The sequence below is a fragment of the Nothoprocta perdicaria genome, unplaced genomic scaffold (genome assembly GCF_003342845.1).
Source record: "Nothoprocta perdicaria isolate Ctin4 unplaced genomic scaffold, notPer1 scaffold_6, whole genome shotgun sequence".
NCBI lineage: Eukaryota > Metazoa > Chordata > Aves > Tinamiformes > Tinamidae > Nothoprocta > Nothoprocta perdicaria.
The window spans coordinates 3,741,551-3,843,102 of record NW_020455865.1 but is presented as its reverse complement, the minus strand read 5'-3'; the positions used below and the strand labels follow the sequence as shown (position 1 = coordinate 3,843,102).

Sequence of the window (101,552 nt, the reverse complement as noted above, 5' to 3'; positions counted from 1 at the left end):
CAACCTGCTCCATCCAGCCCTTGGAACCAGGTGCCGAATCCGTCCTCCCGCTCCAGCGTCACCTCTTTATTCAGGCCCTCGCTGGCCACAACAGATCCATTCTCTCCTGGAGCTCAGAGGTTCCCTCTGTGTTTCAGGCTTAATTAAGGCCAGGTGGGTCCAACCCCTCAGGTCTAATTAAGGCCAGGTGGGTCCAACCCCAGGCAAGTCTCCCCCATCCCTGCAGGAGCAGCGGCACTGGCACAAATTATTGATTCAATCGCCTCCGGAATTTATACGGATACAGTGGCCCTGCGGGAGGGCAACAGGTTGGTGCTGCCCAATCCAGTAAACTTCGACTCCTGCAAGGAACTGGGAGCCGGGGCGGGTGAAGGAGCGGGCAGGGCCGGGGGGACGTCGGCAGCGCTGCCGGTGGCGCCGGAGCAGCTCCTGAGTCAGCAGCAGCAGCAGCAGCCGGCGGCTCAGCCAGCCGTGCGCAAGCGGCGCGGAGCGGCTCCCGCATCCCAGAGATCCTCGGAAGGAAAACATCCACCCGCTCGGGTGGACGCGGCCGGAGTTCCCTGTGTGCCCGGTCACCGGTTCCCCCAGTCCCAGGAATATCAATCCCGTAGCTCAGCCGGAGATCGTCACCGCGACGATCCGGAGCCAAACGTGTCCGGATCGGTATAAATGGGAAGGGGAGGACAGGGGTGGATCGGCCGCATTGCAGCAGTGGGATGTGATTCCCGCCTGTCTCGCGCAGCACGGGGTGTGAGGGAAGCGCAGCTGCATCCCGGGAGCGGGATGGGAGCCAGCAGGAAGGAGCCACCAGCATCATACACCTGGGGTCCATGAGGGCTCCTGGAATCTCCAGCAGGCCTTGGGGACAAGGGGTAAAACACATCTGTTTTTCCAAATGCATTTTCACACAATCCACTTTTCCCTGGCCAGTCAAGCCCGGCTGTCCCTGTTACTACAATGACATCCCCCAAATCCCCCCATTCCCCTGGGTCTCCTCTCCCCCAGCAAGCCCCGGAGCTCGGGAAAGCCGCGGGAGATGAGTGGAGATGGGGACCCCGCTGAGCACGAGACCCTTCGTGACACCCATGGTGAAAAGCCCAAGAACCAGCTCCTAATCCCTGCAACTTGTTGGAAAGGACGGAGGAAAAGACCAATCTCGAACCTAACCTGCAAATCCACGCTGTATCTTTTAGCTTTTCCAAGTCGCTCCGCTTTCCGAGCGCTCTTTCCAAGTTTCCTTGTCCTGGCCCATGTCCCCACGGCCCAGGACCCAGGGCTCCCGTGTCCCCAGCGGAACCAAATACACTTGCCCTGTTTGCACCCTCGCTGCTTAATGCTAAATATTCTCCGTGCTGCTGACGACTTGAGCAAGGGGGTTATTGATTCCTCGACTTTGTGCTAGAAGGTGCCTTGCATTAAAGGAAAAATAAATAAATAAAAAAAAGGCACAAAGGGAGCGCAGACTCAGCTCTTCCCTACTTGGGAGCCTGCCGGGAGCGGGATCCGTGGGTTTGGAGCGCATGGGAAGCAGGAGATGCCCCTGCCCTGGGCCGGGCGGCTCTCGCTGTCCTTGGTTCTTGCCCAACATTTCCCTTCTGTTGGGTTCCCGGCAGGAGGAAGAGCCCGGGACTGGAGGAGTTCTTCCCTTTTTCCTCCCCTCCAGCTGCAGAAAATGAATTGAGGCCCCAGGTCCCCCTTCCCATGGCGCCTATGTGGCTTCTACTCGGCTATGGGGCAGCAGCGGCTTTGAGGAAAATACAGAGAAATAACCCCAAAACATTCCTGCTTTTCCCAGGATGTTAAAGAGGGGTTGCGAACACTACCAAGGGAAGAAAAATGACTAAAAATAGCCAAATAAACCCCAGCTGAGCGCAGCAAGTGCAGACGGTGCGGGACAAGGGCACGGCAGCACCCACGGGCTTCTCCCACCCGCTCTCCTTTTTATTTGGATACCCAGGCGACGGGTGAAGTTTCCTGCTAATGATTCTCCCCCTGCAGCTGCCGAAGGGGCAGCTCGCTGGGATTAACTGCAGCCGAGCACCTAAATCCAGGGCTGTTTTATGAACCTAAATCCAACCATCAGGTTCTCAATACACGTGGGTTGCTGCTTGCTAAACTCGCTCCCCTTGAACGTCTCCACATGTTCAGCAATTCCTGGGAATGTTTCTAAGGACATTTGTGGACCTCTTTCGAGATGCTGAGCAGAGGTAGAGCCAAGCACGTCCTGAAACTCTAGGTATCCCAGTCCTAATCCCCAAATAACAAACCTGTTGTCCTTGACCCGCAGCCTTCTTGAGCTTTAGAGCAACTTTCTGATGAGCTCTGGTCATTCACTCCAAAGACTCTGCTGCCAACTATGGAGCTTCACGCTTTAAATTAGCCTCCTTATTAACATAAAAAATAAATTAAAAAACAAAGCCCGGCCTGGGCTCTCTCAGCTGAATCTATAATAAAAGAGCATCTTTGCACTCCAGTGCCATACTGGAACTTGTTCTTCCCTTTCCTTTGCAGCATGCAAAACAGATAGGCAGGTATTAGTGCTGCTGTTGAGCTCTGCAGATGATAAAAAGCCCCATGATTAAAACAAAAAGCCCCCAAATGAGACATTGCAAAGAAAGCCAGCACCGGCCTCGCGGGGGGTTCGCGGCAATCCGCACAGCACCAGGGAGCAGACCTGGAGATGCCTCTTGTTTTGATCACCTCCTTCTAAAAGGGAAAAAAAGAAATAAAGAAGAAAAAATCTCAGAAAGTGTCACCAGTTCACGGTGCACAGAGGTATTTTATATGACGGTGTTATCTGATAGTGTAATTGGACACAGAGTCCCTTAAAACCAGGCAGGTGGGACGAGCCCCTGCGCCAGCTCTAGCCAGGTCTGGCTGCTTCCAACCACGGCATCGCCACTGGCCAAGGACCACGTGTGTGATGCTGAGAAGTAAATAAATAATTAAAATGCAGCCCAAGCAGCCACGTCTGCCACGTTCCTGCAGGAAGCCTCCCCTTCGGAAGGGCCCCGGGCCGCAGCGGCGCCTTCGGGATGAGCCCGGTGCCGGGAAGGGTCCTCTGCCTGAGCCGGGGGCAGCCCCGCAAACAGATCACGGGGCTAAACCTGCTGCTGAAACCAGCACTAACAGGCAGCTCTGAGGCTGCTGTGTCACCCAAGGGCAGGTGTTTGAACTAAGTTCCTCATGTGAATTGGTAATAAGGATTCGCAGGGGAGATGGCAATAGAAATTCTCGTGTTTTACCCTTCCCCGTGGGTCATGGAGCTATGGAATCCAAGTGGAACCTCTTGGGCAGTCACCCAGCTCCCATTTCTGTGTTCAGGGAGAGCTCTGCCAAGCAGAGGGAACAGCGAGGAGCTTAGTCCTGGCTTAGTGCTAGCGGAAAGGCTGCTCCCAAGGCAGCTCCTGGGGCAGGGGGGGCCCTGAGCTACTACAGCCCACTTGCAAATGCTACGAGGACAAGCTCGCTGCCTATGGAGGGCTCTGCTTGTTCTGCTGATCACAGGTTTGGCTCTGCTGCTGGCTCCGGGGGATCCAACTCTCATAAAATAAAATGAGCATCCTCCACGAAAGGCTACGGAGCACCACGGTGTGCTCAGGGCTCGCGACGGAGAGGAGAGCACCCAGGGTCACCCATGGAGCCGGGCTGAAGGACTCCAGCTCCACGGCAGCATCCTGGCAGCTTCAGCTCCGTTTTTCACTCTGAAAAGCAATCTGCAAACCCAGAGAGTGACTGGGACAAACCCAGAGAGTAACTAGGATAAACCCAGAGAGCAATTGGGACAAACCTGGCTGAAAATCCCAGTTCTTGGCTGCAACGAAGGCGCCTTCCCCACCTGCCAGCCCCGGCGCTCGGGGTCTCCTTCAGCTTTATCACTGCTGATAGTCCAGGTTCTGCCAGACGAGTCAAGTCCCAGGTGCATTTGCAGAACTCGTTTTTTCAGAGCATGCAGCCAGTGGTCCGCAGGAAATCTAATGAGCTGCTGGGGGGTTGAGCTGGAAACCTCCTTTGCAGCCCAAGGCTTTTCCAAAGCAGAGCCTAGGATGGGGACAGCCTGCATGACTAGTTCTAGTGGGAATAGCCTGTGGCTTCAGCTTTTCTTAGCAAAATTTATGATAATGGGGAACCTATTGGCCACTTCCAGCTTTCTCTTTTTACAGTTTATGGGTTATTACTGTAATGCGAGTTGCTAGCAGTGGCTCATAGCTCCCTATTAACCCGGGGCCTAATTCGAGAAACATATTTGTTTCCAAGGAGATATTAAAAACTCCGCCAAGAAGGTAACAAATATAAAAGAAAAGGAAGAGAACTAAAAGGCTTTGGTTAGAAAATTAAAGTTGTTTGCCATGGCTTGATGGCTTAATCAGCCGATCAATACTGTTCACAGGGCAGGCAGGGAGGGAGCCACGAGCTGTGATGAAAAATGCATGAGGGGACAAGGGAGACCTGGGAGTAGAAAATTAAAAAGTCAGCCTGTTACATTTGTCCAATATTGGCAGAGAAATTAAAGCGGTTTGGGGAGGGGTGCTGAAGGGAAGAGGGGAGCTGGCTGCAATACGCACTGCGTATCTGCGGAGGGTTCCCTTTGCGCGAGAAACTTGCCCATTAATTAAGTTGCTTTCCTAGAGAAAAGATGGATTTTGTAACCTTTAGCACTGGCGAGCTCCCGGGGAACGGGAGGCGGGCTGTGCACGTGGGAAGAGAGAAAGGGATTTCTTCCCATCAGGGAGGCAATAGGAGACCTGCGTGTTCTGATTGGGATAAGTGATACCGAGATGATATTAAACAGATCGAGGCAATGCATTTTTCTCCCTGCAGCACTAGGTGAGATTAATATATCCTTGTAATATAAACTAGACTGGCGGAGCGATGCAGCTCTGTAACCCTTACCCGAGGCACGGGAAGCAGCCCGGCATTGTGGCCCCACTGCCTCCTTCCTTGCCCATCCTGCCATAAAACTGTCCCCCAGCCCCTAAAACTAAGGATGGCAAAGAAAAATAACACCCTGCTCAGTCACCGGGTTGGAGGAAGAGCAGCCAAATGCGCTAGCGAGAGATCAGATTTAAGCCAGGGCCTGAGCCCAGGTCTGTACCTTGCAGTCGGGGCTCGGCGCTTGCTGCTGCTTGGCTTGCAAAGTCCCATCTCAGCAATAATCAGGCACTCACCGCTGAGCAATTTAGAGTTCCAGGACAATAAGCAGAGACAAGCACATATTGCATCCAAACTGCTGAAATGTATAAGCTTCAGAAGAGTTGAGACAGTTAACTTTTCCCCGCAATGGAAATATTCCAGCCCGTTCCATTTGGAAAGGTTTGCGAAGGAAGAGGCTGCACTGGCGCAGCCTGGGGACACCACTGCTCCCAGGCCTCTAAGAGGGGACAGGATTCATTCTTATCACAGATTTTTTTCCTTCTTTTTGGAAGAAATACACCAAGGAGGTCCATGTTGTATTTCCCCAACACAATCATTTTTGCAATCAGGTATCTATTGTGGTATTTTACGACTCGGACTCACCAATTACAGGTTTAAAAACCTCCGGCTCAATTAGCACAGACCATCCGATGCCACTCACTCCAGCTAATTACCTCCTAGTGCCAAAGCAGCTTCCCCATCCAGTATTTTGGTCAACTTGGGGATTTGCTTTCTGCACCACCCGTCGAGTGTAAACACCCCGGAGCAGAGAGCGGCCCCTCGAGCAGCCTGGCCACCGTAAGGACCTTTTTATTAACACCAGCTAAATGCTTACGCCACGAGAAAGCCGGCGCTGCCAATTAGCAGGGCGACGGGAGCAGCAGCAGTGCCGTTATCCGCAGGGTCCCCTCTCATCTCGGATGCAGGCGCCGTCCCAGCCCGGCCGAGCTCTGCACCACCGAGGCCACCTGGGTCAGACAACAGCACAAGTTGCCATTAGGTAATTCAGCAGCAGCAGGATTTGAAGCAGCCATCGGCTGCCCACAGGAATCCACTCGGAGGCATTTTTTGCTGCTTGGTGGTGGAAAGAATGGGGGAAAAATGTTACTTACCAATGCACTCCAACAGGCCAATGGGCATTCATTCCTCCTACACCATGTAGTGCCTCCAAAGGAGGTCATAAATGTGTATTTTCTTCCAAGTGTCCCTCTCTTTCCCACGTGCCAGGCTTGCTCCCATCCTTGTCCTCAGGAGTGGGTGTCTTCAGAAGCAATGTCTTTTTATTCCCTTTTAAACCCAGTTAACTTGGCCCCATCCAAGCACAGGGTGATACTCAAGCTCCTTTGTTCTCTGCCTTCCACAGCTGTTGAACAGATAGCTTCATAAATGCTGCAGATTTGAAAAAAATCTTGTCTTTTTTAAGTGGTTTTTAATTATTAAACGTGGCAACTTCACTCAACAACCAACCCAGACCTCACCACCAGCAGAGCATCTGAAAGGGCCACCTTTCCTTTGAGCACAAGCTTTTCCCAGTAGCTCCAGTTAAAAGGGAATTGGCTACACTATATACACCTTAACATATAGGGGTATTATAAGAAAATTACCAAGTGACAAAGCGCTGCTCCAGGCTGTTCGGTGGCTCCTGAAAGCAAACTGATTATGGAGACCACGGAAGACACTGATCCAGCTGCAGCTCCAGGCCAAGAGCCACCGAGCTGGGACAAGCAGAGACCTTGGCAGGCTCTGGGCTGACGGATACAGGGCCGGTGGGAACAGGACACGTCCACGTGGTCCCCATAGGGGACATCTCCCACCTCGCTGGTGCCACACGCCAGTTTTAAGCCGTTTAAGCGACACACTGCCTGCATCTGTGCCGCAGAGGCTGCACTCCAAGGCTGAATTTATTTGGCTCCTTTCAGTTCTAAAACGGGACAAATGACTTCTGCGCACTGCCACCGCTCGTCACACATTTCCTAACCACTTAATACTTGCAGATTTTGTTAACATTTTTCACTACAATTTTAGGAAAGGGAAACATCTGTTCCCCCCCTGCCTCAGAAAGTACACACCGTCTTCCAAGCTGCCACATGCCTTTGAAATTCCATGTTTAATCAACACCATAATCTCTTCCAGAAAAAGACCAGCACAGAGAAGCAGCCCTGCAACAACAAACCCCCTATCATATCAGCATGCATGTTTAAATGCTTGTGATTTTCCTAAAGAAAAAAAAAAAGCAGCTTTGAAAAATTCCCACCCAAACCACAGGTTTTGTTGTACAGACCATAAAATAAACAGCACAAACTCTGGAATACAAAATTTATTTTAAGCTTACAAAAGTCTTCATCTTTGCAAATTCTGTGGCAAAACACACATACTGTACATGGATATTCTTATTGTTTGGGATAATGAGGACAAATGTCAGACCCCAAACGTCATTTCAGCAGAGAAACATCAAGCAACCCCACACAGCTCGTCACCCTGTACCCCATTCGACTCGTGTTCCTTGTAGCTGGATTTAATAGCCAAAGGGCTATTAAAGCCAATATTGGATTTAATAGCCAAGTGGCTATTAAATAGTCAAATGTGTTAGTGCAACCTTGTGAATTAGCCCAGGACGAAAGGTTCAGAAGGGGACCTGGGCTGCTCGGCTACTGCCTGCAGGTGTCATGGAAAGCCTCGAGCGTTCGGAAATCCCTCCACGTGGGCGGCAGCCCGTCCTGCAGAAACTTTCCGCAGCGCTGGCACGGAGCCTGGAACAGCTTTATGTAACTCCTCAACCAGGTCTGAAAGGAAAAAAAAGGCAGAGAAATTCAAGAAACCGGATTTGGACATTCCCCTATGTCATCACTCTTGTCAAGCAGCGATCCCAAGGACACGGAGGCTATCTTGGCTTGGCCCCAGCAAGGTGCACGGTGATTTTATAAAGAAAGCATGCAGAAGATTGCAAGGTCACTACACATCTGAATTTCCACTTTATTTCTTTTCTATTCTTATTATTTTTAGTTATTTAAGCAACTTTATTAGTAGAAAATCACTCTGACCAGGAGATATTTGTAGCTAGAAAATCACCCCAAAAGGCTCATTATATTTTTACTGGAATACACTATTTTTGATGGATACTTTCTTCAAATGAATACTGGTCTGTCCCTTCCTATGATCATCTCCCACAGCCCAGCTGCAATCGCACTGCAAAAGCCTGAACTCTTAATAGCTGAAGATACGAGCACTCCTGCGGCCAGCTAACTAACTTCCTTTCTAATGTGATTTCAAGATCAATACTCATTGGTCACAAAAATACTCCACAATTTTAAATCTGATTACACTGATGTTAAAAAGAAGGAGGAAAAAAAAAAAAAGAAAAGAAGCCAAGTGTTCAACAACAAGTAATAAGTGCCAGCATTCCTACTTCTTGTCTCTTACCTGGTTTCTTCCTAATGTCATACATAGCAATAAGCATTGCATAATTCTAAACTCAAGGAGATACAACTAAAAAAAATACCCAGTCCAGCAGATTTACGCGGTGAAGGATGCACATGAATCTTGTCATTTCAAGTCCTATTGAATTACATCGATAAGAGAAAATTGTTCTCTGAAGAAGAGGTCAGCTGAGTTTATTGAAACAAATCCTTCCATCTTCATCAGAGCCTTCTCTATAGCAACCAAACTTTGGCCGTCGATAACTCTCCTCCAAGAGAACTAGATCTTCTCTGGGCTTAGCAGTAAATACGGGGACAAGGGCAACAGAACACTACAAGTAAATTGCTGTTATTTACTTCAGCTTGGGTGAACTTTGCTTGCATCACAGAAAAATTGAGTTTTCGGAACGGTTAATACAAAACCAGGTAAATGAAGGTAAAGTGCGCACATTTGGTGAAGGGAAAAAGGGAAGTTCTTCATTCCCATCAAAGAACTCTGACTCACCATATCCTGTCAAGCAGATTACACATCTGACATGCGAAAGGGCTAATATATTGACACTTCTGATGTACATCTGGTTTTGCTTTGTTCAGATTTTCAGTAGTGTTTTATCAAATCAATAAGACCAGGGCCATGTCTTAAGCAAACACGCTACCAGTTCTATTAAAATTTAATTTTCAGACACGTGTTGGAACATGGATTACACCAGTAACAGTTGCTTTCACCTTTCAAAGTCTATTATTTCAGGATGTGCTCTAAGAAAGCAAGACCTTCCCAAATCCCTCTTTTTACTGGCCTTTTATTAAATAAGCAAACTAGTAAGCACAGCAGGCAAGGCAGGCTGACCGTTTGGAAAATTCATATTGGAAATTAAAAACATAAACGAACCAATTATACCTTCTACACTTGAACACTGTGAATGGCAAAAACTGGGTGTCACTTTTAAGAAGTCTCCATCATCCTACTCCTTGTTCTGGACTAATGTCACAGATGAAGTAAAAATAACGAAGAGCAGAGAAACCTCCTGCAAAAAGCTTCGTTTGGGAGACTGCAGCAGGGAGAATAACAACAGTCTCCCCTGCCAAAATTCATCTTGGTACAAGGAATTCTGAATCATAAAGCCTAGTTCTCAACCCTCTGATTAATAGGGCTGCTAATAAACAAGTTTATTTCACAAATAAAATTCTAAATATAAGCAGAATGTTATGCTGAGCGAATACACGTGATTCCTTCGGAATAAGGTTGGGTTTGAAAGTGGATGCAGCAAAATGGACTTTTCCCAGCCACACTCCTGTCTCTCTTCAAGTAATTGATGCCAGTTGCCACATGGGCCAAACTGATAAGCAAGCTGGCTCTGTTGGAATATAGGGAATTGGAGGTTTCCTCTTATGGGGAGGTTCTCCCTGGAGCAGAATTCACCTCTACAGCACGAACAGTGCCAAGGGCAACCAAAGAGCTTGTCTGAAAAGAGTTTTTCCCGTTAGCTTTAAAGACAACCCGGACCAGTCTTAGCAAGTGGTGAGGGCTGGGACAGAAGGGCTACACGCAGAGCAACGTTCAAACATCGACTATTGCAGGGTACTGTGAAGGGCATCTTGATCCTTATCCTGGTATAAGATGTGAAGAAATCTCTACTGAAATGCAAGTCAATCTCTACTGTCTTGGGCTTGTTATAACAGGTGAGATTATGACTGCAGCAGCTGACTGGATCACTGCAAGAAGGTGATTTCAAATACACTTACCATGAAAGATCTCACCACCACGTCAGGCATCTGAGGCAGCTGGTAGTGCAGGAGCGCAGTGGTTGCATGATCCGTCACCTGCATGGGACAGAAGGACACGATCCTCTTACTCCTTTGGAGGTTCAGGCAAAGCAGTATTTACACAGAAAAGTAAAACACACCCTGGGGAGTTCAAAACGATGCTAAAAGCTAATAGTGTGGGCAAAAGAGGCTAAGTGGTAGTTGAGTGATGCAGGAAGGTTCCAGCTGGGTGGCACACAGTGCAGTGCTAAGAGAAGGGGCTTGACTTGCTGCCCTTAGCTCCCCAACCCAAGGGAGGGCTGAGGAAGGAAGGGCCTGAAAACACAGACTTTATCGCTGTTAGAATACAAGTATTCTGTAAAAAGCACTGGCAGAACAAGCTCTGCTGTGCTATACTGCACACAGCACCCACGGCAAATAATTCGATGAATTTTCAGGTGTCTACAGCAGGAGAGTGGAACAATTCCCCCTAGGCTGTGCCTTGGTGATTGAAATCCATGTATTCTGTGAAATCACACACAAGCTGAGCTGCTAAACAAGTCATGTCAGAAGAAAGCACTTTGTGTTTCTCTTTATACGCTTCCAGTTTTGTTTTGGTCATTTTTCAGAGCATTTATATTCCCCTAACATATGCTGATTTATTCCACAAAAGAAGCACTGACAATAACGCAATACAATTAAATAGTTCTGGTAAACTAAGTTATGGGAATAGATAGTGTTTGAAAAAAAAAAAAAAAAAAAAANAAAAAAAAAAAAAAGCTCTGGTATGGTTTTTTACTGAAAATCAAGAAAAAGATCAGGATAAAATATCCAACTTTAAAACTGCATTTTAATGGAAAAAGGTGTACTCTGTTTTCCGACACACACATTTTAAATACTTGACTATTGCACTCTTATTTCAGCTTGCTTATGTTGAACAAATATGAATTGAGTTCTCGGTTTCATTTCCTCTGAAACCAGGAATCGATTAATATGATTAGGGTTTATAAATACTTGCACTAGTAAAAGATTTCTGATAGAAAGCTTTTTAATCTACCAGAGAGAGCCATAACACGATCTTACATTTGGGAATTAGCTAGACAGAACAGACATAAAATGCTTATTTTTAATAGCATGGATAATTAAAAAAAAGAAATCAGCAGAACTAACCAATGCTATGATAGATTTTCTATCAAAATTTTAAACTCAGGCTTCAAGAAAAATAAGAAAGAGGCAGTTTTTGAAGAGCTACAATATAACTCAGCAGCAGGATTCAATTTGGCAGCTCTTGGTTTAGAGCTTCCCAAAATAAATAGCATGGGCAATAGGCTTCATATATGAACTTCTTATATGCACTTATGGGCATAATGTGGAAGTTATTGGCAAAATTCCTTGGGCTGGAGCATTAAAGACCTCGGACAACACAACCACTTCTGATGATCTGTACATCTATTAATGGGCCTCTTCAGTCATATCAAAGCATCTAACGAAGTACATGAAGGCCAAGTTGGTGATTAAATAATATTTGGTAGTTTTGACAGGAAAAAGAACGCCTCTCAGTCTATTTATTTCTCTGAGCTTGTCTATATATTTCTTTGGGCTTGTCTATATACTACAAATAAAGTGTGAATGGAAACTGTACAAGTTATTCCCAACTAACACTGCTTGTTCCTCATTTGTACTTAGCCTAATTCAGCATGAAGGGAATTGCACTGGAGTACTCAGGCTTTCTTTATGGAAAAAATACACGTGTGCAGCTATTTAGAGAGGTAAATCTGAAAAAGATACAGCCCTGAATAAACCCATATACAGACAGGCTCTAATTCACATCATACAAGCTTCCTCCACAGAGCCCTGGACTAAATCAGTCTGTCCTACGCTGGATCCAGTTTTAAGTGGCACTCCATTTATAGCAACAGATTCTGTTCCCCATCGCTCGTGCACATGCCCAGCTCCAAAAGCGGCTCCTCTCCGTGCGAGCAAGGACATCGATCCTGACTTTGGGAAGGTAAAACCCTTGGCACCGTGCAGATGCTGGCGATGTTCACAAGCTGCAGCACAACCTGCTGAGCCCTCAAACAAATCTAAAAAATAGGAATAAAATCATTAACTGGATACGAACAGAGCAGCGCAACTCTAACCAGTCAATCATTTCTAAAACCTTCTCATGTAATGTTCCGAAATAACCGTAATCCAAGTCCTACCAGCTATGTGAATCTTTTCCTTTTAAGATGCTGCTTTTATAGGACAGCACTAGACATGTAAAAGAATAGAAGGTACTGAAGATATTTATGAGCAGCCGCTCTCCTTCTGCTGTGCTTCTACTTCTAACAACCCATGTTTTTTCCCTTTACAACAAAGTTGTTTTCTCTCGGCATTGAAGATGTAGAAAAAGTTGCCTAAAAAAAACCACTATTAACAAATTTAAATTGACTGGCCACTTTGGTAAAGTTGCACATATGCTGTTCCTATTGTAACGTAAAGCTAATGAGATTCCACGGGGAGATAAAAGCCATCCCAGCATTGCTAGAACACTAATAATGTTTTCTGAACAAAAACCAGGTGATTTCTACCATAAGCAAGTGCTGATAAAGTGCTTCTAAAAAGATCAAAGCCCACGTCAAATAGGAGAAATACAAGGAGGGGGATGAAACCCACTCCCCCTTCCCAAAAAGCAACACTGGGATGTCAAGCAAGAAAAAGCAAAGAACTGGGGGAAAAAACATAAAAATCACAGACTGGCCAGTGCATGTGAATGAGGGAATAATAATACTGAAAAAAAGAAATGAGATGATGAGAGAAAGCATAAATTATCCAAGATCTAAAAAAAGATCAATACCCAGCTTTACTCCAGCTTTACTAATGGCAATACGATTTCACACCAAAGCAAAGCAAAACAAACCACATATGTGCCAGCTCAGTTATGGGACACACTTTTTCTTCCAGCCAAGCTGGAATCACAAGCTAATTTATTTTGGGTGTAGGTTGACATTTTGTGTATTTCGGGGCTTTATTTTATTAACTTCACTTTTATAGCTCTATCTTCTCTACTGCTATCCGAGCTCTTGGTCACCTTCTCATTTCTCTACCCCTTTTTATGTAGGAACACATTCAGAAGAGCACAAATTGATGAGGATTGCTCTTGCTCTGGACCTTGAAATAGATTTTTAGTTAGGCTTGCAGAAAAGCTCAATAATTCACAATTCATTTTGAAAAACACCTGGAAGCTTTGTCAAAAAAAAAGAAAAAAGAAAAAAAGCTTCTGTAGTTGTAATTTTGCTACATAAAAGAGCCGTTGTTCAACTAAACACATCCTCACTTTGAGATGAGCAAGAAAGGATTGTAGTTCTGGCAAAGGGAAGGTCCTGGCCTTCTTTAAACAAACCTAAACTGCCTTAAGCTGGATGAGCTGGTTTAGCAAAGGACACACTTTTGTTTTCCATCTGAACAAGAAACCTCCCTTGTCGTTAACTGCTCATCTCGTCTCGGACACATTTCCTTCCAATTTCTCTTTCCGAGTTGATAACCAAGGCGCAGCAACACGGCGCATCCCTGCTCCCTCCTCCGGAGCACCGGGAATGCTGAACCCCAATCATCCCTGCATCAAACCTCGTCTTCACGGTGACCTTGGGCGAACTCCCAAGCTTTCCCACTCGGAGAGCAGCCGGTTCCAGCAAGGTGGCAGGGCTGGTTGGGCCCTTGGCTGCTCTGAGACGCGTTGCGGAGAGGCATGGCCGGCTCCCCGCTCGCCTTGCTGGCTCAGGAAAGGTATTAATAGAAGGCAAGAGCCAAGCAAAGCGAGGAGCTGCAAGCAAAGTCGCTGCCTGGTGCCTCCACGGCGCCGGCGCCTGCCTCTTCCCCGGCGTTTCCTCTCCTGCTCGGTGGGGTGGATGTGCTGAAACGTGATTTCTAAAGGTTATGCTTTTCCAAAACGCAACAAAAAAAGGCATCGGTGAGCACGGACAAGCACTGCTCATCACACAACGCTTCCAAAGCTGCAAATTCGTTCTAAAAAGTATGCTACGATTTGCAGACTGAGAGCTGGACAAGGGCTCCTGCTCCTTGGGATAAGCAGCCCAAAAGCCAGCACCTATGGCTCTGCTGTAAGTGCCGTCCATAGGTATTCGGAGCCAGAAAAAACACAGAAAATCTAAGACAGAAAATTAAGACAACCATAACAGACAACACTATAGATCTTGTCTCACTATTCTAGCGCTTTATCTCACTGCCAGAAAAATATGTATGTGCAAAACTTCCTTTAATACTTAACTTCTTTCCCACTCACTTACAGGCTTAGTCCCGCAAGTGCAGCGCTGACAGCTCCATCTAATATAAAGCAATTCTTTAAATCCCCAAAAAGATTTTAAACTTTTTTTTCATCTTATAAACCCTACATTGATGGTCTTAACAGTAGCTTGTGGCAATGAGTTCCAGAAGATAAACAGAGTGTAACTAAAAAAAAGGCAATGACAAAAAAAAAAATCACAAAAAAACCCTTACTTTATTAGTTTTTAGAGAGTTTATGCTGTGGCAAACTCTAAGAGTGCCTTTTTCATTCCCAAGGAGTCCCTTTATTCAATCTTCTCTCCAGGAAAACATTCGAGCGTCTCTGGAGGGGCTGGGGAAAGTGGAGCCGCGGGTGCCCGAGAGGCGCTGGGGCAGGAAGATGGATGGTCCCTTCTACAAGGAGTCACTGATGAGCTCCAAAAACCTCCTCCTGACCCCTTCCCCACCGGCAAATCCAACGCCACTGCATTTCTCATGTAAAAGCTGGTAATGGTCCATGAGACTTCTCCGAAGCGCTGGATCTGCGAGGTGTTTTTGGAGCTCAGCGTGTGCCCGGGGGTTTATTTCGCTTGCTCTGCTATTTGGGCTGGGTCACGGGGATTTTGTGTCACCTGCGCAGGTCGCCGAGCAGGGCTCATGCAAAGGAGCACCCGGGTGGGTGACCCTGGAAGAGACCACCCCGTCTCCTTGAGCAGACACCATCAATAGGCCGATATCTCATGCATGCATTCATCCCGCCCGCGACTTTATGCCGAGCTTATTGACAAGAATACATCTTCATACATTAAAACACTTCGGTGCCCTTGCAGTGGGGAAAATTGTGCTGAGTTTCGCTGCTCTGGGATCGTACGTCTCGCAGGCTGATGGCTGGGCGCACGCAGGTAACTTGCTGAAGTTAAAACGTGACCAGGGGGGAAGCAAATCAAGCCCCAACACAACCAGTGAGCAAACCAAGAAGGGGGCTTGGAGGTCTGAACAAAATGTGTGACTCCAGCAGCCAAAATCATATTGCTTTAAAAAAATACTGTTTTCCTGAGCAGTTTGACAAATGAAACAGTTAATGCTAGACATCATCTCCCAAGCAACAGTCTTTATCCCTTAGGAGCAATTCCTCTGTCCTTTCTTTTGAATGCAAAGCTATGAATCTTGCACCTTTCTCTACAGTATCTTCTTTTTAATCCTCTGCACAATGACCTGAAATCCTGCAGTCCTCATGTGCATTCTTCTTCCCACCAAGCTTTAAACCCAACAGAGGTTTCCTTACTTGCTGTTTTGTTCCTTCTCTTCTGCTACTGCATCAAGACACGCGAGGTGTGAAAATAAGGAGGTTTCAGATCAAAACAGCTGCTGCTCCCACCGAGTTTAAATGTCAAATATGGAAATCTGAAAAACCTTTTCTTTGCTCCTTGTGCTTTTGCCCTTTCAGTCTTCCCTCCTTTATTTCCAAGTGCCATTCTCTGAATCTAGCCCTGCTGGTGGATTCAATGGCTATAAAAGCCTATTCACCCCAGGCCCAAATTCAAGAGGTCTCCAGGGAACTTGGAAAGCGGCCGTTCACTTGAACAGTAATGGGCCTACAGGGAGCTGTCCCCCACTGAGGTAGACACACTTGGGTGTCCTGCTTAATAAGGAGACAGAAGAGCCTTGCTGACACAGCCAACGTTTGCAAGCAGAAGTCAGGACAGATTTTGTTTTGTTTGACAGCCTTGGATTGAGGATCAGAGGTCTCTGGTCCTTAACCCTGAAAGTCATCCCGCAACCCCGGGGACCTGGGGAACTCCACATGTTCTTCTATTAGCATCGAAGGGACACTTGGAGAACTTGACTTTGAGGGAGAAATCTCCCTGCCCTTTAAAGCAAGGACTGACTTCTACAGCGTGCAAGGCAGCAGGGCTGGGGGTGCTCTGGGCTGGGGGTGCTTGGGGTGTGTGGCCTCCCCAGCGGGGCAGTGACCAGGCCACGCGTGTCCCTCTCAGGGTGGCACCTTCCGCAGGGTTGCTGGACACGCAGCTGTGACACGTTTACTGGTAATTATTTAATGGGAGGAAAACATCTGTTCGGAAGAGCCTGCGGTATTACAACATGAACAGGGTAAAATTGCTTCTCTAACACGATTTTGTCGGATTTCTTCCATCTCACTACTCCTAAATCACTATCCTAGGGTATTAAAAATGGATATATGTGCAGTTTCAGAGAACAAAATAAAAATCAAACCAAACACAGCACCACAAAGAAAAAAAACAAAACTAAACTAAACTTACTTTGCAGAACTACATCCTTTTCTATCATCCATTTGAAGAAATGACTTAGGTCCTACTCTTGACTTCTTTAACCATCAGTTCACCATCTATTGCTTAGAAAACACCATCCTCTTGCCTCTTTATCCTGTTTTCCATGCCAGGGTCTAAAAGCTGTGTGCAAGCAGCCCAGCTGAGGAGTTCCTGTGAAGTCAGCAAGTACAACTCCGACTTAAGGGATGTGGAAAACTGATCCAAAGCGAGGGTAAGTTGCCCAAGGTAACACAATGACAGAGCTGGGAACACAGTGTCCAAGACCTGGAGCACACACAGCTGCTCTGCCTGCTACAGCAACACTTGCTCCTGCATCCTGCAGTTGTCTTCTTTCTCCTTTCAAAATGCATTAATGGAGAGAATTAGAAAGAGACCTGTCCCTGGTTTTCATATGCACGCAGACAGACACACCACAGTAAAAATATCCCCTTCACATATTTTTTGTTTCCATCCCAGGTGTTTCATTGAAATTATTGTTTTAAAGGAGTATTTAGTTAATTAACCCTAGTTCTCTAGTAGAACTAGGGAATAAAGACTCCTGTCTATCCATAACGAAGATGTGTTGGCAGCATTAACACAGGAATTTGGCGTTTTTCCACTCAACTCTTTCCTTTCTGATGTGAAGGCCATCACAGAGACCTGAAGTTACTCCACAAACTTACACTCCTCGAGTCCTTAACTTGGACTGCTCTCCAAATCTGTACATTTAATAAACTACTCGGTTTGCTGTCTTCTCAATGTAAAATTCAACTTACAGAATCAAAAAGTCAGAATCTATCTCCGTTCCAGTGATAAAGCTTAACCCTTCCAAGTCATTCTAAGCTAAAACATCCAGGAAGATGGTGCCTGGGCTCAAACAGGATTCCAATTTTGAGCCTATATGGGAATCTGAGAAGAGGCACTTAATTACAAAACCTTACATCCATTCCTTTGCAACGATTACTTAAAAGTATACCGATAAACAAATTATAATGTCAGCTGGCTTACTTTCCACTCCACTCCCCTACTTGACACAGCATAGAGAATGCATTTGTGGAAAGACAGGAGGGAAAAAATAAGATTATTTAATCTCCCAATCTCCAGAGTAAAGAATCGATCACAGTAAAATTTTTCTTTATTACTGGTCTGACAGGGAAGGCAGGAGCCTTCCCCAAAGCTGTCCTTTGATCTCCAGCAGGTTAATATCACAGGTCAAACGCCTTCCCTTCTGACTGCATATGCCATCTTGGAAGGAAGATGCACAAATACAGCCAATATGCCATAGCTTTGACCCCTGCTTTTCTGCCCTTTAGAGTCCCCGACCCGTATTTGTTACATAAACCACAAAAGTAGATGAAAGGAAGCGAGCACACTCGCTGGAGACTCTAGCTCCTTGAACTGCGGCTTGAAGGGAAGGAAATGGGAATCTGAAGCCGGATCAATCTGAACTTGCAGCATTTTGACAAAGGGCCTTCAAAGAGACATTTTCTATAGCCTTGAAAATAGCAAGATCCACTTCTATGCAAAACTCCACTTTTACCTTCCTTGCAGTTTTACACTTACTGCTCCCGCCAGCTCAGTAGTACTGTATGGATGCCATTCATTTCGGGAAGTGATGCCCTTTGCTTATATCACCAAGAAAAGAGAAGCAAGCACAAAAATATATCCCAAAACCCTCCAGGTCATTCCGGAAAGCCTGTTCTGCAAGCTTATTAACATCGAGGCTTCAGAGGCAACCGCAGCAACAAACCAAACCAAGTATCAAACCCAAACCAACCCGAAATGGCACCTCCCAGAGACTTCACCTAACAGGAGCACTTGATTCCTCCTGCAGCTTGAAGGCTCAAGTAGTAAAATCTGCAGCTTTCTCCTCCAAATCATGGATTGGAATTGTGATAAGAAACAAATCTAAACTAAATAACAACAGCTGAATTCATCTTATTTTCTACTCATGCTTTTTTCTCTTGCTATAAATGACATCGTTATTTGAAAGCTGTGATAGAAGTTCTATAAACATATTAAGCATGACTGACAAAGAAATTCTAAACTCTCTTACATGAGGACCTATATATTTCCAATAAACTCTGCATAAGGCCTGTATGTTATATAGAGAGTCTTGTATAATCTGTGTATTATATAGAGAGAAATGAGGTGGGACTTACCTTCTGAAATACTTGATAGTTGGATTTAGACCATATGTCAAGCTGCAAGAAAAAAGACATGAGACTTTGTTTGCAATAAAGAATGAACAGAATTCATCAGGGTTTCAACAAAAAAAAAAAAAAAAAAAATACAGAAACAAGACCCAGTTGAATCAGTGAGTTTTCTTTAAAAACAAGAAAATCTTCATTTGTATGAGGCTGTGCTGATCTATGCAAATATTCACCAGCTTCAATCTGTCTCCAAAACAAGGATATTTTTCCTAAGTTTATGCTTGTCTTGTGTCTGAATAAGTGATTCAGTTACGAATGACACAAAGAACATTTAGCTAAATTAATCCAAAGCATTGGTCTATTGGGGCTAAATAAAACATCCCTTAGGAAAGGGCATTTACATTTGCAGATGAAAATCAAGCTAGCAGATATTCTGTAGATAGCTGTGCACATCCATGACTTAAATGCACGTTCAACAATATACAAACTAGAAAGCAAAATAAACAAAAAGAGGTAAAATAACTGAATTGAATTTTATTAACCACAGAAACCAGAAGAGAAGCCTGCTCTTGTTGAGCCCCCAATGACTTGCATGTTAAAAAATCGACATGCTAGTGCTCTTTTAACCCATCCTTGTGGAATATCCTGTGCTCTGTCAGGGAAAAGCAGCAGAAAAAAAAAAAAAAAAAAAAAAAAAAAAAAAAAAAAAAAAAGAGGAATTTCCTTCCATTAATCTGCAGCTTGCAAATTACTTTTTGCTTACAGATCTCACTATACTCAACAATTTCATCTGCTGCCGGAAAGGTGTTTGCTACAACATTAACCTCTGGAATCTTAAGCTTGATGAAATAAAAACAGATTTTGAGTGAATTAATGAAGCAGGTACAGCTCTTCTGCTGCTTGATAATATGATGTGACACATGCTTTCCTACAATGGAGCCCCATCTCCTTTCTGCGTTCAGCCTCTTGGGAAGATATAAAACACAAAATCTTCAACTGTGTTAAACTTGATTGAAATCGGATCCATGGTTCAAACATTAGAGGCAAACAGTGCAACTGCACAAACCCAATAAAGCAGATTAAAGATTTTATTTATTTTAACCTTCAATGAGCGGGGAGACAGATCTTTGTAGAGTGGGAATCTAAAACCAGAATCACAGAGAACACCTCTTTCCAGGTGCAAACATACATTTTATCATTAAGAAACAGATACATACAGTGCTTTCCATTTTCTGTAAGAAATGTGCTTAAATGCACATGTAGATCCTGCATTTGTATGACTTTATCATTCCATTAATGATATTACAATAGCACGCTCTGTACCTCAGTTTGAAATACCTTACAGGAACCAAACCGAGAGTTAATCTCAGACTAAATAGGGCATGGTACATTACATACATTGGATACTTTTATAAAGTACAGCTAATTATCTTAATTCTGACCAGAAGCTGGGTGAAAATTGCCCATCTTCTCAAAGGCACAAAGATTACAGGGAGAAAAGCAGCAAGTCCTATGAAGTGAAATGCACTGGAGGGGGATGCAGGAGCAGAAATGGAAGGCTGCTGAACCCAAGTAATTAATTGGCATGGTTAAAGAGGCTCCCGTTGCTCATGGCACAATATCAGGCTTTTGAGAGCAGCACTGGTAAGCGGCCCATTTCTCCAAATACTGCTACAGGAAGCGACTACTCAGTCTCCAGACCTCGGGTTTAACGGCAGGTGATGGGAATTGTTTTTAAAAAATCCCTTGCGGATGGATGTGCCGTGACTCGGGAGGCTGACCTTGGCGTGAGACAGGAGGCAGCTGATGGCTCCAAGCTTTTTCCAGGTTAGATGAAGGCAAAGCTACCCTTAGGCATGGAACTAAAACCCTTTTGCTTTGCTGACTCCTCAGGCGGGCGTAAAAACCTGCCTGGACACCAGCACTAGCCACAGTGAGGGCACCCACAGGCCACAGTAGAGCCTAGTTTCAAACCTGAGCTTTTACCTGAGTTATTACCTGTGCCTGCATGGAAGGAAGCATTGCACTGCCATGTTAGAAGAGTCTATATTTGAAAATAATGATAAAAAAATACAGAATTTAACTATTTTCATGTAATTTAAGACTTCATTTGATGACAGATGGAGTTGGAATTTATATATTGATATATATATAATTATAGTTTATATTAATTTATATATAAATATGGAGTTGTAATTGGAATGTATATATGGTTTTGGCCATCTCCAGTGATCCAGTCAACTACACCATTCTGTTTAGATTCAAGATCATTAAAAAATCCACTTCAGATACTGCATTAAAATGAGTCTAAGAGGTTCTGATTGTTCATTATTTGGCATGAAGACTGAAAAGCTGAAGAAATAATGAGTGTTCTACTGATATCCTGCTACCTAAGTTAAATATATATATGTGTGTGTGTGTGTGTATGTGTGCGTGTGTATAAAAATAAAAAATACCAAAAATTGCAGCTCTCATGCAGAGCTCCTAAACGACTGCCCACCTTTCCCCTCCTGAAACGGAGGATGAAGGCAGAGGCAGATTAAAGAATGCATCGTTACAGGTCTATTATTCTTCAACTTTTCACTTCCAATCAAGCCACACATTTGTAACTAAAAACCTGCTGCAAGCCCCATTTCGGGGCATCCTCTGCATGCAAATTAAGCCGGGCCTTCCTCTCCCAGTGCCTCGCGCTCCCCACCCGGCCCCAGCACCGGCAGCACGGGCCGATTTTCTGAAGGTCGTCTGAGCGATTTCAAAGGCGATAACAAATCAGAATGTTCCCTGCATCTAATATCAAACAGGTCCGGTGCCAACACTTATTAGAGGAATCGGATTCAAGCCCCCCTTCACCCAAACACACACACAGCCAGCTTTGAAGTGGAAAGAATGCAGGGATCAGAAATTACCCCAGAGACGGCTCTGGCTGTCTTTGAAGCTTTCCTTTGATACTACTATTTCTTTCCCTCGCTTACGCTAGGAGGCTAAAAGCTGCCTTTTCTTATTGATATGGGGTAATTAATGAAGCCATTGCATTAACATAACCCAAGTTCCTTGCCGTGGCAATTCAACGGAGACACTTACGTTTCTTTAGTTAAGACTAACGGAGGTAAAAAGAGGAACATGGCTACGTGGTGATGTGAAGCACCCACTCCAAGTACGTGGTGTCGTGGTGGGTTTTGGCTTCTGTGTGCAAGGAGGAGGAGGAGGAGATTACTATGCCAAATACCACTCTACAGTTTTATTTCCATTACAGACCAGGGCTCCTAATGGCTCAGCTCGTGAGAAGCGTGTCCTGCAAGAGCAAGCTCCGCAGCTTGATTTATCCAGGAATCGGGACAACGTGAGTAATTAATTACTAACTATGGTTAAATTCCAGTGTAGAAGGGAGCTTGGGAGATGAAGGGTGGCCCAGTGCCACCGCTGAAGCTGAGGGACTCATGAAAATGCATCAGTCTGGGGGGATGCAGGGGGTTTGTGCAGTAAGCAGGAGAGACTGCAGCACCATCAGAATACAGACCCAGGGACATGACAGAGGCTGCCAGGTATCACCTTTTGTTTTTGCAAAGTGACACCAAAAACGGGTAAGTTATGCAGCTGGCAACCTGGCAAAGTCATCATCTGCAGGGCTTGTGAATAATTCACAAAAGAAGTACACGAAGCCCTTAGGACATGCACTGGGTCCTTTGTCTGACAAAAAAATTCAAAACCCAATAAATAAATAAAATCTTAAAAATATAAAGTTCCAAAATGCACTGTCTTATTTTAGCTACTACCAACTTAAGATGACTATTTAAGTGTAAAGAACAACAACAATGTTATGACTTATTCCAGTGCCTCTGCAGAGTGGCTTGCAGTAAAGACAGGGGCTCCAGATTTGCCACACTGCAAGAAACCCCCCCAGTTAATCTCATCTCCGCTGCCTGCAAATATTAAATGATTCCTGGGAATACATTAGCAAATCCAAACCCCAGCAACTACAGAATAAACAGCTCAATGAAAAAATTATCAGCACCTTCTGTGAACGTAAGAATCCTTCACATTTTTCTTGTTTAATACAGAAGATCCCCTGCTTTGCCTTATTCCTCTGTGTCTCTTCAAAGATGCTACTACTTTTTCCCCCCTTCAGATTGGAAATTTAGGAGCAGAAGAGCATGTTGAAACCCCACTGGAGCACGTTCCCAGCAGCATCTCCTGCGACAGAGGAGGAGTTGGATTGGGGTGTGTTTGCAATTCCCTGTAATCGCTCATTCCCAGCAGGCGCAGTGAGCAAAGCACATCATTGCAAGAGCACAATCTTACTTTTATTCTCCAATTACCAGAGTAGTTAATTAGGGAAAAAGAGGGAGCCCACTGTTTGTCAATATGTGCTCCAGTTGGCAAAACGAGCAAGCTACACATTTACCCAATCTTCCAAGCCAAATTTACTCATGATTTAAGTGGCTGCAACTGCAGCTCTACTTAAATCCTATTTATATCTAAAACACAGACCTTCAAGGAGGTTTGCGAGTGCCCTGGGACGGCCTAATGACACAGCAAAATGCCATGTAAACGGCAGCAGCTCCTTCAGCCTCTTGGGAGCAGTCACATAGCTCAACTTTGGACAGAAAGCCGATGGGCAGAAAATACAGACTGTCCTGCAGGTTGGTTTGGAGCAGAAAAATAAGCCAGGCGTTAGCATGGACATTGGGAGAAGCCAGCTGCTCCCCTTGAACTGCAGGAATGCCCTGGGAAAGGGCAGCAGCTCCCACGTGGGTTAACCTTGAGCTATCCAGAGGCCCTGCCCTGGATGCCCCGTTTCACAGGGGAAGTCTTTTAGTCAGCTTTTCGGCAAATGCACAATTATTACTTTCCAAGGGAACTTCAAAGCAAACTGGAGGCATCGGAGAAAAGCAGCAGAGCCAAATGAAAGGCGACGCGGGAATCCATCAAGCACTGTCAACGTTTTGCAGGCAGAATATCATTTTGGTCGCGGGCAGAACTTGGGGAAAAGAGGGGCTGCTGCTCGAAGGGCGTAATTACGGGTTAATAGGGAGCATGGTGCAGCTGTTTCTCTTATAAAGGGGTATTTAAACCCGCATATGGCAGATCAGAATAAGATCAGGTCTGAATAAGGCAGATCAGATTTAGGCAACTAGTATTTTACTACTTCCTAGGTCAACCTGCTGCTCTTGGAGGGAGAATTTGGCACGTGGGAAATGCACTCTGTGCTTGTGCGGATCAGCTGCCGGCCTTTGCCAGGGAAGAGAGGCTCGAAGAGAGCGCTGCTGAACCACGGGTCAGCACACAACGTGCTGCTGGGTGCTAAAACACAGTTAGCACTTCTGAAAAGAAGGCAAGTCTCACCTCATTATAACATGGCCTATGGGTGCCAAGCGCTCGTCTTGATATAATGAACTTTGTATTTTAATAGGCTTCGTAATCAGAGGAGAAAGCTCCAGAGAGCAAATGTGAAGGATGGAGATATTTAGCACTGTTACTGGCAGGGGAGAGGCCTGGTGGTTGTCTCAGGAAGAGAGACCATTCCACCTGAAAAGGGAACCAAACGGAGCTGATGCCGTCAGGTCCCATTAACATCTTCAGATGCGTTAGAGCCATATGGAGCGTGTGCAGTCAGAAGAAATTTGAGGGTTCAAGCAGGGTGAATTGTTCATAAAACAAATCACTTGTGGAAAGAGGTAACGCTCGCTGTAATAGCTGCTGTTTGAGTTGGGCTATTACTGACAAGCAAATTGCGGACTATCTCCCAATGATTCTCGTACCTGAGCTTATCGACTTGAGCATAAAACTAGCCCAAGATTTCCCAGTGGCTCTCAGAAAAAGAGCATCCGAACCCTGGGCCAATACACTAAAAAAAAAAAAAAAAAAAAAGGTTTTCTCAGTAGACACTATTAATGAGGCTACCGAGGTCTAAGGTGATAAATTAGAAATTCCAGCAAGGGCATCAGAGCTTAGAAAGATGTCAGACATGAGGGTACGAAAAATCCAAGCAAAGCATGATAAATTTAAATCCGAGCACGTGGTGAAGCATCCACAAAAAGTCTTTTGACATTTTTATGTTGCTGGCATTACTTGGGATGCGATTCCTGTTTTCTATCATTTAAATACCGGGTAAAAATAAAGTTTAACGCTCTTGGATATACGATAACCAACCTTGCCATCTTCAGTATAGACATTTTCGTTGTATCCTTTGACTATCGTCCGGTCAATGAAGAGACTCCGCATCACCACGATCACTTTCAAAACTTTTCCTAAGGTAACCTGTCAAGAGGAAGAAGACAAAAGCAAGCTGAAGGAGAGCTCATGTCTGAACTCACAAGGTCACTGAGTTAAGAGCTGAACCTGATGGGAATTTTACTTTTCAATATTTTAAAGACAAGCCAAGACAAAGATCTAAAATGCTATATGCACATTAGGAGGATGAGACAAGCCAGAAAGTACAGAATAAACAAATAACATCATTCATTTGCGGCTAAAAATGTATGAATTCACAAAATTCCCCTGTGTCGACACGACACTGCCAAGCAACTGTCTCAATTATTAACAACACAACTCAATAACTCCAGTTCGAAAAAAAGAAATCATTTGAAAGAAGAATCAGACTCTTCTAATGCTATCCTTTAAAAGGATGTTCTGAGTTTAATGGAAAACATTCCAACCCCAATAAAAACACTAAGTTACTTACAAAGAAACTGAGAAGGAGAAGGGAAAAAGTTACAGCTGCAAAAGTAAAAATGTAGCATTTTGAAAACTTCAACACTCTTCTGTAAAAGTAGAAAAGGTTAAAAAAACAGAAAAGTATTACAGAAAACATGTATGATCCGTCAGAGTATAAAAACAGAAATAAGCCTAAATTATATTATTGACAAAATACAATTATGAGGGTATTTTAATCTAAAATCAATTGGCATCTCCAAGATGAATTCATACTTCAATACGGGTAAGCAATGTGTCTAACAAGGATCTTTGTGCTGTGTCGGACAGACGTTATTGCTTTTTCCCTCCGCACACAAAAGCAGAAAATTGAGAGCAGAAGAAACAGCGGAAAGCAGAACGAAACAATTAGTTTGATTAACTCTGCTTCCCGCCCGGCAGATGCCTGCTTTGCAGCCCGGCTGTTCCCGCGCCCAAGTGCCAGCACCCTGGCACGGGGCTAGGCTGCAAGTTGAATGTAAAGTTCTTGCACAGGGTGGTGAGGTTTTGCAGTGCAACATTTTAAAAAGCAGATCTCAGTATAATATGGACATATATGAAATCATCTCCATACACAGCTAACAATTTAAAGCTCCTGTTTTTCTCTTAAGTGCAGAAAAATAGAGTACAACATCACGATTCTCTACATCCTGACAGGCATTCTGCTCACGAGTGGTTCATTACTCCCAGACCACTTCAGCCTCTTCACCTCAAGAACAGCCTGGCGAAACCCGGGATACGGCAGCGCCTTCCAAGGCTCCTACTCCAGATGAGACCGAGGGACCAACACAAGCAACAGAGCCGAATAAAAGCCCCGACTGCTGCCGAGATTGCAGTCATTAATGCAGAGATCTTGTTTTTCTCTCTCTAAGCAAGATTCAATACAGAACTAAAAGACAGCAAAATGAAAAAGCGGTAATAGAAAACACACTTGTGAAGTAGCAGTACCCTGCTGAACATATTGTGGGAAAGAACAGACACGAGTCACTTCAGCACCTTCCATTGCACCGAGTTGAAGATTGTCATTATCCAGACACATCTGATCCGCGATGCTGAGCACCCGCTGGAAGCGGAAAGATGGTGTCTGGCTGCATCACTAGCTAACCCCTTTGATAAAAAAGAGTGGCAATGTTTTATTTAATTTTCTACCTTGGTAACACTGGCAGTATGATAAGATAGTGCCTACTGAGAGGAACAACTCTTAAAACCTCACACTGGGCATCAAGCATAGGGAAATTAAAAAGATAAACGGGAATTGTAAACAAAAAAAGAGTAAAAACAAACAAAAAATCTTAATGAAGAGTGCAAAGACTGTCTTACAAATATCCAGACACAGCATTACATATAATATTTTATGTACTATACACAATATCTCAGTTCCCATGCCTTTGGGGATGCTCGCTTCTTTCCCCCTCCTCTTGTGGTCTGCATGCATCACATCTCACATTGTCAGCAGGCAGGAAAGAAAAAAAAAGGATGCAGTTGATCTGAAGGCAGTGTGGGATGCTCCTGAAATTGCTCACAGTGAATAATGGGACGTAACACGCTGAAAAAGCCACTGTTTGGAACTCCAGCTTACTTGCATATCCCTAGTGCTGGCCTCACAATTCCCGCTGCCAGCCCCACCATTTACCTGCACAAATCCTCGCAAACCCACCGCCTTTTCCTGGGCCATTTGTTTTCACATCCTTCCAATGATTCACTGCTCCCTTTCCGGCTCTGTCACCGCCAGCCCGATCCCAGCTCTCATCCATCACGCAGCGGAAAGGGCAGCCGCCGCAGAGGGGCCAGGACAGTGGCCTCCATCACCCACTTGGCTCAAATGTCAAACACGCACCGTTTATTTCCTCCTCCCTGCACCGCACGTGCAGAAGCAGCTGTGGAAAAATATCTTTAGATAGACACTTGTATTTTAAGCTCCTTGATGAAGGAGATGCTGCTGCAATCTCCGCTTACGCAAGGTCTTGGCGTTGGGGTCCAGCGCTGAGTCGAGGTGCCTAAAGCATCGTGATGCTACAGAATACGTCACAGCGTGGAGCCTGTAGGTGATGGGTTGTGTCAGTCTGCTCTGTATTTACGGCAGCTTCGTACTAAAATCAAAAATTTTCCCTGTTTCATGCCACTGTTGTCTTGACATGGGATTTCTGCAGGTTTTTCCAAGGTTGGATGTAAAAACTGGGCTTTCGGACAATTTATTCTAGGAGTGCATCAGAAGGCTTATTGGGAAGTGTACACATTAATTAAGCCTGACAGAAGCAGAAAATTTGTAAAAATAAGCATAATTTAGAGAAATTATAGTTCATCATTCTCACAGCACTGAAAGAATGGGGCTAGTAGTACAAGGAATGAACAAGAGCCTCTCATGGGGAGCCCGGTGGATTTGGAAGCCAAAAGGGGTTTTTCTGAGCTCTTTTCAGGGCAGAGCGTGTTTGCTTTTGGGTACAACACCTGGATGCTTCTCATTTTCTCCTCTATTAATGGAAACCCATAACGGGTTTCAGGACTTACTGGTTTTGCGTTCATCTCAGCTGTGTTTTACACATCGTGTTTCCCAGTAAGCAATTTTCTTGCAATGACTGCTCAGCTTCACACCAATGAGTCAGTGCTCGGGCAAGATCTATGCATGGAGTATAATTCACACCTTTAGTCATAGGAAGGTGTCCCTAAAGATCACCAGGAAGAAGGCAATAAAATACTAAAAAAATATATAATAATAATTTGATGGTTGTGCTTTGGACTCCAATACTGCTCATCTCTTCTTCTGGAGGTCAGTGCTGATCTCGATGGTCTCTTTTTAAAGGGCAATAAAATGCTCCTGGATTTCCACACATAACAACTGCAAGAAACTTCTTTCATTAGACCAAAAAGATAGCTCTTAGTTGCTACAAAAAAGGCAACAATTCCCCTCTTAAACTAACTTTTCCCATTAAATTGCAACTTCTGCTGTCGATACCCTGTTAAGACAGCACTTGGCTTTTTAATATTTCGCCTGTAGGATACATGCCAGCTTGTCCTTGATGTAGGAAATTTTAATTCAAATCAATACGTGTACAAGGTCACTTTAAAATTCAATTAATATGAATGAAAAAATATGCCCCACAGTTCTGTGAGCTGAAAATGGAACAGTCGCAAGTAAAATACTTATGTAGCTGCTGTTTTGGTCTGTGTAATAACAATGCACTTGTAACTTGCTCTTCTCATGTATCCTAAATTCAGACAGTTATTCATAACGCTTCCGAAAACAGCAAGCTCCAGAAAAACGGAGGGCAGGCAGCTGATTGAAATCTGCAATATTATGCAACTTTTCTGACAAAAATATATAAAATAAAAATCTTCTTGAAATATCCCAGCTTTAAAAATATTTTGTCTATCACCAAAGAGCATATGACAATCACTGAATGCCAAGAAAGGGGGTAGGGGAAACTCAGAATAAACAGGGAAAATGGTTCAAATAACTTCTTATGGGATGCCTAAAGAAGTTTATGCTTGGCGGCCAGAAAAGAAATAAGTAATTCTCCAATTAAGTTAACAGGAGGGTCAAAATTAATTTACAAAATGAAAAGGATCCACATTTCTTTATGCAGCCAGACTTCTGCCTGGAGGAAAGAGGTTGAAAGTCCCCTCTTTAACGAAATGGACGCCAAATGAAAAGCCCTTTCACAGACAATTAAAAATAAATGCATTAATAAACACTCTTTCTTCAGATTTACTAAGAGCTGGATATTAGGAGAGAGAAGGCTGCCAACTCCAAGCTCCACCACTTTGCAAAGAACTCCCAAAGCTCCAGATTTCCTCTCAGCATCGCTGGGAATTTGCTGATGATCTGAACTGCAGATGCTCTGCAATGCAGAGCTAAAGGGAGGAAAACATTATTTTCAGTTAACATGGGTGCCTCCCTCATAGCGTCACAAGCAGGACAAGTTTGTAGTGCTTCTATTCACCTGAGGAAACAATAAGGTATCATCAGATCAGAAATGCAGCCAGACTGTGCATATATTTCCAGCAAAAGGCCACGCATCCACCTCTTTCTATAGGGGAAGCTCTAATCTTTACCTGCTACTTGTATACCACATTACTAATAAGCAGAACGGCTGCAAATCGTATTTAAATGTGCTGAAAAGGTGAACATCAGATTTTGTAGAACAACAAAAAAGCCTCTTCCCCACTCCTGCCCAAACCTGACTTTCAACTAGTTATTTTTCTTCCATCTCATCTGCTGCTGCTAGGAACACTGCACTCTCCCTCACACACTCATTATACTTTAATGATGCCTATTTGTAAATAGCAAGATAAAATGCAATTAAGCCATTAGAGTCTGAATAAACAAACATACTAATTAGCTTCTTTACAAGGATTTTTTTTTTTTTTTTTTTTTTTAACATAGGGGCTGGAATTTACCTTTCATTAATCTAACTTAATTGCAAGAGTGCATGTTAAAAAGTCAACATAAATTAAGGCCCTTAAATGATTTTGCTATATTAAGGACGAAGTGATGATCGTCTTCCTCAGTAACATGGCTTATTCTCTTAAAAATGTGAACAAACTGGTGCACAATTTCATTAAGATGGTTAAGAGAGAGTGGGTCGGTTGTGTATCTGGGATGAACATCCAAGCCCAGCCTTGCTGTGGGCAGCCAAAGGGATCCTATTTCTTCTCCTTCATTCTAAATTATAGAACACCAGTAAATTTACAAGGATGAAACAAATGCTGTTTTCTCTGAAATCTATTAGTGCATCAAGATAGATCTGGGAGCCTTTGGGACGCTGGGCATTAATCCCTATGGAGGGGGTAGAGCTAAGTAAATTTTTCTCTCATTTTTTTCTTCTCTTCTTCACGTTCCCATCAAGAGACCCCTCCACATCCTTACACCAGGGATGCACCAAGCCCTTATACTTGCCAGCCCATTCTCATTTCCTCTCTTTCCATCTTGGTTTAGCAGCACATCAGGGCTCAGCTCCAGCACAGGGTTCAGCACCACAAGCCTTTTCTATGTGTGTTTTAAAGAGGATACCTCCTGTTGAAGGACCTTCCTCATCATGGATGAAAATTCCAGGGTCTGAACCATGAATGAAGCTCCCAGAGAGGTCACGGAGCTAAATCCAAAGCAAAGACAGAGATTTTCCACTGACTAGCCTTAGGCAAACAGGTCCTGCCAACTGCTCGCTGTGGTCATCACGCTCCCGGTGATCAGGTCCTCTTGAACAAGAACCAGTTTGATGGCCTTTTTTTAACAGGGAAATAATAATTTTCAGAATCCAGGTTTCCACTAGAAATGCTCACAATTTTAAGTAAACCACTGATAAACAAAAATTAGACTCAAGAAATTATTCAGTTTTACTGAACAGATGTCTAGCCTATTTGCAATTAATACAAGCCACTTGCACACAGTCAGAATTGCTCAAAAATGTCTGGAACAAAATTTAGAAGTTGAAATGCAAATGGGTCTACTTTTAGTGAGCATGAATAGAAGTTGTATAAAAATGTCTCATCTATAGGAAAGATCTGCTTAAAATCTCTGTGCCGGTATACATGTATAGAATAAATTTATCTAAAAATTCTCAAGATAACAACAGGAAAATAAGAAACCAGGATTTCCGAAGTGAGCTTTGTTTTCTCAGAAGCAATTCCATTTTTCAAATCAAAATTGTTATAAATATCATTATGCTTTAGAAAGAGCTCGAAACACATTTCATTACTTATAAAAAAAGTTTACATGGTGTTCTTAATTTCTACATATATCCTTTTATTTAGCTTTGCAACCAGAGGGCAGATATAGATCTTTAAAGCCCAATTAGCTACTGGATGAAGAGGAGAGAATAGTTTTCTATGTCCAGTTGGGACTGACTGGCTACAGCACCCTGTCTAAGTCGTATTCATCTCCTGAAACATGGGACTAACGTTTCAGGGCTGTATTATACAATATTTTTGATATCTAAATTAATTACACATAAGAATTAGAAGCTTCACACCGAAAAACCATCCCAAATTTTGACAATGGAAACAAGGTATGTGAAATAATTACATATCACAACCACAGAATCAAGACATTTCATTAGAAACAATAATGTGCTTTTAAGAACATAACTCACCAATGAAACCAAGCAAAAGTCCAGGTATTTTTTACTAAATAAGATCAGTCCATGTTTTCTTAACATATGGGGTGAGGTTTATCTATTTACAATTCCTGGCATTTGACCAACAAAATCTAACAAATACCTTAAGGAGTCCTTAGTTCCCTCCGCTGCTGCTGGAAATTAATTTTGCATAGCACTGTTATCAAAGCTGATATAATTCTACGCTTAGTCTTTTTCATGCATTGTGCGATTAAAAGATTAATTGAAAAAAAAAAATCGCTAGTGAAGATTGGGATTAAACTGCACCTTGAAATGCCATGATAAACTGCTTTTAAAATCAGTTGAGGATTTCACACAGCTCTGAACGGCTTCAATTATTTATATGTTTGGCCTGTGTAGCATAAATCCAAACTAATGAGGTACAATTGCCATGTATAAATCTAAAACATAAAAAACCCCTTCTTATTGTCTGGAGGAAGCAGTAGCCTCAGAAGACTAGAGATAACAACCTTTCAGATACAGCATTCATGCTCACAAAAATAGGGGATATTTTTTCCTTGCCTTTTTTTTTTTTTTTTTCTCTTTTTCTTTTTTTTTGCTTAAAGTTTTTAGCTTATGCGAAAGACGTATCTTGTAAAGGGAGGGCTCAATACAAAGTTTATTAGCCGGGAAAGTCAGACCAAGATGCTCACGCTATGAGCGACTATTCCTCTTGAAACACTCAAGAGCTGCAGCCTGCAGAAGTCCCACCACTGCTGCAAAGGACAGAAATCCATTCCTAGGTGCACAGAAGGCTCCACACATCAGTCTGGGGCCAAAACTTTCCATATCAGTCCATTTTCTTTTCCCTTAATCAGCTAATTTGAATTGACAACAAATCTCATAGTCGCTCCTTTCTCTTCCACCTCCTCCCAACAATTTTCACCTTCTTACCAGTGCACACAGCTCACCAATGCCTTTGCCGACCAATACGTTTTTTTTTCTGTCAAGCTGAATTATTGTGATAAAGATTCTTAATACAATAGTATTAAGACATCCAGGAATCCTTAAACACAATAACGGACCTCTGCCTTGAAGCTAGGATAATAAAGCTAAGCAGTGGCACGAGGACAAGCAAGGGGTAAACGGGCTGAGATTACACGTACCTAACATGCAAAGAATAGAGTTGCCAAATCTTTTTTAAAATGCAACCACAAATATTCTCCGAATCCTTCGGTATGACAGCAAACCACGTGGTTGCGAGGAAGCGGCTCCCGCTCTAACTTGGGATACGTTTGGAGTGTGAAATCCCGAGGTCTGGAGCGGCTCCCTGCTCTCGGGGGAGATGCTCTTCACGCTGCCCAGCCGGCAGCACCTTCCCCTCACCGATTTGGGGCTGAAAACAGCAAAAGCTTCTGTAGCAGCCAGGGCCAGATGGAAAGTGCCATATTGGCAACATCAACCGAGACAGATGGGGAAGAGGGAAAACCTGCCTAAAAGAAAAAAACGATAAACCCATCACATAATCATATACAAAAATACTTTAAAAACAATCTTTCTGATCTCTGATCCAAGGAAAACATGAACACTGGTTGAAAACAGGGCTACCCTCCTGCAGCAGCAGCACTGCCCTTGATTTAGAGGTATCCTAACAAGGAATTCAGTAAGTTATTACTGACCGGGAAGCCGGCTGCTCCTGCAGTTATGGCCATTCCAAGCCACTTTGCTCCTGACCAGCCAAAGGTAAGAAAATTTACAGAATATCTCCTAATTGTGCAATAATCTTGAAATGTGTCAATACTTTCAGACCCCCCAAATGAATCAGGGCTGCAGGGCAGTTAACACGTGCAAAGAGAGGCTGCAACCGAATGGAAAGGGTTTCAGAGGAGCAAAGCGAAGACAGACGTGACTCACTAGGCAGAGAAACAGTTAAACACAAGGACAAGTTAAAACCCACACGCAGAAGCTTCGAGGACTTAGAGCTTCTTAAAGCAGCGCTGATGAATCCAATTCTTTCATGGAATATATTGTTCCACTTGGTGAATCCAACAATTGCAGATTAAATGTTTTAATGCGAGTGAAAGCCAGCTGTTTATTTTAACCTCTGACTCAGTTAATCTCTTGAAAATTTGGGGCTGCTCGAAAGAAAGTTAATAATGGGATGTTAGACAGTTGATGAATTGCAACTAAATATAATCAGAGCCAGACTTCCTATAGAGAAATGAACAGATACATCCACAAATATGAAGAAAACTATCCATAATGGGGTTTTGAAGTCAAACTATAAAAGTACTATTAAATCTAAGGAGTGATCCTGCAATTGATTTACATTGACTCAGTTATTCTATTTGGATGAAACATCCAGTTTTTAGTTTCCTCTTACTATTTGCTTGGAAACAAGAAATATATGAGTGTGATACCCAGGCTTTCTGCAATAGTTTATGTGAATATAACTGGGAATGTTACCGAGGATGAGGATATTACTGGGGTTTTACTTAAAATTTGCCAAAATATGGACCTTCTGTCCTTCATCTCATCAGAGAATATTTAATTTAAGATCACATCTGAGTGCCATGATATTATAGTTCATTATTCTCCACTTCAACAGGCTTCTGTCTAAGAGTAAAAAGTTTTCACATTCTTCTCCTGCTATCAGCACAACAGCTGCCTGTGCAAATTAATAGGAACAATAGGTTCTGGTGGAACAAAATCTTGCGTGGTCAGGCAGAACTAAGTTTAATGTGTTGGACTTGTTTATCTACAATCCAGTTTTCAGTCCTCATTTACTTCAAAGGCAAATTCTGGACTTCATCATAAAGCAGAAGTTCACTGACCCAAGAGCAATTTGAAGATATTTAAATGATATCAGCTTGCTTTTTTCCTATCCTTCTCCCACCACTTTTGTTCTTAATTATCCTGATTAACAGTCACTCACTGCCAAGAATGCTAAAACACACTGAATATCTGAGTTTGGGTGCGCTTATATTTCTATTGTCATGGTCAACAAGTACTAGTGATTTATTCTTTCTTTAAAGATGGTATTTCCTTTTATCTTCCATTTGCCTTTTCAAAATGCAAAGCCTCGAAGTGAAAACAACTACTCCCTAAAACCAATTTTTAAGAACGAACTCAGGCCTTAATTCATGCCAACCAAATCAGCAAACCCAACTTCCTTCGACTTCAGTGTTGCAGGATTAAGTATTTAATTGAGCAAAAATTCAGTGACACATTTGGCTGCTGCTTATCAAAAGCATAAAAACTCAATTACAGCTATTTATACATCCTCAAAAAGTCATTTTATGCTCATCTCCTTCAATATAATGAACATTTTTACTGCAGTTTTGACATTAGATGTACAAACTTTATAAACTTGTCCCAGAGTTTCCAATTTATAAAACAATCCTGAAACGTAACTCTGTTAAGCAGCCTTCTAGTTTTGCAGCAGTACTGCCCATTTAAGGGCTTTCAAATATATTTTCCTATGTTCTTATAAATTGGAGCAAAAATCCTGCACCACCATGACAAATGAAATACTGTGTATTTCTGAAAAAAAAAAAAAACTGTCCTCCTAATGTGCATTTTAGGAACAGTAATTCAGTCTATCCAGAAATCCCTCTCAAGGGGTTGAATGATCCCTCTTACCAGGAGCATCGCAGAGGTTCCATTCGGCCGGGACAACTGGATGGACATTTCGGGAAACATCCTGTCGATGCGGCTGATCACATCATCCACGTACCTACCAAGCCAGACAAAGCAAACCTGGGGTTACATCCACACTGCTACCAATCAATTATTAGTCAATAAGGATTTGTTACCATCCCTTAATCTGCCTGCCTTTGTATCGGTGTGCACGGGACTTGACTGAATTCACTGCTCTTAGACACTGCGACCAATGGTTCACATATTGGAGCCATATTTTAGAACATACAAGTGTCCCCAGAGTCACCAAACTCATGGATTAGACACATACACATCTCAAAACGTAACACAATTCACTTGATTCATCCAAATCACTACACACTTTTGGGGAAAATGGAACTGAAGCCACTTCATTATAGAATGAACAACAGAATCAAGGAAGACAGAATTAAAATAAAGGAAGAGCATTTGTCACAAACCAACTTGCCCATCTCTGATTTCTCAGGGCTCTTTAAATAAATCAGTTCTGATGATACTTGTTAAGAAATAAATAAAAAACAGGTATTAGGCTCCAACAGCTATCCTGCAAGGCATTAAAAAACAGGTCCACAAAGTCAAAAATACCACTTACGTGACTGGTAGTCAGTACATTTTCAAAGTAAAAAGAGAATGGAATTAGTTCTGACCATTCACCACAAAAATCCTAATCTTCTAGATGCAAGGAGAAAAAAAAAAAAGAAAAAAAAGAAGGAAAGAGAGAAAAGTCTCTAATTCATTGAAGGACTCCTTAACAGTTTGCTTTCTGATCAACAAAGTCAAAGCAACCATAAGCCAAGAACTCCTTCGCATGGTGGAACAGGATACACGTGAGAGTGCTTCAGGATGCGGAATCTGCACATCAAGAGCATGCACTTAAGACATTTCAGACATTATTGGATGCAATGCACATTTTTATACTGCATGAGAGAGTTCGGACTGTTTCCTCAATGCTGTTTCTTTGGGCTCAGCAAGCAAATTCAGTTGTCACTTGCATGTGAGATCACTGCCTGAGGAGAAGGCAATAAGATCTAGCACAAGAAAATGTATTTCTTGATTAGCATACAGTTAGGAATGTGTATTATAGCTTTGAACATCATGATGCAAATGACTGCATAACTTAAATACTTGCATTTTTCAAATTTGGGGTCATAACAAATTAAAACCAAACAGAATATGACACAGCTGTCAAAGTGAGGGCTGCCTGCTCAATGGCAGTCTACGTTGCATTAAGAAAGGAAACCCAAAGTAATTTTGAATCATATAGAGATCAGCTGGAGGTAGACATTTAACCTGCTTAGGTAATTCTAAATATCCCAGTGGACATTTAAATTTATCTTCTGAAAATGTGATGCAGGCTGGTCAAAAGTAATCACTTTTAAGGAATAAAGATTTGATTATTTTTAAATGCAAAAATTGTCTTGATTGTATGCCTTGAAACCTGACTCACTCGATGGTTGTCTTGTAAAGACAAAAGTCCTGATGTCTCTTTCAGGAATGACGGGTATAAGACAGAACAGAAAATTCAAAGCCTGTATAAAGTCTGTCTTCTAAATAAGTCAAGCACACAGCTAGCCAAGTGGTTAAAAAGTTAATTGATACAGAACATGAATCTTCTAAAGACTCGTTTGTTTGCGCTAACCAGCTTTTCTAAACATCTTAGAGATGATTAACAAAATTAACAGCTGTTAATTTTGCCGTGTTCTTTATGGAGTCAGTAGACACCCAAAGAAACCTTTCGAGATGTTTTTCTCTGGCAAGACCCAAGTCACAGCACCGTCCATCCAGGTAACCTTTCCCTTCCACTGTCAGTCAAGGGGTTGACAGAAAAACCCCAAGACCAACGTATGAAAACATCTCCCTGCTTTGCCCCTTTGCCTTTTCCTAAAGCAGATGTCAGGGTTTCCTGAGGACTCATCAGAGCAGACGGATTCTGCAAAGATGCACACATAATTACTAAATTAGCCTGACTACATGACGGCCTCAAATATGAGATGACAAACAACCTAATCTGAGGCAAAATTCTTCTGTAGAGATGCCCTTCAGAGAGGACATCTGGTAAAACATCTTGTGAAGAGACAGATATGATAAGTCAGACATATCGAAGTCATGTAAAGAGTGTAACTGGTGATGGGTTTAGAGCAAACTGAAGAATATGTGACGAAGACACCATGAAATGCATTCCTGAGGCTGCCTGGACAGAGGTCATTGAAAAAGCTGCTGTCTGGAAATTATTTTGCAAAATCCAAACAACAGGAATTTAGAGCCAAAAGAAGCAGAAACACAACTTACACACCTCCATAAAATCACTTATGACTTCAAAATATTCTGGCTCCTGTTCACGTTACAGAACTCATTATATGTCTCATGGCATAGCAGCTCCAGTGCTTCTTTTGAGAAGACTTCCACTGTACTTAGCTCACCTCAGTTTTCTCCTCCTTACAAACGACACTGGTTGGAATGAGCATTTCTAAATACAGAGAAAAACAGTGCAGAGCAAGGAGAAGCAAATGGAAACAGTGCATGAAACACAAGGCATCTCTTCACTGTAAGAAAAATAAATAAAAAAGGCTCGTGGGGTCTCGGTGTGAAACACAAGCTGGCATTATTCAGTAGTAGCTTCCCCTTGCCCTCAAACAGGAATGACTCCACTTATGAAAGGCTGGAAAAACTAATCTGAACGTTTGCCCTTCCTTCCTATAGCTTCTCTCTCCTGCAAGGGACACTCAGAAAGGTCTGAATTGCAGTGGATTCTGCAATTCAGATCATATCCAGCCCCTGTATTCAGTAATAGCACTGGTTTTAAACTCCTCCCAGATGGAATTTCATCTTACTTATCCTTTAAGGCCTCAGAAGATGATTTATTAACACCTTTAATGGTAACATCTTCAGTTAGTCTCATCCCATCTGAAAACTTCAAGCAGCTTCACCTATAACTGCGCTTAACCCAGCGCTAGATGCACCCTAGGCAGCGAGAACAGCAGCCCAGACCAACGGGGCTCTGCTCATTAAATCACATCAAACACTGCGGCAATTTCATTAATATAACTTCAGCTAGTCAGAGGGAGGATCTTTAAAGGAGCTTTAACAGCAGGTTTTTAACAACTTCTCTCTCCCATTTTTTTCCCCTCATTCTTCTTCAGGAGACAGATTCATAATTTTTTAAGGAGGTCTTAAAATTATATCTTCGACAGAAAAAAAATAATCTTTATTTTAAAATGTTTTATAGTATCATTGAGGGATAAGCTTCTGAATGTGCAATAGCACCCAGCCAGTAAGATGAGACTCGACAGCAAATGTTCTACAAGGCTGTCACACTGTGAATCATTATTTTTTATTAATGTAGTGGAATACTTTTTTTCTATGAACACACTATATTAATATTGGAAGAGCTGAAGACAACAATCGACTCGATAAACATTAGCACAGACTACAGTTAATTCTAAATGCTACACTCCAACTTAAACCTTTTCTCCTGCTATGAACATGCAGATAAATCAACTCTCAAATACAGTAGCAGAGATAATCTTTGAAAATCTCTCAGCAATTCTGCCAATACTCACATATATATACATATATATATATATATCCCCTAAGTCTGTATTAAAGGAACAACTCCTGGAATAGATAGAAGACACTTCAGGAGTCAGATAGGAACTACTGTTTCTAATGGACTAATTAATTCTGCAAAATGCTAAACTAAAAACTGCACAGCAAAAGATCAGGTTGACAAGGTAGAAAGAATTCAGGAAATGTCTTTGTAGATAAATGCTCTTGTACCGCTCTTTGATTCACACCAAGCACCCCCCAAAAGACAGTAATATGGATAAGTAATTCATTATAAATGCCTTTCAATTCCATACTGGACAGATGGCACGGTTCTCTAATGTGACCTCTCTTTTTTCTCTTCTTCCTTTTTTTTTTTTTTTTTTTTTTTTTTTTTTTATCTGGATTAGATTCAGTGATCCAGTGCTGGTGTGATGTTTAGCAGCTTAGACGAGATTTAAATAGCATTTATCCCACACAGTGTTTACCTTGCATGCTGTTCATTTCTTTCCACTCAATACAACAATTTTAAAAATTAGAAATGTAGCTATTAATAATAATTTGGGGAGGAGAGTTTTGGAAAGAGAAAAAAAAAGATCCTGCTACGTGGCCACCTTAGAGAGCCAGAGAGAAGAATATGCATTTGTGTGCAGTGCAGAGGGGCTGAATCACCCCTTGCACACCATGCAGGGCTGGAATACACCACACGTGAAGGAAGATGAACTCTTAAGATGCTAAATCTGCAATTCCTGATATTCTGGAGAGCAGCAGCAGCAACTCTCCACACATGTTCTCTTGTTTACTACAGCAGTATTTTACTTGCTTGTTGTGAAATCCCGTCTCTCAAATTGCTTTTTGTTTTAGTTACTATTTTCATGACAGCTAATTACTTGTCACGCATCTCTGGCTTTTCAGAAGCAGAGGCTGGTCCTGCAAACTCCTGCTGGCGTCTGTAGCACTCATTAACACAGGACCTGAAGCACCAAGAGCCAACTTCAATCCATTAAGACCTAAGGAGCAACTAGTTTTTGCAGAAATCGCCTAAATACGCAATGTAAAGCTTTAACTGTGTCAGAATCCTAGATGTAGCTTTTACAAAGAGAATAAACAGTTGTCAGATGTGGCAGCTACAGAACGATTGTATTTTAAAACACACAAGATTGTCACAGCTCTAGTGCAATTTATTAATCATGAGATTAAAGTTATAATTCGATTCAGCTACCTACTGTGCAAGTCTCGGCATGTTACAAACCCAACTTGAGAGGCAGCTTTTGAGAGGCATCAATTAACAATAGTTATTAAAGCGGTGACCTCTGCCAGCTCTCATGAAATGACACTTCTTGCTTGGCTGGGCAAGGATGATTGAGAGTGAAAAGAAACTCAACATCTCACGCCAAGAAAGCAACTTTCAGTCCGACAGCTGGCACAAGCTGAGATACCTGCACCTCGAACCTGGACGGCGCTGCCTCTGCCCCAAATTCCACACATTTTTGCTGCGGTTCTTGCAGTTATTTTCATCACTTGCACTTTTCCTCTCTAAAATCTCTTGAAAAATACTCCCTTTAACTCATTCGGCCTCACGGTTTCTATTGGGGTAGGTTGCAGCCAGGCTCCTAACACCTGCTCACCTTGTACCTTTCCTCTCCTCGATCACCTGCACAAACTTTCTTCTACAGCTCCTTTGATATCTCCATTCCCACCGGGAATTTTTTATTCCTGATCCATTATAAGCAGAGATAACTTTTTTCCAAATACCTACCTGATTTCAAACTGCCGTGAGGCTCAACCTCAAACCTGAAAGGTGGCAGCCTTCCTTTTCTTTCATCCAAGTCAGCAAAGCTGCAGCTTGGCCAGGGATGTTATTTCGGTCATGGAGAAATCACTTATTTCTCGATGAAATCACCGTTATCTAGCAGACGCAAAAGATTAAGCCGTGTGCCTAAATAATCTCTAAATGTTTACATATAAACACAGGGTGGTCTGCTTCAAAAACATATGCCCGTATCACTCTATCAAACACTTAACCATCTGCACTTAGCATCGCACAAGGCCAAAGCTGGTACAGCACTCGAGTGCATGTTGAGGAGCTTGGACAGTTCTCTAGAAGTCAAAACAGAGCATTTTAGGTTGGATTTGCAAAGACATTTAGCAATCTGAGGCTGCGATTCAACAGCCTGCAGGTTTTGGAGGCAACAGCAACACAAGGGATTGATATATCCCCTCCCCAGGCTGCAAAGCACAGCTCCTTGGTCTGGATCAAAGAACCAACCTGGCAAAAAAGCAGAGTATTAGCTTTAAATTTGAGCCAATTTGGTCATTCAGCTCAGTACGTGGCTGCTCACACTCCTGAGCACAATTAAGGCTGCGAGCAAACAGCGTGGGCCAGGAATACCCCACACTGCTACCATTCCATTCTTGTACAGCAACAAAGCACGGTTTTATTGTAAAATGGGTTATTTATAACTCGCTGTTTATAGAGCAGATGCAGCTCTGCGCTCCTCAGTGCCACCATGAATCCAGTGATAAGTGACATGGTCTACACGGGCGAGGAGCTTCCTCAAAGGCAAGAGCTGACAATACAAATTACTCCGAGCTCCTCATGCTGCACACTGACAAACTGGAAGAGATGCCCTTGGATCAACTCACTCTCCATCCACCTACACATTTGTATTAAATACGAAATCTCCTTAATGCACACTGAAAATGTATATTTTCTCAGTGGTGCACCATTTTGCTTGGTTTTTAAGTCATAAAAGCAAAAAGACTTCTGTTTACAGTATCAAAATCCAGTGTGTGACCTTAAATAGCATTTCTTTAAGGGAAAGCTGAAGTTTGGAAGAGAGACCGACCTTAGACAGCCTAATTTGCAGAGATATTTTTAATAGTGTTGAAAGAGCTTCCTTTTGCACTTAGGAGGAACATTCTTCAAAATGCCTCAACTTCACAGGAGCAATCAAGGGAAGAATATGGACATGAGAATGTGCGAATGCTGGTTAATAAAACAAGCCTGCAGCTGCTTTATAGCCATTAGTAGGATCTTGTCTGAGCCTGCTACTGTGCTTTGTGCAAAGCATCTTTTGCATGCACCTTGCGAAGAAGAAAACCTTGAAAAACGCTAACCACGTAACATTGGTGGTGACAGAACTGCAGAGGCAACGCTCGCAAGCACCAGAAACACCAACAACAGTAATTCTGGGGGCCTGGATGAGGGTCCCTGGTATAGCAGCAAACTCCAAAGCTGGTTCCCGAATCACTCCCAAGACACCAAGCCATTTGTGCCCCCGATTAGCCTAAATGTGCACAGGGACACTGATATTTCCTTACTGTAAAGCTACTCTGGCCAGATTCCTCAACAAAGCACATGGGCTCCTTGCAGGTGGTAAAGACCCAATAACTTGGGCTGAGGATACGACGGGATCCTGATGCTAGACATTATTCCATATGGTCACTCCTGCTTTTAATACTATTTTCAGCCCCGCTTTGAAGAATTATTGGGAAAAAGCTTTCCCACTTTCCAGCTTTCTGCTTTATTTCTCCCTCAGCGGAGCAAAAATTACAATACTAGGTGCCTTTTATGAAAGGTTTCAGATGATGCATGATGCCTATTACATATTCTATACCTATCAAGGCTGGTGAGATTTTACCTTTGCGTTTGGAGATGGATGAATAAGAAACATGCCATGGTTTGCACAGTCAGACCTTTTTATGCACTGTGCTTGACCATATTATCAGCAGTGCTGCAAGGAAGAGATCATTTGCGTTAGGAACACCAACGGTCAGAACTTAGGGAAGGCAACAAAAATTAGAGAGAATAGGAAGAAGGAGGAGGGAAGGATATAGTTCTCCAGAGAACTTTTAACAATATCAAAACAGAAGGGCAGAGCACTTCTTAAGACAGGTTTTATTTATATCTGTTTAGTCACCAAAGCCCTAATAGTTGCTGCTTTTAAAAGTGCCCCCTAGTTAAACTACAGGCTGACAGTGTGTGTGCAGTATCGTGCAATTTTAAATCATTCTTTAAGTCCACAATAGTCACCAGGCTAAAAAAAATCTGTCTCGGTGGAATTTTTTCATCCTTCTCAAATGGTTCTTTTACCTTGGGCTAAAAACAAAATAGCTTCTTGTGGCTGCCATGTCAGCATCTAACGCAGGCACCGGCACGTCCATCAGACCTTCAGCCTTCATTATCTAATGCACAGTGTGTGTTGGGTGGTTATTTATTCTACCATACCTAATACTTCATGCCCTGTTGGAAGCTATCAGGACAGAGATACTCAATGGTTATTAAAAAAAAAAAAAAAAGGTTTTATTCTTGCAGAGGAAGCTAAGATTTAGAGCTATCTCTTCCCTCTGAATCTGTACTGGATCCCTGCTGCATTTTGCAGGTAGGTTTTTAAAGTTGGTAAGCATGCTAATATCTACACATAGGAGGAAGATTATGGCAACACTTGGTTTTGAAGTGTGTGAAGGAGCAAACTAAGCAAAAGAAAAGACCAAAACCAAGAAAAAAGGCCTTGCACCACAGATACAACAGCATTAATTAAGATTGCAATGACTAAGGATATGGCCTTTGCTAGGTCCTCACAGTGACATATTATTATATATCTGATTTGCTCCTTTAGAATTGCATTATTCCTATAGAAAATGGAAACACAAAGTAGCCAAGACTCAATCTTAAGCCTTATCAATAGCCTTAAAGCAGCACTTGAAAGGGGCTTTCACTTCAAGATCTTGTACTTTATTAAAATGATAAATCATGGCTAAAAACAGGCAAGCCTTAATAGCACTATTTCTAAGTGTACTTAAAACTTGATGACACTCTTTAAGGATGCTTAAGATCAATTTGTTCTTCGGTAATTACGGAGGAAAGTCAGTGTGAAGAAAAAAGTACAGTATATATTGGAATAATGACATGAGTATTACAGCAGGCAGTGCGGAATATTTGGTCATGTTCCTTGGTAACTCAAATTCTGTTTTCACGGTGTCTTCTCAAAGACTGAAGCACAATTTTGAAGACAAAAGTACAGATGGGTGGCCACAAACCTTTTAGTAACCAGCAACTTTTATGGAACCTGCGATTGAAGTCGCCAGCTCATGCTTTACTATGGCAAATAAAATGATCTTAAAGGTCTTTTCCAACCATAATAACTCTATAAAGGCCTTAAGGGCTCCACTTAGACTTGCCCTCTCTGGAAATTAGGCAGGGACTAATATTTAAATGGAAGCCCTCATTCTCACTTCTGCGTGAAGAGGAGCATCCCAGTCACTTGTTCCCTGAACTCCACCAGCTTCCATCCAATCCAACAACAGATAACCAAGCTCTTAATGTTTTTTTAGAGGGGATAAATGAAGAAACAAGATTAAATATGGTTAAATAACCTTAGAAAGCAACATGTACAATCCAGTGCAACCAATTTATTTCATAAACTTCTACCAAACACCAATTTCAAGTTTTATGAGCTCCTACTTTTTAAGCTTTCTTGAGGGAATTTCATAATTAGGCCAGAGATTTCTCTTCAGGATTACGCTTTGACCAAATATTTCGATCTGCCTGTGATAGTGCAGAGCTGGGAAATCTTTCTTAAAACTCAGGTTTAGCAGAAGGCTCCTGCAAGGTCATCTTTATACCCTTCCAGCAGGAAAACTGCTTATAACGAGTACAATTAGGTATTTATAAACCTAAAAGTCTTCCAGCGCAAACATTTGGGGAGAAGCCGCCCTTCAAAATATTGCTTTCTGCACACCGCTTTGCATCACTTCTCCCCCACTGTGGCTTTTTAAACCAGTTGCTCTCATTTCAGCGCCAGTTTCCTCGGCTTGGGATTTTTAGAAGGGTTATGGAAATGAATCACGTGGCTCCGAATGCAAGTCAGCGGGGAGGCAGATTCACTTCAGCAACCTGAAAAAACACAAAACTCTCTTTAAACCCTAGCAGCACCGCTACTAGCTCAAGTAAACAGCCTGGGCTTATCCTGCTAGTTGCTCTTAGGCTGACAAATGCAGAGCCCCGACGTGGCAGCAAAGTCGCTCCGGAAAATCCGCACCACCTTCTTGGTCATTTTCCCACTCCTGCAATCATATTTTTTTAATTTTTCCTCCCTCATCTGATGCTATTTCCCCTCCTGTACAAGGATCAAGGTACAACCACTGCGAACATCAGGAAGGCTCTGTGTTCAATCTCTGCTTTGCGGAAAGCTGGGCAAAAAGCAGGGCGAAAAGCTAGGCTAAAGCCAAAACCATCCCCAAACTTAAAAAGAAAACCTTCCTGTAGTAAATAAATGGATTCTATTCATAAGTATATTTTTGTGCATGCCTTTCTTGACATTGCCTAAAAAACACCGCTAGAAAGTGAGACACAAAGCAGCTTTTAGAGACCTATATGTATATATCTAAAGCAGGAGAGTTGCTTTAGAACTGCTGTGTCTGGTGCTATCAGGGATAAACTTTCAGCCTATTTAAAAATAAATACAATCCTGTCCGCGTAAGCCCATTAGCAGAGAAAACTATAAAATAAAACATATAAAGATATAAATGAAAACAAAAAATGATAATGTCCTAAGGAAGTACAAACGTGGCTACTAAACCAGCTATGTTATCAAATAAGGTGTCTATATTATATATATATTATCAAATATACTCATATATATGCTATGTTATCTCATATATATATATATTTACACACACCTTATATATGTATATATTTCTGAGCACCCACTGTAGGCATGTGGACCTCAAAGCACTGTGACAAACAAGTCCTTTGGGCAAGCAACTTGACATACCTTAAAATAGAGACGACTTGCCTTTCTAGACACCTTTTCACAGTCTAAGTAAAGAAAGAGGCAAAACCAAGTCTCTCTATATTGATAATCTTTGTAGAAGAACATAAAGACTCTGCCCATCCTGCTGGGACATGGAGCAGCCCGAGCGGCTCCTGGATAGTCACGAGCCAGAGCGTTGGGACTCTGCCAAACGCCATCACAGCAGTTGGGCTACAGAAAGGGCAAAAAAGGGTTTTTTTGCAGTCCTGGTGACACCTGGAGCCTCATGAACCTCTCCCCAAGAGCAGCCCGAGTGTCTCGCCTGTCTGTCAGGGCCGGTGGCTCGCAGCGGGGAGTGGTTTATTATTCCACTAAGATGCGCCAATAACGAGGGGGTCAGCTATGAATCACTATCAGGAGAAGATTTAATTACATTTTTGCACCGACCAAAGACACTCCCTGCACACGGATGAAATTTTAAATACGCAGATGATTGATAATGGACCTTAATGCAAGGTTACTTCAGTTTTCTTTGTATTAAGCATTCTGCTTCTATTTCTCCCTCTCTCAAGTTGGCTGCTCACATTATACAGTCCCACTGGCAGCTGAAACATCTTTGTGAGAAAAGTCCAGTATTTTTTAAAATTAAAATCTGTCTAGAGAAATCTTTCAGTGACTCACACCCAACACACAGCACTGCATCTTCCTAGGAAGGGATCCCGAGATAAACACATTACATGACCTGTGAAAAAGAATAAAATGAAAATACCTCTGCCACGCCACAGAGCAAAAGCTATAAAACAGTTTAATATCAAATACATGTACAATACACACCCCCTTATTGATGCAGTATGCTATTTTAAATAAAAATGGACTCTGTACAAGAAGAAAATAGGAAAATAACTCACATATATTAACACATCCAGCGACTAACTAAGTGCAGGAGCAGGCAGAGCGCCCATTAAGAGCAACCTTGTGGCTCATGTTGTTCTAAAAGCGACCAGAGCAACACTAGAGATGATCACAGGGGCCAGAGTTATTAGAACCATTTCGATCATTAGGAAACGGCGCTCTCAAATTTATCCAGCTATCAGAATACACGTTCACTTGGCACCGTGACAGCCAATTAAATGATTAATTAGCTAACATGCAGCCAGCAAGCGTTGAAGATGATGCCCTGCGGAAAGGGACAAGATTTTGCCACTGTCTCAAAGGGTGTCCTGCCGTTACCCCTTCGCATGCCAGGGAATTCGGGTCTGTTCCAGCCCTGCTTTGCAGTCACACTCCCTTGGTGTTCACTCCTCACTAGGTGGATGCAGTTTCTCTGCACTCGCCTTTAATCATGTCATTATTCACAATTCCTTGCCTAATTGCAAGCAACAAGTTTTCTGTAAATTCTGACACGCCAAATGCAAACACTAAATACAACTGCGCTCATTTAGGGAGGATCTAAGGAGACCTAAAACACGAGCCACTGTTGATACTGCAAAGATTAATTCACAATATTCTATGAAACAGCCATCTACAAGATGCATTACATACATACACTTTTAATGAAGCAACTGAAGCTAACAGTACAAGCAAGCAATGGTTCACATGAACAAAGAGCTTCTTGGTGGAGGATGATGCCTTCGACGTGATTAAATGGCTTAAATACATAAAAGCATAAAAATAGATAATTCAATCATGGTACCAGCCAGCAGCAGCAGAAGCAGAGACCAGGGGAGAAGGATGCATGTTGCAACACAGGCTTCACTGCCAGAATATGCATCCCCACTGACAAGTTAATAAAAAAACAAAGAGAAGAAAGCAATTGTGGATGAAAAAAATTAGTTGCAGCAGATAATATTTCAGCTGTACTAGCAAAAATTATAATTGATTTTCTGTCAGTGGGCTTACAAGCCGCTATCTTTGCATTGGAAACAGATTTTCATTTTAAAGCATAATCACATATTAAAATAGTTCTACTTGGCACTTTCTGCCAATAGGCAGCGTCCTGCGCGCGCCGCTATTGCTCTCGCATGTCAACAAATTCCTTTCACGTGCTTAGAAATACTTAAGATTAGATAGCCCTCTATTTGCTTCCCATTTATTATGCTGTACAGGCACGTTGGAGGAATCTTGTCTAAATGAAGAGCAACTTTGCAAGCAGAAAGGATCATGCACAAATTTTAAATACAAGCCTCATTAATATTAATCACAAACATCCCTTTGGCTCAGCAGCTACTGCAGTTTAACAGGTGTCCTTTCCTGCAGGACGCCATCCACCTCTCGCTGCCTGCGTTTTAAAAAATGTCTAATTAAGAAGAGGCAGCTTCTCAAAACTACCTACAATGCCCAGAAACACTCTGGAATCTCCATTCCTGGAGATTTTGGAGATTTGATTAAGTGAACGCACAGCTGACCTGTTCTAGATGTGAAATAGCCCTAACTCAAGCGGGAGGTTAGACCAGATGAACACTCCAGATGTCCCATCCAACTCATTCTTAATCGGATATCGAATAGGAATAGGAGTTGGGAATGTGAAGTCCCCATGGCCACAACAGACCTTCCCATTAACAGGAAATCTGGAATGACCAAGAAATTTGGAAAGCTGCATCAGGTAGAGGGTTAAAGATGTGACACTTGAAGAACAAAATCCCCAGCCTCTTCTGTGAGGCCCGTCTACAAGACACACACAGATCTGTCATAAGCAAAAGCGTCACCTGCGCTGAGCAACTGTCAAAAAGGCAAAGCCAAAATGAATTAATTACAAGGGTCTGCATGTGAAAAAACAAAAGCAGATAAGCCTGTCTTTAGCTTGAGGAGAGTTCAGTTCTACAGTGCTAGTTTAGATAGAGCTAGTAGATTTTGACTTAAAATACATCAAAACTGCAAGGTATTTCTTGCTGTTTTTACGATGCATTTGATATTAACACCAAACATTTGCTGATTGTTACATCCAAAGCGCTCGACAATTTAGGGATTCAAGAAGTCTCGGGCGCTTGGCACGTGCTGACAGGCTCCAGCCAAGCTTGCCTGGTAATTATTTCGTGTGTCTGCACTTTGTCTTCCCTCACCGAAACGAGCACCTAAAGGCAAGAACACAGAGGATACAGAATAAAACATCAGCGCTCATTTATCCAAACGAATGCTGACAGGGGATAGTTAGAGCTTCCTATCAGGTCCTGCAAGGCGGGATGATGTGGGCATTCCTATCTTTGCAGGGCATCACTCCTGGACTTGGAATTTAGTGAAAAATGAACTGTAGGTCCACAGCCAGCAATAAAAGACAAACATCCAGGCTCTGCACTTCTGCACAATTCCCGAATGGTAATTCCCAGAGTACGGGAGGGAAACCGAGGCAGGACACGCTGCTCACACCAGTTAGGCATGATCTTCTCTTAACCCAACTCTAGGTGTCCAGGTAGCTTTAGCAAAGACAAGCTTCTGTGCAGTCCTCAGCGGGAGCCTCCTGCCCAAGCTTTCCCTATTTCACCATCCAGCAAGGTTCCTTGCAAACACACGAATACCCCAAAAAAGCCCTCAAGTGAAATAAAAAAGTAATAAGACTTATTTTAGATGCCAAGTAACGAAAGTTCAGTGAACCAGGTCTCGTGCTCTGCACCCTTGCTAGTCAAAAGGGGCATTTCACGGTCCTTCTCAAGCAGCAGAGCCTGGCCAGGCAAATCCTCAAAGTAAAAATAAAATAATAAATCACTCGAAAGATAAAAGTCACAGCTTTAGCAAGAGCCTTAATATCATTAGGTTCATACAAGTTTTCTCTCTTATGTAGCTTGTTCTTTAGTGTCTAATTAGTCCGAGTACTGGTAGCGCATGTTCCATTTTGAGGGGAAAGTAGAAACAACTAGTTAAACTAGTATTTGCAGTCTTTAATTACACATTAAAATCTTCATCCTTAACTTACTTTTCACTGAAAGTACCGGGATTCCCTCCTGTGTGATATTAGTGTTCTGCTGTAAGCGCCTCCAGGGCATTTTTGAGCAGTAGGGACTGTGGAACAACTTTTAATTAATTGCCACCTTTTAATGGCGCGGTTCTCGCACAAACATTACCTTTAAGGCAAACATACATCAAAGAGGCAGAAATTTGCTCTCGTACAACAGAGCTGCAATTCCCAGAGATGCTGATGTTCACTAAGGGCTACATGGTGCTGGGGAGCTGGGCATATGCTGGAAAACGCACACGCCGCTCATGGAAGGTGCCTGGTCCCAAGTTTCCCAAGAAATTCCGCTTTCTCATCTCCTGGCTATGGAGTATCCCGGCTAATCTGCAGCAAAGTAGATGGGAATTACTTCAGATCGCTGTGCTCAGTCACACAGGGCTGCACATCGCACTCGGTGCAATCCTATTTGGGAGATTAGTCTGTGGGATATGACACCAAAACATCCACAGCCAACAGTAATCTGCTCAAATGACTATTGCCTGCTTAATAAAAACCAAGGGTCTCCCCTGGCTACTGCCTTCAACCCGAAGGATGAGTGCATGGAAGTACTCACTGTGGAGACACCTGAGCTAAGGCATCGGTCCAGAACAGTTCATACCACTACGTGAGCTTCTATACACTATAAGGCAACAACAAAACATTAATTATGTGGACCCTCTTCCCATAGCATTTGTTTAGAATGTTTCCCAAAATATACATTTCCCAAAAAGTGATTAAATAATAGTTTGTTCCGTAGCGTTAATACATGCTGTGTGGTTCTGCAACACGCATAGGCATTTCAGTAGTTTACTAAGGCTAAAACAATATCCAGTATGGTCTCCTGTGATCTGTATGGACAGACATTGTCATCCCATTAGGGAGCATCATATGGAACATTTGGATTTAGTCAAAACCTTTCTTTGGATAATCTGCGCTGATCAACGCCTGCTGGATTTTGCACTTGCAAAGGAAGAAAACAGACAGCTGTATAATACTTTGTGGAATGAAATTCAGCATAAAACTACAGTAAAAAAAAAAAAAAAGGAAAAAGCACCGTTCTGTTGTAACAAATAAGGAGATTATTACAGAGACTCCTGCTGTCAGATGTATCAACGCATTAGGAGATTAGATCAAGATTAAAATTTTACAAAGCATCTCGGTCCTCGCGCAGCGCAGAGCAGCCAAGCTGCCGGCTCTGCAGCATTATCAGGCTCTAAGGGGCCCGGGAAGAGCAGCTGGTTCTAACTTTTCCACACTCACCCAAGAGCAGCAGCAAGTGGAGTCTGCCGAGACGTTTACCTGGGTTCTGGGCAACTGTCAGCTCCATAAAAGCCACTTTCTGACCCACTGACAGCTCCAGCAGCAGGGCTATATATGCTCAATGCACAGAAATGCCTCCTTCTCCTACCACTCTTTATACAACAGAACCTGGGACTGAATCTGCTAAAACATACTAGACTATATTAAGGAACTGCTCCTTCTTGCCAGGATAAAGGTCCAAGTTCCTTCAGATCCTTCCCAACTCCCTAGGTCACAGAGCTCCCTCTGCCTGGGACCCAAACACTTCTGCTGAGTGCAAATACATATACAGAGGTACATAAGATGCTGTCTGCTCTTTGAAAGCAAAAAGTTAATATACAAATATTCTAAGAGAGTTTCTCCTACTGCCTGAATGCTGGCTTACAGTTTAAAATTATCAAGCTCCCAGTATAAAGGAGAATGAGTCACACACGCTCATCTTAAAAAATGCTACTTAAAAACTTACAAGTCAGAACTGCAGAAGTTGCCTCTGATGCCCAGCAGTTACCTGCTGCAGGACTATGGGCTACAGCACATTTTTATTATCAACAAGCTTTAAAAATAGGACTATTCCTTCCAAATGGAGTGCTAAACAGTTAATATCACTTAATTGAAAGAACCAAGTTGCCATTGCATTCAACATATGGAGTATCTGCATATTTAAACAAAATGCACAAGAAATACAACAAAGCAAGGGCAGGACGGCGCCTGTGAAAAGCAGAGCATTGAGTCCCCATGAAAGGGCCGTGGTCCCCATCATTGGCGTCACACAGTCCCCTCCACACGGGCCATTAATAAGCAGCAAAACAAAAAGCAGCCTCTTCAAAAGCTGGCACTGCCTTTCATCTGCGTGACAGGGACCAGTTAACTGTCTTGCATTACTTGTTGGAGCCAGCAAGAACAAAGTGACACCCACGTGTACAGCTGCTTGCCTGACAAAGCTTGAGGATGTGCTCTGACCCCACATGCCATTCGGTAATAATTGAGACCATCAGATTTCTTAAGCTTCACTGGGGGAAATGAGGGTTGAGGAAAAAACAAAGATATCTGGATTCCACGATTCAAAAATGTCCTAAAATACAAAAATCTGTATTTTCTGCATGTGACAAAACTAAAGTACTTACTAAAACTAGAACCTAGTTGCACTATTTCCTTAGCAGGTGCTAGTCCCTTTTGCCTAGAACAATCTGTCTAGGAACAATTGTCATCGTCCTTGGCAGGCAGGAGGGAAACCTGGAGAAAAAGCCAATCCAAAACAAAACACGGGCTGTATCTTAAAATAACTTGAAACTATCCTATTTCCAATAGCTGTTGAAATTCATTAAGATCTGATTTTTTCAGCACTTATCTTCTTGTAATGAAGTTGTCAAAATAGCAGTTTCCAGTTTGCTCATTATACTTTATTATATTCTACACGGTTTGAGTAATTCACTCGGGGACCTCGCTATTCTCCGACACAGTGTTGTAGGCGGCAGCTTGAATAGGTTCATATTACCCTGTGGTTCTTCTTTAAAGGAACAAAATACTATGCAGTATTTGTATTCCCTAGAAAACACTCTGCAAGAACACATACCATGTACCAATATATTGTTAGCATTAGTTCTACCATACCCTTCCATCATTACAATATTTAAAAAACAGTAGAAAGATTCTTGATATACACAGCGTGGTTTTGATAATTAGAAATAGATCTTTTTCCACCTCACGGGCAAATACCCATAAAGTTAGCTATTATATTTTTTTAAACTAATGTTTTATATTGACACAACACTTTTTGCCAGAGGTTCTAGGAATGCATAGCCTTCCTAGTGGCAGGGCGGGGGGGTGATATTTGGGGGTCTTTTGTCCAAAATTACAGATTTTATTATAAAGCAACACACTAAATTACTTGGCAAAGACCTACTCTGTATAATAACAATATCCACATGAGTAGGGGAAGATCCAGTTGGCTAGAATTTTTCAGTTGAAAGTAAGAGTTATTTTTAAAAAGTAAAGTACAATATAGAAAGTCTATCTAAAACATTCTATGCAGTCAGACCAAGTGAGATAATAGTAATCTGGGTATCAAAAGATCCTTAAACATGCACGAACAAACCCAAACAAACTAAAACCAGTACACATGTTAAGGTTAAAATTAATCTCACCATATGCCAATACACTGCAATTTACACTAAAATAGCTTCACAAAACATTTGAGAAAAGGAGTTCATTAATTTACCAGAAATAAAAACAAAACAGTACAATGTGATTGAAACTGCACTCAAGATACCCAATACTAAAATAAATGTATCTACATGGTGCACAGCTACAAAATTATTAACACTATTCATGTAAACATTATTGTCTTACACTGTAAGGGACCATTTTTTAAAAAAAATCGTCTTCTTTAAATCAAAAGGATTAACTTATGGAGCAACAGGGTCTTATATTTGAGCAATATGTTCTTTTATAGTTCCTGCCGCGCTGTCTCACAATAGTCAAGCTAAAGGAATGGCAGGAGAAACTTAAACATGAACAGGGATATTAAATGAGCTTCTAGCATTGAAAGTTATTGCAAACTGATCTCTTCCTTATTAATACAATTCCCCATCATGTACAAAAAGATATCTCCATGTTCCAGAATGCAAACAGAGTTTAATCTTTAATTATATTCTCAACTTCAGCCCTTCTGGAGAGAAGTATAGGTGTGGGCCTGAGGATTATTCTTTTATTACATTATCATCTCCATGGTATTTAATGAATATTGATACTTAATACTGCCTTGCCAGTAGGGGGAAAGCAGAATTTTAGAACTGCACGAAGAACTTTCCGTGACTTTTGTCAAAAAGCAAGGAAAACAGGCAGGCACTTTGATCTTTTACTCCAAAATACTTTTAAGAAGAGGCCAAAATGATAGCCTGGAGTTCCTAATTCTGGTCAAGACTGTGCAAATCTGCATATTAAACAAGCACCTTCTCCACAGCCAGCGTATCCTGTGTCGGACTGAATTGGAACGTCAAATTCTTGGCCTCAAAGTATGAATCCCTGGCTGGGATTTCAGACCTCTCTAACACAGCGAGGTCAGACTAAATAAATATAATTTAAACATATGGTCTTTAAATGAATATTTATTGGCTTAAACACGCGTTGCCATTATCTGCAAAATACTCTTTCTCTTGTAATGAAAATCCCGAACCTAGGAAGTAATTAGATGCTGTTTACAAAACAAAATGCTGAAAGAAACTTTCCTTCAAAAATGCTTGGCAAAAGGTTCATCGGGATTTTTCATAGTGTAAATATGGTAATTTACACCAGTTCAGTTCCAAATAATATTCTGGCACATCTGATCACTGAGTGTATGGTTTATATGCACACATACCTTTCGGTTAACAGTTAAAAACAGTACCTTATTTTAGAATACTATATTTTATATTAAGTTCTTTCCTCAAGACAAACCGGTCTTTCTCGAGAAAAGCTCTTAAGCAAACAAAATAGAACCACATAATGCTACTTATATGAAAAGAGTGATTAAACCCGACAGGGTGTCAATACTACAAAAAAAGCAACGTTTTGCCCGTTCGCCTACCAAGCTATGGTAAGAGCACAGTGGTACCCGTAAGTTTATTTTCCAAGTCCACATGACTAGGTATCTGCTGGGCGGTCAAGCAAGCTTTTCAAGAGGGCTGCTCACTGAAGAGCTGCATCTCAGTAGAGCAGCTGCCAAGGTTGGAGGCACCGTGGACTTCTTTTGAATACAGCCATCCTCTCTGGAAGATATAGGGAGGGAGAATGGAAGCTTTATACAATAAGCTCTGAAAGCTGTTTGGACAAAAAAAAAAAAAAAGTGCATTAATCCAGGCACTTAAGCAGATGGACAAAAGTAGGATTGATTCAAATGAGTACTAACTAACTCTTATTTTGCATTTTTAACAGTGAATCCAAGTGGTTTACAAGCATCACTTCTGCTTTATGACTGACAAAAAGGAGATAGAAGCCAGAGACCTCCAGGTGTCCCCCAGCACAAGGGGCAGAAGTAAAACCTACCCGTCCAGGTCTACGATTAGGATGCTGTTCTTGGCTTTGTGTTCCTCATTTGCCTTTTTGCAAGATATAGGACTACAAATTTTGGTCTACTCTCAGCAGAGCTCAAATTCAGAGATTTCTACTCAAGCTAGCTTCATTGCCAGGTCAGGGAATACACCAGAGCACGAGAGCTTTACAGGACAACCTGAGGTGCTCTACAACAAAAACAAAAAAACAAACTACTCATTTTCACCCAACGGTCCCTACGCACTGAGCGTGAAGCCCAACACGCACCAGTCTTCCATTGCTTAGTGCTCTTATTTCCCCTCAACCACAAATGTCAGAGCAAACCATCTAAAAAGGAATCACGGAGGGCAAGAGTCTCAGCACCAAGAGCTGCGAGGAAGGGCTTGCTCTGGTCACTCCTTCCCAAATAAAGGAAGATAAATGGATCATCTGGGAGCTCGGAGAGCCCCACATACCAGAGCTATCAAGGTCATGGGCCTCTCAGCTGAGACCCCTAAATTTTCCTACCGATCCTAGGAGACTCTCCCTGTGGATGCAAGTGTGAGAGCACAAGCAGCCTCTCGCGTCTCTTCCCATCCCCTCTTGGTGCTCTGCAGGTGTCGGGTCTCAGCAGACAGGGTGCCGGTGACGCCGTTGGGGACACCGCGCTGGCACAGGCTGCAGGGGCCACCACACGCAGACCTGGGGGCTTCCCGCAGCCAACGGGCACTTGCTGCTAAAGGAAATAACACACCATGAACAGAGCCTGTTAGTACATTTCAAGGGGGAAAAAATAACGCAAGAGCTCCTGATTCTTGGCGGTGCTTCCGAGCAGAAGCAGCAGCCCTGCTTTTCCGCAGCGCTGCCCGGCTCCGCTTCGGCGGCGCTGGAAGGAACGACAGCTTCAGCACCCGAGGAAACAGCACGGAGCCTGCGCCAGAAGGAGGGAAGGAGAAGCCAGATGCGAGGCACGCGAGGGAACACGGTGACGAGCGCGAAGGCAGAGCGGGGATGGAGAGAGAGGAGGCAGCAGTTAGTCATTTTCTCCTATGGATCCATTTGGCTAGAAATAAGACACGGATCAATCTAGTTTCCTCCCTCCACCTTCCGAGGCAGAGAAAAGCAGGCTGGAAAAGCAAACACGAAACCAAAGGCCTCTTCAAAATGGAGACCCAGCGGGAGCTGCTGAGGTGCCGCCTGGTGCGTTAGAGCCTGGCCAAACTTGGCAACTATCGGAAGCCTTCGGATAAGATCAGCAAGGAAAGGAGGATTATACTGCTAATGGCTGCATTAAATAACTCAAAATTGCTGCTGATGTTTTAAATATCCACATATTCTAGGTGAACGCACCATTGAAGGAAACAGAAATATCATATGCAGATAAAGACATATACAACCTTTAATGTGTTTATTATATATCTCCCCATTATGATTTAAACAGACGCAACTCTTCAGAGTTTTTAATTTGACATCAAGTAGGTAACTACAGATATTTTTATACAAAAAAAGGAGACTAGCTCTTGTTCTCTCACTGTGTGTATTTTTATCAAATGGAGACATCAGGATGAAAAATATTTCAACTCCTCTCAATAAAAACTCCAACAACTCAATAACAAGCACTCAACGGTTATGGACTTCAATTAGAAAATTCCATTTTAAGCTGAGAAATTTGACACTCCAACAAAGAAAAGCACTTACAAAGCAATTATATTAATTAGCCAACACGTGCCAAAATTTACCACTGCAGCCTCACAGAACAATATCGAGTTCCCAAAGCTGCGGTCCTGCTAAAGCTGCCCTTCCAATTATTCTTCTCCTAGTAGTAGTGGCAAACGATGGAGCATTTTATGGATTCTTGAATTAGCAGCTTTTTATAGTTAATATACAAGGGGAAATCTCTGATGTGATCTCCTTTTGGGGAAAAAAAAGTCCAGACTTTCTTTAGTTCCTTCCTGAGTTTAGGCCTGTGGACTCTGACACCAGGGACTTTTATTATTACAATATGAAGTTTTTGGTAACAATGTTTATACATCAATGATTCTCATCCTGTGAAAAAAGCAGACATTGTCCACAAACTTGAAGGATGTTCAATACAATGAATAATTACTTACTGCTTTATTTTCTACATAATAATCTTTTTCTTATATGTAACTAAATTTTTAAAGTGTTTTATTAATTTATAAGCTTAGTTGTGGGCATCTGTTTTGGCATCAGAACACAGACTGCCTGAAGTGTTGATAGCCTGTGTCCTTAAACAGTTTCTAAGTGTCCTCATAATTGCTTGTCACCTGTAAAAGAGTTTAGATCTGATACAAAATTAACATATGGTGAGCAGATGGACTCAGAACAGACATTTGTCAAGAAACTACTCACACCAAAGACTTTTTGGCTTCAGCCTTTTAGGACCTTCAGAAAAAGTCCTGCTTGAAGCTTTGAGTCATACTAATGAAGGGAACATCTTGCCTCAATGACAACTGCATGTTGTGAAAGCTTAGGATGCTACCTCCAAAGAAGAATCCTTACTTTTCTACTGTGAAAGTCCCTGCATAAAGGGAAAAATAAGATACTGCTTCCATAGAGTATCCACCAAGCCCAAATGTAGTTATCTTTCTAAAATCAAAATGCAAGCAGGAAGTTATCACTCGTTTTTTTAAATTAAAATAATTAAGAAGTTCAGGAAAAAATCTCACCTATGACGCAAACTCTACAAAATACTCCATTACTTACTGAGGAGGTAGGACCAGAGTTGTAGGCTGAGCTTTTGGTCTGCGTTTTGCAGATACTCCCATCTGGTTGGCAGAGCGTTTCAAAGATTGCTGATTCAAAAGGCCAGATGCGAGCCCCGCATGGTACTGCAACTAGATAATAAAAAGACAGAGATTAAAATACTCTGCAGTATTTGTGCCTCTACCCTCTGCACACAAAGACTTGATCAAAACGACATGTCACAATGTCACAAAATGACATTGCGAAATTCTGAGAAGTTCTCACTGCCTGTGGATTTAGGAATCACCACAACACCGGGTGTGCCATTAAACCCAACCTCACGTGCAACAAGTTACAACTTCTATGCAAACAGCTTCAATTCACTTTAATATCTCCCTTCGAATTGCAAGAAAAAAATAAAAAGCTCAAGATTCAGTGTTAGAGCAATGCAGTTCCTTGCGTTTTACTGCCACACCAATGCCTTCATTAAGACCTCTAAAGACTCGTCCCAGGAAAGGTTAACAGTTTTACAAATTAACAAAACTAATCCCGTGACCTCTATAGAGAAAAGGCTGCGAACTCTTGCAAACTTCCAGAAATTCAAGGGCTCTTACACAAAGCTATTCCACCCAGGACTAACATAAAACAAGGAAAACAAAGCTAGGTAAAGCGCTACAAAAAAAAAAAAAAAAAAAAAAAAGAGACTACAAAAGGGCTATAAATTCCAGGGAAACTTTCCAGTGAGCTAATGTGACTGCAGTGCCAACGCTCAGAGCATCCATAAGGGCTTGAGGGGCTGCTGAACCTCTCGGTGGCTTTGCCATGCGAGCCAGAGCGTGGGCAGCTCCTAAGGAGGGCCCAAACGCACGGTCGGGGACAGGAGCGTCCCAGCGGCTCCACTTCAGCCCAGGAATCACACTCAGATTCGTTTCCCTCCTACAGACTTCTGAAATGAAAAAAAAAAGAAAATCAGAAAAATCAATGAGAGCAATGGACAGCGCGCACCTGAGAGGCGATGCTTCAGTGTCAGGGGCTTAGATCTCAATCCGCACTCCCAGAATGTGCAGCTAGCGCAATATGCAGCGGGTATTAGGGAATTAAAGGGCAAAGCTGCCTCGGCAGAGGGCCCTGGGACTCCAGGAACATGTTTTTCCTTCCCTTTTTTGCACCCTATTCAAGGTAGTCCCCGCTCAGCCATTTTGTGCTGCTGACTCAGGTGTGATGGGTATTTCAAACCAAATCCTCCTTTTAGCCACTTGCTCAAAGACAGAGATCTCACGGGTGCTACCCAGAAACTTCCCAATTTAACCTTTTAAAAACATTCAAAACTCCCCGGTCAGCTTGACATTTATATGTCAAGACACGACAAAGATAGGAATTCAAATCAAATACGTATATATTTATATTGCCCTTGAAGGCTGTTTCTCAGTGATTAAACTATTGTTATTAATTACAAGTAAATATATAGAATCTATTGTGCTTACAACTGTCAAAATCTATAAGGGCCCATTAAATATTTAACCGAACCATTTTTATAATGGGATAAAAGGTCAAAGTTAATAAAACTGACAGGCAGCTTCTGTCGAACTTGATTTATACATTATTAAAGTATCGTATTCCACATTCCATAAAATATTTTTGGGTAAGTGGAGATGCTGGCTGGAAAGTTGGGCAATTCTTCCCAAATCATTTGCTTGAGGAGTAGAAACAGGAGCAAAAGTACTTCAGAGTAGCACCAGTGGTATCAGAAATACTCTTAGTAAATAGGCCCAAGATGTAAAGGTACCGTTTGATAGGAAACGGTACAGAGAGTTATTTTTCCACTTGCAAAGCACACATGGGGCTGCCAGGATCAGTCATGACGGCAGATCTTGGCCCAAAACCTACCAAACTATCATGTCATAAAATTACTGATCTTGCTTTGACCTGGTTGAGCTGCTCTTGGGTCTAAAAGACCCAACGCATCCAACCGTTGGGCACTCACGGGACAGGGTTTCCTATGGGATGCTCACCATACATTCCTGGCTCCTAAAACGATCAACAGTAAGGGTTTATCCAAAAAATACACTAAATACTTACTGAACTTGAACACTGACGCACGAGGCTGCATTGCAAATCATTTCTTTATCAGCCACTAGGGAATCCCCTTCATTCAGGGGCTTTATTACAGCAAGACATCCACGTCTCTCAGCGGTGAGGAATTCTGCCTGCTTTATGAGAATCTAAGCTCTTCGCTTCCTAATGAAATACTCCGCTGTAAAACTTCAATGAGACTGATCCTTTTTTTCCCCCAATACATGCAGAAGCAAAGTAAAACCTTCTTCAGAAAACGGGGAAATAAAAAAAAAACAACACGAAAATCAATTTATAACACTTAGCAGCCAGGATACGCACCAGTGCCAACTTGTGCAGTTTGGTGGTGAGTCTCATGATAGCTGGTATTTCTCTTGGAACCGGAGGAGACCCACACATCAAGCAGATGTGTGAATTTCGCATTTTGAAAATCAAAAAAGACATCAGTTCTCAGGGATGTAGGAAAGTTACTGAAAATAACATCTGAATACCCACAAAAGCTTTACTTGAAGGTAAATAAAAACAGGTTACTTCTAAATGCCATTATATCCCAGTTCTTGATTTTTCAATGCTAATTAATGGTGACAGCGTTTATATTTTCAAGAAAAAAAATCACTAATGTCACTAATGCTTTCCAGGTGCCAAAATCTACCTTTTCATGAGGTATTTGAACATATGAGAACTACATTATATAATACTGGCTCTCAAGCGTGCCCGTGAACTGAGCTTTACTGCAATACAGAGACCACTTGGAAGTCCCTTTTGTTCCTTTCAGTTGTAGCAGGGCATTCTTTTCATTCACTTAAAACATCTTGGGCTTTCACATGAACAATTCAAATAGCAGAGGAGTATTAGATAAATACAGTCTGGACTTAGTTCAGTAAGCATTAAGGAAAGTTAGCACAAAATATCTTCCATTTACTCTCTCCTGCTGGCTCTGTTCTTTCCGAAGCAAAGGAACCCATCCTTACTCCCCATATCCCACTACGGATGACCATTACACTTTGGGACAGCCAGAAATTCTGCTATGAGCTATCTGCTAATCAGTAGCATTAAGGCCCCCTCCTAATCGGTAGCATTAAGGCCCCCTCCTTCACTGATACCATTTGTCAAGTTGATATTTTAGCCAACATTGCTCTGCAACACACGTTTGGAAGCTGCACACATGGACTAAATGAATTCTACCTTAAATCTCCTCAAATTAAGGCTTCTGTGTTGGAATTCTGCTAGGTCTAAAGGTCTTCTGCTTGCATAATTCATGCACTGGGGATTTTACATGTGTTGACTGCTGACCAAACAAGTCATTACACTCCACTTACTTACAGCGCCATTTAAAGTTGCAAGGAAAGGAGGCGAGTGGGAAGGGAAATCACTTGGAGCATTTCCACTGATCATATCAACTCGCAGTTGCAAAATTACATTTACATATTAATATTATTTAAAGCCCTTTAAGCACCGATGAGTTTGCTTTAAAAAGTAAAAACAAAAGAATTTTGGTTTTGACCACATTCTTTTGCAGTGGTATTTTTTCCCGAGAATACTTTCATCCAAATATTATAGACGACACAAACTGAAAACCCTGAAAAGGGTTCTTTCAGATTTTTTTATACATATATATATATATATATGTATACATACACACACACACAGATATATTTCCATCTCTTAGCAAAATGCAGTTCTAGAGAAGTGGCTGACGGATACTTCTCCACCATGGAATTTTCCAGCTTTCCATGCAGATATGCCTTCTTTTAAGATGCACAGTATTGTGCCCCATGTCATTAAATTATTTCTCTCTTTCTGCTAACAAAGGCTTCGTCTATTATGATAAAACTCTGGTATTTCTTTTGAAAAGAGCAACGAGCAAGCAAGGACGACACTCCCCCAGTTTCATCTCTACAGCCTAAAGTAGGCAAGAAAAAAAAATTTACACTACTTTAATTGATATTTTTTAAGCTTTTCTCAGATAATGAGGCCAGTTTGGAAACTCTCTTTTTTCTAAACAATGTTTTGATCATTCTAGGGTAGCTGAATTCTTGACTTGGCCAAAACAGCATCAATAAACCAAGAGAGCAGAGTCTCCAATTTATTTACTCTTTGGTTTTCCGCGTGTGTAACTGGGTTGCAGGCTTTTCAATCAGCAGGCAAACAAGCCACCGGGCTTTTGCTCTTGTGTGCAATTAACACACGCTTTTATTTTGGTATTTTAAACATTCATCTCCCCAAACACTTCCCAATTCAGCAATTACCTAAGCAACAAATATCCAACCGTGAGGTTGACGAAGGCTAAACCCGGTTCGTTCTTTAAATCCTTATCTAAGGGGCAGTGCCTCTTTTCCCGGCCCCATGTTCTGACCTAGGAAAGCTGCGGCACTAACGAGCTCCCGTGGCCTCCGAGGCCTCTCGCGGGCACCGCTCTAGGTTGCGTCGCCCTCGGATCCGCGTCGCTTCCCTCCGATCAATGAGTCGGTGCCGGGAGCGCTCCGAGCAAACCCACCTACAAACGCTCCCGCACAAGCAGCCTCGCTCTTCCCTCCGGCCCTTCCTGCCACCTCGGAGCTGGCAGCCTGAAAAACAACTTTAGGTACATAATAATGCTCCTTTTTTTTTTTTTTTTTAACATATCATAGTACCAAAAGCATTGAAGCATTTCTCCATCTGTTTCTTTTCATGCCTTGCCTTCGCTCCACCCTCTGCCCCGTTGCCTTTGAATTCCGGGTTTTGCTGAGAGTGCCGTTTTAATTAGTGCGGGATTTCAGCCTCAAAGTGTTTATCCCGTATCTTTCTTCCCCAAACGCATTGGCATTCTGCTGATGAACGACTGCATCAATAACCCCTCTATTCCAATATTCCTTGCAGATCTTTGGCTTTTTGCCACGTGGAAGATGGCACATGCAGGCGCTTTCTTGAAGGAGCTGGTCAAAGCCTCAGCAACAGCATCAGCATCTTCCTCCCAATAAAATCGGCTGCGCCGTCCAAGGTCTCTGCCAAAGTCACTATTACTGCTCCCACTGTTGGAATCCAGCTGCACTAGTGACACAGCGAAGATTTGGGGATAACATCAACACAAAGGGACACTACAGAGCTAACAGGGTTGGAGATTCTAAGAAACCTACAATTTGATTTGTTGAAATAGTGGATATATAGTATTTTCAAGCTTTACCCTATGATATACATTCACACTTGCGTGCTGCACTTAATAGATCCCATTAAAGAGCTTATTTGACAAAAAAAAAAAAGGTAAATTCCTTTTGACACAGGGACCCTTGCATAGGGTAAATAACCTGTAACAGGGAGAAGTCAGCACTAAAACTCAAGATTAAATGGTTAAATAAGATTAAATAAGGCCACAATTAGTATCTTTCTCCAGTGCTGTTGTATGTCTTAAAAATCTGTTGGAGCTGCGAACTGAAGACACTGATCTCATGGTAAAATTAATATTTTCTAGAGCCCTAGACTAAATTTTGGTGTCAGAGGCTCAGGTGGCAGCTGTGTCGATGGCGGGAATGGCCGGCTGCATTGGTAAGCAGGGATGCTCAGGTTCTCAAACACAGAAATCTGAAGAAATTTTAAAATTGGGTAGAAACAAGGGCTCACACAAGCTACAGGCACAACCCCTTTGAACTGTGCAGGAACGTGTCACAATTTGCAGCACTGTGCTTTGGTTTTACTGCTATTAGTAGTAAACTACTTTATAATGGAATAAAAAACGGGTTGCTCTTTTTTTTTTTCCCCATAAAAGACCTCCAAGAAGGTGCAGCTTATGCAAATCCAACTAGCCCAGCTCTGCAGCGAGGCAAAGGGGGAAAAAAGCTCAGAACACGAGCGGGAAATCTCGTGTTACGGGACACCACAGAGCAGCTTTAATGTCTCTGGCTGCTATGCACGCTGCTAATATAGGGGGTTTTCTCAATTCATTAAATTTAATTATTTTAACTCCTGCTAACTTTTGCCATTCCTTAGTTTTGGTCACTCCCCAAATGATTAAAATGCACAATGCACTTAAACTAGCAAATATCCACACTAATTGTCAGAAAATTGCTATTAGGCGAACAGTCCGAACCGCGGCTTTGTGCAACCCCTCGTGGCCTTCCAGAAGGGACAGTGACACTTCCAGAACCCAACTCCAGCACAGCTTATCCTAAAGACACGGTGCTGGTGCACGCTGCAAAGCTACCCCAGGCTCTGCTGCTTTCTTCTGCGAGAGGTCAGCACTGCTGGACCAGCAGAAAGGGGTGCAAGAATATTCCTGACAAGTGACTTGAACTTGCCAAGTCGGAAGGGAGGTTTCTTCCTCAGATGGTCCCTTTTGCTGCTACGCAGGATGAAAAGGAAGAGGGGGAAGGTCATATCTCCCCTTATCTCTTATTTTTGCTTGTTTTTTTTCTTCTTTCTTAGCTCTCCAAGCATGAACTCATCCTTCCTTCCCTCTCGCAGGCATCTCCAAGCAGTGCTGCTGGAATGCTAATTCCAGCTGGCCAGCAATGACAACCAGCAGTGACTTTAAGCAGTATAGTTAGATCCAGGACAAAATATATGCGGCCTATTTCCTTATAGGTATATTCTTTGGACAGCACAAGAAAATTCTTCATCAGATTAATTTGTACTCCTTTCAAGACAGTATAAATGAGACCAACAAAAATAAGAGCTACCAACACAGGTTGCTGTTATATGTACTCAAAGAAAGCAGCTTAAATTCTCGCCTTCCCTTGAAACAACCCAGATTTTAGCACTGACAAATCCCTGAATCATCATGGGTGGCTGGAAGTTACGGATCCGCTGCATTTGGAGGGATAAGGGCTGGAAAGAAACGCGTCATTTCCCCCTGCACAAGGTGCCATGTCGAGCAGGGGCTGCCCTGGGAGAGGTCCCATTCAAAGCAGGGCGTTTGTGAGCCGAATTTGGAGGTGTAATGCCCCCCCAGAATGAAATTGTCTCTTGTCATAGGGTACAAAGCAGTCTTCTCACTCAAATTCTATGTTCAAAATTCACAATACATGTTTGAATTCGTGTTTTCAACCTCACATCAGCTTTGGGACATGGAGCAATTCATCACTAGTGGTAACAATCGCCTCACTGAATATTCACTGAAGAATCTGTACAGCTGAAAAACAACCTTATGCATTAACTAGAAATTGTAAATTTAAAAAAAAATCTTTTTTTAATGCTTCAGAATATAATTTGATGTTTTACATGATGAACTTTTAGGAATTTTATCTGAAACAATGTTGAACTGGTGAAAAATTAGCGTGCTGTGTTTCATTGCAGTATTTATATAAGAAGTCAGGCAATCATAAATCAGCAAACCTTGTCATACACAAGGTAAGGAAACCATTTTAATTCACATTGCTAGAGGCTAAGATGTATTTTACCACACTACTTTATGCAATACACTATTATTGCCAGCATCATACAGCCAAATTTGATTTAAACTAAATTTTTCCTTTTACATACCAAATCTGAAACGCCTAAACAAAGCCCCCTTTCAAAAAACCCATTTCAAAGAGATTATACATTCAAAAAAAAACAAGCAGCCATCTATAAAAATGTTAGTCAAATTATTTCTTTAGACTTCAACGAGTTAAGTTATGAGCGCTTTTAAAAAGGAAGACAGAATCTATCAGGTTTGATTGATAAAAGTGTAGCTTTTAACTAACACTGAAAAAGTGACGACTGGCCACATTTTTCCTCAGAATAATATGCTTCCTCTGCTTTTTTTTCAGCGCCCTGCACATAAATCAAAGAAATGTTAAAGAGGCCCATACATCACAAGCTGGCATTTCTAAACTATTTACAAAATCTGTAATAGGCAAGAGGATGGAATATCTAAGAGAGTGACCAGCAAAGTTACTGAAAGAGAAAAGGCAGGTCTACCATTCTGGCAGGCTTAATTAAGGAAGGAAATAAGCCTCCATAGTATAGTTTAAAACACTAAATAAATCCAATCCTGATAATTTAGAGTTACCAAAAGCAAGACAGTGTATTAGCCAAAGCAGAGATAAGGTGGATTTGAGCAATGTGCTTGTTCCAACATCAAGCACATGTTGTGAAAGCAGATAAAGCTCCTGTTCTAATCAGGCTTGGAGTCAAGGCAGAAGCCCAGCTGCAAACAGCCCCCAACGCAGCAGCTCTGCTGCAGATCTATCAAATTTCCACATCCCAACATCCAGGCACACGGCAGATTCTACCGATGAGTTTTCTCCATCGACTTGAGCAAATGGGAATAATCTCATCTCCTCTGCTGGAAGGGAAGCCAGGGCTTCCCAAGAGTTTATCTGTCCATCTGTTGGAGATGTCACACTCAGACGAGAGAGTGCAAAAAAGCACGGAGTTGTTTTACAACCAAATCCAAAACTTACTGTAGTCTGAACTGGTGTAAAAGCCATATGCTTTGCAAAAACACCTCTCTTGCTACACACACTTTTTGCCACAGCACAAAGAGTAACAGTTCTAAAGCTGCTGGAATCTTTTTTTCCGAAAATAGATCTCATATTCTTACTCTCCTCTGCCACGCTCGGCTAGGCTAACTGAACAGAAAGCAGTAAAACAAGGAAATACTACGCGGTGCAACCAAAGCTAAGACACACACACTCCATTAGGAGAAGTTACCAGCAATTTACAGGTGAAAAAGCAGCTCAGACACCACGAGAACAGGAACAGCGTGTTACACCACGCCGCAATATCTGCTGGGAGGGAACATAAAGCAGTTACTGTGTGAGACTTTCCATAGGAATATTTTAGATGAAGCCAGGGGCAGCTCGGAAAGATCCTTAGGAGGGAAACAACTGGAACGCACTTCGTACTATTTCCATGGGAGCTTATAATGATATTGTAATTAACTCAATTACACCACAGAATTAAGAGTCTTTAAAATGCTCCCAGTCATTCATTACAGGTCTAATTAAAAATCTCATTTGGTGCTTAGCCAGCAACAAATACAAAATGACTTGCTAACCATCCATATCTAACTACACATGTATTATCTCGCTTACACTATCTGTTTCGATGTTGACTAGTCTGTAAGCGACATCAGCATTTAAATAAAATAATAATAATACAAAAATAACAAGAAAAACAGTCAAGACACCACTTTGATTTAGGAGCCTCAACACCTGCAACTGCATATCCACTTACTGCAGCAAAACAGCTTATTTCGAGTTTTCCTGCAATAGTTAAGGGCTTCTACAATAGCAGATGCCTTTCCTCCCACACGTCAATTAATTTGCAAATGCACTCAGGTTGTAGAAATAATGAAGTGCTGAATGCTTTTCTATTGGCAAGTTTTGCTAGCAGGAGGTGGATGCTGTAGGCGAGGTGCTAAAATGCGCTGCTGCTAGCTGCAAGCCAAAGGAAAGAGCTGCCACACGAAACCTGGGCCACAACTAACCTTGCACATCAATTATTTCATTTACCCCTTTCCCCCACTCCCAGCAAAAGGAAGAAACCCTCTCCAGAAAGCTTTTTATTGTATTTATCTAGGAATTTGTAACATGCTCTTTACAAGGAGGTTTGGGCTTTGTGCTGCCCCAGGAACCATTTCCAGTTTGAAGACTAACACACAGGAAGAGGAAAGGAGCATTTTTTCCCCATGTTTTGTCATATATGACTAAAAGTTGCATTAAAAATTGCTAAGGTTACCAATCAAGCATTCAATACCTAAGAACTGCTTGATTTCATACTGCCCAGGCAATCTTCCATGAGCCTCCTTGTGCTGAGGACTCAAATCACACACTTTTTCTCCAGCAGTCCCTGACTTAGCCGGGTGCAGGATCACGTAGCTGGAACAGGCAATTATTCAGCACCAACTCGCATGCACAGAATGTGATTTAGAGTATTCCACAATTTCCACATTTATCACCTCAGAGTTTTCCTCTGTGACGCTCTTCGTCTTACTTCTTTACAAATACAACTAAATTTATCCCCAGGATTCTTATTCCACTCACTTTGGGTGTGGATCTGAGGAATCTCACATTTTCAGCACCACCAAATGTTTTATAGTACTTACTATATTTAGAGTAGAGCAATAGGCAATAACTGTACTTAGATGCTCAGCGATTCTTCAGTACAGTCCACAGAGGCTTTAGGCTGGATTGTAGCAAGGTTTGAACCTCTACCACCATCCAACAGCTTGACATCTTGGTAGCAGATCACTCATCTTCTGTCTCAATCAAGCAGTAACTGAATTTTTTTTAAAAAAATGTTGCCAGCTCCCTACTGGAAATAAGTTAAATCTGAGTTTCCGAACTTCCAAATTAATTCCTAAGCTCTGGAGGCCACCAAGTTCTCCTGAATAGAGGCCTTTCTCACCTTGAGAGCTCCACTTTGAAAGCACATAGGCAGTGAACATGCCATGGCGGAAAAATATAAGGGTTGTGTCATGGTTTAGACCCTGGACTTGATCCATTATCTTTTCTTTTATAAATAAATTGAATGAGTTTGACCATACAGAAGGATTTTAGGCACTCAAATGCTTTCGATCAGTTCTTACACATCTCAGAGGGGAAACTGAAAATTAATGGGCACCTGGACAAATGATCAAAAAATAGTAAAAGCAATTAAAATAATGCTTAGAACTACTTCAGACCGTAATAACCAAAATGGTATTACACAGGTACTAATAGAGGTAAGGAAATTTGTTGTTAAAAATGCATGATTTTCTGTTTTTTAAAACATATAATTTTCAGGCTGACCTTGTCCCTTTTAAATTTTTATAGCATCTTCAGTTCCAATTAGAGATTTTCATATGGGGTAGGCAAAGCTTCTTACGTTCCATATTAAAGGCAAGACACCTTCCTGGCATGATCTGCAGTATTAATAATATAACAGTACCAATTTCAAGAGCAGCCATGTAGCATGAGCGCACGCATAGCTACATGAATGGAAATTTAACCACGTATACTGTGGAAATCTTTAATACAGAAAAAAAATTACAGAAAAAAAAAAAAGCAAGTCTAAGAGTCTAAGATAGCTCAAACACTATTTGAGATTTCCTCTTTTGCCACATAAATACGTGACCTTGCCATCCTTCACAAGGTAACACCAATGTATCGGATGCAAGAAAACATATGTTTCTCTTTACTGGATTCAAAACAGGAATAGAGGGGAAGGAGGAGACTGATACTCGGGGCCATCCCGTGGGTCTGAAGCCGAGCCTTGCAGCTGTCACTGTGTTCAGCACAAAGTGTCCCCACCCACACAAGCCCTAGAACGCTCCTCTAACTAATTGCCACAGCACAATCAAAATGCTACTTTCTAGAAACAATAAATACTGCATATTCTTTATATAGCTGCAGTTTCGCTCTAATCTCATCAGGGGAGTTTTAAGTTGAAGATGAAGCCATTTTTCACTCGCTGTGGGACACAGTTAAGAATCCAGGAAAACCTACTTTGTCCATTTGTTCTGGATTTCAAGAGAATCTGACACCGGTGACTTCTCATGCGTCAGCTGCCTTGCAATAACCCAATATCCCAATTGCCTCTTAAGTGTCTCCCACCTAAGCCACAAACAAAACTCCTCATGGAAACCCCCAGAAGAAATGTCCACACGGGATGGGCTATGGGGACCATCCATCCCTCTAATGCCCTCCTTTCCCTTCCCAAACATCACTTTGGGCTGTAACTTCAGTTATCACCTTACTGGGAGCTGGGAGCCACCAATTTCTATAGGGAGCGGTGCTGAATTTCCCAGGCAGGTCCAGGCAATCCCGCATGCATCCAGAGCAGTGTGCTGTCCTCCAAAGAGCAGCTCCTGCAGCTACTGCTTGCGACACGGCTCACGGATGCACTGCATGCAAAACACTGCAAATTATGGGAAGTACTGGCTTAGTCTGAACAGTGAAGTGAGAAGATAAAAGCTTATTTATGCAAAAACACTTGCATCTTTTAGTCTTCAAGACAGACAATGGAACTATACTTAGAATTAAAAACATGTGCTCTTATGTTTAGGAACAGGCCTAAGCTGGTGAATTCAGCATGAAGTACCCCAAAGTAGCCTGAACTCTTCAGCAGCTTGTGCAGAGATCACAGGGATCTGTATGAGATCATGCAGCCAGTGTGACAAACTGACACACATGCAAGGGAACTAAGCAAAAAAGAAACAACAAAGTACGGGATGTTTGATTTTTAAAAAATCATTTTTTTAAGTTCTTCATTACTGTTACTTCTCTAGCTCCTGCCTTTTGCAAACAAGGACACTGCCCTACACACATCCCAAAGTTTATTTCTAATCATGGCAACAACTCAGCACTGTGAACAACTGACAATTCCTTCAACTCCAGGTTTTGCCTGAAGCACTTAAAAATAAATAAAAGAGCAGGTAAAACCCCTTAAAAGGGGCTGAAAGACCTAAAGGCTCCTGGGCACCAAACAGCTGAAAGCCATGGAAGGCTTCGTAATTTATACTCCTGAGCCTAATGCTCAGCCAGTGAGGAAAAGACAGCTCCGCTATGTGGAGGTGGCTCCATGAAAAGCAACGGGCACAGGGACATTGCAATAATCTAATAGCAAGAGTTTGTGGGGCTGCTGCAGCAGCCACAGCAAGCTGAGTCCTGACCCCTCAGGATATTGCAATAAAGAGCAGCATGTGCTGCCAGGATTATCAAATTCGAGGAAGGAAGCAAGCAAAAGCCCTGGGATCTGAAGGGAAAACCATGGGATAAAGGGGTTTCCTTTTGCTACACTGCAGGGCAAACTACCTGTATCTGAAAACCGGGATGCTCTATGTCAATGCTGCTGCTTCTACTTGGTGCAATCTGCTATGGCAAAACAGCTGTCTCCTGTGGATTAGCAAAAAAATTACTCACATCTGTATGCAAATGTGGTTGCCTATTAGATGGGAACACGCGTCTGAAAACAGCACATTTACAAAACACAACACTACAAAGTCCCACGGTCTCCACGGACAACTACACAGCACCAAGCTGTCACATGAAACACCGCTAATGAGATGCTCATTTGATTCCCCACAACCCAAAGTCTCCACCCATTAAAAGCGGGCGGTCGCCTGCTCCCATCTGCTCTGCAGTGCTGCGCTTTGAACAAACATCATCATCTCCTGGCTCCACCAAGGGCAGGAGACAAGTGGATCATCCAGCAAAATAGCTAGTCCGCAGCCTACCCCATAAAGATTGTCCACTTCTGTTTCTGTGGAGTGGAGTAGAATCCATTCATCTACTTCAGGTCTTCGAGAAGGAAGGTGCTGGCTTGGAGGAAACATCAACTTGTGCCCTTTATCTATTTCACCTGAGTAAATTAAAACACACAGGAGGGAAAGCAAGGAGCACCAGAAGAGGGTATGTAACTATGGAAAGCATGGGAGCACTTTTATATCTTCTTTAATCATCCTGAATTGTGATTACAGTTGACCTTTAAATCTAGTGGATCAACCAATCAATGGCACTAGAACAACGTTTTATACGTGCTTTAGGAGCACGCTCACATTTAATAAAAGGAAATGTTCAATGGCTGCCTCATGTACTCGTTTTATTTTGCTGGAAAAGTTACCGAGATTTGTCTCAATTGATTTTACTTGCGAGGAAAACACAACATCAGAACTGCAGCATCAGCAAACACTAAAGGTCTTGGCTTCTTGCAGGATGAATGCAATATCAATAGTTATTAGGATGCATTCATAGAAGGTACACAAGAGGGATGCAGAGAAGATGCTGGTAATCTCACTTAATCCTAAAGCAGCCCCAAGTCAGGTTCTTTAGACTGTGGGAAGAAAAAAAATATATCAAGTAACATTATAAATATTCCTAAAGTATTTGCTGGGCAAAATGTTCAGGTTGGAAGTGGAAACATTTAGCAGCACCTGAAGCAGTAAAGCATTTCCTTCCTTTCCCTTTAAAATGAGAGAACTTGAGCAATAAGGAAACATTATCAAAGCATCTGTTTGATAAATCATTTCATCTCTGACATTGCCCCCTGTTAAAAATCCCACCAAGGTTCTTCTTTTTTGAGGTGTGCTTGGCTTTGGAACCTTTCTTCTCCTCTGCTGTTACTGTATTTAACAAGCTATATCACCATAAGGCAGTTTTAACTACTCCACTGCACAGCCACATCAATTGCTGCGCTGTTCGGGGCACAGTTACCCGTCATTTAACAGAGCCATCAACAGGTTGTGGGAAGATAATCCTGCGGAACCATGAAGCAGGACAGCTTCTCATTTGATATTTCCCTGAGTCATCGCAAAAAAATGAAACTGTTGCTGCATAGATGTTTTATTTATACGGTCTGTCTCAAGAGCACAATTCAGATTAGTTCCAGAACCACAGCTCAAGCCAGTTTTATTTCCTGGGAACGTGTAGATGGCGGGAACCACGTGCTCAATTCTAGACTACAAATGAAGCTGCAGTTCACCAGGACTTACAACAGGGAGGTTGCACAGGGGTATAGGCACAGAGAGACATATTTACAGTCCCAAAAGTACCTGTCTTGCTTTGCAAGAAAGGAGGTACTAGTCAAAGGTGCCCTGTTCTAATAAAGGTTTTCACAGGAGACATTTCAGTTATTCAGTCCAACAGCATCAACTATCAATTTTCACTGAAGTACCAAGAGAACTGCGAGAAAGCCACGAGGACTGCAGTTGATTTGTTTGACTCCTCTCAAGGGCCAACAGAGGAAAACCCATCTGGACTACTATAGTCTGTGCTAAAAGGAAGGAGCTTTTGTCACCTTCGATGTCAGTTTTTATATCAATTGATAAAATAAGCTTTAAATAACCCAGAAGAGACTTCAGTATCGTGATCCATAGACTTCCCCATGTAAAGCTGCAGCTCTTGAAACCCTCATCCTTCCCAGCCCAAATCTCCCAAGATGTCCACACACGATATCACCACCCATTTGTGTTCACATAGTCAACCACACAGCAAATTCTTTTGCACAGCCAGGCACTAACAAATACTATTTTCTTCTGTCCTTGCTCTTAAGGGTAGGATAACTTCGCAGTGGCTTTAATGCTTGAAAACTGACATCAAATATTTCCCTCCATATTGCAGGATGTCCAAAAGGAGGAGGAAATTGGACGTGACAGGTTATCTTTTGCTTACCGTGCATAAAAGAGCTTGCGGATTTGATCAGTTCTGCGATCTATGAAAACTCCACAAAGAGCTCCAGAAGATGAGCTGTGCAGTGCAGCCAAATTAAAACAGAAATGGCACCGAGCAAACTGAAAATGCTACACTGAAATCTCTGAAAATACAGGATTCAACTCCAGAGCAAAACGGAACCATAAGGCACGCCAGAAAACTTGTTAAGTCTCAGTGCAGAGACAACTGCAGGGAAAACTCTAAATAGAACCCCACAGAAAGCATATGGGCAGGGCACGGAACATTAGAATAAGAATCCCACCAATGGTGAACCATCCAGTCAATTTTTTTTTTTTTTTTTTTTTTTTTATAAATCAGTCCTGTTAAAATCATATCTGCACTGAATGCAACTCACGTGAGGAAGGGAAAAAATAAAGTTATTGTTCTTTTCAGTTAATATGTTGTAGCTTATTTGATGTAAACGTGACATTTTCCCTCATTTTCCCTGAATGAAAATTCTTTTAACATAAAGGAAAAAGCCAACTTCTGATACAAGAGCACGCCCAGCAATGCTGCTGTAGTTGAGAATGTCATGATTTCCATCAAAAATCTGTTATGCACAGATTAGGAACAGCTGTTTCACACTGAATTAGACTAAAACTGGAAAAAAAGCTGTCAAGACCCAAAACCTATATATTTTATACATAAAAGAAGGTATTTGATTCAGTTGTTTTATTGTAGTGGTCAGCCAGAAGAGGGAAATAAAATTAACATTCAAAGATTTCAGTCGTCATCTCAAAGACTCCTTCATTTTTTAAACTAAGTTGCTTTTTATGTAGATTTATTCCTTTGAGCATTTGGAACAGGAGAAATGTCAAACAGCTCATATCACAGATTCTTGAATATTTTCAAAGCATGGACAGCTTAGAACAGTTTAAAAGACACCTGAAGACTCTTTCTGCTCTAGTTCATATCCTTCACATTTTCTGTAGCAGGAAGTGCATCATACTAAAACATACTAAATTGCTAATGTGATGGAAGGATTAATTCACTTTAGCCCAATTCTGGCAGGTAATAGTCTACGCATGTAGTTTATTCCCCTCTCAGCATGTAGCACTAAATCAGTGCAGTGATTTCAGGGGAGACACTGCACCTCCTTCTTTGCATGCTGCAAGAACCTAGAAGGTTTGGGGTATTTTCAATACTGACTTCCACAGGAATTACAGTTTCACATAATAAATACATCTATTTTGGAATATACTATGTCACACTGAGTTGCAATTCCTTTGTGTCTACCATCTCATCACACAGTTTACAGAGTGCCTATTTTATCACCACATTGCCAATTATAAAAACTTAGAGAAAATAACTACAACAGGCAAATTAATCAAGAGTCATACTGGTTTTGAACACAACCTCTTCTTAAGCATAAGCCTGAACATCAAAAGCCCACTGTGCTTTTATTTCATATTTTAACATGGAGCTGTTGTACTCTGCTTTCCGATCAAATTTAAGGCATCGTTGGAAGTGTTCTTAGGGCTTCAACACGTTCTTTACTTTTCATAATACGATGATATGTACTAATTCCACCCAATAAGTATTCTACTTATTTCTGTCAGCTTGTCAGTATATCTGCTTTTGAAGAAAAGTTATCTGGGAACCAGCCAATTCATGGGCATAGGGAGGAAAAAAAAAAAAAAAAAAGTACATTACAAAAAAGGCTTTTTTACTCCTTAAGACATCTAACAAGCACGCAAGTAGAGTCAGGAGCGATTTCAACTTTCACATTATTCACAGTGTAGCTCTAGGCGTTTAACTGGAGTACTTCGCTCCTCGACAAACTCGGTGGAACAGCAGAGGCTGATTGAACACTTCACATTAAGCCAAAAACCTTACAAAAAGAACACAACAAGCTAACTGCTGCGCCAGGGACGTAAACTTTTGATCTTCCTGGGATAAGATCAAAAAAGTAAGACCAGCACCCGGCGGAATCGATCAACTTTCATTAAATCCACTTTTATTAAACCAGAGCAGGTATTTTTTCCTCACTCTACTGTAACTGAGCATAAGTCAGTGGTTAAAAGATTTCCTCTACGGTTTTGCTTCTCGCACAAATGGGAGCCCTATACTCAGGGCATTTAAAATTAGATAAACCGCTACATGCTGGGGCCAATCTTGTTTTGGCCAAGAAAATGATAACATACTCCAAGAGATCATCTTCAACTCCAGCCTCTGGGATTTTCACTCTATTTCTGTTTTTAATGCACACTTAAAGCAACAATATGCACCACTGCCGCAAAGGGAGCCTGGATTTGAGTAGTTTTGAATGCAGGGCTCATACTCATCCCATAGACAGTGCCATCAAACCCAACCAAGTGGGCTGAGTGACATTTTGATTATATACAGCTCCTAACAAACATTAACTTCAGTTTTATTAGCTTCTAAGCGATTTCCATCTTTTATAGCCTATTTATCAACAGTATCTGATTAAGATACACCTGGGACGAATCAAACTGCTCATATGCAATTCAGACGATTAAGTTGCTCCGTGAACAGTCTGGTGGGACCGGCTTTAGTAGCTCCAAAAGAGACACCCCCAAAAGATTAGAGAGATGAGGGCACTTCTGCATAAACCAACAAATAACAGACACACCAAAAGATCTGAGACCAACAATAGGCGAGAGCAACAGGGTGAGATCACGAGAATTTCCATTTTATTTGATTTCCTCTAGAAACTATAAAAAACTTTTCCATATAAAGAATAAAAATGGGCTGCTTATCACCTCTATCAGTAGCTTTATATTAGTGTTTGTATTACTTGAATATCCTTCATATGAAGGTCCCCAAATGCTTTGCAAACACCTTCAATTTGCATCGGACAAAGTGAGGCAAAAAAACTCCTCTGAAAAATACTTGGGGTTTTTCATTTCTCACTCATAACCTGTGGTCTGCAAAGGGGTATTATATAGAATAATATATAGTACAGAAGTACTGTTTCTTTTGCAAAATATTAAAAACTTTCAGTTTAGTCCCAAAGAGCTATGAATAATAAGGGCGAAACCTTAAGAATCTTTTTTCCTAACATCAATTCACAGGCAAGTCCTACTTCTTTAGGTATGTGAGATGTTGGTTTTGTATCTTACGACACAATTTAAGACAACAAATTAAGTAAAACAGAGGCTTAGATTAACTATAAAAACAGGAAAGAAGAAAACAAGAGAAAAGAACAGAAAACATCTTCGCACAGCACAAGACTGATTCTGGTTTGGGATTTTTTGTCCAAGCTTCCACACAGAAATGAAGCTACACTCTAAAGGCGGATCTTCTTCTAGTCAAAAAAAATGTTTTTTAAACATTTACAAACCCTAAACAAACTTAGACAAGGCAAGTTAGGTCATGCTCCTCCTCTTTGCACAGGGCTCTTTGCTGGGGTAACCCCAGGGCTCAAGTCTGAGAATATCCTCTGTGCCCTTCTGGAGAGCAGGCACCGGAAGAGAGTTGGGCCTTCATCCTAAGGGACACAGTCGGAGCCACCAAGATCTGGCTGGCAAAGAAGTATGAAAAGAAACACTGGGTCCAATGCCTTCTTACAATGCTCTTCTTGTTCTGGTCCCTTATATATTCTTCAATTAACTCCAAGACAACATGAATTACCAGTGAATCTTCGTCACATTTCTCAGCTTCCAATAGTAGATCCTTTTCTTCCAATCTAATATTTGTATTATAACTCACTCATCTCCACACTTTGCTTTCTGTCTATGTAGATGATTTGGTTTGAATCAAATTCTGTAACATAAGAAAGTCTTTAATATAAATAAGGTCATTTTTACCAACTTTAACCAATGGAAAATGATCACCAAATTGCTTGCAAATTATGTAATTCAGCCATCCAGTAGGAACTGCAGAATTCTAGTGGAGCAAAAAAAAAAAAAAAATAAAAAAGGAGAAGAATCAGGAGGGGGCAGAAGGCTTTTGGTTCAAACCAACATCAATCACTCCTATCCTGAAACAGGCTAAGAGCTAGACCATAAATACTTATCAAAAGAAAGAGAAAGAAATAACCAAAACACTCATTAGCAAATAAAGGTGTTGCAAAGCATGAAATAATTCCCACCAGCTGACGGGGGCTGTGATTTATAATAGTGTGTATTGATACATCACTTCTCATAATTAGGAAAAGTGAGACCAGCACTGCTCACAGCATTATTTTGAACAGAGTCTGGAAAAATCCTGCTGAATAACAACAAGCACCAGGCACAACAATAGCAAAGCACCGTATCACTCTCTCCAACTCTTTTGGATTTGAAAACAAGCATTCTAGTAAAACTGAGTAGGAAAGGCAACTGCTGGTAACCACACACAGTCTTATTTCACAACAGCATCCTAGTTATTAGGATTATTATATATTGGGAAAAAAATCACAGGTATAAAACATGGAAACTACACAGCAGAGTCGCAGTTCCCCCCCATTCAGAGGCACCCTCTCAACAGCAACAAGATGCACGAGTGGTGTATAATGCTCCTAAAAGACGCTGCTTTACAAGGGATTTCTAGGAACTACAAATCCCATCCAATGTGGGGGTGGACAGCAAATCCAGCTATGCTTTTGAACCATTATTTCCCTGTTTCCTGAAAGTTTTTCCTTTTTTTCCCCCCTCTACTTTTAAAAATATTTTTAAACCCTCCTTCAAAGCGGACAGTCTTTCAGAGAATATTTTTGTCCTTTATTTTTTCTTGCTATAATAATTTATACATACTGATAGATTATTTTAATTTCTACATCACTATACATTTTTTTTCCTCCTAATGTCTTTTTCAGTGCCTTTTTTTCCCATCCAGTTCCGTAATATCACAGATAATATTCATGCTGCCTGAATTTCTCATGTCTCTCTCTGTTAGTCACTAAAACCAAACTTCCAACAAAAAAACCTGCAATATTCTGCAGGCAGAGAGCTGAGCAATAATTAATAACTCCTGCAGTTGGAAGCAATGAGGGAACCACCTGTTGCCTCTTCATTAGAGAAACTAGACCATTAATATCATTCTGAACAAGCAAGGACATTTCACCAAAACATTTGCCGATAAATCCCCCCAAAATTGCAAGTCTGTAAAGGGCATTTTTCCAGACTGCCAGACAAACAACATTAGTCACTAGCGGGATAATATCTGGCACCTGCAGAACATTTCTGTCCAAAGAACCCAAGGCACTTGAGACACATTTAGACTAGAAACTCTGTCGAGAAGTAGGTTAAATATTATTATCCCATTTTATCCTAAGAAAAATGAGGCACAGATGATTCATGCATTTTGTTCAAGGTTACAAGGAAAATTAATAAGAAAGGCAAGAATAGAATCCAAGTGGCCCAGCTCCTAATCTGTACCCTGTGTACAGGAACACACCAATACTCCTATCACCCATTTCTCCAGCAAGAGGAATATAAACCCAATTGTTTTTCTGCATTGAGAAACAGTCTAGAAAAGGGCCTCTACAGCAACCTTTCCACTCAGTTTCCCACTCTACAACACTGATTCTGCACTTGCAAAGCCAATTAAAATACGCTCTTAATAAGAGTGCAGCAGAAATATCCTTGAGGGGACTTAGGAAAGAAGTCGTTTTGTTTCGATACAAATTTTAATTTGCTTTTCATTATTCCCTTTGGTGGACAAACCGAGAGATTTCAGTAATTTCAAATCTTTCGCTATTTGGGTGAATGAAACCTGAGCAGAGAAGTTGTTCCCACACTCAATAGTCAGCCGAAATACGACATTTTTACAGGAGAAAGACCTGAAAGGACAAAATCTGGGCCATCTGCCTGTACTCCCAAAGAACTGCCAACATAATAATTCAGTTACACTAGCCATGCTCCTGTAAAACTACATTAAATTCAAAATGTTTGAGCTCACCCAGAAATTAAAATTAATGTTCCCTGGAAGGAGTATTTCATTTTACAGTCAAGGCAAAAAAGTTACTTCAACAGTGTTCCTCTACTGTTATGTTTAACATTTAATGGCATTTATTGTCATTAAACTCAATATTTGTGTCTAATCAATACTAAGCTACCCAGGGCAGTCTAACAAGTCTGGACTTTCTCTGCAGGCTCTATTGATTTTTCTTCTTTTTTTTTTTTTTGAACCCTACAACAAACACAATTTATACGAATAACTTATCAGGGAGCATATCAAGCTAATTTAATAAATAAAAAATATATATTCCTTTTCTCTTTTCTCATGTGACAGAAAATCATTTTAACTCATTAATAGTAATTATCTCAACCGTTCGATTTTAAAATTACAAAAAAAAGGAAGCTATGAAGCAACAGATTTAAATCCAAATATCTTTGATATATTTCATAATGCAGATCAACAGTAATTTTCCTTCAGTTTTATTTGCTATTTTCAAATAAATTCATGAGAATACCTATGCAATTTTGCTCACTTAAAATATTTACTCTACCACTGATATTGTATAGTCCATGCAAGTTGGTGTAATACTTTCTTTTAACAGGAAAGTTTATAAAATATTCTGACCTAAATCACACTCACCTAGATAATCACAAAGTCAAAAAGAGTGGGCTTTTTCTTGAATGAAGTAGAGGTAACAGCATTATCAAAGGCACTATTATCATAATTTTTAACTAGGATATCATTATGATAAAAATAATACCAGCAATTTCCAAATGCTACATTCTCTGTCACTCACGTTCAGAAACAGATGAATGTAACTCTGAAAACAGAGGAGCACCTGGCTCCTCTGTTCGCTTCAGTGAGGTTCAACTCAAGGAAAAAATGATTTAAAATGAAATCACCTATTCAAGACGATAATTGTTCTGAATCTCTCCCATTTGTGCTACTGTTTTCTAAATCCTTTCAGTGCATGAAAACACACTTTTTACTGGGAGGGAGTGGGGAAAAAGAAAAGGAAAGAAGGTTTGTAAAAAACTAGTGCTTTCACTTGCCCTGTAAACTCCACTAAGACTACAGGTGTTTTCAGCAGCTCGAGGGCGGCTGTTGCAGCGCGTTGCTATCAAAATCAGTATTTCTTAGGTCTGGAAGTAAGAGTGATTCTATGTCAACCATTAGTTTGCTGCCTTAGACACTTGGCAAGCATTTTTCAAAGCCTGCAAAATATCTCTATCAGCAGCTAGTGCTCAAACCTTGTGCCTGAGCTACTTGAAAGCATCCCTGTAAGAGAGGTACAACTTGCAGTGCAGAAGCAGCTGCCTGGCTCCGTGGACAAATAATTGCTGCATATTTTCTATTCCACTGGAGTCAGCCTTAACAGGCACTGCCTCGGGCTTGCACGGGGCTACTGTATGCAAATGCTGTGCCAAGGGCAGAGAGGATGAAGATGTACACGGACAGGCAACAAGCTCACTAAAGCAGCCAACGGCAAACAAAAAGTTTACTCTGCTCCAAGTGTGAGTCCAAGACTCCAGCATTCCAGTATCCATCCTGATCACCAGCTTTGCTGCAGCTGAACTAGCCAAAAATGCTGTCACAAGCCTTAATAAATGGATCATCTATGGGATATGTATCACAATATAGACCTAACCACATAATTCATATTTTCTTCCCTACAAAGAAGCTTCTTCACACAAGACTGGGAATAAATATCCAGAAATATGCTTAGTGAATGATGCTCTTACGAATAAGAGTGTGTTCTCATCTGCTACAAAAAATGAGAAGCAGGCTGGAATTTCAAAGACCAGTGCACAGGCATCATTAAAAGAAGTGTGTTGGACTACAATAGAAGCGAGTTCTTCCCCTATTCTATCATAAATGTGAGGCCATTCTTTTCAATAAAAAGCAAATCCAAAGTATAAACCGGCTAGTATTTCAGTCTAATTTAATGAGTCACTTTCAACAATTCTTTTCACCTAAACTTACAGCTGAAGTGATCTCTCCTGTTGCAGTTTCCTGTGAATTTTAATACGATGCAATGAATCAGTCCCTGGTGCTAAGAAGTAACGAAGCATTACTGTGCAGGTCAGGCACTGATTGCTTTTACTATCAGCCACACACATGCGATACCGTAACCCTTGCAACTGTTACTGTAATCTTAGATTTATTAGCTGCTCAGAAAAAAACATGCACAAGACAAAAAAGGAATTGCTGAGATAAGCATTATTACTAGACACAGAAATTAACTATAGCTACTAGGCAGAATTGGTCTGTATTAAAAATAATCTGCTGATTTCTATGAGTTTCCTAATTTACCAACAATACTTAAGCTGCATTATCCACGCAGAAAAAGAACCTCTTCTTTCCCTAAGATTACACCTTCAGGATTACACTAAAGAGCATATAAAGATCCTTGTGGGAAATAATACTTCATTACAATGAAGAACTCAACTTCTCTTAAATAAAACTGAAGGGGAGGAAAGAAAAATCATCAAGTAGACCTAGCTCCTGATTCATCTAGTGCAGCTCCTTCTCCATGTCCAAGTAATCTACCTCTATGGTTTCTACCAACAAATAAAACAAAGCCAGTTAGCAAAAAACAAAGACAAAACTGTTTAGCTCTTGCTTGCAAACTGATCAACTCAAACTCCCAGTGTTTATATCAGCTATAGCTTGTAAGCTCTAATAAATACCTGTAAAAGTAAGTTCCTTTGCAGCTGCCTGTGTGTGCAATTAATACATTTGACAAGCTGCTGTGTTCCCAAACAGCTGCTTCTATTACATGGACAATTCCACCATCTGCAAAGCTATTGGATGAACTACAGTAAGTAAATATCAGGATAGCAGGTGCTAATAAATAACGAGGGCTGCCAAGATAACACGCTTCTGTAAGGGAAGTCTGAGATTTTCCACTCTACTTTTGTGTATCCCTGGTACAGTCACACTTAGGATACTCAGAAACACAGGGTGACTAGCAGTAAAATAAGTTTGAGCGTAAATGTCTCTATGTCTCTATATGTCTCTAATGTAACCCACACCTTTGGCTAGTGTGGTACACTAAGCCAAAGCATTAGATCACTAAGATGCAAGGAGTAGGTCTCCTCAAAATACATAATCAATCATAGTTACACAGATTCATTGGTAATTCAAAAAGTTAAACACTGGTAGGAAAAGTCTAATTTTCTATGTCTATATTCACATCTTAAATGGGGAATTTCATATTTAGGACTGTGAGTATGGAATCTTCACCACGCAGCCTTGCTACTTCATTCAAAAATCTTGTCTGTGCACATTAGGCTGTGCACAAAATGGGCAATTTGCTACAAGAAGCCTTGACCCTGCACCAAGACAAAGCTGCTGATCTAAGCAAATACCAACTATCCTAAAATTAAGTCTCACAAACCACCAAGAGCAATGGTTAATATTACCCTAGTTGATACCCTAAAAGCTTGTATTTGTGCAAACAATTTTGCTGTGAGAAGAATCGCATAGGTAAGTATGATGCACATTTAGATTTATGAAACTGAAGTTTTACATATTTTCATGCTATATAAAAAAACTAAACAGCTTGGAAACAACTAGGTAGACCTTGGCAGTATATTGCTTTAAAGAACTCCATGTGGTAACCGTGCTTCGGAGGTTGGTGTCACTATATTCTTCAAGAACGATCTGAGAATACCACTTCCAAAGCAAAAATACTACTGTAAATGGATCAACTAAACCCTCAAATTTTAACCAGACTACTATAAAACTATATTACTAGATTACCTTATGAAACACTGACCTTAATAACAACTAGTTCAACACCACAACTGCTTTGTTTTCAATTTTAAAAAACAGCAAAGCCTTAAACAAAAATGTGCAGCATTAAGATATACTGAACAATGATTCACTTCTCACAAGACAGCCCATTTACTACTGACCTTTTCTTCTAAGTTACTGTTCTACCAACCGTCCTGTGTTTTATAAATAAATAGCACCTATACTGAACATTTAAAGTCTTACTGTTCATTTCCTTATATTTCCTGGATGCCCTTGTGGAATTGCACCACAGCCCCAAAATGCAGCTCCATCCATCCTCCCCGGCAGCTGCATGGCTATTCGGGCCATCAGTAATGCATGAACAATCAACGAGAGAGGAAAATGCCCTTATCTCAGCTCATCAAAAATACAAGCTAGGCAGCCACAAAGGGGTCACAAATTAAAAATTAAATGCGGACAGGCATAAAGTGTATTGACACATCACCACATCTAAATCCTCCCTTCCAAGCAACAGAAAATACTCAACGCACACAAGAACAGAAGGTGGCCAAAAGCTACAAGGAAATAACATTTATTCAGAAAATATATTTAGCAATGCTGAAGTAAGCAGCTGTATGTAAGTTCCATTACAATCTTTGCTGTGAATGGCAAAAGCAGCAGCTAATACCCTCACATCGGTAACACCCCATCTGCTATTAGAAACACAGGCAAGCTACCCATTCCCTGGCAAATAAAACATCTGCTGGGTGCTACAAACCCTAGACAGGACACAAGTTCAGAAGAAACATAAGGTAGAATTATTTAAGTGCAACTGGAACAGTATGTTTCACTTTAGCCATAAAACATAACAGAAGTATAAAATCGTGTGTGTGCATATAAATATTCAGGAGAAACACAGTATACTAAAGTTTTCTGAAATCGGCACACATTATTAGAAAAACAGCTCTTGAAAGATGCATAGCACTAAGTTAATTAAAAAAAAATAGAACAACTTTGCCAATACTATCTCATTAACAGCTGATAGCTAAATGTTAGGTGCTTCTATCTTTTCTGAAAGTAACAAAATGCATTTTTCTTCAGTGCCAACAATTTGTTTACATGCAACAGCAAGCAACATATGCAAGCATGAAATATTTCTCAATAAATAAATCTCTACTTAACAGCAGCAAACAGTATGGAAAGCCATCAAGATTTTTGGTAACTTCCCTCAAAATCTCTTTTCTAGAAATAGATTTAGAGGTGACACGAGCTCTTAATTTTCTGTTTTCACATTGACTTCTGCTACAACATTTACTGTTAGATGCAAGGGCAAAACAAACTTTTGCTTGACATTTACAAAAGACAGGGAGCTAAGACAAAATATTATTCCACTTGGAAGTTAGCACTCCTTTAGAAGAAACAAGAGAGTACCTCCATATTGCTGTAGTCTCTCCACTCAAAATACCATTTTTATCCTTTGAAATACATTGAGATGTACATTATATTCTCCAACTTCATAACAAATTCAGTAATTTTCTTGAATACTCAGAGGTCTACTGTAGCACAGATCAAATGTTCTCTAGGAACACCAATTAAATTACGGAGGTCTATAAGACGACACTTATTTAATATTGGTATACTTCTTACCTTATTTGACCATTTGTAGGCTTGAAGAAGCTGACTGTAAAGAGGTGTTTTGTCCTGAACAGGATCTAGGCTCAAGAGTCCACTGTTGTGGAGGGGATGGTTCTCAGACGGTTTACCAACTAGATTGCTCAGACGCTCCAGTTCACTGACAGAAAACAAAACAGAGCCTGTTAATGTCAGGGCTAAAGATACATATACCTGAGATGTACAGACCTACTGCAGAGACAGCTATCAGACATGAACTAGGCATCTTTGGAGCAAAGTTTTCTCCTCCAAACAACAAAATGCTGATCTGGACATCTCCAATGATTGCAGTTACTGTATGCAAGCAGAAACCTTTTTCCCCTCCATCAAGCATGTAGATGCCTCATCATTTCATTAAAAAAAAAAAAAAAGAACATGTAATTAACATAAACATACATAACTGGTATTACTCCTAATCCTGAAGATGATCCTACCGAACTTTTTAATTACCCTAATTAAGTACGTACATTCTAAGGTCACAGGCATGGAAGTTTTTATAGCTATGGATCTGTATAAAATTCTGAACTACAGCATTATAAGCACCATTTTCCACCAGGGGAAAAAAAAAAAACGTCTACCGAGAAAGTGATCTATGATTGCTTCACATCTCATTTGTCAAACGCTGCATTTAATAATAACAAGAGTTAAGCAATTTAAAAAAACATGCATTAATCAGCTTAAGAGAAACGGCCACTTTACACAGATATAAATGCAGGTTTTCAGGTGACACGACTAATCAGATACGTTTCCTTTTAACTCCTGAATGTCAAATCCTACTCTGATTGAACTTCACAACTTCCACTAAATTAAAAGTGGGATTCACTCCCTTACATGAATGACTTATGAAAATCTCTGAAAAGAAAGCTCCCAAATACCTCAGCTGACATTTAATGAAGCTTATGGGAATAAATACCAAGGACCAGGGAAGTGAGAGTAAGGAAGAAGCTTCTACATTTCCCTGCCACAAAATCCACTTTTATTCATAACCGTTCCTCCACGTTTCTGAGGTCTACCCTCATTCTAAGCCTCTGATGCCTTAGATCATTAATGAATGAAGTTTATATTTCTTGACACAAGTACACAATAAATGGAAGGAACATGCTAATTACTAAATTGTTGGACAGAGATCCCAGTCCATATTTCTATGACAAAAGCTTAAGCTCACTGATATATTTAACTTCAGTGTATTTTTTTTGCCTCCACTTGCTGCTTCAACTCAATACTTTCCAAATACATCACACAATATCCAATATTTGGATGCTATATAAGTGATAACATTTTTAAGTAGTTATGCTTAAAAAAGAAAAAAGACACAAGATACATCAAAATATCACAATTATATTATCTGGCAAAGATTCGAGAAAGAAATGGTCACCAAGGTACTGATAAATACATTTGATTAGCGTTCTGAAAAAACAACAAAGTTTGATCATGAAGCTTCTCCTGAGGTGGGAAGGACAAGGCCTGGCCACAAAGAGCTGAAAAAGAACTTCACAGCACCGCAACACTGCATAAAGGGCAGTGGACAGAAGTGTAAAACACTGCACATGAGAAAAGACAAGTCAGAGCCTATTGCTCTCAAGTCAGAGCCTACTGCAGCAAGATTTGGGGGTCTATAGATAACTCTCTTAATTGCATCTGGCTCTATGCTCAGATGCAATTAAAAGAACAATAAAACAGCAGGATTACTTGGAAAAGAAGCAGAGAACCAAGCAAAAATAGATTAGGCCTTTAAAGTTTGGTGCACCTGCATGCTGAACACCACGTGCAGGTCAGCATCCCTCTCACCAGCTACAGAAAGAACAACTACAGGAAAAGGCAAGAAGCATGACCAAAGGAAAGGCACAGCATCATGTCAGGAACAAGAAAACCCCTTCAGCTTGAAAGGATAAACACCAAGGGATTTAATGGAAATCTATAAAGTTGTGTAAACACCACTAATAAGAACAATTGTTTGTCATCTTTCCTAAAGAGGGGGAAAAAAAATCAAGGAACAATGTTATTGTCAGGTATCACCAACCAAAGAAACTCAAGGAAAGGCAACTTCTACCCGGAGAACTCGTTAGTGTGGGACTCCACGAATGCTGGGAGTTTGTGCTGCATGAAGAGCCACTGGACAAGCGCAAAGAATTAAAATAAATTAAAATCGACGACTATGACCACGAACAACATGATTGCTTGTTCTTAAGCGCCTGATCTCCTTATTCCTATGGAATACAGAGAGCATCCCGGGAAAGCATCACCACACGCTCACCTGGTCCTAGAATGGTGGTTCTCCCTAGGGATCCAATGGAACCCACTGGACATTGGGGCGATCCCGCGGGACCGCTGTCCCTGCCTGCCTGTCCCTCCGTGTCCATGGCGGCCCCTCCGTGGCTTCGCACCGGACACCAGCTCACACAGGGCCGCACGCACAGCTACACCCGAGGGCACTAACTCGGCAGCCAGCAAGCTTGGGTGATAATAAGGTCATCCTTGATCCACTCAGGTGTTACTGAGCGATGTCTAGTAGTAAAGTGATTATTTGTAAGCTTTTGTAATGAAAATTTTGGGGAAATAAAAAAAAAATAAAAAAAAAAAGACTGGAACAACCCCCTAAAACCAAAGGCATTTCCCCAGTTAAATAAAAGCCACCAAGAGCTCCTTATTAATAATAGTTAATAATAATAAATAATAATATCGGCAGCTTCCATCTCTTTGGAGATCGCAGACGGGAAACACGGGGGTGACACGGGGGCCACCCGACAGCCCCCCAAGCGACGCTTTTTCCCCTCCTTTCCCCCCAAACTTTCCCCAGGAGCCGGGGGAGCGGAACCGTCGAGGCCCCACTACGCAGGGGAGGCCCCGGGGTCCCTCCCTTACCCCAGACCGGCTCCCTGAACCGGCCTGGGCTCCAGGACGAGGAGGAGAAGCTGGAAAAGGAGGAGGAAGGGGAAAGGGGCGGCCGCGGAGCCCCCGCGCTCACCCCAGGTCGCGGCTCACGGAGTGCAGGCTCTCCTGGAAGGCGGCCACGAAGCCCTTCTCGCGGCCCTCCAGCGTCTCCTTGTTCCGCATGCCATCCTTGAGGCAGTCGAAGACGCGCGTGACGCTGGAGCGCAGCGCTTGGATGGCGGCGATGGCCTGCGAGAAGGCCTCCAGGTTCACCCCGGCGCTCAGCACCCCCTCCGCCATCTTAGCCCGCGGGCCCGGCCTCCGCCGCGCGGGGCGCCCTGGGAAGTGTAGTCCGCGCCGCCGCCAGCGCGGGGCACCCTGGGAAGTGTAGTCCGCGCCGTTTGGGCGGGAGCGGGGAGGGGACAGGGCGGGAGGGACAGGCCTGGAGGAGAAACCGTTGGAAATAGAGACACGCTTGCCTTGAGCGGGGAGAATCCTCCTCCAAGCCAACTGCACGCGCTTCGCTTTCTAAGATCAGCGCTGTGTTACAGCCCTTGCCTCGATGGCGCTCACAGCTTAAGGCAACAGGACAACGATCCGGCCTCAGTTGCCAACATGAGCAAAGCTCAGAATTGTTGGCACATGCAGCACTTATTAGTGCATTTTTAGAGAGGCGTCTTGTGCGCTTAGATGCAGCTACGAGCTCTTTTCTCCTCTCTTAGAGCACAGCTAAAATAAACAGAGCACTACCCTGGGCCATTGCCACTGCACCTGAAAAAATTTGTAGAAATGGCCTAATTTCCTGTTTTCTTAGCTTCCAAAATAAATAACAGCCTCTTTCATAACGGTATTAATTAAATTCAGTGAGTACAGCTCGTGCAAGCCGTACCTGCCACATGGGAAGGGCCTAACAGGAGCTGCTCCCAAGTCTCCTGTGTCCTGCACAGGTCCCGGGAGCTGCTGCTGATCAATTAAAACCTCTCAGGGAACATGCAAGGGTGTTAGTGAGCGAAGCCCTGTTGCCTGGGATAAAGAATGAGAAATAGTTAAGGATAGGAATGAAGAGCTGCTCCAACAGCTAAAGATAACGGTTGAAGTGGAGAGCAGGAGCTCCGGTTCCTCTTCTCCTCCTCTCACATACAGGAGGAAAAGACCGAGTACTCCGGTATGCTCATTTGCAGGATGTTTCCTAGCCTCAGTAGCTGAAAGCAACATTCCTTAAGTGGCATCTTACCCAAAAAACAAAGCTGTGTCCTAATTTCATCCTCCTTAGCTGCTACGAGTATACCACAAACTGGCGTTAGGGATTTAAGGTAGCGTCTCCGAGGGACTGATTAAAAACAAAACAAAAAAGCTTTTTGCCTGGTAAAATCACTAGTAGAACATAAAAGCAAGAGTCTGACTGATGTTTCTAACATCCCAAATTCTTAGCATCTGGCAGCTGTTGAGCAGGCTCTTGCAAAACCATTTGGGTGGCCCAACGTGGACTTGTGCCCACATCTCAACAAGCATCAGAACTGACATCTCTGATCATTTCCACCCAAAGCTGAAGGACCTAGCAATGTCCCTCTAAAAGGACAAAAGAAGAAAACAAGCATACTTTTAAGACATGCTTTTAGAGCATATGCGTTATATCCACGCTGTGCAATGCAGTGTCATGGGGAGCTACGCAAACAGCAGCTGCAGCCCTGGAACCAGCCTGCTCTGTTGGTCCAGCATCGCACTAATACACCCTGCCTGACCACACAAATACACCCTGCCTCCCAGCACTGCTAATTAGAGCTGGCAGTCTGCTCTGCTAACGCGGTTGGGCTCCAGCTAGCCCAGTTAGCCCCACACAAGCCCAGTTAGCCCCACACACCAGCATTGCACCACGTAGATGGGTAAGAGAATGGAGAAGGCTGCAGTGAACCGCCAGCTCCAGATCCATTCTGCGGCTAAAGAGAGAATTTCATTTTTGTTGCTGTCAGTCTCATAACGTTCATAGCTCGGAACTCTAAATCCAAATCCAAATCGGCAGCGCATGCAGCCTGATGGGGAGGTACAGCAGAAGCTTATCTGGGGAGCACGGATCTAAGATGAACCTTTCACAGCAGGGCTTGTTCTACGCTATCACTCAGGCTGCAGCTATTAAGAACGGAGCAGGCTGTAATTAATCAGTGACACCAAAGGGAAGGGATTGCTTTCAGAATCTTTCCAGAGGCACCGTAAACAGGAATTTGTTGGGGAAGATAGCGTCCAACTAGAAATGCTTTCTCATTAAAAATAAATTAATTTTGTCATCAGGAGAGGCAATTAATATCGACTATTGGGTCTCCTACCAGATGCGCAGAATGTCTCAAGGAATGAGAGGGCCCATTGTTTGGAATAACTGACATCCTCAGAAACAATTGTTATCTTCTCCTACAACAGATAAATGTTGGTATTTATTCTGTGATAAGATGGACAGATATTCATCAGCAGGGCCACTGTGGATCTTCATCGTTGCTGCATTCTTGACAGCAGTTCAGATAAATACAATAAACCAATTTTTGCTTCAGTTCAAATTATTGCAAGGTTGAATAACGTAATTTGGTAAAATATTCTTGCTGGTTTTATATTCTGAATATTTTTTCAAGTTTTCAGTCAGCTCACCACAGAGTTTCCTCCACAATGCATTATTGAAGGAAAGAAAAAGATCCTCCCGGTGGGAAGGGAATGGATCCTGCCTCCTTTCAGACAGAGCTGGAATGACAATGTGTTTCCAGATGGGGGGAGCCTGGATTTTCGAGGCTTTCTCTTCACATTATTGCCCAAATCATAATGTCCCGCTATGGCCAACGACAGTGGGCAAGGATCTTATCAGAACCTTTCTGCTAGAAAGAGTGAAAAAAAAAGAACTGACTACAATATAGTTACCTGATATAGTTATCAGATTTCCTGCAGGATGAATGGCATTGGCTTAGTATTGTTTTAGGCTCTCAGGAGAATTGACTTCCATTAAAAATGGTCTTCCCCCAAGCAAAGTGCACAGAAAAAAAAAGTCTGAGTGTCTTCCAGCCTGTTTAGTGGTCACTTACTGCAAGAAATGCAATTTTCAGATGGCTATTCAGTTGCTTGTATAGAGGGGTTTCTGTTTGCTTTTCTGTTAATATAGTTATGGAGCATCCACATCGTACACACAAAAAAAATCCCCAGCATGTAACAGATTTGTCTGCAGAAGCACTAAGGCCTGGATAGGTTATGACTCTCCAATTCCCTCTTGTCTCACGGAGCTGGCACCCTTGATGTCAGTTTTGAGACATTTCAAAGAGATCTGCCGTTCTGCTTTGCTGCTTCTGGAGCTCCAGCCTCTGGGGAAGTCAGCTTAACACCTTATGCCAGCACTGAATTTACATGAAAAGTGTAAAGCAAAATACAGAAAGTAAACTGTACCCAGCAAAACTCGTGGTGTTATTTTATGCATGCAGTATTCCGTCCCAAAATATGTCAAATTTTACTTGCAAAAAGAAAAAGCTGCTGTTTTCTTCTGTATGTGTGCTCTCTGCAGAGAAATGTACTCAGCTGCTTCTCTGTACTCAGCTGCACTTCTTTTCTTTAAACACTCAGAGATCTAGCGTGGAGTCTGATGTAAATCCGAATAGGAAGAAAATATCATTATTTAAAGGCTACATAACTGCTTAAAATTAGAGCTGTGAAGGCATCAAAAAAATACCAGAAATCACAGATGGTTTGTAGATAAATTCACATTGCATTTAGTCCACTCAACATCTATAAAAAAACCCTATGCTTTTGCCTTGCTTTTCAGTCTAAATGTTGATGCCTGCTCAAAACACTTGCTTCTTACTTTAAATTGGGCTTTGAGTCATGTTCTGTTGCCCTATACATTCAGAGCCTAGTCACTTTGAAAGATCTGCACAAATACATGTATTTTTAAATTACATAGTTAAAATTTAATGTATTTTGCACATTTGCAAAATGACAACTAGCCTCAGCAGGTTAAATGGGGATGAAATAGTACAGAGAAGAGCCAAGTGATTCTGCAGTATGCACGTGGCTGAGACAGAATGACCCACTTGCTTGTTCTTGATTATTTTGATGATTTTGCAGTATTAGAGGCAGTTAAGCTCATTGTTTTTCCTATCTGAGGACTGCTTGATCAAGCTTTGACATCTGTAATATTCCTATATTCTATTATTTAACCGGTTAAAATTCCCTTGCCTCATTTTGTTCCTGTCTGTGCCTTGTCTCCTCGTTTTTCACTCTGGCACTGGTTCTCTCCGGGGAAAACTCTGCTTCCAGCATCATGAAGGGCCCAGATTTGATAAAACCATTCCAGGGTCACCGCCTAGTAGAAGTCGGCCTGTTTTGGGAATAATGTTTGGCTCCTTCTTACCCATTTCTTTTCCAGATAGGATTTGGCAGCAGGCAGGGGCAGCTTGAAACATGAGTGGTTGTTCAATATACGTTTGGTCAGATCCACAAATAATTGCTCCTCATTGAAAAGGCACGTGAAAGTGTTGGTTGGTTGTGTATCCTCCATTATAACAGGAAAGCTGGTGGAGTTCATGGTATAATATAATATATGGTATTTCTTGCTGGGAACAAACTCTAACATGTGGCTGGGAAGAGCCGAGGTTGCTCTTTCAAAGCATGGCAACCACCATTGAAACAAGCTGAGAAGCCTCAGAACATAACAAAGTGTACTAAAATTCTTGCGTAGTAAATATGATTCAATGCCAAGTTTAGTCTCAGGCCAGGAAGGCCTCAGATGAACCAGTTTCAGGCCTGATTTCAGCAACCACCAGCTTTAATCCTCCTAAATGCACAAGCAGCAAACTGAGCAACCAGCGCTTCCTTCAAGGCTTTCCCCACCCCAGCACCACTTGCCAAGTCATTTGCTCCGGTGCTTTGCAGAAAAGCCAAACCACTTCTCATAACTCTCCATCCTAATTAAGCAACCTGTTGGTTTTTATAATCACCTCTCCATAAATCAGGCAATCTCAGCAGGATTTTTAACAACTGAAGCTGTGATTAAGCATCAACCATCCTGTAATAGCAAGGTCTTGTTCTTTGCTATTTAGGTCTTCCTTCATGCCTTTATTTTTCCCAGCTCTAAGAGGGAGACTTCAACAACAAAACAACAGAGTCAAATATGTTTAAGGCTAAATGAGGGTATGGAAACTGCTTCCAGACAAGGTGATCAGTTCTAGCAACTGCATAGATGGGTATTTTCTGTCAAGCTACTTCACACTCTTTACTGTTCATCAGCCCATTAAGGACAATAAGGACAGCCAGCCATCCTTTCCAACAGAAAGGGACAAGACACACAAAATAAATCAAAGTTCTGTGGGATATGCAGAACTTCAGCACATCAGCAACTCAGTACTTTGTCTTGACCTTTCGTAGAGAAAGGATCTCAACCAAATTTTAAGGAGATACTAAGGAACTGCTTAAGTTGATAAGCCTGTCTGCAGGCCTGCTGCCCGCTTGAAGGATGAATCTGTCGGGCTGCTAAACTGAACTCAGGTCACATAGGCAACAACTAAAATATCATTTCCTTTAGCAAATGTTTCTTGGTAAAAATCTGTCCTGGTAGAGCTGACCTGTATTCATCACTTGTGAAAACATCTCCCATCTGGAAGGCAAGATGTGGACAGACCCTTGACAGAGGGGGACCAGAGACACTTAACTGTCAGTTATTGCCATTTTTCACGGCGTGGGGTCCATCATCCCCAGTGACTTCCCTGCCACTGTGAAAACCAAAACCCCCAAACCCCAAAATCTCGTGTCCAAAACCACTGCAGCATCAGCAGGAGCAGACCCAAGAGCAGAGCCAAGCCAAGAAGCACGCGTGGCCCTCCCGGGGCCGCTCGGCTCCACCAGCCAAAGCCACCCTGGGGCTGGCAGGGCTCTTGCCAGAGTGCTCCTCAGCTTGCTCAGCACATACAGAACCAGCTGGATTGCCTCCAAAGGCTGCTGGCCAAAAGACTTGGCCTTAGACCTGGGCCGATACGGTAAACTCGGTCCAGTTAGCTCAGGAAAAGATCAGAGATGCTTCAAAGTACAGAAAGGCCATCGCTGGCAGCAGCATCCAGTTCAGACAGATAGATTATCCCCAAAGGAGCAGGGGAAAAATTCCTTGTTTATTTTATTCTGCATATTCCACTTAAGTAACCTTGGTGCACACTCGTGGCATTGAGCTATGTTTCAGCAGAAGCAAAATACAGCCAGTTCTTTCTAAAATGAAGCTTTATTAATTATTTTTCTCCTCCCTAAATGGAAGACAAGACTAAACAGGCGATCACTTCCTGGAATTTGCAGATCCAATTGCCTAATTCAGTGTTTAACGTCTCCAAAAAAAAAAGAAGCATTCATCTCCCATCTTAAAAAGAGAAAAAAAAATAGAAAAGAAAAATAAGGGGGAGAAAAAAAAAGAAAAGATTTTCCTTCTCTCTAGAGATTATTTAGTGCTCTGTTATTGACACTGCTTCTATTGAAAGATTTAAAGATAAAAATGCAGTGTATTCAAGTGGCGATCATTTTTCATCGTCACTTAGTGACAGTACAGCCTGTAGTCAATTGCTGCAGATTTATCTTTTCTGCTATCGATCGTGCATGGGGCCAAGCTGCTTGCAGGGACCTGGCTGTAGCTCTTCTGCGCTGCCACGAGAAATGCAAAAGGAGAGGACCCGAGCAGTGCCAAGCAGTCTTGTTTCCATTCTAGAGCTGTTTGATTATTTCCATTTAAGCGGCGAGATAAACTGCGAGGGGATAATTTGTTTATGGCCACCAGGCATCTCCTGCCAGGAGGAAAGAGGCTTCATGGACACGCGGTTTCCCTGCGTGGCTGGGGCTCCTCCGTGTCCCAGGGAACTGCCTTCAAACGCTGGAAACAAATGGAAGCTTCGGGTATCAGAGGGAGGTCTTTGGGGAAAAGCAGGGCTGCCCTTTGGTTCCCTAAAGGAAACTTCCCATTACCTCCCATGCTGCTGCTCTCTTGTCATTCTATGAATATTCCCATCACATGCGCTTTTTGAAGCAAGCAGAGAAGGGGAGGAACAAGCCTCAGGTTTGGGGGCATTCCTGCTTCCCGGGTTCCACACTTTCTGGTCTTAAGAAACAAGGATTAATCCTGGTTGCCTTCCAAAGTTAGAGAGAGAAGATAGAAAAACAACAAATTTAGAGAGAGAAGATAGAGAAACAACAAATTTGGAGGGAAAAGACAGAAAAACAACAAAACACACGCAGAAAACACATCTTAGAAGCAAGGTAGAACCTGATGGTTCTCAGGTTGTACAATACTGGATCCCAGGTTCCTGTCTCAAACCTACCTATTTTCAACAGAGCCAGACTTATCTATATGCTCCTCTCCACTTAAGCCAGATACATTGGTAAGTGCTGATACAGAGGCTGTGAATTTGATGGCTGAATAATGCTTGCGGGAATCCTTAAGAGACCAGGAGAGCTTCCTCTACAAGCTGTCATGCACCTCCCTGATGGATCACAGCTCGCAAACCATAAATGCACTTAATGCGGGGGAAGTCGGGACCAGGTCTCCAGCTTCCTACAGCAATTGCCATGTTACGGAGCTAAAAGGGTCATTTGTGCTTATTTCTCTTACTAGGTAGTAACTCCAATGTGACCTAGACAACTTCAAAATTTCTGCATTTCAGGTGTATATTTTATGTTTTAAATACAAAAGCTGCAAAGGAGGCACACAATAAGACTTCAATGAATGGACAGACTGTGGTGTCTCGGTGCTATTTGCAGCTTTCTCGTCCAAGTGATGCCAGTGATCTGTGAGTTAGTGCTTTGTATACTCGCTGGAATACCACTGGCGGGTAAGAAAAGCATAGATAAATCCTTTTCCAGCTTTTATTCCCCAGTCATTTGATGCCTTTTTTTTTTTTTTTTTTTCTCTCCTTGGGAGTTTTATTAACTATCACTCTAAATGCACCAAGACCTGAACAAAGAAAAGAGCCTGACCAAATTGCAAGAGCAAAGGACCTTCTTAGAGCTTCCCCTGGAGCTGCACCTGCACAGCCAGTTTAACAACCACATACTCAATCAGGGAAGCAGAAATTAGCATTGGAGCAATGGGACAAGTTCTCATGCAGCTCAAAGCTGTTTATTCCAGATTTCCCCAAGACTTTTACGTCACTGTCATTTAACCACAGCCTTCATTGTGACTTTGGGTGATGAAGTCCGTTTGCACATCCCTTGCACACAGGAACATTACTGGAATGTTGTTGAACATTAATCTCACTCATTAATCTCACTAATCTAACCCAGGTTAGATCAACACTGTGCATAAGAACTTCTGAAAAACCTATTGGTACTTGGTATAGTCTTGGGCCTTCTAGAAATTCTGAGCTTATAATTAAAATGTGTTCCATGACTTTCCATTTTCGGTTGTCCTGTAAACCCTGTGGAATGAGTGAAGCCCACATCCCTTTTGGGCATTTCCCAGAAAACCTATAGATTTAAGGAAGAAGCACCAGCCTAAAGGGGAGTCCTCTTTCCTTCCTGGTGCCTCCTGCTTTCATTTCACTGCTGCTGGGAAGACTCAGCAGATGAAACCACAGAACACCAATAAGTTCAAGACACAGTAGCTCATTTGCAGGAATTACATCAAGCTGAAAATGACATATTTATTCCAGAACCCAAGAACAAACCAGCTATGCAAATAAACCACAAGCACAAGAGCACCAGAAGCACGAAGCCTACCAGGTTCTCACCTTCTCTTCTTCCCTCTTCGTTACAGGATTCCGATTTCTAATCACTCCTTCTCTGTAGGACCTTCTCCTATAGAGACTCCGTCTGCAACCAGCCCGAGCTTCCTTGTCATTTCCTCATCTAAACCCTTTTTGATTAATCATCTCAAACCAGGTTTATCACTCTGTTCCCAAGCCCATACATGGGAAAACACACGCCCAGCAGAGATTTCCTCTATAACTTTATCTGCTGCACTATTTTCATCCGTTTCAAGCTGTGCCAGCCAACTCTTGCTATTTGCAGACGTGGGAGCTGGGATTCTAAACCATGAAGATTTGCCAAGGTAGCTATAGGAGTGTAGTAGCAAACGGGTATTTCTACTGTAGCTCATTCTGGTTTTTATTCCAATAAACTGTGCTAGCAGAAGGACTCGTATTGCATTGGCAGGACGGTTTTGTTGATAGGACATTAGTTTCACCCTGTGCGTTGCAAACTAATATAAGAATGATAGCTCAAGTTGCAACCAGGCTGAGTCGTTTTCTCCTCAGCATTTGCAGCTGCCAAAAGAAAAGGAATGTGATCACTGTCTTCAGGAATGAGAAACAGCTTAATTTTGCCCCCCCAAAATAACCTGCGCTTTTGATCCCTTCCCAATTCTTTTTCTTGCTTTCCTGCACAGATAACAGTGTTATACATATTAGCAAATTACTCCCTCTGCAAAAGTCAGGGCATATTTTACCATTAGGGAAGGAGGCTGCTTTTTGCTGGGGTGAAAATAAATCCACAATAATAGTATTTGCTATCATTCACGTCTCAGCATTCCCCTCTCCACATAATGCTTCTTTTTTAAAATAATAATAATACAGCATTTCTATCTTCAAATAATGTCAATAATCACAAAAGTTGCTGGATTATTTTAGGCTCTCTTCTCCAGGAGAGACAGAAGCACACAGCCTGAAACTTGCCAAAAAGATTGCCAAAAAAGATAAGAAAACCATATCCAAGATTTGCATAAGTGGCAAAAAGCAGAGAGATGTGCTTTGGAAACAGCAGCAAGGAGGGGAAAATCAGAAACTTTTGTACCATTTGCTAAATGCATTTTGGTATCGTGACTTCATGGCGTAATATTTTGGCCCTTGCTTTGGGGTGTTACGCTGCAGTTTTGAAGTCAGGGCTCCTGCTCTGGAGTCTGCAATCTGGTGCCCCTCGCTAGCTGTCATACTTGATTCTAGCCAGAAGAAACCCAATAAAGCATATTGATCCAATTCTGTCTGATGTGTCAGGTAAAAAATAGCCCTTTATATATAAACAAAGCCCTAAGCAGAGAGAGAAAAAAAAATAAATAAATCATCCAGAACTTCCTCTCTTTATTGGGGATTTTTCTCCTTATATAATTAGATTTTTTTTTATAAGTTTTAGGAGATCATATCACTGACCTATTTGCTTTCCTTTGCCTAAAAAATCACCCCGATTCTCTTGCCCTTTTAGTAAAAAAGCAAAAGCCTTACAAGCCTATTAGGAAAACAATATTTACAACAAAGCACCAAGGAAAATACTCCCATTAAATTTTACAGCAATTTTCTTGGAAGACTCCTCTCCACTGAGAGCAGCTGGACTTAATTGCAAACGAGCTGACTGAAGGAAGTACATCTGATTGCAGATGTAATAAAATTCATGCTTGACACCTTAATTTTTTAAATATATATTGGCCCCCATCAAATCACTGCACTTGCTGGTTTGCAGGCTAAAGCTATCAAAGTTCTGGCAGCAGAACAGACTGGGAACGGAAAAGCTTGTGGAGTCCTTCAAAGCCTGGTGCTTAAGACACAGCTTTTTAATGCTATTGATTCCTAACAATCAATATTTTTTTTCAATACGAGAGTCTCATATTACCCCTCTTCCCAACCACCCTTCACAATGAACTTAGTTAGGATGAAAAAGCACTTAAAGGCTTTTTTTGAGCTCCTTTTTGTTTTTCCTCCATGCTCATTGCAGCCTCTTTTTCTTACAAAATTCCCCTTCCCTGGTCTCAGTTACTCCAGTGCTGGGGAACCATAGGCCAAATTCCTCTCCTATGTAACAAGCTCACATCAGATTACAAATTGACCTAAAAAAGCCAATTTCTTTGAAACTAATACAACGGCAGCCACATCAACTTATTGCCTTAAAAAACCAAAGACTTCTGTTGCTTCTTCAGTCATTTTGCATCTCTACGAATAACTTGGCAAGCAGGGAGCTTCGTGAACGAGGCTTTTACGTACCTTTTTCACCATTAAACTTGCAGCACGGAGTCATTTCTGGTGGAATCGTACATGATGACTTCTCAAAAAGTAGGGCAGGCCGGCTCCTGTTGGAATACACGGCCCTTTTACATCACGAGAAGATGAAAATGCACTTGGAGACAGAAGCGAGGGCGTCAGAACTGCAATCGCTGCCTGAGATTGCTCAAGTTCCCCTTGCTGACTAATTGCATGAAAGTTGTTTCAGCTGGAATCTGTAGTGCAGGAGCAGTTGTTTAATGAGGAGATGGAATAAACACCAAAACCTCCCCAATTCCTCCTGTGATGGAAATAAATAACCCTGTTCTTCTTCAGCCTGTGACCCAAAGAGGGGGATCATCATCATCCCCTTCTCAACCTCACTCAGTGTTCTGCCCAAAAAAAGCATTGGGACACCCTTCCAGTTCCCTCCCATCTCCTAACAGGATTATTCCTGGAGAGAAACACACAATTCTGCAAAAGGAAAATAATTTTTTTTATCAACATATTGTGAGCTAAAGCTAACGATCGATGCTTTGTGTAAATGGAGCCTGCTTTTCTTTTCTTTTTTTTTTTGCAGAGTAACGCTGCGTGTGGCATCCCAACACTTTAAAAATATCCTGCTGCTCTCCCGATACCTCACTCAATGTTAATAAGAGCTTCATGCAAAGGATGTTGCAGAATCTATAACAAGAATCTTTTATTTATTTATTTATTTATTTATTTTAAAAAGAGCATTATTCACTGCTTGCTTATATAAGTGGCTGTTAAACCAGGCCTAGTGAACATTGCAGATATACATACTTTAATCAACCACAAAACCACTCCATAGCATGAGTAGTTATATAGCTACAAGAGCACAGGTAAGTAGGCTAGTAAATATTTGATAAACTATTGCTGTATGGGATAGTAAACATAAATATTTAGTATAATATTTATTTACATTTATATTCTATGTTTAGAATACTATTATTTCTAAGAGCAAGTATGTATTTAACTGTTTGGTCTAGTACTGCTACTCATAGACGGGTGCTTAGGTAAGGTATTTAATACAGTGACAGGATGCAGGCAGGAAAATGAAAGGATTACTTTATAAGATATATACACATACATGCACAAATATCCACGTCTTTAGTGTTCCTTGTAGGGTAATTGCACAATGAGAAGCAAATGCAATGTAAATATCAGTACTTTTTTGCAAGAAGGTGTGCAGTGGGCTTTTGGGTCTACTAAAATACGACTTTCTCAATTGGCAGGGAATGACCTTGTAGGGCTGCGTTACAACACGCTGGACTGGCACAAGGGCAGATTTTGAGTGAACACGAGATGAAGTGCAAATATCACTCCCCCCAAGGCATAGCCCCAGGCACAAGGCGGATTTCATGCCTTTCTTAAAGTGTAAAATGGAATTTTTGGTGATTCTTTAGAGAAATGCAGGAAGAAACCACTGCAAAGATTAAAAAAATCCTCAAAGAAAGGTACCAGGGAGGTACCTGCTCCCTTGCAGGGCTGCAACTCCTCTTCTGTAAGGCTGCCTTTTGCCTCCATGCTGCAATAGAGGTGGCATACACTTTGTCACATTAATATTTATTACAGCTTGCAGTGCAGCAGTAGTCCTATATCAGAGCTGACTCTATTATAACAAAGACCTGCATTATAGCAAGAGATGCCCCGTTGCAAGGATCTGTTTTCTCCTGCCTGGCAGCACATTTTGCACTATACACAGCGAACATCCCTTTTGCAGTTACATTGCATTTATGGTGGCAGACAGCCTGCATCTCCAGTTGAGGACCTTTCTAAAGATTTCCAGAATTTCTAATGCTTTTTAAACCGAATTAAAGGAGATTTCTTGCAAAAAACACACCCCTATGTGCATGCTTGCTAGCATGGGCACTGTTTAGCCCCATTTATTTTGGCACAAGGACCAAAGCCACAACATTGACGGGTGCAATTTATACCCAAGTGGAGAAGTCACTTTATTTCGATGATTTCCTCAGATGTAGCAAAACAATTCAGTCTATTCACAGGTTCGACTGTGCCCCACGTTCCTCAGGACGCTTCTCACCGCTCTGACGCCCACAGCGAGATGGGACGTGGCAGCACTTTGGTTTTTTTGGGTGCAGGTTGTGTGTTTTGCAGGACTCGCCGCCACTGCTAATATCTTCACTGGCCCGACCCGCGCGCCTTGCGTCGCGTTGCTTTTCCTTCCTAACAAGCGCTGCCTTTTTAGCAATATGCTCACTGCATATTAACCACCCTAACGATCCCAGTGCAGCTCCGCAGGGCTGCTGCTGCTTTTAGTACTCGCTGCAATGATTTTCTGCCTTTGTAGCGATTTCAGCGGCGGGCCAAGGACTGGCAGAGCGCGGCGGCTGAGCAACCTCCCTCCTCGTATCAATCAGCTCGCGGCCACGAAATTTCCATTGCCGTTTTACCCGGGTGCTGCCAACTTGTATTTTGACAGTGCCGGTGCCTTTGGAGCTGGGTTTTGCTCTGCATGAACACAGGATGAAGAGGTGATGTCCCCTGCCAAGGTCTGTCGCTGAGGTCCAAGGACTTGTTGCGCCTTCTTCTGTGGCTGCAGCTGGGCTGGCATCTGTCCCCAAGGGACACACAGCCACCAGAGGGGACACACGGCCACCGGGCAGGGGCAAGGAGCTTCAGGGAGGATGAGGAGGCTTCCTGAATGCTCCTGGAAGAATTCCCCAAGGGTGGCAATATTAAGAAGCCGTTGAAAGGATCTGAGAACACTTCTCTGAGCAGCTCCGGTACGAGCAAGGGAGGCCAAGGGCATGGCCAAGGATTTTGGCATTGTCAGCACACAGCAATAAAAAACACAAGTTTAAGCCTAGATGCCAGTTTTGCCCTTGTGGGTGGAGAACAGAGGCTGCATTTCAAGGTGAAACGCAGAAAATATCCGTATGATCTAAACTGCAGGTGAGGACGGGGTGGGAGATGCAAGACAGAGGAGGTGCTGAGGGAAGGATCACCTGGTCCCAAGGAAGAAAACGGGCAGTATCTGTATTTGGGAAATGTCAAATGAACTGTCAATGGCGTGAAAAGCAACTTGTACAAAAAACATACCTATCCCCCTATCAAATACCTATCATTTGGGAGCAAGAAGGGATTAGGAGAGTTCTGACAGCCAAAAAGCAAAAAATCTAGATAAAATAATAAAAGCCCATTTGAAGCATACTCGGACATTAGAGAGAGCTCTGCTTGTTTGCTTGTTTCTCTAACTCACACATCTTCCTCCTCCTGACCCTGCAGGTCTGGAACAGGTTTAGATGCTATATTGGCCTTTATTCTGCTTCACGCTACCCTGATACTGAATCCATAATTTTCCTTGTGGCGAGGAGCAAAGAGAAGGAACCGCTTTAATCTCCCAGTTTCCAGGGCGAAATAGTTATTGCCTGGTAGGGATTGAAACAATCAAATACCTTCCGTCTTACAACATCAGAAAATTGGGAAATCAAAGGAGATGCCCGAGTCCCTCCTAAAGAACAGTCTCTCCTTGTTATCTGCTTCTCTAACTTGTATCCAGTCCCCCCACCGGCCACATTTCAGTTTTCATTGACTGACTGGTTAGATTGTGCCTGACTTCATTGAGAAGCTTTTAAAATCTTAGGCTTTGCTATTAGTATCGATTATCTTTGTCCTCTTAATGGGATATTTTTTGTCTCCTGGCTTGTTGCATCATGAAGTCATATATTACTCTTCTGGGTCCTTTGTATGGATTCATAAATGTGAATACAGTTGGGCACCAGGTCAGAGAAGAGAAGCTGATCTTTAAGAACAAACCCCCCAAAACCAGCTTTTCATCCTTGGGAGACCATTTCACAAGGAGAAAATAATCTCATCATTGCATT

General features: G+C 42.0%; 1 protein-coding gene across 1 annotated transcript; it reads right to left on the bottom strand.

Annotated features, from left to right (window-relative positions):
* Positions 1 to 7,274: 7,274 nt before the first annotated feature.
* Positions 7,275 to 87,045, bottom strand: MED27 (mediator complex subunit 27). The gene is made up of 8 exons (XM_026049209.1): positions 86,823 to 87,045; positions 83,834 to 83,978; positions 57,465 to 57,595; positions 35,169 to 35,262; positions 24,934 to 25,041; positions 18,793 to 18,834; positions 10,074 to 10,151; positions 7,275 to 7,697 (listed from the first exon to the last, which is right to left on the bottom strand). The coding sequence occupies exons 1-8, from the start codon at positions 87,026 to 87,028 to the stop codon at positions 7,563 to 7,565; spliced, it is 939 nt and encodes a 312-aa protein (XP_025904994.1). The 5' UTR covers positions 87,029 to 87,045; the 3' UTR covers positions 7,275 to 7,562.
* Positions 87,046 to 101,552: the final 14,507 nt, after the last annotated feature.

Bases quoted from the DNA above. Each gene is read 5' to 3' on its own strand.
- MED27 (XM_026049209.1), bottom strand. From the start codon at position 87,028: ATGGCGGAGGGGGTGCTGAGCGCCGGGGTGAACCTGGAGGCCTTCTCG. The intron at 35,263-57,464 runs GTAAGTAATGGA...CTGGCTTGGTAG, and splicing joins ACTCTGGTCCTACCTCCTCA to GTACGTGGATGATGTGATCA. The intron at 7,698-10,073 runs GTAAGTGTATTT...TTTTCCTTTCAG, and splicing joins TGGTGGTGAGATCTTTCATG to ACCTGGTTGAGGAGTTACAT.